The sequence below is a fragment of the Mus caroli genome, unplaced genomic scaffold, assembly GCF_978045245.1.
Source record: "Mus caroli unplaced genomic scaffold, Mus_caroli_1 scaffold_9, whole genome shotgun sequence".
NCBI classification, from domain to species: domain Eukaryota; kingdom Metazoa; phylum Chordata; class Mammalia; order Rodentia; family Muridae; genus Mus; species Mus caroli.
In genome coordinates, this window is record NW_028227264.1 from 21,795,312 (window position 1) to 21,939,490 (window position 144,179).

A 144,179-nucleotide genomic window follows, 5' to 3' on the forward strand; every position below is an offset into this window, starting at 1 on the left:
TTGGAACCAGAACGTCCCCCCTCTCCCTCTCCTTCTCTTTCCTCCTGTCCCTTTTCAGGATTTAGGATTGAATGCTGGGCCTTGTGAGTGTCAGCTACATGTTCTACTTCAGAACTGAATCTCCATTCATCACTTTAGTTTTTTAAATTTTAAAACAGGCTCTAAGCTGCCCAAATGGCCTTAAGCTCACTATATAGCTGGTCTTGAACTTGTAGCCTTCCTCCCTCAACTTCATGAGTAGTTTTGATGGTTCTCTATTTTTTCTCTGAACCCCCATTCTTGTAGCTTTCCTGTGGTCCCTCTTAGTATTACCAATCTCCTTTTTCTTTCTGTTTTTACAGTAGTCTTCAATGCTCCTGCTTAGACGAGTCTCCCGGTAAACTCTTGCTTTGGCTTCCCCAAGAAGGTTGTGTTGTCAGCATAAGTTTAATAGGGTGATATCAAAGTTATCACAAATCTTCTTCACACATAATTCTTTCACCTTAACTCCCAGCAGCCCTAAGCAGCATACTAAACTCCAACCTTAGAGAACTCTGCACTCTTCAGAGTCTCAAAGCCTACCTGTATTCACGTCTTTATCTTTACGTATGCTGAAACACCCACCACCTCCCCACTGTATTCTTAGTAGATCTGATCCATCATTGAGAACTTACCAGAAATTCTCTTCTTTAAAAACTGCGCCTGACAACTCAACTCTCCCTGACTCAGAGAAGCATTCTTGCTTCTATTGCTCCCTAAGCATCTTTCTGTCAGCTGCAGTTGTGATATTGCTTTCTTTGCCCATCTTTCTTTTCTGCCAAGTATGAAGATCATGTCTTTTAGCCTTGGATCTTCTGTGTCTCACAGTGCCCTAAAATGCCTGAGTGAGATAGAAGTTAAGATCTTTCTTAAGTCTGAAGCCATGAGGCTCTTGGTGAATTTTCTGCCTGAATGCACAGATTGTAGGTTGGTTTTTCCCTATCTGTTGTTTATTATAATCACCATCCCCTCTACACACAAGATCATTATAAAATATCAATGAATTAGCCATTCAATAATTCCTTGCGCTCTGTTGACACAGCTGGCCTGGGCTGATGTTATTAACTTTGCGCCAGTCGGTTTGAAAACAGTCAAAACAGCGATTGCAACAACTTTGCATGAATGGGTCCAAGTTTAATAGTGAAAACAGGACCTTCCCGAGTTACACTTGAGGGAAACCTGAGACTGCGTCTGGGAAAGATATCGACAAAAACACCCCAATTCTGCTTCCAGTTTGCTCCAGAGAAATGTTTCCTGTCAGAAAGTGGGAGCACCTTGGCGGCTTCCTAATGGCCTTGAACACAGGTCTCTTCCACCGGACGATGGACCCAGTGTTCTAACAGAGGCACTCTGAGAGAGTAGGAGTCTGTCTTCTCTGAGGCAGGATGGCTAAGGAGGAAAGAGAAGAACTCAAAACTGGAGAAAGTCAGAGCTTTGGGTCCCAGAGGAACAACACATGCCACCTTTCCCCACCTCTCTCTCCGGATTCTCTTTTCATGGCCTCTCAGTTTCAGTTCATTGGCAGCTCTTGGAACCAGGGCTAGTGGAAAGGTGTGACTGGGTAAAGAACCATGCAAAGGGACTGTTTGAGCTCACTGGTTTTACCTAAGCTGCAACTTCACTCGCCTCCAAACTCCAGATCACTACAGATAATATCCCACAGGCATACACTGCATGGTACCCTCCAAGCCTGGCACCAGCAGGAACCTGGTATTATCTGGTGTCACCTCATCAAAGAGCAAAGGAAAGAGGCTGGCATCAGGCACTCAACAGAGGGAAATCCAACCAGGGCTCCTACCTGAGACCAAAGGCCTTTTTTCCAGAGCAGAGGTGGACATGGGGACAGAGACTCGCTCTTTGAGGAGGCTTTGAAGCCACCCTTTGGTAAACACGTTTCTTGTCCAAGCTCTTAGCACACAAACTATGCTGCCACCCACAATTCTCCCTCTACCACCCAGTAGAAAACCCCCAGGTGGGTGACTTTCCCTCATACCAAACATGCGGAGGACGCCCGTGGGGATGCCCATAACCACCCAGTACTGGGCTCTGGGGACCACATGGCTGGTTTCCCATCACCACAGAGCTGCTATGCTAAAGGGGTCTGCACTGAGTTTGAACTGGCATATTTGAAAAGTCTCTTTTTTCCTCTTCAAATAAAATATTTATGGCAGGAAATCAGGTTAGACATTCCTGAAACTAGCAAGGGTTTAAGAACACACTGTCCTACCTTCTCCTGACATGTAACAGCAGTTTAAGTTTTGAAGGAAGACCCTTTACATTTAACCTGAGCCCTTGGAGGAATGCAAACACCGCCTTTGGAGCCAGGCCTGTGGTAAAAGATTACCATATGTGAACCACATAAGGAAATTCCTCCTGGAAGCCAGAATTTATACTGCCCAGTGAGCTATGAATAGAAAGTTTGTGTCTGGTGATGAATATGGATAAAATACATCACTCATAGTCCAGGGCATGGCAAGCCAAATTGAAAACACATATTTTGGATCAGAGAATATTTTCAAAAATATATTTCAAAGAAAATAAACAGATCGCGTGTTCATTGCTTGAGGTTCTCGGCAGGAGAGAGATATTAGTAGTCTTTCTTTACAAATAATTTCTTCTCCTCTGTACTTCTCAGGCCAGAGGCAGACCCTCTTGGACAGAGCAGGCATCCCCCAGAGTGCAGCCTGAGTGGTTTTACTGGCAGGCATCATACCCTTTTCCTGTAAAAGACAAGGAGTTGAGTCTTTGAGTATGTGCAGAGAGGACCACGTGGTTTGGGCAGATATGTCCTATTAGGGTTGCTTTCCCATCAACCCAGAAAGATTCTGCAGGCTTCTGCATTCTTATGCTTTTGGTCTTTTCCCTTGCTAGATAATTTGCAAACATCACAATTACATCTGTATTAGTAATTATCAGTATGAAAAGGGAAAGTGCTTCATTCAGAGGTCTGGCCTGCCACCAAAACATAAAGAATTACATAGAAGACGTGAGTTCGAATACACTGTGTTTTGACAGTTAACATGCAATTATAATTCCTCCCTCTTCCTTCATGAACTCAATTCTCCATTGTTATCAATATATTCCCAAGGACTCATTCACTCACCTAACTCCTAACTCTTCCTTCCCTAGGTTGGACAGCTTATCGATCTGTCCTTATCCCTTTCTTTTTGGTCTCAATGCACAGCTGTCCTTCTCATTGCCAGGGGACACTGAGCATCAGTAGAGATGCGTCATTAACTTGATATACAATAAGCAGTCTGCAGCCGGGTCCTGGTTACAAATTCCATGTAATATGGACACTCTGTGTTTTTAATCAACTCTCCTACTCACTTCTCATCCTGAACTGCTTCCTGCGCAGTGTGTAACCCAAGCAACACACACTATAGAATGCGCTGTGGTAGTGGATTGGTTTCTGTACAAATATGGGACCTAAATAATATTCTAGAATTTAATCAGCACTCTGGAACATCATCTCATACAAACTGCTGCTGAAGTATACGTATGTCATGTCTGTTTTGTTTTTAGGAATTCTATACGGTGAGCCCACTGAATGCCACCATCTAAATTGAGGAGCCCATAAAGTGGGAAAAATGACAAGGGGGCTTTGTGTGCCCACTTCTAAGATTTGTTTCATACATGTCTTCTCTATGCATTGTTCTCTGGCTTCAATTATCTCGACTCAATGAATGACTCCTCCTGGACACTGATTAGCACAGAACAGAGTTGGTTCTTTATCCCAGCAAGGAATCTTATTTGAGCCAAACTCTGGCAGGGCTGCAGCAGAAGGAAGGGGTCAAGGGAGGACCAAAGAATAATTGCAAATTGTAGGGAAAAAGTCCATGGCAGCTTTATGGTAAATAAAAGTTTACTCATGATTCTGCACCAGCAGTTTTCAACCTTCCTGATGCAGTACCCTTAAATACACTTCCTTGTACTGTGGTGACCCCTATAGAATTATTTGTGCTGCTACTCCATAACTAAGTTTGCTACTGTTAGAAATCCTAATATAAATGCCTGCATTTTTCAATGGTCCTAGGTGATCCCTGTGAAAGGCTCATTTGACCTCCAAAGGGTCACAACCTACAGGTTGAACCACTGCTCTACATGATTATCAGCTTCTTGTCACTTCTATAATCATAACACCACACTCTATATTACCAGTTGCTGACTATTCTGTATGAACACATACAACATAAATTTGTGTACACTAGAACTAGAACTATAATTACATTGTTTTATAAATGGATTATTGCATATGGTAATGTGTTATTTTATAGTATTGTGAACTGTATTTTAAGTAGTAGCTCTTCTTCAGCATACATATTCTATGTCCCTTTGTAGACTTGGTGCCAGTTTCACCTACGCCAGATAGCTTGCAGTACATAGACAATATCTTTCAGCTTCTTTTGTGTTTTATGTAGCTAGTGGATATTTATAAAGGCCATTGAATGTGCTCACACCAATGCTAAGTGTCATGTGTCATGCTGGCTGCTGCTGAATTTGAAACGGAAGATGTGTGCCCTGGAGTTATGGCACATCAGTGCCCAAGGAACTATCTGTTTATTTTCTGTCTCCCTACTGGAAAGTAAGATGGATGTGAACAGAAGATTTTACTGCCAACTCCCAAATTCCGGGAACAGCATATTTAATGTAGTGGACAGTTAATAAATATTTGTTGAATGAATGAACCCTTAAAGATTAAGAAAGGGAAAGGAAGGGAAAAAAACCCTTTGAAGAGGAAGTAATTTCCTCATTTATATCTGTGTGTCCGTGTTTGGTCTACTGCAAACAAAGTGCTTTTCTCTCTGCTGGCCTAGATCCACTCTTTCTTGACATTAGTCTGTGACTGTGTTACCCAGCCTCTCATGAATGGTTGACCTACTTGGTACAATATTATTTTTTTGATAATGTGGTATTTTTGGAAGTCGTACATACCTGATAATATTTCTTATCCCTGACACTGATGTGGTGACTTAAAAAAAACACACCCCAAATATATACTCTTGTTGCTGAGGAATTTGCCAGTGTTTGACTAGGAAGCAAAGGAGGATGTTTTGATGGATTTAGGAGAGACGGCGAAGTAAATCATCCACGCTCCTCTCTCAACTCGACCCTGTTCTCTTACGTATAACAACCATGTCCATGTGTTCACATATGTGCACACGCATTCAGTGTGTATAAGTAGGCATTTAGCCATGGAAAACTATGGCATGTACCTCGGCTCACAAAGGGTAATGTTTCCAACAAACTTTTAGGAAAATTAATTAAGGAGCAAGTATCTTCCAAATTGCCTCAGGATGCGATGGAAAATAACCTCCATATGAACAATGGCTGCGCAGCTGGATGCAGATCCGTCTCCTCTGAGCTCTGTTTTTATGGGAGGAGAAGCCTGTCCAGGGGACCCTAGAGAAGGCTTTCGCTTCTCGCTCACCATTATTTATACTTGATAGGACATTTTGTGAAAAACACTCCATGTTTTGTAAACCTCTGTAAATGCTGCTGGCTTTGTAGTGGTTCCAGAAATGTCATGGGCACATTTAGGATCAGAATGACAACCAAGCAGCCACCTTACTAATACTACTGTCTCCTCCCTGGCTTGAGAGAGCACTTGAAATCAGGAGTGCTGTCTTAGACTGAAGAAGGTTTTGAAGCCAGTCACAGTCATCCAATATGCATAGATTGTGTATTGATAGAGTCCATCTCTCATTCTCTCTTCTTCAACATCTCTCTTCCCCCACAATCCTTTTTTCCAACTTTTTTGTATGTGGTGTTTGGTATGTGTGGTGTGTGTGTGTGTGTGTGTGTGTGTGTGTGTGTGTGTGTTATCTGTGTGTATGCACATGTGTATACTTGTGTGTACATTGTGTTTATATGTGTATGCATATATGTACTTGGATGTGTATATGTGTGTATGTATGCATATGTATGTATGTGTGTGTTGTATGTATGGCATATGTGTATACATGTGTGTATATAATGTGTGTGTGTGTATGTATGTTTGGTGTGTGTGTGTGGCATGTGTCATATATATACATGTATATATTTGTGTGTATATGTATGTTTGTGTGTGTGTGTATAATACACCCTGAGTCTACTTAGTGCAGCTTGCTTACACATAGATCCAGGATCATCCACTGGTTCATGGATAGTCCCTTGAACACCACAACCTTGAGGAGAGCTAGCTCTACCTCTCCCAGCTGCTATCATTTGCCGATGGTGCCTCCTCTAGGGTTATGGATTTTCTTCACCTCCCATCTTCATGCTGGCATTTTTGTCTGGTGTCCAATCTTGTTCAGGTTTCATGCTTGCTGTCACAACTATTATGAGTTCATGTGCACTTGCCCACTTGTGTCCAGAAAAAAAATGTTTTGTTGTAGTCATCCATCTGCCAACAATCTCTTATCTTCGAGAGTTCGGGAAGCAGCTGTGTTACAGATGTCCGGGTTAAGGGCTGAGCCCTCTAAGTCTTTTATTCTCTGCATGTAGACCAGTTGTGGGTCTTTGTGCTAACCATCATCATGCTAAACAAACAAATAAATACACAAAGCATTTCCATCATGATCAAGAGGAAGGACATCAATGCCCACTGCCAGCTGTCTTGTTCATCACAGTGGCCGAAGGCTTGGCTAGAACAGCACGTGAAGGAAATAAAGGGGAAACAAAGAGGAAAGGAAGAGAATGAAGTATCCTTGTTTACTTCTTGCAGGATAAATTGCCTTGTCTATGGCAGTGAATAGTTACAGTAACACATGGCTTGATCAAAAATGTCTTTTAGCATCAAAAGATGTCAATATTTCACCAATTATGAAAATAATGTTAGGTGATATTTGGATTATGTAGTTGAAGAAAGGATTTTCCTTTAAAAAAAAAGTCAAAATATCTAGTCCAAAATGTGTATTGTGTAGGTACCACATGGTTTGTGACATTGGAACTCAGTCATTCCATCAAGTATGCTTTTTACAAAAAAAAAAAAATGGCTGCTTGCCAGATAACTCAGACTATATAAGCTACTCACTGCATTTGCCATGCCATCGCATCTGTCTCCTGTCAGGAGCAAAACTATCCCAGAAGGAGGCACTTATGCCCTTGGCTTCTACTATCATATCATTAAGACAGTGGGTCCAAGGAGCTGAGCCTCCTTTGTAAGAGTTGCATACTGCAGGTATGCAGACTGGAGCTCCAATGGCACTCTCGAAAGGAGCTTATGTCTGAGGAAGACACTCCACACCACGCTGACAAGTTTTCACACTTTAATAGATTGGGGAGAAAATAATGATGGTCCATTGAAGTGTGGGGCTGTATCTTAACCAAGGTTACTTAGTTATCAGTGTCTGTGGCCTCTATTTAAATCTAACCCCTTGACAGGATCCCAGAAGTGGATGTGGGAATCTTTGAGCCTCTCTATCTGCTCCTTTCTCAATGTGACACATGCAGTAAACCTCCTCTTTCTTCCTGCCTCATTGCTTACCACTCTAGTTGGCATATTAAAGATGAGTGGCAGAGCATCACTTGCAGGGATCACCAGGGCTCAGACTCTAAAGCTAACTCTCCAGTCATCTCCGTGCTGCCCTTATATCCTCTGTGCTTTTCCCTCTGGGAAATTCTCTTCTATGTTTAGAAATAGATTATGTCATCAAGCTAATTGAAATTAGAGCTTTCAAATGGGACATTTTAAAAATAATTTATCATTTTATAAACTTAAAGATAAATTTTAAATGTTTTTGTATAAGAAAATCAAGACCTCCCAAATAGCCACTAAACTGTAAACATCAAAGCAGCAGGAAGAGTGGGAATCTTGTCTGTCTCATATTATCTAGGGTTCCACATAATGTCTGGCATGCAGGAGTTGTGGGGCAAATGCATTCTAATAGACAGGAACATAAGGGATATGTTGTAACAGAAAAGTTAGTTCAGGGAGGCACCATAGCCATGAGGCATGCCAAACTCAAGCTGTATTAACCAGGCATATTACCCTTCAAGGAAATGATGCAAGGTGCACACACACACACACACACACACACACACATACACACACATGCATACACACACACACACATGCATACACACACACATACATGCATACACACACACACATACATGCATACACACACACACACACACTCAATCCCTAGATGAAAACCCCACCCCAAATTCTAGATGTACATTAGATGTCCACACGAGTTGAAGGCATTTACAAATCAGAACTCAGTACTCTGAGTCAGACGCAGCCCACATGGTTGCTTTGAGCCTTTCAAATGTGCAAAACAAACACAATTCTCCTCTTTGGGATCCGGAAAAGACCTGAAGAATCTACTTCATTTCAGGGGCCAATTTTTATGTATTACTCTCAAGTAACAGTATTGAAAATAGTGTCCACAGATAGGACAAGATTACACACAAATCCAGAAAGCTCACACACAAAGCAAGCATACCTACAGTGCAGGAAGCTCTCACACAGATGCCCCAAGTTGATACATAAATTAATATACAAATGAAAAAGAAGAAACTGGTACAAAATGGATCATTTTTGGAGTTGTCTTAGTTAAGGTAATTGTTGCTGTGGTTAAACTCAATGACCAAAAACAAGCTGGAGGAAAGGGTTATTTTTGTTTACATGCCTACAACACTGACCATTATGGAAAGACGTGAGGACAGGAACTCAAACATGGCAGGAACCTGGAGGGGGGAGCAATGAAGAGGCCATGGGGGAGTGCTGCTTACACTGGCTTGCTTCCCATGGCTTGCTCATCCTGCTTTCTTATAGAACTTAGGACCACCAGCCCAGGGGTGACCCTACTAACTACAATAGGCTGGCCCAACCGCAAATATTCCACCAGAGAACTCCTAAACCTGATAAACAACTTCAGCAAAGTGGCTGGATATAAATTTAATTCAAACAAATCAGTAGCCTTCCTCTACTCAAAGGATAAACAGGCTGAGAAAGAAATTAGGGAAACAACACCCTTCACAATAGTCACAATAGTCACAAATAATATAAAATGCTTTGGTGTAATTCTAACCAAGTAAGTGAGAGAGATCTGTATGACAAGAACTTCAAGTCTCTGAAGAAAGAAATTGAAGAAGATCTCTGACGATAGAAAGATCTCCATGCTCATGGACCGGCAAGAATAATATCTATAGATTGGTGAAAGCAATCTATAGATTCAATGCAATCCCCTTCAAATATCTAACTCAATTCTTCATAGAGTTAGAAAGAGCAATTTGAAAATTCATCTGGAATAACAAAAACAAAAAAAACCAAAAGCAAAAACTATTCTCACCAATAAAAGAACTTGTTGGGAAATTCACCATTCTTGACCTCAAGCTGTATTACAGAGCAATAGTGATACAACTGTATGGTATTGGTACAGAGACAGGCAGATAGATTAATGCAAAAGAATTGAAGACCCAGAAATGAACCTTATGTCCATCTTGCTGAAAGCAATCTACAGATTCAATGTAATCCCATCAAAATTCAAACTTGCACCTATCGTCACTTGATTTTTGATAACAGAGCTAAAACTATCCGATGAAAAAAGACAGCATTTTCAACAAATAGTGCTGGTTCAACTGGAAGTCAACATATAGAAGAATTCAGATCAATACATTCTTATCTCCTTATACAAAGCTCAAGTCCAAGTGGATCAAGGACCTCCACATAAAACCAGAGACACTGAAACTAATAGAAGAAAAAGTTGGGGAAGATCCATGAGCACATGGGCACAGGGGAAATTTCCCTGAACAGAACATCAATGGCTCATGCTCTAAGATAACCAATGGACAAATCAGATCTCATAAAATTGCAAAGCTTCTGTAAGGCAAAGGACACTGTCAGTAAGACAAAACAGAAACCAGTAGACTGGGAAAAGATCTTTACCAATCCTACATCTGATAGAGGGTTAATATCCAATATATACAAAGAACTCAAGAAGGTAGATTCCAGAGAACCAAATAACCCTATTAAAAATGGGGAACAGAGCTAAATAAAGAATTCTCAACTAAGGAATATCAAATGGCCAAGAAGCACCTAACGAAATGTTCAACATCTTTAGTCATCAGGAAAAAGTCACAAATCAAAAGAACCCTGAGATTCCACCTAACACCAATTAGAATGGCTAAGAGCAAATCCTCAGGTGACAGCAGATGTTGGAGAGGATGTGGAGAAAAAGGAACACTCCTCCCCACCATGTCACAGGGGCACGTGTTCCACTATGTTCATAGCAGCCTTATTTGTGATAGCCAGAAGCTGGAAACAACCTAGATGTCAACGATAGAAGAATGGATACAGAAAATGTGGTTCATTTACACAATGGAATACTACTCAGCTATTAAGAATGAGGGCATCCTGAGTTTTGCAGGCAAATGGGTGGAACTAGGAAATATCATCCTGAGTGAGGTAACTCAGATCCAAAAGGACATGCATGGTGTGTACTCACTAATAAGTGGATGTTAGCCTAAATAAATAAATAAATAAATAAATAAATAAATAAAAACAATAAAGTACAGAATACCCAAGATAAAGTCCTCAGAACTCAAAAAGGTCAACAAGCTGATGTGCCCAAGTGAGGACACCTCAGTCCCACTCAGGAGAGAGAAGAAAGCTATCACAAGTGGGGAGGAAAGGAGGGACCTGGGAAGGAAAGTGGATGGAGGCAGGGAGTGGGAGGGAGAGGGAAACCTGATCTGGTACTGGGTAAGGGAAAAGGTCTGAAGTCCTGAGGGCCAGCAGAAAGGGTGGAAACAGGTAACCTCTGGAAATAGGAGGTTGGGAGAACCCTTCAGAATGCACCAGAGACCTTGGAGGTCAGAGACTCTCAGGACTCAAAGGGAGGGGACCTTAGATGAAATGCCCGACAGTAGGGAGAGGGAACTTATAGAGCCCATATTCATCAGGAAGACAGGGCATCAAGTGAGAAATGGGGTTGCCATCCTACAGTCACAATTCTGACCCATAATTGTTCCTGCCTGAAAGAATTACAGGGATGTAAATGGAGAAAAGTAAGGTCCAGGGACAGGCCCAAAGTGTGATCCAGCTCAAGGGGAGGTCCCAAGGCCTGACAGTATTACTGAGGCTATGGAATGCTCACAAAGGCGACCTATTATGACTGCCCTCCAAAAGACCCAACAAGCAGCTCAAAGAGTCAGATGCAAATCTGCGCACCCAACCAATGGACAGAAGCAGCTGACTCCTGTTGTTGAATTAGGGAAGGCTAAAAAAAGCTGAGGAGAAGGGTGATCCTGTAGGAGGACCAGCAGTCTCAATTAACTTGAACCCCTGAGGTCTCTCAGATACTGGAACACCAACCAGGCAGCACACACTAGCTGATATGAGGTCCCCAACACACATACAGTAGAGGACTTCTGGGTCTGTGTTCACTCAGAGATGATGCACTTTAACCCTCAAGAGACTGGAGGCCCAGGGAGTTTAGAGGTCAGGTGAGGTGGGAGGTGGGGACATCCATGTGTAAACAGATGGGTGGGGAGGAGGTATGGAATATGGAAGAGTCAGAGGGTGGATGGGAGGGATAAAATATGGAGTGTAAAAAATAAATTAATTAATAAAAAAGTTGCTGTATAATGCAAACCAGATGTGTGCTTCAAAGTGAAATCAAAACTGTGAACTAGGGAATATAGAACATTCTCTTTGGACATAGAGAACTAAGGTTTAATTTTCAAACAATATTGATTCTTTGGTAGTTTTAAGCAATCAGTGGGAGGTGAATTGGGGCAGAATTCAGAATAGATGAGGAAGGAGGATCATATAACACCCCTCTTTTTTAGCTTTAAGAGGGAGTACTTGTGCTAGTACCTAAAAGACCTCCAGGAACCCTGTACTGGCTAGTTTTGTGTCAACTTGACACCGCTGGAGTTATCACAGAGAAAGGAGCTTCAGTTGAGGAAATGCCTCCATGAGATCCAACTGTAAGTCATTTTCTCAATTAGTGATCAAGTGGGGAGGGCCCCTTGTGGGTGGGACCATCTCTGGGCTGGTAATCTTGGGTTCTATAAGAGAGCAGGCTGAGCAAGCCAGGGGAAGCAAGCCAGTAAAGAACATCCCTCCATGGCCTCTGCATCAGCTCCTGCTTTCTGACCTGCTTGAGTTCCAGTCCTGACTTCCTTGGTGATGAACAAGCAGTATGGAAGTGTAAGCTGAATAAACCCTTTCCTCCCCAACTTGCTTCTTGGTCATGATGTTTGTGCAGGAATAGAAACCCTGACTAAGACAAACCCTTTCAGAATTCCCTCTTCTCTCTCTGAGAGAAGTGTAGTGAGTGAGTTTATGTCTATTGTTCCTTGAATCTGGTCAAGGGCTTGTGATAACCCAAATCAACATAGTTCCTGGGGATGATGAAGTACAGCTTCAGAGGCTAACTCATCAGGACTGGCTTGTCCACTAAGCATGCTTGCACTCAGAGCTCTGCCTCTAGAAATGGGAAGGACACATGGAGAGGTCGCATGTCATTCTGGCTGATAACTTCTGCTAACCAATGAGCAGAAAACAGGTCTCATATAACAGATGCATGAGTGAAAGGGCCACACACTCTTTGGTTTTTCAAGTCCCAGAATTGTGGGAAATGTCCTTCTGCATGGTGAAAATTCAGGAACAACAGAGATTGAGAGAGGTAATAAATACTGTTTTAAGTCAGTATTTTTCAACCTGTAGGTTGCAGCCCATTTGGCAAACTTTTGTCTCCAAAAATATTTAGATTATGATGCATAACTGTAGCAAAATTACAATTATGAAGTAGCAAAGAACATAATTTTATGGTTGGAGGTCAACACAACATGAGGAACTGTATCCAAGGGTTGCAGCATTGGGAAGGTTGGGAATCTTTAAATCGTGTCTTGCTGTAATTGTTTTCATACAATACTGGGAATCAATGTGTTACTTTGTAACTAGTTTCTCTTACCTTTCAATGCATTCTTTAGTTCTATGAATGGATTTATGCTTATCCTTTACATCTGAAATATATTTTCCACTTGAGTTCATATTTGTGAGATATTCATGTTTCTACCTAGCTGAATTAATCTATTTTCACAGGTAGCCTCCTGTTTGGAGAGATAAATTTATTGATTGATGTTTAAATTTGATAAAAGTTTATTTTTCATAACACTGATGTTAAAAACAGCAGCAACTCTTTATGGTACAGGTCTTATCAATAAGCAGTAGAGCAACTCTTTGACACTGGAAAACTTCGATGTAAAATCCAGTATGTGGTTAGTTTGTAGACATTTTTACAAACTATAGTTATTCTTTATGTGCCGTGTGTCACAATACCATAACTTTTCTCTTGGGAATATTACTCAAATAGATTTCTGCTGACTTTTGTCCTGTTGTCAACCATGGAAAGGGATGTTCTCAAATCCTTTGTTCTTTGGAAAAACCATCTCTTTTCCTCAAGCATCCGGTGTTTCTTGGAAAATGTCTCCCTTGGTTAAATTTCGTTTGGAATTAACATGTCTTCTTTATTGACTCCACTTGTCTTATTCAGTAAATACCCTCAGACCCATATTATCTGATGTATTAAAGTAGCTTCCATATGTTTATTTAAAACAATTTTTATTAGACATTTTCTTCATTTACATTTCAAATGCTATCCCGAAGTTCCCCTATACACTCTCTCTGCCCTGCTCCCCAACCCACCCACTCCTGCTTCTTGGCCCTGGTGTGCCCCTCTACTGGGGCATATAATCTTTGCAAGGCCAAGGGCCTTTCCTCCCAATGACGGTCAACTAGGCCATCCTCTGCTACATATGCAGCAGCTAGAGACACAGCTCTGGGGGCTACTGGGTAGTTCATATTGTTGTTCCTCCTATAGGGTTGCAGACCCCTTCAGCTCCCTGGGTACTTTCTCTAGCTCCTCCATTGGGGGCCCTGTGTTCCATCTAATAGATGACTGTGAGCATCCACTTCTGTATTTGCCAGGCACTGGCATAGCCTCACAAGAGACAGCTATATCAGGGTCCTTTCAGCAAAATATTGCTGGCATATGCAATAGTGTCTGCATTTGGTGGTTGATTATGGGATGGATCCCTGGGTGGGGCAGTCTCTGGATGGTCCTTCCTTCAGTCTTAGCTCCAAATTTTGTCTCTGTAACTCCTTCCATGGGTATTTTGTTCCTCATTCTAAGGAGAAATGAAGTATCCGCACTTTAGTCTTCCTTCTAGAGTTTCATGTGTTTTGTAAATTGTATCTTGGGTATTCTAAATTCCATTTGTTTATTTAATTATTATTTTCCAATATATATTTTATTTTCTTGTGAGTTTTAATCTTGTGTGTATATTATAGCTGTAGTTACCAGATACAGCTAGATTTACTTAAATAAAAATTTATCTCTATATTGGAAAATTACTGTTTTAATCTGTATTATACATTTAGGTTTATGTCTACTTTATTATTTATATTTTATACCTCTTTATAGCATGTCATATATTTATCTGTCATTTTTTAACTAAAGCTTGTTATAAATGTTTTATGTAGTGAATCAACTTAAAACTTTTTAGACACTTTTTTATTTATTTTTGTCTGTACGCAACTCTCTGTATTTACATGTAGGCTCATGAGCCACAGCTTATCTGTGGAGGTCAGAGGATAGCCTGCTGGAGTCTGTAATCTTCTTCCAAAATGTCCTAAGGTTGAACTGAGATGGCAAACCCCTTTACCCTCTGAGCCATCTCACTAAGTTACTTCTGAAAGGCTTATAACTTTATCCTGATATTTATTTTCTTAAACACCTGTTGGATTTTGTTGTACTTTTCCAAATCCTAACTGTGTTGTTTCTCCAAATGAGCTCTGGTAATTCAGTTGTGTACAGGTTTTCTTGATGCATTTTCTAATCTGTACCAAATTTTAAAAATAAACATCATTGGAGGATACTTTACATAGTTATTATAGTCTTGCATATTGTTGAAATGGATACTTAAGGGCTCTTTGGAAAATCAGTTGGATGGTGTTTTGCTGGGGCAAACTAATACAGTGGACACAGGTGAAAGACTAAGGCAGACTGGTGAAGGAATGTTTCACTGAGCAGACACAGGAGAGAGGATGTTCTGCTAAAGCAAGCACGTGAAAGGACACGTGATGAAGGATTCTTTACTAACAACATGCATGTATTTGTCCTCCTTACACTGTGTAGTTGAGCTGCATTTGCCAGGACTCCAAAGAAAGAAACACACCAAAAAACTTCTGGTGGTGTGCTGCAGTTTGTTACTGCTTCCAATGACTCAGGCTGATTGGATGCACTTGCTGAGGCAAGACCCGTGCTAAAGCAAGGCATGTGTAGGACACGTGATGTTTGGAGGGTATAAATAGGTCTCCATGGAGTGACAGAGACAGATCTTGGCTTTCTGGTACAGTTGGCTGTGCAACACTTGTGGGTCTCTCCTCTATGCAGCTCTTCCCTTTCCTTAGAGAAGCACAGCAGAGAACTTCTGCTGTTCTGGCTGGTCCTTCATGCTGACTAGAGCTGAGGCTAAGGCTTGGCTGTCTGTGCTAGGTTGTGTCACCACTCCTGATTCGTGTTTGTTATCCCTACTCTACCAAACTTCACTGCTGGCGTATCTGTGAAGTGTTTGTGAGTGAATGGAGCTGCCACTGCTAACCTGTGCACTGAACTGCTGATTTCCCTACAGCACAGATGGGAGTTGCCCCAAAGAGCCTTTCTAAACAGGTTCACTTTCCCTGTATCCTTTCTTTTCCACTACTTCTGGTGGGCAGTGGGCTACAAGGGAGGTTAAAGTGTTTAAGAACCATCATTGATAATAAAGATTAAAGTTACATATTATTTTATATATTATTTGCATATGTTATATGCAACATGTTAATAAACATATGCAATATGATAAAGCTCACCTATTGCAAGTACATGGTTATCTCTTCTTTCGATTCTTCTTTTGCTAACATAATATTTTTATTGACTGTTTACCTTGATTCCTTTTTAATGCTTTTTTGATATTTAATGGTTATATCTAGGTGAGGTTTTCTTTTAATTTTTCATAATTGGGACCTAACTGGATTCTTACGTCATGAGTTATTATTTTTCAGTTTCAGAAAAGTAAGAACTCTTTTATCTCCTCAGGAAAACTGATTCTGGGTCACTAGTCTAACAGACGCTAAGTTTTCTTTATCCTCCATGCCTCTGAAATCTTCCCTCAAAGGTTCTAGTTCTTGAGTCCATACTTGATTTTCAGGATTTTGTTTTTCAGATTTATATTCTAATGAATGAAAGATCACTTTAGCTTTAGTATTTACTGTTGCCCGCTTACAGCCATTCCTTTATTGTTTTCTAGACACTCCATCTTTACCTTTGGAAATTGTGCTTCGTACTTCTTTCATCCTTCCTCAAATTCTATTTTTATATATTTTATTATTATTTTCAAAGGAGAAAGTACATCCTTTCATATTAAGTCTATAACGTTACCAGATAAAAGCCTGGTGTCATAGTGGCATGCTCTCTCACTCTGTGTATTGTATTCTGTTTTACTGGTTTTAACTACAATTTTTTTGGAGTGTTACCTAGGGGATTGAGCTCTAGCTTTTGGAGTTCCTCCAGAGACGATTGTGGATTTGTTGCTAGGGATACAGTTAGCCCATTGCCATCTTAGGGTCTTGGTTCGAAAACTCCTCAGGGGACCTACACAGTAGAAAACTGCCTTGGGAGCCCGCACAGTACCGAACCTTTCGTACAACCTCTCAAGACACAGGTCCCCACCCACAAGGAGCACCAAGGCTCGTGAGCTGCATCTCTTTGCAGCCTCAGAATACATGGACGCACTTTCCCTTCTAGTTCAAATTCCCCTGAAAGTACAGCATGTATTTTTATATGTTGACAATGTTGATTAGCCCGTGAGTTTTATATTCTGCCTTTTTGCGCCATGAAGCCACAGAAGCAAGTACAAAGTCCAGATTTTACTGAGGACATTTAACCCTCAAACCGAATCCAGCTCGCCACTCTAGTTCTGTCTCATCCAGAAGCTGACGTTTGTTCACGATTGGCTTTACTGTCTGGTTATTTGAACTTTTGTCTTATCCATCCTTTAGGGTTTTCAGTAGGAAGCCCGTAAGAAGTTAGCTTAGTCCACCATACTGCCATAATCAATAGTTTGTTCTATAGATATTTTTACATCTAAAACATGAGCTGCGACCTCAGAAAAATATATAACTACTTCACTATCCCTGTCAGCTTAGGCATCAGTACTTCCTGTATGCATTCGCTTCGTGCAGGAGGCAAGTTACTTAACCTTTTTTCTTATTTAATGTGAAAATCATCCCAGTGTCTAAGTCATATGGTGGTTGTGGCGTTTGAGTGAATGAATCTACATAAAATATCAATGTGCATGGCATGATGCTAAGTACTAACAGGAGACTAGATGCTGTCATTTTTTTATTCCCTGCCCAGGAAAGGGCACATGCAGCTAGTAAGCTCTTTATCAAGGGCTAGTCATGCTCCACTCAAAGAGACTCATCCACTCAATGATTGGAATTATTCAAAATAACCAAAAGTGCAAATATCATTGGAAAGATAGTTGTGTATACTAAAAAAAAAAAATGTCAACAACCTCTACAAGTCATTTAAGGAAGATGGCAAATGCATGCATAGTGTGCATCCAAAAATCAGTAGAAACAGTAAACAATAGCTATAGTTCATATTTTCTGAAAGTTGAACTAAAGAACTAATGCTGGAGAGTTAACATCTTATACTGAGCAGTGGTACCCAGGATCTCTGGACATCTGTAAGTCCTAAATAAATAACAAGTGTGTGTGTGTGTGTGTAGCATTTTCTTTCTTAAGGTTTGAAGTGAATCTTTAATGGATGAGAGGTGATTTAGGGGCTGTATCTCTGAGAGCAGAGAGCTGTTCATTTGCAGGCCTGGGACAAACTTGTGTGGCTTGAATTTTCATGTTCCCACAGTGTTATGGGAACACAAATTAGCCTTAGCCTGGAAAAATGACTCTCTGTCATTCTCTGGACCTGTGCATCTTCAGGACATGGGCAGCCAGCACAAACAGGCATCATCAGATTCCTTTCCATCACCCATGAAAGAGTGGCCTCATTGAGGATGGCTCTCCAACTCTGAGAAAGGCTTCATTCACCCATCACTGCCTCGGCCTCCCGCTGACTTCTTGCTTTGACCTTGCAAGGGCTGCAGACAATCAGCAAAGGAATGTGTTTGTAAACATGGCTTTCAGACAGTCCTTCTTTGGTGAAAAACCAAAGGGACCTTTTGGACCCTTCCTCTGGCTTAGGGGAGTTGTAGAAGGTGGCATTTAAAATGTCATCTACCTTTTCCCCCATTAATTAATTAATTACTTAATTAATTCATTTATTCACTTTACAACCCCATCTCAGCCCCCCAAGTTCCCTCTCACAGAGTCCCTCTCCTCCCCCTCCCCTTCATATCTGAGAAGTGGGAGGCCTCCCTGGTTACCAACCCTCCCTGGCAACTCAAGTCACTGCGGGACCAGGCACATCCTTTCCCACTGAGGCCAGACAAGACAGTTCAGTTATGATCCCCAAGCAGAAAACAGGGTCAGGGTAAGCCCCTGCTCCAGTTGCTGGAGAACCAGCATAAAGACCAAGATGCATATCTGCCACACACATACGCGCGCGCGTGCGCGCGCGCGCACACACACACACACAGAGTCATCTGCTGTAACATAAGGCTTTCTTAAATTTACTTACATATGCAATCATATTCAACCTATGGTGTTCATTAACATGAGCTCAGATCTATCTTTTTAATAAGAGGTGCCACAATGTTAAGAGATGAGAAAGATCTGAGATTAATTGATCTCTCTCTTCATACAAAGTGTGCCTTACTTATGATACCATGAGTCATAAATCAGTAACAGAATGTTTATAATGTGAAACTACTTGAATATTTTCATAACTGTTCACATTATCCAACTCTTCTGAAGACATTTCTTTTAAAGAATAATGAGATCAAATGACCTGTTAGCTATTATAAAGAGAAATTTACACTAAAGAATATAGAATGTGAGACAAATCAGAACTTAGGGAAACAAAAATTTATTATTAACATTATTATGAATGTTAAAAAATTTATAGATTTAGGGTATGTAAAATGTGAAGTAACATAATTTCAGCAAGAAAAAACTCTGCATGTTCTCTCTTAATTAGCCAATAGTGTGTGTGTGTGTGTGTGTGTGAGTAAATGAATATGTGTGTACAATATAACATGTAGAGAAGAGAATAAAAATGCTGAAGATTAAGGGACGAGGAAGGACTCAGTGTAGTTTATGGACATGAGTTATGAAAGAAGGTATAAAATCATTGTTTTTCTAGTCCCAGTTGTCCTGGAGTTTCCATTCTCAGTGGTGGGCAAGGGCATGAATATATTTAGCAGTACAAACATAACATACATATGAAGCTGCATGCTTGTATTCTGAGTGCCTGCTCTGATTGTATAAGAATTCACTGAAATGAATATGCTTCAGATGTGGTTAATTTCAGTGGTAATACCCTTTCTTAAACCTTGAAAAAAATATAAAAATAAAAAAGTATATGATTAAGAATTTAAGGAAAATTAAGTATAGCTTAAGTACACAATAAAGTATAATATTACTTATTCAGTATACTATAAAACATAATAATATATATTATTTTGCTTGACTTACCATTTTACACTAGCATGATAGAAGACGTTATATCTTATAGCTCATTATGGTTGGAGTTTCAAACTTGGTATCTTGAAGGCCAGGAGAGAGGTACCCGTGGAGATGCGAGCACTCCCTCAGAGGTGTCTGATGTAGTCTCAGGCAGAGGACTGGATGATGCATAATGTTTTTATTTTATTACTTTTACTTTAAGTTTATGTGAATATGCATACACGTGTGTTTGTGCATCCCCCCCCCCCCCCGTCTCTCTGTCTCTCTCTGTCTCTCTCTTTCTGTGTGTGTGTGTGTGTGTGTATCTCTGTGTTTACTTGCAGAGCCAGAAAAGGTCATCAGACCTCCCTGGAGGTGAAGTTACAGGTGGTTGTGAGCTACCTAACATGTTTAGCAAGCTTTCTTAACCAGTGAGCCATATCTCCAGTTCCAAACCCTAATGGAATTTTATATAAATTAATAGATTGCATAGCACATGTTAATAGGTTAAAAGTACAATCAAGAATGGTTGGGCCCAATCATACAGAAGAGATGGAGTCAAACTAAGGTATGGGGGAGCTATTTTAGTTTTATTCCATTTAACCTTGTTATTAGCATAAAGAAACCTCTAGGATGAAATAACAGAAATAGTTTTTATTCTGGACCATTTCACTAAAGGGAATGGCTGGCAAAGGAGTAATGTGGGTTGTAGACTACACACTACTGGTTAGCTGGATCTCCGGTCCCTAAGTTTAGGTTCTGTCTCCTAAGTCTAAATACGTATTAGAAAGAAATGCAAGTTTACAAATATTGACACGATAGTGAAGAAAACATTATCAGAGTTAGTTCTTCATAGCAACTTAGCTATGTAACTGTTGAAATCCCTTGTCCAGAAGAGGGAAGAGGCTCAGTTGGTAGAGTCCTTGTCTAACACATAAACAAGCTCTGAATGTGATGTGATCCCTCGCACCATGTCAATCACATGTGATGACACACACCCGTAATTCCTTTCCTCAGAAAATGGAGGCAGGAGGATCAGCAGTTCAAGGCCATTCTTGGCTAGTTAGTGAGGTGGAGGTTAACCTGGACGACGTGAGACTGTCTCTCAAGAATGTAAAAGTACACTTCTCATCATAAGTGAGCAGGCAGGGAAAAAGTCTCAAAACTCTGATGCTATGACAACAGGAAGGACAAACCCATACTCCCAGAGCAAGTACTCTTGGTTGAGATTCCTCTATTCAGTGACCTCCATGGTATTTAGGGGCCAGGACTGACTGCCTCATCAGGCGAAGATGGTGGTAAAATTCTACTACACATGTGCAATTGTGCATAAGCCAGTGCCCTGGCCACTCTTGTTCTATTAGTAATTTAACCCAAGAAAATTGTATTCAACACCTTTATGAGGTGAAATTTATATAATTTACTGAAATTATGACAATTTTACACTAACTCATATGCAATTTACATATAAATAACAATTCTATTTATAGAACATGTATATGTATGATTAAAATAGCATATAAATCTAAAGCACACATACAGACATCAGAATCATATAAATCTATTTATAGCATACACAGAAATATTGACTTAAGTACATCTTAAAGATATTTTTGTAATAGATTTCTTAATTAAAGCAAACACTTTTTATAAATTGACTATTGTTTCAAGGTTTAGAAGAAATTTCTAATTTGCCTTGTAAGTGAGTTGGACAAGGTTTAACTATCACCGAGTATTTCCTGAGATTCGCGTGACCTCAACAAGAAGTCTGTGGGCAATAACACAGATGTACATGGATCAGGTGGGCATGAGTCTGCTTTCATAGACTTCAACGGATCTTCTATTTTAATTATCTATGTGAATGAAAGAGATTTGTGTTAAGGGTTTCAAAGAATTGCTTCACAACTTTAAAGGTTTATGATGATGCTTTTCATTACATACGCACATTTGTTTCTGCCTGTCTGTACAAGCACATGAGTGAAAGGTCCTTGGAGAGACCAGGGGTGCTGGATCCCTGAGAGCTGGGGTTACAGGCAGTTGTGAGCCACCAGCTGTGGGTACTGGGAACTGGATTCCTGTCTTCTGGAAAAACAGGCCATGATTTTAAACAACTGAGACATTTTCCAACGCTCTTTACAACTTTAAATGCAAGCAAAGATGTGCACACTCTACATACAGTCCAGAGAATATTGGTGGAAGATGTTGTTTTCCTGGGGAGGGGAAATAACAACCCTATGTCCACCAGAAGTCTGCAGACTTGTTTGTAGTTGATCAATGACTTATTTGAAAAGGAACTGTTTCTGGGACCAGCACTATGACTGAGGTCCAATTTAGGAAAAGATCTTGCCCAGATGAACATTTCCACTTCAGGGAATAGTTGACTCACTTGGCTTCAAAACTTCAAATTATTTCATCACTAGCCATTTTGAAAAGGATTTACAGACACTGCAAGAATTACGGTTCAATAATTTTTACTTTCTGACCCCAAACACAAGTTTATAATAAGATACAGTCTCAAAAAAGATCTCTGATTCTGAAATTGCAAGGAATATTTCAGCATTTTGAAGCTTTAAAACTATTTGAGTGATGTGCAAAACATGTATTCAATTCAAATATTAGTAAAAGAAATGAATATTGCCTTTCAATAAATACATTTTTAATTCTCTCTCTCTCTCTCTCTCTCTCTCTCTCTCTCTCTCTCTCTCTCTCTCTCTCTCTCTCATTGCTTTTTGAGATAAAGATTCACTATGTAACCTAGGCTAGACTTAAACTCACTATGTAGCCCAGGTTGACCCTGACATGTGGTGCTCATCCTGGCTTAACCTCCTGAACTCTCTAATTTCAAGTGTGTGCCACCATGCCCAGCTTAAACGGGTTTGGTACTTTTAAAAATAAATATCCTAAAAGTACATTTAACAGGTCTTCTCAGTCTTCTCAACTTTTCAAAGCTTTAAAAGGGTTTTACTTCCAAATTCCCATTTGTTTATTTGTAGCTGATAAGTCCTTGAGAAAATATCTAATGTTTGGGGACAAAGTTTAAGGCAAGAAGACAGGGCCTTTTCTAATGGAGCTCCTATCATGAGCTCACACTAGCTGTAACTGACCCTTAGTTTGCTTATTTCTTTCAAGGACATAAAAATCAAAGAAGAGAAATGATTTTCAGCTATACAAAATCCTTTTTTAGACATTCTGGGAAACATATTATTAAAAAGCTCTTTAACATAAAACCTTTTCTCTCTGTCTTGTCAAAACTCAGAAATGTGCACCTGTCTACAAGACATTCGTAACTTGTCCTTTGACCTCAACATCTAGGCCTGCCCTTTGCCTGTATTTATCCCTTTATCAATCATTCTTATTTACAAGTTGCTGTTTTTGTCGGCTTAGCTCAGAGGCATATTACATTTTCTAGTGATTTATTCAATAATTCTGGGAAATCGTCAGTTGTTTTGATTGTTAGATGGGGCAACTAATTAATTGCTCACTTAACAGATTGCCTCAGAATGTGTTAGCACATCAGAGTATATTTAATCTTATTTATGCAAATGTTGAGGCACCAGGCTAAAGTTGCCCCTTTAAAAAACGAGTTATTCATCACGGTGCTATTTGTTAACAGGGAAGAAGGATTACTGAAGAAGTCAATCCCCAAAACCATACAGAGGTTGGAGGTCAAACAAGATGGAGTGTCAATTTATACATAGGAATTGCAGCTGGGTGTCTCTATTACATCTATGGGACAATATGGTGGCCATGGTCACACTAGATTGAAAAGTGAAAGGACCCATAGTATGACCCATACCTTGTCATTAGGACAAGTTAAAAGCCTATTGTTACAGTTTGTACTTTGTCTTCTATTGGTTCTGGAATAAGCTGTCTTTGAAGTTATCCACTCATGCCATAGAATGAACTAACTCTTACACATCTAATCCAACAATTAGCAGCCTATCTAAGTAGGTGTTGGCTTAGCAGCTGGGAACATGAACAATCCTGGGTTCCATCAAAGCCCAGCCACCCACTAGCAATCTGCCTTAGGCAAGGTATTTGCTCCTCTCTGCCATTCACCAGTGAAATGCTTATAAAGTTATGGTGTAGATTTACAGACTAAAAAGTAAATGGGAATAGTCATTGGGTTGGTACTCAAAAGGAACTGAAATTCATTCGTAATCATTTTAGGTACAGTTATATCTAGATGTTAGCTGTCAGTTCCAGAGCAGATGCTATCTATAGTAGTGTATTTAAACTCCCAACTCATAACTTATGTAGTTTATGTTTGTGCATCCATTCAGGTATGTTCACACATGTGTGCTCATATATGTAGAGTTCGGAGGCTGACATCCTGTACCTTTGGCCTGCACTTTCTGCTCTTCACATTTCCTTTTGAGACAGTTTCTCACTGAAAGGGAGATAACTGAATGGCAAAATGGCTGGCCAGTGATCTCTGAGGATCCACCTAACTCGGTTTCTCTTCTACAGTGCTAGGGTCGCAGATGTGTAGGACCAGGCCTTAGCCTTTTATGAGAGTGCTGGGCATCCAAATTCAGGTCCTGATGCTTACACAGCCAGTGTTTTACCAACTGTGACATTGTTTCAACCCCATACAGTGTATGTCTCAGTGATGCTGCTACCATGAATAACCAGAGAGCCAGAGTTCTAAAGTCCAATCTTAATCAAGTAGGCTTAGTAGAAACTGTACTTAGTGGAAGGAGAACATCATGCAAAAATTACTAAGTAGCCTGGGACTTCCTTATTTTAGTATAAGTGCATTAAATTTGTTAGTAATTTAGTGACTAAAATTTGTGGACACGGCAGTTTACAGGACTCTCAGGTTATTAGGCTTTACATTAGCAAATGGTTTTACAAAGTGAGTTCGAGTAGAATCAGATATCTTCTACCAAATGCAGGTTCATGAGAAGAAGGCATTGAGACATAATCACATTATGTATTCAGGGCAATTTTAACAAGGCTGAGTAGGCAAAAATCACACTATAATCACTAGTTAAAAACAAAACAAAACAAAACAAAATAAAACTGAAAAAGAACAAATCAACTCTTCCGGATGTTATGTGTAACAAATTGTCTCTTTAAACTGTCCTCTGGTGAGCTTATGGTAACTGTATCAAGCAGGAAAGCAGATTCCTAATGAAGTTCTTAAAACCTGCTGTGTAAACAGTCTCAGAAACTAAAGAAAACAGTTCATGAATATAGGGAGCTGATTCTTCCACTTCCCCAGCCCCAGGGAATTAAGGTCTCACAGAACACAGGTAGCACTTGCTGTTTGCTGCTACAGCCGAAGTTTTCTTTGTAAGCCTTCTTGCAAGCAACATTCCGAAGGGGAAGGGAACTCACTGGTGCTCAGAACTCTGTTGTTTTTCTCCCTAGATGGTTCAAATATATTAACTTGGGTTTCAACTCCTCCTTCCCACAGAAAGAGCAGGGGAAAGTGCTTGTTTTCTTCTGGCCTGGGCTGCAATGTTTTCCTTTCAGCTACAGAGAAGTCTGGAGGGTATCTGTCTGGGTCAGAGACAGATGTCAGCTGTGTTTTCAGTGTGCAGGTAGGTGGTCTCAGACTCCTTGGCAAAGTAGCTTTATAATGAAACAACTGCAGGGACAAAGTACCTTTGTCAATCTGCCATCACAAGCTGTGCTGCTGTCCCCACTGATAGACTTATCTTAAAGGTTACAGACCACCAGAAAAACCCAAACTCTGCACAGACAGTCGCCTTAAATGAATATCCCTTTGAAACATAAAATAAAGATCCTCGAGGCATGCGCAGACCACATCAGTTATGCACAGACCACATTTGAGTCGCATAAATACCTTGTGAGCAACACAAGAACCACCTCAGTGACCCAAAGCCATGGTGGACAGCTGCTAAGAGACTCACAGTGCAACCACAGAAAATATATCTAAAACCCTAGAAACAACTGAGAGTAAATTCTCCCAATGAAGCCATGGCAACCTTGTGATCAATTAAATCAAGTAGACCATACTTCTTTGCAGAAACATTTTAGTTTATATTACCTCTGTCCTTTATGTCTATTATTTTTTTCTTGATCACGTTCTCCCTGCCTAACTAAATAAGCACATTCCTAATTTTGCAGACTGGTCATTGACCTGTTAAGGCTTCCATGAAGGTACTTGGGAGTCATAGATAATTCTACAGGCAACAACAATTGATTAGTGTTTGTGGTTTGTGAGTGTGCGCGTGCGCGCGCACATCTATTGTTCATACTGATTACTTTAGCTCCATCCTTCTGTACTTCTTTCATAGACATCAAAAAGAAGCAGGAAGTAAAACAGATACCGAATGTCCCGTTCTTTAGGAACTGTGTGATCATTAAAATTTATAAAAGAACTGACTGAGAACCTGAGATTCACATGTGAGAGATTTCCATTTCCAAAGCCTAGGAAGGGCGACAACCGTATTGAAAAATGTCATAGGATAGTTAGTGTTAAGCCTTTAGGTAGAAGTGTGTTCACTACGTATATTTCTCACAGAGGCAGCTGTATTCTGATTGATGGAAGTTACTTGGTGAAGTAATGCTAAGAACACAGATGATGCTGTTTCCGGCTTTTATTTTAAGCATGAGGTCACTTTTCATGTCTTGCAACCATATAGCACATCATTGCTCTTACCAACAAGGTTTAGTTTTACCTTCTACAATCGACTTCAATTTCAGTCATCTTGGGACTGAGCTTGGTTCTTTCAATCATTCAAATTTAAATACATCCTAGATGTTTTTAATATTACCATCTATACATACTACTTTCTTAAATGTCAACACGGTTGGACAGATTGTGGCACAAATAGAAGAAAATTGATTGAACTTGATTGAACTTCATTCAATCTCTGGGCTATCCATCACCAAGGTCAAATGAAACAGCCCATCTAAGCCTGTCACCCACAGTAGCTTAGAAACCAATGCTGAACATACCCCTGGGATTTGGGTTTGAAGGCAGTAGGTTATCAAATGAACATTTTCTTTACATTTCAATAACTACTTTTAAAAACTTGATGGGTCAAAGAAACAAAGACACAAACCTATTGCAGATTTTAAGAAAAACAGTTTTAGATAGGAAAGAAAAATATAGTATTACGTGGGTCTCTTAGAGTCTGAGGATTTAGGGATGAGCTGGACTTTTGTCCCTATGTCATTGCTGCTTTTACTGTTCAGTATTCGGTATGTCTTTCAAAGGTTCCAGCAGTGACAGTCCCCTTTGCTCCTCTTGAAGGGGATTCCTTAACCCAAAAGGTCTCATCAATAGGAAGTTCATCCCCATGTGGCTCCTGTGTTTTTCACCAGACATTTTTGAGGTCCTGATGTAGTCCAACTATTTCTGTGTGGACCACATAAATTTTACGCGAGTCATTCCATTTATTTTTATTTAGGGAGGAACCTGTCAGGAATTTGCTTTACCACAGAACAGACACTTTTTCTGATTATTATTTGTTCTTTGTAGAGTACCGGTGGGGGTTTTGAAGTGTGAGATGTCCAACAGAGCTGAGAATTTAAAGGTCATGCTTATGGAAGAGAAAACTTTCTCTCTTGGCACGTGGTAAAATGAATGGTTATAATTATGAGTTTGGTCTTGGCTCTTTACACAGCTACTTCAATGATTTCAAATCTATTGTCAGGTTTTGTTTTAAAAAGTGAATTAGGCCAGTGAGATTATTCATACCAATGACTTCATCTTGTGGGCCTGTACCCATCATTTGAGTGACTTTTATTTTACTGTGTATCATTGTCTTTGACATATTAGCAATAAGATTTAGTCTATCGTGGTGAGAAAATGTCAGATGCAAATGAAAAAAATTCTGCTTGTGGTTTGAGTGTAGGAACACACATGCTCCCATCTCAGACATGAAATGTCATTGGTGGCTCTTCTTGTGGACGCACAAGACTAATGTGCAAGAGTCTGTGTCATTCCTTTCATTTCCTCATGAGGAGGAGGGAAGAAAGGGGCACAGCTTTGGAATCAGTCTCTCTCCTCACAATTTTGTAAATGTGCTTCTATAGGAACTGTGCTTATACCAGCTCTTCTTGCAGAGCTGCAAATGTCATGTTTGTTTACCTTTATCTCTTCTGGGTTCTCACTGGCCTGTTTTGCCTTTGGACTTCCCCCTTCCTTTCTTCCTTTCTTTCTTTCTTCCTTTCTTTCTTTCTTTCTTTCTTTCTTTCTTTCTTTCTTTCTTTCTTTCTTTCTTTCTTTCTTTCTTGTTAGTTATATATTATTATATATACTATATTATATATAATATAAAATGTATATACACCAATATATGTAATATATTAGTGTACTTACATAATATATATTTATATATACTATATACTATATACTACATAATGCATAATATACTACATACTATATATGATATATAAATTAATACATACTGCATAATATATAATATACAGTATATAGTATAATGTAAGATATATAATACAACATTTATAATATAATATATGTAATAGGTAATAGATAATAATATATATTATGTAATATAATATATGATATGATATGCAATATGTGATATGTACTATATAGTATATAATATATACATATAATGTAGTATATATATAATATGATACATAATACATGATGCATAATGCACGATGCATAGTAATACATAACATATAATAATGTGTGTGTAAGTGTGTTTTTGTGTGTGTATGTTTGAGTTTGAGTGTGTGTGTGTGTGTACATCTGTGTCTGTAGTGTGTGTGTGTCTGAGTATGAGTGTGTGACACTATGTGTGTATGCCTGTAGGTGTATGCGTTCACATGCATGTGGAGGTCAGTAGTTGACACTGAGAGTCTTTCTTAACGCCTATTCACTGTGTATGATGACATGGGGTCTCTCACTTGAAGCCAGGGCTAGCCAGTTCAGCAGTCTAGCTAGCTAGCTTCTTCCAAGGATGCCCGGCCTCTACTTCCTGAATGCTAGTGCTGCAGTTATAGGCAAGGAGGCAGGCACCTTGTGTAACACCTATTGACTGCTGGGCATCAGAATGCTGTACACAGCAAGTGCACTACCCATTTAGCTACCTGCAAGGAAATTTGTTCCTGGACAAAAATGGACTGAATGGAGAGATGTAATGGCAGAAAAGGCATTAGACATTAGTTCACCAGGGTCTACTTCAGCTTCCCAGCTGAGCTACTTGCCCAGTGCCAGGAAAAGTCTCTTATCCTTTCTTTCTGTCTTCTCGCCCCCTTCCCATGCCAGCCCTTTCCCTTCCTATTTCTGTTGCTACCTGAAAATATCACATACGTGTTCTTTTTTTCACTGAAGTGAGAGAACAAACTTCCTTGTAATATAGCTCTCATCAATCATTCTATTCTTGGTTAAATGTTTTCCCATCTTCTCACCCTGGACGGAAACAGAATGTTACACTTATCTGGGAGAGATACATATTAAAGGAAAATGTGGCTGTTCTTGGCTGCTGTTATTTGAGAACACTTCAAAAAAAATATGGGTATCTAGAAAACAAATAACCCAATTTAAAAATGGGGTACAGACCTAAACAGAGAATTCAAAAGAGGAAAAACTCAAAGGATTGTGAAACACTTAAATATTCAACATCCTTAGCCATCAGGGAAATGCAGGTCAAAATTGCTTTGAGATTCCATGTTATATCTATCAGAATGGCTAGGATCACAAGTGACAGCTGATGCTGGTGACAATGAGGAATAAGGGCAGCACTCCTTCACTGCTGGTCAAAGTGCAAACATGTACAGCCACTCCAGACATCAGTGTGTTCCTTCTTCGGGAGGATGGGAATTGGTCTACCTACCTCAGGATCCAACTATACTATTCTTGGGCACATATCCAAAGGATTCTGTATGCTATACAGAGATACTTGCTCAGTCAAGCTCATTGCTGCTCACAATAGCCAGAAATGCAAACAAGCCACATGTCTGCCCATACATGAATGGATAAAGAAAATGTCATCCATTTACACAGTGAAGGACTCACACAACCATTAAAAAATGAAGCCATGATATTTTCAGGTAAATGGATGGAACTAGAAAAAAATTATCCTTAGTGGTCTACTGACTGACATTGTGTGCCAACTTGACATGAGCCAGAGTCATCAGAAAGAAAAAAAATGCCTCTATGAGACATTTTCTCAATTAATGATCGGTGGGGGAGGGCCCAGCCCGTGGTGGGTGGGGCCATCTCTGCACTGGTGGTCCTGGGTTCTATAAGAAAGCAGGCTGAGCAAGCCAGGCAAAGCAAGCCAGTAAGCAGCGCCCCTCCATGGCCTCTGCATCAGTTCCTAACTCCAGGTTCTTGCCATTTTTGAGTTCCTGTCCTGATTTCCTTGAATGATGAACAGCAATGTGGAAGTGTAAGCCAAATAAACCCTTTCCTCCCCAACTTGCTTTTTGTCATAGTGTTTTGTTGTATCACTGGGAACCTTAACTAAAATAGGGAGGGATCAGTGATCTAGAAAGACAGAATATATACATATATGTATATGCATATGTATATATATATGTATGTGTATATATGTATATATATATATATGTGTGTGTATATATGTGTATGTGTGTGTGTATACACACACAAATACATATGCAGTGATTTGTATAGAAAGCCTTTATGTCTGGCTTGAAATGAAATGTATAGTAAAGCCTATGGATCTGGCTTTGAGAGAAATGTTTCGGCAAAGCCTCTGCAATCTTTTGGTCAATCAGCAGGACCTGAGAAATTATTATGAGATTGTTTGAACCTTGATGAAATGTTGTCTCTCTGGCAGGTCTTTTCTCGGTGCTATGTGAGAGCTTGCAGCTGCACTAATCTCAGTCTTAAGACCCTCAGGGCAATCCTGGAGTTTTTACTTTTGATTATGACTAGCCATGGTTAAAAGGGACTGAGATTTGTATGTCTGCTCTCATGAGCACCAGAGGGCAAGATAACTTTGGTAGCTAGAAACTTTCCCAGCCCCAATTAACCTTGTAAGGTGTTTGAATAAAGTAACTAGTATGTTCTGGCTGTCAGTCTTCCCCACAAGGCTGTACCCCTCTGCTCCTTCAGAAAATGAAAGCTTAGCATCTTGGTGAGAGTGATGGTTTGTATATGCTTGGCTCAGGGAGTGGCACCATTAGGAGGTGTGGCCTTGTTGGAATAGTTGTGACCTTGTTGGGTAGGTGTATCACTCAAGACCCTCATCCTAGCTGCCTTTGAAAAAGAGTTAGAACTCTTAGTTCCTCCAGCCTCATGACTAACTGGATACTGCCATGCTCCCACTGATGATAATGGACTGAACCTCTGAACCTGTAGGCCAGCCCCAATTAAGTGTCCTTCATAAAAGTTACTGTGGCCATGATGTCTCTTCACAGCAATGAAACCCTAACAATGACAGTGAGCTTTTCTTTCTATTGCAGTATCTATGACTAACATCAATCAGTATGCATATTAGCTTTTAAGTCAGCGAAAACCAAGATACAATCAATAGAACCACATAGGTTAAATGTAGGAAAATGGAATGGGGGTGGAGGGGTAACAGATAGATTACCAAGGAAAGGGATATAGAATAGATACTTATAGTTGGACAAATGGAGGGTAGAATGAGAGGATCAAGTGGGGGGAGGAAGAGGTTCTCACTCTCTTGAACAAGGGAAGGAATATAGGGAGAGACAGATAAAATTAAGGTCCATTTGAAGGGTAGTATGGAATCCTAATATAGTAGAAGCTTCCTAAAATATATACAAATGTGAAGATCGTGTAAATCTCCACCACATAATGGGGGAGAAAAATCCTGTACAACTCTTGTTACTAAATGAAACTTCTGCTACCAGAAATGGGTGATACCCAACTGAGTTGTTAGCCAAAGGGGTTCCATGAGAATCCCTAAACAACCCAGGCTTTTGCCCAGCCTATGGCTTTTGTCCCACCAACTAATAACAAGGCCCCATAGCTGAAGACATGACCTACACAACTCACTGAACATGGGGAAGTCAAGCTGGTTCCTATATAAAGCCTTCACCCCTTCCTGCTAGCATCTTTGGTCCAGACAGGAAGGCATCTTGAACTCTACCAAAGAAAACAGGTAAACACCAACCCAGCTACAAACCCTTAGCTCTATAATCCTGCCTGTAAGACATGCTAATGCAATGGTGGCACAATGTTTGTGGCAATAATCAGCCAATGTATGATTTGACTTAAGGGCCCACTCACAAGATGGAACCCATACCTGATGCTGTTTGGGTGAACAAGAACTTGAGACTAGCTAGCTCAGGGGTCTAGGGTAAAACAAATTGCTGCAGTTCTACTAAAGTAACAGCAATAAAATTATCCCTGGTGACATTCTGCTATACTCATAGATCAATGACCTGCTCAGCCATCATCAGAGAAACTTCCTCCTGTAGTAGATGCGAACAAATACAGAGATTCACAGTGAGAAAATGTGCAGAGAGTGAGCAATCTCAAAACACTCAGCCCTAAACAGAATGCACCCTCGGGGCTCAGAGAACAAGGCAGAAGAGGAGGCAGGAAAGGTGCAAGAGCCTGAGTGAGTGATGGCTGATATCAATGAAACCATGGCTTCCAGACAAAACAGACAAACATACAAACTTACAGAGACTGGTCTGCACCAGATGGGGTCCTAGAGCAGAAAGACAAAGTGGACACATGGCCTCATCCCTGATCTAGAAGAAGTTATCTAATTGATAACCACTAGCAAATGAAAACAGTTTTCTACAAGGAAGTCTCACTTGGGAAACAAACTATTCCTTTTTTTTTTCTTGGTTTTTCAAGACAGGGTTTCTCTGTGTAGCCCTGGCTGTCCTGGAACTCACTTTGCAGACCAGGCTGGCCTCAAACTCAGAAATCCACCTGCCTCTGCCTTCCAAGTGCTGGGATTAAAGGCGCGTGCCACCACCACCTGGCAAAACAAACTATTCTTAAGGGTAAATCACATGACATCCAGTAGATGGTCAACAGAAAACTCACTCAGTGGTGTCTTTGAAGATTCTTAGTCTCATAATGTCATATCAGGGCTGCTGCTTTTTCTTATACTTTTCTCCTTCTCCTTCTCCTTCTCCTTCTCCTTCTCCTTCTCCTTCTCCTTCTCCTTCTCCTTCTCCTTCTCCTTCTCCTTCTCCTTCTCCTTCTCCTTCTCCTTCTCCTTCTCCTTCTCCTTCTCCTTCTCCTTCTCCTTCTCCTTCTCCTCCTCCTCCTCCTCCTCCTCCTCCTCCTCCTCCTCCTCCTCCTCCTCCTCCTCCTCCTCCTTCTCCTTCTCCTTCTCCTTCTCCTTCTCCTTCCCCTTTTCTCTTATTTCTCCTCCTCCTCTTCTTCCTCTTCCTCCTCTGCTTCCCCCTCTTTTTCATTCACATTTCATATTTTTCTCTCTCTTTTTAATCCTACAGGTCCTTTGCGGATATTATGACATTTGCTTTTGAATTTTTATGGGATTCCCGAGGGTAGGAATGAGTGGGTCCCTGTAGCTATATCTGTCTCTTGTGCCTTTTCTCAGACTCTTTTCCTTTTGTTTGTTTGTTTTATTCAATTCTGATGCATTTGTTTTTGTTTTCTCTTTATTATTACCCACTAGAGCCCTGTTTGTTTCTAATGAGAGACTGAAAGATGGTGACCAGGAGGAGTAGGGGAAGGGAAATCATAATCATGGTACATGAAAAAATTGTTTCCACTACAAGAAAACAAATTATTGCCGTGTCACTTAGAGAGAACATCAAATCTTTTGAGAAGTATCCCACCTCCTCCGCTCGAATGTATTTATCTGGAGCAGGGCACTTATACAGAGCATGTTGTTTGTCTCTTCTCAGTGGTAAGGTTATGCTCAGTGTGATTTGGGGGTTTAGCTGAGTCCCGATGAGTAACTGTTTGAACCGCAAATGAACTCATAAGAAATGTAAGCCGGTAATCCCCACATCGGCGCCACCTCAGCTAACTTAGCAGGAAGTTATAATCTCACACTCACTACAAAATTTGAAATAGAGAAAAATGAGACTGTCGCGTATGGCGGGCTATGTCCCTAAGCTCAACATTCAGGAGGCTGGGAATGAAGATCTCTGTGAGTTCAAGGCCTGCCTGGGCTGCACACTGCCACTGTCTTTTCAGGACACCTACTTAATGAGACATTGAAAATACAAGCCAAAATGAATAAGAGAAGACAGGACAACTGTGTGTGAAACATCCTTGATTTACTGAATAGTACTTCTTTTCTCATTTGAGTCAAATCATTACACCCTTAAGCAAAATTTAATAATAACACATGACTCCAAGAGGGATTTCCTTCCTGGGTGATGGTAGATAAACTTTAAATGATACAACATGAAAGTGACACTCTAAATGTTAAAACGCAAATAGAAAAATAATTTATTATGACACAAAGATAACATGTTTTCTCATATATTAGGAAAAAAATGCAATTACTCATGTTGGCCCATTGCCCATTCTGAACCCTGCTTTGACAGGAAATGCTTGGTCCTGAATGTGTTGTAGGAAACACGGAGCTTTGACGAGGACGTCAGAGGGTTGGCATTTCATTCTCTACAGAATACCACATGGAAAACACTCTGTGGGACTGCTGCTATGTGAGGGGGAACCCTAGGGACTCCCCACTCATGCTTGGCCAAGAGAAGAGCAGACAAGTAGAAGTTGTAAATAACAGGCAAGAGTAGGGAGCTGAACTGAAGTTCCTACCTGTGACAGCCGAAGCCTGGGCCTGAGAAAACTCTCAGCCTTTTCCTAGGTGACTCCCCAGTGTAGGTTAGAAACCTCTAGAATGTATTCCTTCGTGGGAATTTACAAAGAGACATAAGGTTTGTGTGTGCTTGTGTGTTCATACCCCCACAAACACAATGTGCGTGTGCATGTGTGTTCATACCCCCATGTGCACGTGTGTGTGTGTGTGTGTGTGTGTGTGTGTGTGTGTGTGTGTTCGGATCCTCTATTTGTTTTATAAAAATTTTGTCTTTTGGGTCACTTGGCCCAACTTGTTGCCTTCCATGACATCTGCCTCCTGTAAAACTTTCCTAGTTGTATATTTTCAGTATAAACGTGTTCTTGACAGTTTTACTGTTATGAAATGAACTTGTTTGTGGGAACATTTGCCAATTCACAGATGTCTTATTTATAGTCCACGGGAAAGCATTTTTCTCCATTTATAAAGCAGACTTTCTATATGTGGATCTTCATAGTCTTAATATTCTCCTTAACCATAGAAGTTGTAAGGTCAGCACTAATCTGAGATCACTCAACTTTGATTAATGAAAGTTAAAACAAAAACAAAAACCAAAGTGGAGTCAATTGAATATTTAAAGGTAAGTTCTTACTTCCATAGTGGTTTTCTATTCCTTTTTCTTTCTTTTATTTTCTTTTCCTTCTCCTCTTTTCTCCCCTCTCCTTTCCTTCTCCTCTCCCCTTCCTTCTTTCCTTTTTCTTCTCCCTACCGTCTGCTGGATGTTGAGTTCAGGGCCTGACGCATGCTTAGGATACTATCACTAGGCTATACTTCTTGACACATAATTATTTCTTAATCCTCCAAATGCATTGTACCTTAGGTGGCTAAGTGGATTATGCCACACATGCTGCCCTTACACTTTACTGAAATGCATCGTATCTAGCTGACTTTATTATAAGATGACCATTTAACAGGCAAGGGGTTTCTGGGTAGTGCAATCAGAGATTAAAGTTTGGTCACATAGAAACAGATATAGAAATTCAGGGGTTTATTGATTGCACACAATCTACAAGATGCTACTAGTTCAGAAAGCATAGTGAGAAACAATTCAGATATAGTCTTTGCCATCATTAAGACTGTCACAGACAAGAATAGGCACATATAAAATCCTAATATAATAAATGAGCCTCTAGGCTGCTTTATACAGGGAATAGCTAACCCAGGTTGTGGCATCAGGAAAGAAAAAACATAAAAATGGCAGTACATCAAAGATTTCAAGGTGAGGAGATGGAAAGTTAGGCAATGGCTCTACTTAGCCATTGCTCCATGACAGATGATTCTCTAGCATAGTGGCCTAAAGCACCCATTGTCCTGCATCTTAAAGTCATATATGAGTTAGGAACTAGGGTAGGGCTTGGCTGGGAGATCTCTGTTTCATTTGACTTGTACACAATTGATGGTATTCCACACTGTAGATTCCACTTGACAGGAAACTCTCATGAGTTGTAATTGCTGTGACTGCCCCTAGCTATCCTGGATTAGATTTCCATGCACGGACACCTTACATTGTGTAAATTAATAAAACAGTTAGAATGAGATGCAGAACTTCACAACCAGACCCTGATGAAGGTTTCTGAGAGCCTTGATATTAACATGAGATAAAATAGAACCAACTTGAATCAGATGAAGCCACTTTCGTCCTGACCACTATATATTCCTTCTGAGTCAAATCATGGAGCTCTAGAGGTCTTGCTATGTCTGGGACCCTGCTTCTGTCATTAAGTCCCGCCCCCCACCCCCGCCTTAGTTACTTCTCAATGGCTGTGACAAAACACCATGACCAAGGAAACTTATAAAAGAAAATATTTAATGTTGGGCTCACATTTCCAGAGGATTGGAGTCTGTGACCATCATGCCAGGGAACACAGCAGCAGGCAGGCAGGCATGGTGCTGTACAGTAGCTGAGAGCTCACATCTGATCCACAAGCGCAGTAATGAGGTAGACAGAGATACTTGGAAAATGGATGGAACTTTTGAAACCTCAAAACCCACACCAAGCGATACAACTCTCTCAACAAGGTCTTCTAGTCCTTCTCAAAGAGTTCCACTAACTGGGGACCAAGTATTTAAAGCTATGAGCCAAAGAGGGGCCATTCTGATTTAAACCACCACATTCCATTCCCTGGGCCCCCACAGGCTTTTGACCATAACATAATAGAAAATACATTTTCTATTATTCAACTTCATAGATAGATATTCACAGTCTGAACCCAGTATAAAATTTCAAAATCTTTTCTGAGATTCGAGGCAATGTCATAATTGTAATGTCCTATAAAATAGAAGGGCAAATTACATGCTTCCAAATAGCACTGAATACACGTGACCATCCCAAAAGCAAGGAAGGCAGCAAAAACTGAAAAACTCTACAGCATAAACTCTAAATCCTCTGACTCCAACTCTGTCTCAGGTCAAGGGCTCCATCCTTCCATCCCTGTCTGCAGACCTCCCTGCCATACATCCTAGGGCTCCTCCAACATCTTCAGGTCTCCAACACAATCCAAGCTTCATGTTCCCAGCTTGGTGTACTGGGATGCAGGGACTCCCTGGAAACACTGCTGGCCTTAGTGGCTCTCAACCCCAGACAAAGGTCCCATAACCCCTTTACTCCTGTATTCCTCAGAACTCTAAAGCCAAACCCATGTGGTTGATTCTGCTAAGTTAGGCTGCTCACTTGAGATGGAGCAAGGACGCCCTCTTTGAGCTATATTTGCATGAATTTTGACTTTTGTGAATAGAGAAGGCCTTAGGACTTTTTCCTTTTATAAGTTGAAACCCTGGCTGGGTGTAATCTTACATGGGGGACACTACTTCCTGGGTTCCATTTCACACTAGACCTTTCTGATCTATTTCAGTACAAGCCTTAACCCCAGTGTTAGATTTCCTGGTGCTCTTTTTCTCCTCAAACTGTACATTTTGTGTTTCTTTTTGTCCTACTTGCTCCTTTTCACTGCAGTCCTGAATGAGAGTGACTATGAATAATAACACAACAGTGTCAGGATTAGCCAATGAAATTAGTCCAAAACCTTTCAGTTTTTCCTCAGAAAGATTCTTAGAGAAAGATCCAGTCATATTCTTTGCCAAAATATCACAAATGTAGTCTCTAGACAAGTTGCTAATATCGGTCCAGTCTGAAATCTCTTGAGCTGGGACCTCCATAGAACACATTGATCTCAGCACTACTGTTTTCCAAGGACCTACTAGGATGGTTTCTTTTTTATTATTAGATATTTTCTTTATTTACATTTTAAATGTTATCCCCTTTCCTAGTTTCCCCTCTGAAAATCCCCTATCCCTCCCCCGCCCCTCCTTCCCAGCCTACCCACTCCCATTCCTGACCCTGGCATTCCCCATATTCCCCTATGAGGGGCCTAGAACCCTCACAGGACCTAGGGCCTCTCCTCCCATTGATGACCGAGTAGGCCTTCCTCTGCTATATATGCAGCTAGAGCCACAAGGCCCACAATGTGTTTTCTTTGATTGGTGGTTTAGTCCCAAGGAGCTCTGGGTGCACTGGTTAGTTCATATTGATGTTCCTCCTATGGGGCTGCAAACCCCTTCAGCTCCTTGGGTCCTTTCTCTAGCTCCTTCATTGGGGACCTTGAGCTCCGTCCAATGGATGACTATGAACATCCACTTCTGTATTTGCTAGGCACTGGCAGAGCCTCGAAGGAGACAGCTATATCAGACTCCTGTTTTCTTAAGGCCTATGTAGAGTGTTTAAACTTTCTCAGTCTAAACTCCTAAAGTCTTTTACTTTCTAAAAAACAAAACAAAACAAAACAAAACAAACCAGCATGTTCAAGTTTGTCACAAGTTTCCCACTTCCTGGTACCAAGTTCTGTCTTAGTTACTTTTCTATTGCTATGGAAAAGAAGATCATGACCAAGGCAGCTTATGAAAGAAAGCAGGCAGGCAGGCAGGCATGGTGCTATACAGTAACTGAGAGCTTATATATGGTCCACAGGCACAGTAATGAGGCAGAGAGTGATAACTGAGAAGTGGCTTGAGCTTTTGAAAAACCATAGTCTTTCCCTAAAATGATACACATGCTACAACAAAACCACACATTCTAATCCTCCCCAAATGGTTCCATCAACTGAGGACCCAGTAGTCAACCTATGAGACTGGGAGATTATTCTCATTCAAACTATCATACCCATCAATCAAAGTCTGCATGGTTCTGGATCCATCTGCCTCTTTCTTTATTCTCATAGTACCCAGGGGTCAAAACCCATACACTGAGACAGAGATGTTCTGGAACAGTCTTCCCTTCATAGTAGCCCACATTTTCCAAATGGTACTTCGTGAGAGGCAGCGGAAATCCCTGGCCCCTCAGTATATTTCTCTCAATGTCACACCTTCAGCTCTCTTTTGGTTCCAAGTGAGCCTTAAGGAAATTCTAGATCAGAGGAAGAGGTATAGAATATTGTAAAAAAAAACAAAAACAAACAAACAAACAAAAAAAAAACCAAACAGGGGCAATGTACTTGATAAGCCATGTATATACAAGCTATTCTACCAGAAAAAAGGTAAAGGAAAAACCACACCTTCAATATTAGGGTTTGGGGGAGGGGTCGGTAATGAAATGTCCATATTTCCCTCATTTTCTTCCTATCTGGAATGAACTCTGCCCGTCCTTTGACAATGGCTGTTGAGAATTTTCTGGATACACCCAGCCACTTTTCTCTTAAGAACCCTGCACAGCTTAAGAATTTTCCATCCAAAGGGAGAAACTGTGGAAGTCAATGGCCACGATCAGATGCCCTCTGGCCCTCAAAGTCAATGGTCATCATCGGATGTTGTCTGGCCATCGTCCTAGTGGCTCAGGGCACCTTTGGTTTTCCACACTCAGTATTTCACACCAGCTTTAGCTTATAGGGTAAACACTTGATGCTATGGCACACAAAGCTCCATGTGGTCTCCATGTGACATCCTCGCCAAGGTAAGGAGTTAATATCAACTAGTGTTGGTTATCACTGCACTCAATGTTACCTTTGTAAAGTCTTGCTCTGAGCTTCTGGCAAGCCTCCAATCTTAGCCATTCATTCTGCTGAGTAATCTTCTGTTTATTTGCCCTGGCAATCAGGGCCAAGAGAAATTTGGCCAACAATCTGAGGAGGTTCAAGCTGGTGCGGGGGAGAGATACCCCAAACATTACAACTAAAAAAAAAAAATTAAATCACACTTAATCTGGAATAATTTATGTGAGATTACCTACTTTTACTACCAATGAAAGTGAAGGCTCAGTATTGCTTTCATTTTTAATATTCTGAAACTTTTGTCTGGGTATAAAATGGCCCTTTGCCACAGATTTTAGCCCCTTCAAGCCAAGCAATTTATAGGCTACAAATAAAATTATTGTGCCATAAACAGCTTCATAGACAACAAACAATTTTTTGCCTGTTTCTCTAGTCTGGGTAGACTTCTACTGTGAGTTGCTTATACATTAAGCATAAACATGTAAACACACATACACAGACATACACATAAACACACACAAATATAGACACACAGACACATTTATAGACATGCAAAGACACATAAACATACATATATATAGACATACATAGACATACAAACATACACATAGACATACATACACACAGAGACACACACACATACACACATACACATGGTTTATATTAGAAACAATTTTTCTTCTGCTTAATGAATCTTTGAAAGCTTGATAGTGAGGTTGTAAAATCCTGAGGTCTGAATGGCAGATTTGCTCCCCCGAGTTCCCTGTGAAACTGAGCATCTGAACTGAACAAAAATGTCCTTTTCTCAACCAAAAATGAGATGCCAGAAGCCTTTGGGGTGAGTTTAGAGGTCATGTTCAGGGAGGCTCCTCCAGCTGCAGACAGGCAGAAGAACCCAGCTGCTGGTGTTCAGAGAGTCTGAGTGGCTCTAACCTACATTTCTCATCCATTCTTCCATCCCTTCCAATCTGCAGTGACATCTACTTCATTCACAAATTTTAGAGTTGAAGCAATCCTTTTTTGGTAAATTTTAATGTTTTTGTTTAGTCACTGAAATTTTTCTTCCACCCTACATCAGAATGAGAACTGTTTAGTGGGAGTTGACAGCAGGCTGCGTTTTATGCCTGGGCTGCCCTGTCAGAGCATAGACATATCATAGGCTCGCAGATGCTCACACACAAATAGTTTTGAGAATGTGAAAGTTCAGGAGATGAATGCAGAAAGCAGAGGAGGGACTTTGTACTTTTACAGTCGTGAGTCAATGTGCAGACTCATCTTCCTAAGACACAAGTGGGGAGGGGATCATCTAGGCAGCTTTGAAGATGAAAAGAAATGGAAACAACCCATAAAACTTGCAGATTCGAACATCTTCCAAATGGAGAGGTGATGCTGACAATACTGACAAGAATGTGATTTGCAGTCTTATCACAAAGATAACAAGAAAAGAGAGGGTGGGAAAGGAAGAAAGAAGTCCTTATCAAAACTAGCCCATTTTACAAAGAAAGTAGCAGATATATTAATAAAGCCAGACCTCAGTAGGCCCTGAGACCATACTCATACTGTGACAAAGTACCATTCAGGCTGTAAAACTCCGCACGTAGGCAGTACCACCTGCCAAAACTAAAACAAAGGCCCAATTCATCAAAGTCCATAGTTCTGGGAAAGACTCAAAAGGTTCTAATCTTGATTTCTGGTTTCTGCAGTTCTGCTCTGGCTAACTGTTCTTGTTAACTGAAGTATGTCCGCCAGAACATGTTTTCTATGCTTAAAAGCTCACCCTGAAAAAGGCTCATGGCTACACTGGGATCCTGAGCATCCAGTGTCGTTGCCTACTGACTAATAAAGACTGTCTATTGGCTTAAACCCATGTCCAAGCACTTTTCCCTGGCGAATACCCCACAACAATATCATAAAAATATCAATTAAAATTAATCCCACAGATAATTATTAATTAATTCACTTAGTAAGTGATTTTGTAGTTACTTAATCCAGTTGATAATTTAACTAATTAATTAGTTAACCCAATTGGTGAATGATATTTTAATTTAAACAGGTATGGTCTCCTTTGCTAGGCCCCCTCTATCATAAGCCTTTAATGCTCAATGTTCTTTTACTTGTAGTTGTGCAAATGAAATGCTTACTCACATAACAAGGTCAACATTCAATGTATCTTTCCTTAAAAACCATGAACAAAGCTGGGGGTTGCTGGCACACACCTTTAATCCCAGCACACAGGAGGCAAATGTAGGTGGATCTCTGAGAACTTGAGGTCAGCCTGGTCTACAAACCAAGTTTCAGAACAGCCAGGACTACATAGAGAAATTCTCAAAACAAACAAAAACCAAACAAACAAATAAAAACCATGAAAGAGACACCTGAACAGCTATAAAATTGCATGTTAAGCAATTCTGGCCATTCCATAGAAGAGAAAACTTCATGGAATTTTGGAATTGCATTCAAACTGATTAATTTATTTCAATATATATACATGTATATGTATATATGATTATTTGTCAAGTTTTGATAGACAATGGCATTTTTAATACACTTAGGGAAATAAAGCACACATAGTTTTATTTCACCATCATAGCGATAGTACTCCACCCTGACCACTAGGTGGCCACCCGGGCCTCTGTCTTCTGCCAGGACTTTTCTCCAGAAGCTAAGAACCCTGCAACAGGATTTAAATTAAGGAAGGGCCGGGCTTTCAGAATTACAGTACCGTTTTTATAATCGCTTTTATTGACCTCCAGGCCAGAAGCTGAGCCTGAGGAATGTGCATGTGTTCATGTGTTCAAAGAATTTTCAACCACCATTCTAGGTCATTTCCAAACACAATGTGTAATCATTTTCAGTAAATTCACAATTAGCAGATTTTGTTTGTTTCATTGAGATACTATAAAAGGTAATTTTTATGGATGGTCAGGAGTTTCTCTGACATATTCTTGAAAGTGTGTGTGTGTGTGTGTGTGTGTGTATGTGTGTGTGTGTGTGTGCTTGGGCATACTTGTTTCATTCTTGTCTGGGTACATATGTGTCTATAGTAGCTTATGCACCAGTATGCATACATGTTTGGAGAAGCTAGAGAACAACTTAGAACCTCTTTCCTCAGATAGCATGCAGCTTGGTTTTTGAGACAAGATGTCTCACTGATCTGTGTCTACTGGTTAGACCCAGTGGCTCCCAAGTCCCACGTATTGCAAGCCCATCTCTTCTTCTCCAGCCCTGCGTGCCACCATGCATGGCCTTCTATATGTATTTTGGGAATTAAACTCAGGTTCTAATACTTGCAATTGCTTTGCCTACCAAGCCATCTCTGCAGCCATATTACATTCCTAAGAGGACATGGGACACTGAATCTCATGAAAGTCCTTTGTTTGGCAAGAAGATAAATCAAGTATTTACAAAACTTAACAAATTCATGTTCCACACTTGAAGTAATATTTCATCACGAAACCAGAATTGATCCAATAGAATGAAGACTTTGGGCTGCTCTGTGGAGATAACCATAACCTTTACCCTGATTTCGTAGCGATTTGTAGAAAATGCCCTCCTTTCATCCCATTTAAACTGGATACCAACTTTTTTCCTCTTTGTTTAAAAGAATCTTTCTTCTTCCTTTTACATTTCTTTTTAAATTTTATTGTAAATGCATGAGGGTTTGCCTGAATGTATTATCTGCGCAGCATGTTGATGCCTGGTACCTCAGGAATTTAGGGAACGAGGTTAGATCCCCTGGGACTAGAGCTAAGCATGATTGTGGGTGCTGGGAACTGAGTCCAGGCTCCTCTGCAAGAGCAGCCATTGCTCTTAAGTGTGGAGCCATCTCCCAGGCCTGTGTTTTCATCACTTATGAAGAATGAATTTCTCAGCACACAATGTAAAAAGGCATGAAATACTGTCTCGGAACAGATTCATTCCTGATTCAATATCCCAGTGATTCTGAAATTATAGGGGAGCAAATCTTACCATCATCACCCATGCTATGGACATACAGTTGAGTTTTCCAGTTTAAGTTATTTTCTTTATGTTGAAATAATATTTTTGTGGTTTTTTTTCTCCACATTCTTTGCTTCAAATGTTGTTATACTCCTCTTCATGCTTGAATGTTGTGATGACTGATCTCACTTGCCAATTTTTTTGGATCTGGAATGACTTGAAAGATGAGCTCCTGGTTCTGGGAAACAAATTTATGTTGTTTATAAGTTGTTGGGTTTGTAGTATTTTATTATAACAATTTGAACAGACAAAGAAGTATATTATGGATGATCCCCAACTTAACAGCAGTTAGATTCAGTGAGTATCTTTCCAATGATACGAAAGCAAGAGTTTTCATTTGAAAGAATGCTTTGAATTCTGGCCTGGTCTTTGACTTGCAACATTCAATATGGTTCTTGTTTGAGACGGTGAGCAGAAGCAGCTCTGAGCATTCAGAGGATAGAATGTTCAGTCTTCATGACAACCCTGTGAACCACTGATACTCATCATGGGATCAAGGAAACTGAAGCACAGAGAAGTTAATACAGTAACCAAGGGGTACACAGTTAGGAAATATAGTCAGGACTCAACCCAGACAGCTCGGAACCAGAGTCCACATTCTTAATTATTGCCATATGTGTTTGAAAGAAAAAGTTTAAACCCCAAACCATATTAGAACAACAGAGAAGGGAGCCTTCACTAACTAAAACTGTGGGAAAAACTTGAAAGTTGGAAAACAAATCGAAACAGAGAAGCACTTGGTAAACAATGAGAGCAGGAGGCAGAGATGAGGTGGGTGGGAGGAGACAGGAGCCATGGAAACCCTTAGGGTAATTGACAGGACACAGGAGCCAGAGTAACTAGGAGGCTGACTCTTGCTACACCCCTTCTTGGCCAGTCAGGGTGTCTGCATCCTGGAGGCCCCAGTATGTGGGGGCTTGGGTCAGAGCATAAGACAGTTGAGTGGTTGGCAAGATTCAGAAGTGGGTGGATGTTCTGTAGACCAGCCGGCGCTGCCTTCCATTCAGTGCAGGCCCCTGCCTCATCCAGGATATCTCTGCAAATGCTTTTCTGCAGACATTTCAGTAAATGATCACAGACATTAAACCTTGCTTGTGGGATGCAACCATGTGGCAAGTAATCTAATCAAACCAAACCAAATTTTGAAAAGTCTGACGAGACAACCATTATCAAACATTTCAGATTACAGTAAAAGGGAGCGTGTATATTTCAGTTAAAATACTTACATATGAGAAACTCAGAAAAGCTGGAAAATGAACGTCAATGCTATTAAAAATAACTCAACAAATGATGAAAATTAAACTTCAGCCAAGTAGTGGCTCGCAGATGAAGCAAAACTGGCCATGTATTAATAGTTGCTGAAGATGATTTCTTTATTGATACAGGGGATCATTAATTTTCACTCTATTTAAAAATATTTAAGCGTTTCCTATGACAAAGATTAAAGTGCATCATCAGGAGGTGCAGACATGATGGGCCACAAAGAGCACAGAGATAATAGACTGGTTTTCTGGGCATCTGGAGGCTGAGGGCTTGGAACCCATGGACCCACAGTGTAGCTGTCAAGGAGAGAGTAGGGTTCACTAACAGCTCTGGAACCTGTGTGTCCTGCCCTGCCCTGCCCTGCCCTGCCCTGCCCTGCCCTGCCCTGCCCTGCCCTGCCCTGCCCTGCCCTGCCCTGCCCTGCCCTGCCCTGCCCTGCCCTGCCCTGCCCTGCCCTGCCCTGTGAACTGTTGCGTATTCTCAGAGAACATCTGGGACAGGTGTGGTACAGCAATGGACAAGAGCATTAAGTCTCAAGCAGTGAGCCGGGTGTGGTGGCACATGCCATTAATCCCAGCACTCGGGAGGCAGAGGCAGGCAGATTTCTGAGTTTTGAGGCCAGCCTGGTCTACAAAGTGAGTTCTAGGGCAGCCAGGGCTACACAGAGAAACCCTGTCTTGAAAAAGCCAAATACACAAGGGCTATATAGAGAAACCCTGTCTTGAAAAAGCTAAACACACACACACACACACACACACACACACACACACACACACACACATATATGTGTGTGTGTATATATATATATATATTTATATATATATATATATAAATATATATATATATAATATATAAATATATATATATAATATATATATATATTATATATATATATTTGTCTCAAGCAGTGTTCTAACAAAATGGCTTTGAGTAAAGGCCTTGCTGTCCGTAGGAATCATTCTAAATGAGACCTATCAGTGCCACAAGCATGATATGACAGAAATGATACAAATATCTATGGTCTTTTCATGTCATCAGTATTTATTTAGCAACAGTAAACCCACTTCCTCTCAGATCACATATTACACACAGCACAGTCCCTCTGGCTGTCCATCTGTCGATCATCTATCATCTACTCACAGGTAAGTATATGATGGCTAATCTTGGTTGCCGATTGATTAGCTTTGGATTCGACTAAGAATCCTATCTCTGAGAAACCCTGCATTTCTTAGATGAGGGGAAGAACTTTCCCTAGAGGAGGAAGCATTTTTTGAGGCAGCCATATGTAAAGAGATATAATGGGAAGGCAGGGCTAGTTTTGTCTGTATGGTTTTGATCTGCTGATGAGTGCATCTATTCCACTGCCGCTGCCATTGTGGCTGCCACCGCCTCTGCCTCCGCTGCCCCACCACTGCCATTACTGCTGCCACTACCATCTTTCTCTAATAACAGAACCCTGTTTATTCAGCCTTTCAACATGAACTGAAAACTCCAGGAATTCTTTATGACTTCAGCACCATAACCATATTGGAATTGATGAGTGGATCATCCAGTCTTGTGGACTAAACTGTACTCTGAGCCTTCAAGTATGTACACAGTCACTGTCGGACTACTCAGCCCGTACCATGCAAATTATTTTATTTTATTTTATATATGGGTACATTGTAGCTATCTTCAGACACACCAGAAGAGGGCATCAAACCGCATTACAGATGGTTGTGAGCCACCATGTGGTTGCAGGGAGTTGAACTCAGGACCTTTGGAAGAGCAATCAGGCTCTTAACCACTGAGCCATCTCTCCAGCCCATGTAAGTCATTCTAATACGTTTCTCTCAAAGTATCTTTTACATTCCCTTTGCCTATTCTGTTCCTCTGGAGAATTCTGATTTCTCAGCTACCTTTGTACTGCTCTTATACAGTACCATGACAAGGCAACTTATGGAAGAAATAGTTTATTGGAGTCTTTCAGCTTCAGAGGACAAGTCCAAGACCATTATGGTAGGAAGCATGGCAGCAGGCATATGGGCATGACAGAGCAAAGGAAGAACTAACTAGGGAAGGGTGGGATTTTGAAACCTCATATCCTCTTCCCATAAAGCCACACCTTCGACTCCTTCCTAAACAGTCCCAACAAAGGACCAACTATTTAAATATATGGGCCTGCGGGAACATCCTCATCGAAGCCAGCACACCTGACTAATGCAGGAGGTTACAGAATGGTGACAAAAGATTAAGGAGTGTGCAGTAGAGCTCAAGGAGCTCCAAACAGGCCTGACTGAGAAGCAAGGGAGTCTATGTGGGACAGGAGGAAGGGGATAAGAAAATAAGTGTAGCTGGGGCGTTTGCTGGAGTCTCCTCTCAGTCAGGCTGCAGGGCCACAGGGTTGATCACATGGCTGAAGAGTGGTGTCAAGGTGCAGAAGTGAGGTATGGGTCTGTGGATGCAAGACCAGATCTCTATGGATGGATGGACAAATGAACAGATAGCAATTTCAGTAGGGCATGTCAATCCTGGGCATCCAGCTGAGCTGAAGGCTACACGGCAGGTGGTCATCTTGACAGATCCATGGAGATCATTGTTCTGTGTTGACCTGCCCTGTAAGGATTCTTCAACCTTTCCTGGGTCTAATGTGTTCAGTAAGTTGTGGGGAGCCTAGGTTTTTTTTGGTATGATTTTAATAGGTCTTTGTGTTCATATAGTCCCAATTTACTTTGATAAATTTATGGAGTGGCCTCTTTTTTACTTTTAGGAAGAAGTCATTGTTCAGCCTGTGCCTTATAGCTAAAGTTGGAGAGATGGTGTTTATGTGCCTAGTAAGATACACGGTCAAAAAGGTTGCTTGTAAAATGAAGTCTCTAAGGGCAAGGCACATCCAGAAAAAAAAAAAAAAAAAGAAAGAAAGAAAAAAGAAAACCTGCATTATACACTATAGAGTAACACAGAGCAGGGCACAGACTGTTGTAACCCCAGTTTTTCAGCAATAAGCATCCAATAATCACAGGTTATCAGAGCCTCTGGACAATGTGAACATCAAGACAAGGCAAAACTGAAAGTCGGTATAAGAAATTTCATGGGATTCCAATCTAAGAAAATGTATGTTCTTGTTTGGAACCAAGGCACTGTGAATGTGTTTGTGTGCGTGTGTGTATGTGTGTGTGTGTGTGTGTGTGTGTGTGTGTGTGTGTGTGTGAGATAGAGATAGAGAGAGAGAGAGAGAGGCAGAGAGACAGAGAGACAGACACAGAGAGAGAGAGACAGACACACAGAGACAGAGAGACAGAGAGTCTTATGATTGTCAAAAATGTTTGTATTGCTTTTTAAAAAACTGACCACTTTCCATATTTATTCTTTGTGGCAAGGGTGGGCCACATGCCAGAGTGCCTGAGTGGGGGTCAGAAGCTGTTTGCTGAGACCTCTTTGCCTATCTCATGAACAGTCATCTCAGTGGTAAGTAGCTTTACCCATTGAGCCACATAGCCAGCCCATGGGCTGCTTTTTTTTTTTTTTCCCAAAAGCTAATTCTGGAGAAGACTTTTAAAGTCCTCTTCATCATCTCATTTGAGCATTTTGTTTTCTTCTTTTCTGGGCATGGTTAAGAAATTGAAGAGCCTGTTTCCTTTCCAAAGCCTAGCATCATTGCCTTAGGGACTGTTGTGGGAAAGGTCTAAGAGAGTGTAGTTCTGCTGTCCCCCAGTGAGAGTATTCAGCGTAAACAAGCCTGCCACCTACTCCCTCCGCAGCAGATGACTACAGCATTCCTTCCCAGCTGCTGTCCCCTGGGCTGACCAGCTTGGATGCCCTGATAGCAAATCTCTAGCCTATGAAGCAATGAAGTAATGTTGCCCTCAACACACTGCATACCAACTGAATTTTCTTCCTTGTAAGGTCCTTTTGAGGTCAAGACAGCAAAATACAGAAGGGAAGGGAGGTTAGATTGGTCAGTGAGACGATGGTTTAAGCCTGCACATATTTGTTCACTTCTACCACTGTCATGCAATGAAGGCTAGTCATGTAGTTCATTGATAGAGTGCTTGCCTACCATGCAAGCTTTGGACTTCATCTCCAGTATGGTATGCAGCAGATAAAATGCTGCAGGCTGGCTTTCCAGGGCTAGGAAGGTGGAATTGGGAAGGTGAGAAATGTAAGGTCATATTCCACTACAGAGAGTTTAGCAATAGCCAGGGCCTGTTAAGACCCTTAAAAAATAATAAAATAAAATAAAATAAAATAAAATAAAATAAAATAAAATAAAATAAAATAAAATAAAATAAAACGGAATTCTCTAAACTAATAACACCCGGAAAGCCAATATTTTTCAGCATGGAAAAGTGTATATCATAAAGTTTAAAATTACTAAATTGCTTAATTGGGCTTTATCTGAGGTATTTCTATCTAGCTTTGTAGGGATGGAAGTGGTTGTGTGTGACTCAGGGTCCCCTTTTAAGTGACTTTGAACAACAGGAGGATGGCATTTGAGATGATAAATGGTTTGGAAATATAATCATCTCATGCTGAGACCCTGATCTCATAATCTGGGCTTTGAGGGTTAAGGTTTTTAACTACAAAATATTTCAGAAACATGGGGCCAGGAAGGTTAATAAACAGGATAATGGGTAGCCTACATATTATGATGGTATAGCATAATTTTAAAATTTAACCTTGTTTTTAGTTTTAAAGGTAGTTGATCTTTAGAAATTGTCTGAAAATGTTCACTTATAAATATTTCACACATTTGTATGTTGTATATTATATACATTATATATTATATATGTATATTATACATATCAATTGACAGAAAGAATAGAAGGAATTCAAACTTGAATGTGATTAAGACTCTAGAGTCTAGTGACAATTTACAAGAAATAAAGAGAATAAAGCCCATATAAGGTGATAAGTATGCACCAGTGAAACCCACACAATTAGAAATTTTATTGGGTAAAGAATTTTGTTTCTTAGACACATAAAGGTAGTAACAGAGAGACACTTTAATAAAAAGACACCTAAAAGACATAGTGTCCTAACAGTGACCTTCTGTGTAAAAATGCGTGTGTGTGTGTGTGTGTGTGTGTGTGTGTGTGTGTGTGCGTGTGTGATGTGTGAAGCAGAGAAATGTGGACAGCTCTATGGTGTGAAGAGTGAATGCCAGCACACAAAACACAGAACTGTCCACGCCGTGGTGGCTGTGCTAATGTGCTTATTCATTCTCTTAAAGTGTTTGCTTAACGTTACTGTATGTTTGAAAAGATCTGCAATAAAACGGTGTACACGCTCATTGAAAAGTGAACGGCGATCTTCAAGAGGCCCGGAAGCATGCGTGTCTTACGTACAGCCACATCTCCACAAGGAAGAGTCAGTGTATAACGTGATGCCTCAAGAAACGTTTGCAGAATTTACCTGTACATTCTAAATTTGCCCTGTGAATTGGAAAAGTTACAGTTGTAGGAAATTAACTCTTAGGAGTCTTTGACGCATGAAGATCCTTGTTTCTTAACCCAGGGCTTTCGAGATAAACTCAGTCTCAGAACTAAGGAGATAGCTCAGCTGTTACAGCCCCTGCCATTAAGAATGAGGACCTGCATTCAGAACCCAAGCACCCAAGGAAAAAGCCAGATGCAGTGGATCATGGCTGTTACTCTAGCAGGAGAAACGTCATCAGAGACAGACAGCTCCCCAGAATGTGTATTCGTCTACCCATCTGTGATGCCTGCTTCAGTGAGATAGCTTACCTCAAGTTAATGGGAATGGTAATAAATGTATAAGAAGTTAATTTATGGTTTCCATATGTAATATGAAACATGTCACATGTGCACATGCATACATACAACACAAATGTGAACATACATATACTATTTTATACACATACACCCAGAGAGAGGCAATAAACTTCGTATCCTAACTATATTAATTTTATTTATGTTTCAGCCATACATTGGTTTAAATGATTCATTTGATCTCAGTGTGTGACTTATTACTGTACTCTTTTTAAAAGTGATTTATTTATTTATTTTATTTCATATGTATTGATATTTTGCCTGCACGTATATCTATAAGAGGACATCAGATCCCCCTGGAACTGGAGTTACATACAGTTGTGAGCTGCCATGTGGGTGCTGGGAATGGAACCCAGGTAGTCTGGAAGAGCAGCCAGTGCTCTTAACCCCTGAGCCATCTCTCCAGCCCCTATACTCCATTCTAATGACTCTCCGAAATCCCAGAGTTATGTAAAACACTTAAAGATTTATATATATAAACACACTTTGGAAATTTTATTTTAAACTTCTCTGGAGGTTTTATATAGATATTTGAAACTCTCAGAAACTCAGTTGAATAAATTTTGTTTAAAGATTCAATGTGAGTGACACTTGATATCTGCTGAGATTATAACAAATCTTTGGTGTTCATGAAACTAAGCTCTATGAGTTAGGGGCAAAGTTCAGTCAGTCCAGTGCCTGCCACATAACACTCTGTATATGCACCTTTGTAAGAAGCCAGGCACAATGGTGTATGCCTGCAATCGCAGTGCTGGGTAGGCAGCGACAGGAGACCCTGAGAGAGTTCCTAGCCAGAAAGGCTAGCCTACTCAACAAGCTTCAGGTCTTTGTGAAAGATACTGTCTCAAAACAGTGAGGGAGGCTCCTGGAGAATGACAGCTGAGGCTGGCCTCTGCCCTCCACACGTGTGCATGTAAACACAGGCGGCCCACACAAAGCAGTTAAGCACTACAGTGTACAGGATGGCGTTGGTCCTTTTTAGCAACCCATGCCTGCAGATAGGGATCTGCTGCTTGTGGATCTGCTTCTCCACTTTATATTACTACTGTCTTAAAGTCAGAGAGGTTAAATAGGAGCGGGAAGACTGGCTGACGGAGTCTGTGGCTGCATTCGTATTCCTGAACCCCAAGGCAGATTATCTGGTATGTGTGAGGGTTTTATACAAGGCATCACCCTAGATCCGGCTCACTCCTTTATTAAGTACCCGGTTTGCTGATAGACAGTTGGTCTCATTCTCCACAGACATATGTGGTTCCAGGTACTCAGTGACCATTACCACTCTAGTATCTTTCTTAATGGTTTTGATCTTGATTTACATGTGGCTTTTCCTCCACTGTGTTAGGCAGATTCTAAATCAGGACACACTTCTGACGAATCATTTGGAAAATGCCCTTCATTTTGTCAAAGGTTTAGTCTGGGCTTTTGTTGTCTTATTACTACCAACATTTCTCTAGAATCCAACTTTAAAAAAAAAAAATGAAACTTACAACATAGCAATTATCCTTGAAATATTAAAAAAGGGAGAAAAAATCCAAAACCCAAGAATGTGATTATGAGCTGTTCTAGCCATGAGTATTCACGACTCCAACCCCCACACAAGACAAACTTTTATGAGTGTACAGTTTGTGCTGTATGCTCTGACAGTTCATGCTCTCATGCCCCAAAAATGTACTTTTTAAAGTTGGATAAGTAATTAAAAGTCACCCAATGACTAAGGCTGTCTTATGTCTGATTTCCACTGGGTGGCTGCATGACTTCTGGAAACATGTGACCCAGACCAAAAAAGGGCAGAAGTCTAGCAGCTGTCGATCCTACCCAGACGCCTGGGTGATTGGACTCCCTCTTCTGCTGATCATCCCTGCACCCTGTCTCTTTTCCACTCTGCTATCCAGCTGGCTATTTTATACTTTGCCACAGTTCACTTTTACATATATGTGGGGTGGTTTTGACAGTGGCACCTTGATAAGACTTGAAGATAATAACACGAAGTTAATATATTACAAATATATAAAGATACAACGGGCATCTAGATGTTCAGTACCATGCCCAGTGAGGACCACAGCAAGCACAGTGCCTGCTGCACACAGGTGAGGGCCTGATTTCAGATCCCAGCTTCTGGAGAAATGCTGGACATGGTAGTGTGTCCCAGTACGTCTAGCACAAGGTGAGCAGAGACTGGCAGATACGGGGGCGTGGCGGGGGGTGATGCACTGGCCAGACAGTCTAGCTTAAACAGCCAGCTCCAGGTTTAGCCACAGACCCAGTTTAAAAGATAGATAGATAGATAGATAGATAGATAGATAGATAGATAGATAGTGATAAAGGAATCTACCTAGTGCCAACCATTGGTCTCTGCACATGTACCTAAGGGAAAGTGCACACACACACACACACACACACACACTCTTAATTTGTCTCCAGAGACAATTTCTTCCTCAGTCCATGGCATTCATCCAAGCCAGCGAGTTCTGAACAAACTCTCTTTTAAAAGCCACATTAAAGCGAAATTCAATGGGAAAACAAATGGCCAAGTTCTGTTGGTGATGCCATTACTAGAAACTAGGCAATATCACCATGTATCCATTTTCACCTTTCCAGAAGAATTTAAGTGAAATATCATGTTGTTTGTAAAAAGCAGGCAACCCATAGGCCTTGGACACATGTGACCAAACAGTCTTCAACAGGGACACACATGACCAAACAGTCTTCAACAGGGGCAGGTGTGGATGGAGGAATCCTTATAACTGATTAGCTAAACTTCTCTATAATCTAATTTTTTTTTTTTTAATTTCTGGAAGCTTCTTTCCCATGACTCTTTTCCTGTGCCAGTGTACAGATAGCAAGTGCCAATATCTCAGTCAAGCAAGTAAGAGGTGTAAAACAAAGGTGCCGATACTCATAGCACGCACCCATGGTTAAACAGAACTGTCAGGCATCTAGACCTATTGAGGTCAACTTCCTGTTTATACTGGAAATGAATCATGACCCCTGGATAGATAGGGTCTGTTTACTCTCTCTCAAGGATCAATTTTTCACTAGCAAATATAAAGACATGATTTATATTTAATCCCACATTCTAAGCATGCTTTTTTATTTAAAAAATAAATATGGACTGAGATTATAATATTTTAGCCTCCACATGTTTTAACAAAACATGGGAACTACAGTTGATGAGGGAACGTGACAACCTGAAAAACAGAATACATAATAAGTATGAAAAAGTTTCCTAAGACAGATGTAAAAGGCAATTGTTATTTAATTAACTTTACAGAGTTCACATTCAAAGATTTACAAGTAATAACCTGATATAAGCACCGAAGTGAAGACTGGTGTTTCTTAAACTACTTTAGTTGAACAGACCTAGAAAATCTCTGAGCAATCATACTGACACCCAAGAAAAAAAGACTCAGGGTATCATCTCTGCAGCTTCATGGTCTAGACTCAGTCCCCAACCCCAAGCACACTCAGGAAATCTTAATGCAGACATTTTGACTGCTCACCCTTCTTTGTGTCAACATTGCCCTGTGGCAGGCCATTTTCATAAGCAGATCATGCTACAAAGGTCACTCTTTCACCTCTGGAAAGATTATATCGATAGACATTGGGTTAGATTCTATTCAGAGAGACACTGTCATGTGGATCAAAAGCCCAGTGGCCTGTGGCAATAAAGTCCATAGCCATTATAAATGCTAAAGTTCTTAGGCTCATCAGGACAATGTAGACTTGTTTGGAGTGTAAACTGTCTAATGCAGTAAAAGTAGAAGATATTTTATATCTTTATTATATATAATCACTATATTTCAATATGCTTAAGGGTTATACAATAGTCATTTACTACATAGGATAAAAATGATCGATCAAGCATATAACATGATTATTTTTCCAAGAGCCAGTTGAGTGTCATTATCTGAAAATCACTGTCATAGATGGAGGTGACAAGACAATAGTCTTGTCGAACTGCAGACTAGCAAACATAATGGTTTTCCCTAATAGGGAAACAGGAAGCCTTTTGGGTCATACAGAATAGCTCTTCATCTGAACTTAGAAGTCAAAGTTCATATGCAAATAATTACACATGAAACAAGACTAGGTAAAAATTGAGATTATTAGAAAGGAACAGAAAAAAAAAATCTCTGAAAGTAGGGACAGTCTAGTCAAGCAAGAAGAGAAGAAGAGAGAGGAGGGGGGAGCAGATGGGGAGGAGGAGGGTAAGGAGGATCTGGACTGAAGATGGAGGAGGGCAAGTTGGCACTCCAGTGCTCTGTGAGAGAACTACCTCGTTCATTTTGGAGGCTGGAATGTTTTAATAGTGCATTTGTTTTCATATGCTTAAATCACATGGTGGTTAAGTTTCTACATAAATTGTTATTTGTAAATCTTGTTTTGCATTAATAGTTTGATACCTATAGTTGTTAAATGTTTGCTTTTTGAGAGAAGTGTTTAGATTTTTAGAATATGTAAAACTAGTGATTTTAAAATACTAAATAACTAAGCAAGAAGAAGGCCCTGGGAATGAAGCTAAGCTGGGCTTCTGATCTGACTTGCATTGTCTTGGGGTTCATCTTTATCTTCACAGCAAACTCTGGTGTTGCGTGGCCACCGTGCCAGCACTGGGGCTGCACATGATAGAGGCAGTAGATCAGAAGTTCTACATTGTCATCAGTCACAAGGGGAGTTCGAGGCTACCCTTGGCAACCAGAGGCTTTCATCTGGAAAAAATAAAAAGGAAAGAAAAAGACATTTAAAAGAAACCAACATTAAAATACCTTGTATTTTATGCTGGTATTTTCTATCCTCCTTTGTATAATTTCTACCAGTATAATGGACCCTTACTTCTGCCCTAGGATTCTCTCCTATAATTAAAATTCTAGCCATGGTTTTTAGAGTTAGTTGTTATGCTATATATCCAGCTTCTGTAGTATTATAGATTAAGGAACAAAATATCAGAAGCTCAAAAAATATGTTTGCAGAAGATACGTATTGTACCTAGTGTGGAGGTGCAAACCCTTCATCCTATCACTGAAGAGACTTAGGCAAACAAATCTCTGTGAGCACAAGGCCAACATAGTCTACATAGTGAGTTCCAGGCTATCTGGACCTATGTAGTGAGACACTACCTCAAAAATAAGAAAGTTTTTCATGACATTCTTCATTCTTAAAAAAATTTAGATATAACAATCTAAATTTCAGATAGGCAGAGAATGGATATGTATATTATGATTAATTGAACATGTAATATAAAATATTCATAGATTAAAATATAGATATTTATGACAATAATAAAGATTTCATAAACTTAGTAAATATGTTTTATTGTGTTAATATTAACATACATTGAAAAAAAGATTGATTGTAAGGTTTTTATCTATATTGATTCTTTGGGGAATTTTGGTGTGGTTGTTTGTTTGTTTGTTTTTGTTTTCTACTTACCAGTACTTTCTAAATTAGGAATTCAACACTTTTACTAGTAGAACAAAATAAAAACAAGAAGCATAGGTTAATATGTTCTGTGGAATATATAGGTATAGTGGTTCTAACCTCCTAGATCTACCCTTCTGGTAAGTAGAGTTAAGCGGTTTCCTTGGATGAAAAGGCTTGCAGGCTGAGCACATTGGTAAGACTCGTGGCTCCAATTTGATGTAAGCCTTGTATTTAAGGTGAATCATCTCTCTGTGACTCCCCCGGATGTCTCCAGCTGCCCCCTTGCTTTCTCTGTGCGGTAAGTCAGAGGACAGTATGTACTGTACCTGGGCGGGACAACTTTATTATTTGTTAGAATTTTTCCTAGTGCTAGGTCATTTTGGGCAGGACTCCCTTGCCAACTAGAAAGAGACAGAAGGAAATAATGTCTTCTACAATGGGTGGCATTTGCAAGTTCCACATGACAGTGTTATTTTAACTCAGCGAGAGCAGGGTTTGGCGGTGGCAGCCACATCTACCCTTGGAGTGTGTCGCTGGAGAGAGACAGGTATTACTGAAGCCGCAAGCAAACTGTGCAATTAGGGTTAGGCAAAGGGATTAAGTAATCCAGCAACAGTCACAGTTATATAACAGGCAGATGCTGGCTGGGGAGCAGAGCCGTAACTGAATACTATAGCGGGAACTGCAAGTGTGGCTGCTGCCAAGGGTCACTGGCTGCTTCCATTAGGAGCTTAGTCTGTAGCCAGTTTATAACCCAGACAGTTTAATTCACATCAGGCTGCAACGTGGTATTCAAATCAGGAGCTGAGAGGAACCTTTTCTTTTTTTCAACCACAGAACAAATTTATCTAGAAAGGGCTATAGATTTCAAGTCACTTGGGTTTTAAAACCAAGATTCAGGTATATACAGTAAATGTAACGTATAGGATACCATATAGTTATATAGAAGAAGACCCAGATCTAGATTTTCCCAAGCTCCAGTTTTAAGGAGGAGAAAAAGGAGGAACAGAGGGGAAGGAGGAAGAGGAAAAGCAAGGAAGAGGAGGAGGAGGAAGAGGAGGAAGAAGAAGGAGTTGTTTCTCTGGACTTAGTAAACTTGTTTTTAATGTACAGAGGAGCAAGAAGACCATTAAGAAATCTGGACTCAGCACTGGGGACCCCTCTTCACACTGAAGTGACTTGCCCAGGGAATTGTGGGATATTAGGTGGTACTGAAGGCACTGAGCCTCTGGGCCTCCTTGTGTGACTACTTTGGGTTTTAACATTCTTTCCCCCTCTTGTCTATCACTTGTTCATTAAATGAGTTCATTCATGAGCCCAGTGGGAATTATCGCTAAAACATTAACATGCGGGGCCTGAGCCTACTGCCTTTGCATGGCTCTCCAATGAGTCATAAACCAAACTGGAAAAGAAGGAAGGCTTTTGAAGCCAAATCATGTCTCTATAAAACCACAACTGTTTGCAAAGTGAGTTCAATCAGTCAACCAAACCACCATGTTATCACCTTAATATCTGAGGAAAACTATTGTAGTGGGTTCTTTCTGAATGGTTAAAAATAAAGGTTTCCAGTTAATATTTGATAAAGTGAAAGGTTTTATATAGACGGAGTTGATGGCCTTTATTGATGTATTATATTCAGTTTGCAGGAACTCTGAATTGTATCCAGCACTCTACTTCACGCACAGTTGTCCTGAAACTCAGGAAAAGCATCCTGCATCAATCAGACCATGGTTCGTTTGTCTCAGAGTGTCCTGCTTTCCTGGATCTGAAAGAATATCCCTCCTGGATAAAGAACAAGATTTTATAAAGTTCGAGATTTAGTTCTGGACCTGCAGACAGAACCTCCTCCTGCCATCTTCTCTTTGACATCCCTAAGTTCATTTCTTACAATCCGGTCCTTTTCCTTGACTGAGTTTGACATCCCTCTGAGTAGGAGGGGCACACCCTGCTTCTTGGACTCTTCGATGTATCATACCGGCAACTGAGAAGTGATCTTTTTCTTCTGTCTTACATTCAGTAACAATGTATGCATTGGCAGTGTTGTTTAGGGAATCCATGCCCAATGTTTCCTAGTTGTCTTCTCCTGCAGAGTATTGTCCTCACAACAAACCTAGGTGAGTTTAAGATGAGAGCGAGAAGAGCAGGCAGGGGAGCTTCAGATTTTGGCTTTTGTTTACAAGAATCCAGAGATGAGTGGGAACCTAGAAACTAGAATTTTGGGGGGTAGCGTTTAAGAGAGATGCAAACAAAAATACTCATGTCTTATCTCTCATGCACTCTCAGGCCTTCCATACTGTTCTTCCTCTTCCTCTCTGAACTCAACTGTTGCTCTTGTGTTGTGTCGTCCTGTTTAGGCTTACTCTTCACGGTATTGTCCTCTAAGTTCATGCCATGGACATATTGAAATTCCTATAAACCAGAAACTCCAAGCTGAGGAGGCAAGCATAATATGGAGAAAATTAGTCAGATGCTCTTGTAATAACTTGGCTTCATTCGGACATTCATTTGTTTTGCAGTTCTTGTCCAGCGTATTATAATATTATTGGAGATGATTTCATAGGTCAAGTGTCACTAAAAAGCCTCATATTTTTATTTAGCCTGGAGAGACCCAAACTTGCCAGAAAGTCAATATTTATCGGGGTCACTTCCTCTAATATTTTTATTTTCTCCATAACCCAATCCCCATTTTGGGAGTCCAAATGTTGTGTTATCCTGATTTTGTCAGGAATGGTGTGTGACTCCAACTTGACTTCTGGTCACTCCAGTGGGATTTCAACTAAAATGGCTTTCCCCACGGTCTTTGTGGCTAAACTAGTCTTGACATTTTTGCGGTGTTTCAGTGGTGTTTGGGGGCAATATTATACAAGTCTTTGGACCACCAACTGAGTATTTACACTTCTGAAAAGCATGTGTCTCTAGAGAAAAGCCATGTGCAGACACCCAAGTTGCGTAACAATGAAAATCCAGAAGCACTCCAGGGAATTTGACATGCAAAGGGGAAGTGGACTATTCAGTTTCAAAACCACAGGAAAGGGACTTTGGGTCTAAATGAAATGAAAACTTAGCAGAATCCTTGTACATCTAAACTTACATCAACTGTTAAGACACTGGAAAAACTGATCATGCTTCCCAAATGGCCATCGTCTGTCCCTTGTCTCCATGTACTCCCAAAGCATTTCCTCTTTGTCATCATGGAAGTCAAAACCCTGTGTTCACCACACTTCCAGCCTGTATACAACCCCACCTTATGATTTATCATATCTACACAATATGTTCTATGAAAGAGAATACATTTGATGACATTACATAGCATATTTAGGCATGTAATATGCATTCATGAAAATACTCACATATTGATATGTGTAAGGTAAGTACATTTGCTTGGGTGTTCTTTTCCTAAGGTTAGACTTATTCAATTGCCTACTGCATTTCACTGTTTAATTCTTTCACAGATGTGCATTATATATCTAAAACTGTAGTGTGTTGTGTACAACATAATACCTACTTGAATATCCAAATTGCTAGCACTTGCATCATCTAAAATTCACCTCTTTGCAATTTTACTTCTTGCTCTGAGACGTGGATGAGGGGTTTGGGTACATGTGTGCTCACCGTGTGCATGTATGTGGAGGCCCAGGGTTGATGTCAATCACTGAGTTTTGAGGCATGGTTTCTTACTGAACTTGAAGCTTGCTGTTTCAGATACATTGGTGGGCCAGGAAATCAAGGGATCTTCCATCTTTAGTCCCCAGCTCTGAGGTTGCGAATGTGTAGCCATACCAAGCTTCTGTGTGAGTGCTAGGCATCTGTGCTCAGGACCTTGTGCCTGCACAGCAAGCACTTAATGCAAGGAACCATCTCCCCAGCCCTGAAAATTACTTACGTGCCTCTTGTGCCTCTTCTGTTCAGATCAGCTGTGGGGCACCAGGCATGGGGAAATAAAGGGATGGGAGAGACCCACATCCCACCAGAGCTTGGGGAGACTGCCACGGGACCCCATGGAATCATCACGGGATGGGAGTCAGGCCTTACAGGCTGCCTGACCGCTCGAGGGGTGGGGAGGGGGAGGGCAGGTCTCAGCTCCAACTCTCAGGCACCACAGACTACTGAGTACCGAAGAAGAGTTGACTCTGGGGTCTCTGGGACTCATGGAGGGCAGAGACTGCAGGTTCTCAGTTTCAGACATCCCAGACACTGCTGGATGTCACAGAAGAGCTGAGAACAAAGTGGGGGCCCCAGGGGTGGCTCAATCAGCCCCAGGGAGAAGGGGCAGGGGGAGAAGGAGCTGGGTGGTTCCTATTTGGACGAAAGTCTTTGGTCTGGTCTGGTGGCTAGAAACACTGAGAGACCTTCCTATGGGAGATTAAATGTGGCTCTTTAGGAGAAGGTCTATTCCATTATTCCTGCATAGAGACTGTCTGGTTTTAGAGCTTTATGAGGGGGGGGAGGGCGGCCATGGCCACATGGAGAGAGGAGAGAAGGGAGGGGGAGAGAGGGAGCAAGAGGGCTAAGCAAGAGACACAAGAGAAGAGGAGGGGCTAAACAGCCCCCTTTAAAGTGAGCTGGGCTATCTTGCTGTTACAGGGTAGCTGTGAGGGTGGAGCCTGGACAGCCTATGTGACTGAAGGCCACAGAATGATGGAGTTGAGTCCTTGTGTCAGGAGCCTATGTCTGGGAGCATGGCAAACGGGCCTTCTTTCCCTTGCAGATTGATTTGTTGGGTCTCTGGGGTTTGAACCTAGCTCGACCAGAAAACATGCTGCCTTTCACGGTCCCACAAATTAGCTACTAGATCTACACAAGGCTAGTTACCTCTCATCAGTTTTATACATCTGGCTTCCTCAGAGTCCATGGAGCAAACCTTCTGCCTCTGACTATCTCCCAGAGTTTCGGTCTCTCTCAGTTACTTCCTGCCTTTTGCTAATAGACCATCAGAGTTTTATGGGCACGTGATGCTTCCACACAATGGGTGAGAGATTATTTCTACACCAAACTGCAGGGGGAGGAAGAGTCGCGGCACAGACACGGGGGAGCCATCAAATTGAAGGCCATTGACTTCTTAGATGCACCCACTTTAATTCTGCTCCACTGCTAGCATTTATATTAAAGAGATAAGGTTATATGTTAAGATTGCATCAAAGAACATTCACCCTGATGATTACAAAGCAAGAAGAATGAGTGTAATATTGGAATTGGTGTGAAGGGTTAAAAGAAATGGTGGGTGGTGCAGTCTTTAGACATTGTCTTATTCTAAGTTTTTTAAAAGACATGCTTATTTTATGTTATGTGTATGAGTGTGTTGCCTACACATATGTATATGCACTACATGCACATCTGGTGCCAGTGTAAGCCAGAAGAAGGTGCCAGATCTTCTGAAACTAGAGTTATAGATAGCCTTGAACTACTATTTCAGCACAGGGGACCAACACCAGGTCCTCTGCATGAGTAGCAAGTACTCTTAACCACTGAGCCATTTCTCTTGCCCAATATTAGAAGGCACTTACTGTTCATGAATGAAATGCTTATATCATCTTATCAGCAAAAAGAGAAATCCCTAATAAAATGAAATGTATGAACCTATTTAGAAAAAAAACCGAGATGTATGTATATTTGGCATGCATATGTAAGAAAAAGCAACAAAATTGTTTCTACTTTCAATATAATGTAAGTGTAAACATATACAATACATACACGAGCACACACACACATTGTGTTGCTGTGGGCTATGTGCATGTGAGTGTAGCAACTGGGGAGTCCAGCAAAGGGTGTCAGGTCCCCTAGATCTGCAATCACGGGCAGTTGTGGGGGAGCAAACACAGGCGATAGGAACTGAACTCTGACCCCTGCCAGAGCAGCAAGCCGTCTCTCTTGCTCATATCCCCAGATGGATAAACTATAATAAGCAGAACTAGGAGCTGCCGGTCATCATTCTCGTCTTTCTATTTCATCTTCCTATAGCCAAGGGGAGCCCATATTCTGAATATTAGGCTTACGTTTTGTTGTTGTTGTTTTTAAATTTCACAGATACACTGCATCAAGGGTACAGTTTGTAGCTCTCTTACTTTGTGTCCGAAAATTGGCACATGCCACATGATGTTTCTGTAACTACCTCACCCCCTTACATGCGTGAGTTCCACGGCTGTGTCGTTTTCACTGCTGTGCAGTATCCCATTGCAGAACTACGTGCTTGTTCTTCCATTGCATTTCCTGTTTACAATCATTTCAGTTCAAACTTTTTTTTTTTATTAGACAGGTTGCAAAACTACTGGGCCTGCTTTCAGTTCCAGAGTATATGTGAGGTTTCCCATCCCCTTGAGTTCCTTCAGTCCTTCCCCTAACTCTTCCACAGGGATCCTCAATCTCGGTCCAATGCTTATTACCAACATATGACACATGTATCATTAGCTTTAGAAAATGTGTGTCTTTGATAAAGTCTTGTGTCTCCTACACTGGACTCTCTGGCTTGCTTTGAAGCTGAGAATAACCTTACACTGCTGGTCCTTCTGCCTATACCTCCTGGGTGCTGAGATTATAAGCATGTTCCTTCATGCCTGGTTTATGAAGTGCTAATGATCAAACCCAGGGTCTTCAGCAAGCACAGCAAGCACTGCACCAACTGAGCCACAGCTCCAAATAGCTGTAATGCCCCCCCCATGTTTATTGTCTTATGTTTCAATATTACGTTTTTATGAGAGTATCATTGATCTCATTATTATAATATCATTTCTTCCTTATGGTATTTTTTCTAGAAGATTCAGGTTTCTCTATATCTAAATAGAAATTCTTGTATTCTAATTTTTAAAATCTCTTTCTTTAGTTGCATTTCTTTCCTATCGATATTCGTATTTGGCTATTTCTCCATTTTATGTTTCTTTAATAACTCACCAGTATTCTGCTTATTGGCGTGCATTCTCCCCAATTCCTTTGCTTCTGTGCATCTTTGAACAATCTTTTGGGGTCACTTTCTCTTATGATGAAGTGTCAGGTCTGCTGGTCACATGAATATTCAGTTCTTATAGACTGAATTATATTTATTATATAACAATTATACTTATTTTTAATTGTCACTGAAGAATTCTGCAAGTTGAACATTCAGAATTGATATTTTTACCATTGTCCTGTTCTGCTATTATCTCAGTTTGCTATCTCCAGCAGATTTATTTTCCTACCCTGCTGCTAAGAGCATTCTCGGTCTCTCTGGAGTGCTAAAGCTTTAATAGGTGGCAGGAAGTACATAATTGTTGGAATTATTGCTATTTTATCAATAATTAAACTGTTACTGATTTATATTGATTTAGTTATGAGTCCTGGAAAGGTTTTGTCATTAACTTTTCAAAGATTAGGTCTGCTCTGTGCTTTCTGTTCTTTGTAAATTGACAGACCAAAGCTTCTGTTTGTGCACAGATAAGCCAACGGCTTCTCGTCCAAATCTCTTCCAAACTGCTCAATAGGAAGTGGAGATGTGATTCAGCATTAAGAAATTGGGTTGCTCTTCTGGAAGATTCGGTTTTCATTCCAAGCATCTATGTGATAGCTCTATATGGAGCTGTAACCCCAGCTCCAGGAAACTTCAAGCCTATTCCAAACTGGACACAACAGGTACACATATGATTCATAGGCATGCCTGAAGGCAAAACATCCATACCCTTTAAGTTTTGTTTTGTTTCTTAGTTTAGTAATTTTAATTTTCTTTCAGTTGCATTTTTTAATTAAAATATTATTTCATTTGTATATAGTGTATGTGTGCTCATGTGTGCCAGGGCCTAAGGGTATGGAGATAAAGAGGACTTGAAGGGTCGGTTCTTTCCTTCCACCATGTAGGTCACAGAAATAGAACTTAGACTTTTCAGTCTGGGCAGAAACCAAGTTTACCTGCAAGTCCATTTTGTGGTCCTCTTTTGCATTTGTTGTTTAAGATTTCAATTTACTTACTGGCCCTTTGATCTGTGTTAATCTAATTACCCACTAAAGTTTTAATTTTATAATTTTATCACTGAATATTGTAGTTCATAGAAATATGCCTGATACTTACCATTTTTATCTTTTGCTGTTTAAACATTTTGTGCTCATATTTAACATTATATAGTTTTGATGTCTAGTTCTTTAAATCTCTGACTAACATTTTTTGATTTGGTTAACTGTCATCAAGTAAAGTAGGTGTCTTTTGGGTTGATATTCAGTCAGACCACATTTGACTGAGAAAGTATTTCAAGCTTCTAAGGCCCTGACAATCTTCCAGAGAAGATTAATACAAATATAAGGCATGTTCTTGTCAAGAAGAAATGACTAAAAACTAATAGATAATGCTACGAAGTAGTGACTCTGATTTTTGTTAACCATATTGTGTTTTGGAATTGGGCAGGTTAAGTCGTGATCGTATGGCATCCATGTCATTGTTTAATATAAAGTAGATTCTGTAGAAGATTTACCAAAGGTTTGTGGTGATTAGGATGCTAGCAGCTCAAGCTATTTTCAGTGAAGTTATAATAATCAGTGGAGCCTTATAAAAGGTTAATCATTGCAAGAATGGTGGTTAACACAAGAAATACAGTACAAACTCGTGTATATATTTCTATAAGATCCAATCACAAAACTATTTTTTTAAAAAAAAAGGTCACTGTGATTTAAAATCACAATGTGAAGACTGAAATCTTTTAATTCCACAGAAAATCCCTTTGCTCTTTTTTTCTAAAGCAGCAAGCATACAACTCTGTCCCAGTCTTAGTTCTGTCCTGGACCTCGAAGGAGAGCTCTGTTGCTTGGAAACAGCTGCCTCAGCTCTGTGCCATTACACGTAAGGCATCTAATTAAACACCTGTTATGTCCAGTAGGCTCCTCTTTCAGGTAACTTCCCCAGGAAAGTTACATCAACACTGTAGTGAATGCATGATAGCATAATCCTGTATTCCCAGCACTTCGAGGCAGATGCAGGAGGATGACTTGAAGTCTGAGGCCAGTCTGGTCTGGATAGGGAGTTCTGCTGTAGTTCTGGCTACAAAGGGAGAAACCTGTTTCAAACCAAATTAACCAAACTGAAAGCACAAAAGGAAAAGGAAGCAGGTGTGAGAGGCCCATGATAGATGCTCTTTCACAGCAGGAGGTAAGGCATTCCTGGTAAACCTGTTTGGTACCCTCATTTTTGATGTTTACTATTAGAACAGACTTGGAAAAATGCTTAAATTAAGCAAATTCACATTTAGTTCTAGAGAAAGGAAATTATCCAGAGGAAGTGTCACAGAGAAATCAGTGCACCAGGATCACTGTGTTTTGTTTTGTTTTGTTTTGTTTTGTTTTGTTTTGTTTTGTTACTAATTCACATCCGGATTACAGCCCCCTCCCTTCTTTCCTCCCAGTCCCATTCTTACAAATCCCTACAACCATTGCCCCCTCCCTTATCCTCAGAGAATTGGATGCCACACCTTGTGTACTACTCGACTCTGAGGGATCTAGTGGAAAAAAGAAAGCATCTTCAATAAATGGTGATGGTCTAATAATTGGATGTCTGCGTGTAGAAGAATGGGAGTAGACCCACATTCACCACTCTGCACAAAACTCAAGTCCAAGTGGATCAAAGAGCTCAACATAAAACCACACACACTAAATCTAATAGAACACAAACTGGGGAATAACCCTGGACTCACTAGTGCAGGACACAACTTCCTGAACAGAACACTCACAGCTCAGGCTCTAAGATCAACAACTGATAAATGGGACCTCATGAAAGCAAAAACAAAACAAAACAAACCAACCAACCAACCAACCAAACAAACAAACAAACAAACAAAACAACTCTGTAAGGCAAAGGAGACTGTCAATAGGACAAACAGAAATTGGGAAAGGATCTTCATTAACTCTACATCTGACAGAGGGTTAATATTTAAAATGTATAAAAATTCAAGGATCGCTGGTCTTTAATAAACCTCTCTCACCTCTAAGGAAGGGACAGATTATGGCCCAATATATTTAAGTGTATCTGTGTATAGTATATATCTGTGCTAAGGAACAGTTCACCAAAGCTCACTCACATTTTGGCCTATCTTGGGAAAAAAGACATTGACTGTCTTATCTGGACCACCTCATTTAGGATCTCTGTTTTTTAAAAAAAAGGAGTGAGAGATGGTTTTCCCACTAGAACAAAAAGTCTGCCATGTTTGCTGCCTCTTGACATAAAGTTAATACTTCCCTCTAGGGAAAGGGAATAAAAGAAGAGATAGTGTTATTTTTTATTTAAAATTTATATTTTGCAGGCATAGAGATCTAGAAGGAAAGCCGCCTTGTATACTTGCTCCATCTGGACCCATCTTTGTCATTTCCTCAAGGTTTGGGGGGCAAAGAAAAGTCTCAGAAGGAGGCTGGTGTCTGTGGCCTTCATTGTGCTACAATAGTCTTTCAGCTTTCACTTAGTAGGCACTTGTCATGCTTTGCATCAACAAAATGGTAGACTAGATTGTTAGCTTGCAGGATAGATAACCGTAGTTGTCAACTTGCCAAACCTGGGAAGAAGGAACCTCAACTGAGATACTGTCTCCATCAGATTGTTCCCTGGGCGTGTCTATGGCAACAGTGATCTCTGATAATAAACAGGAAAATGAGGTCCTGCAGGCAAAACCAGGGCTGGCTTTAGAACAGCAATGGAGATGAAGAATGATAAACCAATTAAAGCTCTGGTTGAAAAGATAAATGTAGTTGCAAAATTATATGTAGAAACTTCAGATTATACAATCAATCAAACAAACAAAAAGGAGTGTCTAGCTTTTATTATTTATTATTCATGTCTTCAGAAATGCAATGCTATAACCAATAAATGTCCTAACAAGAAGATCTCCCTTCCATTTATGGAGACTTGGGAATTGATTCTCTCAGATCCCTTTCTGGCACAGCCTTCATCATTACCACACCAAATAGACAGACAGAGCTCACTGAAGGTATTGGTAAACTCTTACTGAAATAGCACTTTGAAGGATCTGAGATGAGAACTCAGTGCTGCTATCATTGTACACCTTCCAGATGGTGGAGAATGTATTCAGGAGCAGCGGATTGAAGTCAATCATTTGGGGTCCTATGAAAATCTTTACTTTTGTAGGACTGTTCAATTACATAATGAATTGGGGGGCTGGCCCAGTGTTATTTCCTATCAATTTGCTTATTTCTGTCTTCTTTCCTTTCTTTAAATTAATTCTTTCTTTATTTCTTCCTTTCTTTCTTTCTTTCTTTCTTTCTTTCTTTCTTTCTTTCTTTCTTTCTTTCTTTCTTCCTCTCTCTCTCTCTTTCTTTGTTCTTTCCTTTCTCTTCATATATTTTTTAAAACAGCACCTTTTAAAACTGTTTCTCATCCTTGCTGTGGTTGCTAATGGCAACAGAAGGAATGTACTAGGGTATCATAATAATCCCCCATTAAATCTCTAGTGTTTAAATTTTAATGCTATAATTCAAGAGCTGACAAAAGCCCATTGAGTGTGTCCATGGGGAGGAAAGCGGGCCGCCCATTCTCTCAGTGGTGATGCTATAGCAACATGGAATGAATTTAGGGTCAAGGAACAACCCGTCTCCATGCTTTGTTGCATTTCCTGGCTAAAAGTAAAATCCAAACTTATAAAGTTTGCCCAAATACCTAGTTATTTTGAGAATCAGGAAGATAACTCACCCTCTCCCACCATGTTGTATAACAAAAGCTGGGAGGCAGGTAAGGAAACCAAAGCAAATGGGGAAAGACACACTAAGGAGAGCTCCAGGAAAGGATTGTCTGAGTGGCCATGTGAGGGACGCCTATGATCCACCACCCCTTCCCCGAAACCCAGCACTTCTTGCCAGGACAAATGGTGTTTTAGAACATGGAGAAGTATTACAATCTGCAAGATTCCTTTCTGAAAGGAGACAAAAGAGGACTGATGGGCAGTCCCTGTGTGTGACCCCTTATGGCAGAGCAGGGTGGGGTTGTCTTTTGTCTAGCACTTTATAATGGCACTTTTGTTTCTATGGAATTTTCTGCCAGAATAAACAAGTCCACCTGAATCACAATTGCCTATTGTGCAGCAGAAAGAAGAAGAATGAAGAAAAGCCCATTCCAAGAAGTTTATACCACCAACTTTTCTCTTTCGGTTTTGGTGACAAACATCCTCATACTGAGTCAGTGCTCCGGAATAGAAAATAGTATATGCTTAGAATGTTTAGTTAGTAAAGTGTTCTAGTTAAAGACCACATTTATATGGTATCCAAAATACTAGGATGCTAGATTTTCTAGTGCACAGCACTGGCGTAAGCATTTTAAGCAATGCAGCACAGTGGCTTTCAGACCTGCTCCTCACTTTCATCCCCTCTTCCTGGTCCTCACGGATTCACACTCCACCAGTAAAACTCTTACCTCCCGATCATGTCAGCATGAGCAGCACCCAACCCTACAATTCTCCAAATCCTAAGGGTAACTAGAGCTGTCTTTCAAAAACCGTACAAGGTTTCTTCTCTCTTCAAACGTCTGTGATGTCTAGAGAACCAACCTCACATTTCTCCACATGACTCCGCTCTTCCAGGGAATCCACAGTGTGTGCATAAGTTTTCATTTTACAGTGCTTACCACTGCCTCCCACTGTACCTAGGCAAAAGCCCCTGCCTAGAAGTTTTGATTATTCTTTCCAAAGTTCAAGCCTAATTTAAATATTCCCGTTTCCACAAAAGCCTTTCATATGAATTCTTCCAGAAAATAATTCACTTTTGTTATTATTGCATTTGTTTATTATTTATTCATTTGTGTGTAAATTTGTCATCAAACTTACAAAACAGATAAAAACAACATATAAATGTATAAAAATACCATAAGGAAGTCCACTCTTTTGTACTTTGATGTCACTAATAAAAATAGAAGATTAAAATTCTGTGACAGTGAATCACTGAATCATAAATAGCAAACGAGCTAGCATTTGTGTGCAACAGAGGTATTAGAAAAAGAAGAGGGTGTAAGTAGAAAAATTACTCAAAGGAATACAACTTGAACATGTCAGAGCTTTGTCTGCTCACCATTAAAAGGCTAGAACCAAATATAAAGAAAGTACAGAGGGAACACCAGGCACATTATATTAAGCTGCTGGAAACTAAAGCTGGAGAGAACACACGTGAACCAAGAAGAAGAGGCATATGAGTTAGTACCAGCCATGAGAAAGAAGGTGGACCTCTTAACAGACATGAAGAAAATGAGAAGATCGTGGAACCGTAGCTTCAAACCAACCTAAGGTCTGACTGTTTTGTCCACTGGTATGTATCACCACCATGGACAGAAACTCAGGTACCATACCTTTCCCCATCATAAAACTGAGCCAAAATAAATCCTCCCTAAACTTGTTCCTTGTCAGGCATTTAGTGACAGCCACAGGGAAAGTAGCACAGCCAGCAGCATTATCAAGCTTATGTTCCCCCTGTGCCTCCATTAGCTGGTGACTATTTGAGTTTATTGTAGGATGCCATCGGGCCAGTGACACTGCCCCTATAAAGTGAGGATATAGTCAACTGGATGAAGAACCAACCTATCACATGAAAGAAAATGTTTATGAATTTTATAACTAATATACAAACAACTCAAAACAAATATGTTTTCAGTAAGTAAAGGACCAAAATGAACATTTTTTGAAGAGATATGTACAAATGGCTAACAGAGGGATGAGAAATTGTTCAGGACCATTAATCATTGGGGATTTACAAATTGAAACCATAATGGCATCTTATCTGACACCTGTTATGACAGACATTATCCAGAAGTTGAGAGACAAATGTTGACAAGGTTTTGGAGCATAGGAAACCCTTGGGAACTGTTTGTGTGGGTAAGAATTACTGTGAACTTGTAGACAGCAGAGAAGAGGTTCCTTATAGTTTACAGTTTTAGAACAGGGAGATACTGATGCTTGGGGCCATTCTTATTAGGGATGGTTCAGTGTTGAAGATGCTTACTCACAACCCTGGCATCTAGCCACTAGATGTCAGTAGCATTCTCCCATGGTATAAGGACATGGACCACGTCAGGAGGGTAGGTATCTAGGGTTCTGGAATGCCCCCTAACATTTTGCCTTATTCTGATCCAATTCTGTGACTCCTGTGCTGGTGGCATGGGCTATTTTTAATTCCGTGGACAATTGTACAATCTGAGGCTCTTAAGTCAGGAAAAGTAAATTCATGTCTGGGATATTTGCCGATTCAAATTTAATTAAAAGTCAATCGCCGCCTCTTACAGGACCGAGGAAGACCAATGCACTCAGTTTGCTACCAGGTGGCTGGTTGGTGTCTTGAAGGAATGATGCTGTATTTGGAGTCCAGTGTCAGTGTCTGTTGCTATCCTGGGTGTGTGACAGTAATAGAAATTGTACCAGCCTCAGTAAATGGAAGTTTGTGTGGTTGGGCCCCTGCAAACCCTCCATCCTCACACATGGTTACTCTGTTCATGTGCCCATTCAAACACTGGAGTCTCTGATGTCAGAGGATGGCTGACACTGACTGCTCAACTTGTCGACTCTAAAAGACTTCTTGTTTAGTGACTGTCCCAGAGTTGATGTTCCTTAGACATTAACATGAAACACAGACATCTTCATCCCACTTTTTCCATCCTCATTCCATGACCTCAGAACTTCTGGCCCTTAATCTTTCCATCTATCTCTTGCCTAACTCTTGGTCACTTCATGGATTTGTGACACAGATCACTTTTTTCTAAACAAAAAGAAATTCGTTGTGCTGCCATAAGAGAGACTCCCCCCACCCCCCACCTCTCATAGAGATTTCATAGTGAGTTCTGTCCATTTTCATCTTGAGCTACAGAATGAAGGTACAGCTTGCGGTCCATGCTTCCTCCTTTTCTCTCTCCATGCAGCAGATGTAGCAGAAGCAAATATAGCGCTACCCACATGTTGTTAAGGAGGTTCTGTGTAGTAAGCCGTTATGGCTGAGATGGCAGTGTGGGGCACCAGGATGTGCTGCTTGCTTAAGGCCTGGAATGATTGTGCTGAGCCCTGTGCATCACATACAGCTTGAATCGAATTTCCTGGATTCAAATATATTTTTTCAACTTTTCATTCTTATTTTTACCATCCCTAAAATGAGAACTGGAAAACAAATCTCTTCTTTTTCTTTTTTTCTTTCTTTTCTTATTAGATCTTTTCTTTATTTATATTTCAAATGTTATACCCTTTCCTGGTTTCTCCTCTGGAAACCCCCTATCCCATCCCACTCCCCCTGCTCACCAACCCACCCACTCCTGCTTCCTGACCCTGGCATTCCCCTATACTGGGGCATAGAGCCTTCACAGGACCAAGGGCCTCTCCTCCCATTGATAACCGACTAGGTCATCGGATCTCGGGGTCCCCAATGAAGGAGCTAGAGAAAGTACCCAAGGAGCTGAACGGGTTTGCCCATAGGAAGAACAACAATATGAACTAACCAGTACCCCCAGAGCTCCCTGGGACTAAACCACCAACCAAAGAAAACACATGGTGGAACTCATGGCTCTAGCTTCATATGTAACAAATCTCTTCTATTTCTGCCATCCTTTGAATGTAAACCTGTTGTGGTAAATCTCCAACCCAAAAAAGCCTGGGCAATAAAAACACAACTCAGCGAATATGAATACATGCTGTGTGCCTAAACTGGGCAGATCTACCGCTACACTACCATCACTACCACCTTCTCCATATAAGAGACCCCTTAGAACTTGAGGTTTCTCCAGGCTAGGTGCTTCTGCTCCACTTTCCTTCTTCCTCCTCCTCCATCGTCTCCTTCCTCTCTCTCTCTCTCTCTCTCTCTCTCTCTCTCTCTCTCTCTCTCTCTCTCTCTCTCTCTCTCTCTTTCTCTCTCTCTCTCCTCTCTTTCTCCCTCCCCCCTGAAAACCTTCAGCTCCACCTTCCCCTCTTTATCTACCCAATCACCCGCTCTAGCCTTTATTTATAAACTAAGGTGGGAAGAAGGTTACAGGAAATCACCTGAGTGTTGACTCATTCCTTGTTCACAGCCCCTCACAGGAGAACGGAATTAACATCAAATATAATTAGCCCCAGGGCTATCCACAACATAAACCTAATTTTGTAATTTGACTGCTACTGAATCCTGGCTTTAAGATTGAGAGATTTAGCAGTAGTCTTATCCGTGAACAGCTCAAGAGACCTTTTATTACTACAGTGAACAATTGAGAAATCATTACACCCGGGTCTTCAAAGCCATAACAACCTCTCTGTAGTCACAAAGCAACATTCTAGGCATTCTGCCTTCAGTTTCTTGTACCAACTGGTTTCATGAAGTTTAATAATTTTCTAGTTGTTACATGTAAACTATAGGTTAGAGGATTTCCACTAGAGCATCCTTCTAAGTGAACCACCCAAGCTCTCTGGCCACACTGACAAAGAGAAACCCAAGCACATCCACACCACTTTCACTGACCACACTTGGAACCCCTAGTGTGCTCTGGTATGGTTAGGTATACAAGGAAGGAGAATCATGGCTGGGTTTTCCTAAAGCCAGACTCTGGAGTGAACTTTTCTGGTTTTGACATCTGATTAACTAAGGAAGGAAAGATTTCTGTCAAGATATATTTGTACATGCTATGAGAGCAACTTGAGGTATTAGACATTTTGACCAGGAGTCATTATGTTTACCTGTACAATCGTCCTCATCGCTATGGGTCTAACAGTTATTAGTAAAAGGAAAATTACTTTAAAAGATTTTAACAAGCTCAATCTTTGACAAAACACGTTTCTGTGTTCATTATGATAAATGCAATTTATCTACCCCAATGCCTTTTAACTTTTATTAGAAAATTACAAATGTGGATATGGTTGTTGAAACTTCACTGTGGTATAGTGGAGAGGTGTGTGTAATAAGCAGGAAAGGCAAACCCTCTTCATGTCAAAACTCAGGAATCCACAATGAGCTGTATCTTCTACCTTACATCGCAGTCTCTAAAGCACCTGTTGTATTTCCTGATATGATGCTGAAATTGGGACATAATACACAACACTATACGTAACACTCTATAAACTGTTTTCCTTATTCAATGAGAGATTGTGAATATCCATCAGGTTTGTTTATTTGAACATGAATTATTTCTTAAGTGACTGAAGGCTACCAGAATTCCATAATTATTTCTAATTATGCATTATTATGAATGCTATGAACACACTTGATTACCTTTGTGCACAATCTCTGCTGCCTCAATTTCTCTAATGGGCACAACTGTGTCAAAGGATATGGAAGTCACAGATATTGATGAATGTTATATGTGTTTTGTATCATGTGCCTGTGGTGTGTGTTCTTAGTACAGACATGTATATGTGAATGTGTGTTTCTGGAGGCTTCAGATGGTTGTCATGTGTCTTCCTCAATTGTTGGCTCTCTGACTTTATTTTGAGGGGCAGAGTCTCTCACTGGTCCTCATGGATTTGTCTACACTGAATGGCCCACGGACTTCACGTGCCTGTTAATTCCCCATCAATGCTGGGTTATAGGTATATGTCATAATGCCTAGTTCTTTATATGAATTTTGGGGCTCTGCTCTCAAGTTGCATGTTTACAGCATGTTAGCTGTTTATTAACTGGGTCAGCTTCCCAGGATAAGAGCTTTTATATTTTTATGTTTTGTGTCAAACTTTCCTTCCAAATAATCATTTCTAATTAGTGTTAGTGTTTACTGTGTGCACAACATCTTTTGCTACTGAAAGGAAATGTCACCTATCTCTTAATATGTCTAGATATTATAAAATATTTTCAACTGAACATTCAGTATCATTTGACTACAGCTCAGCAATTTTTTGTTTGTTTGTTTGTTTGTTTTTTGAGACAGGGTTTCTTTGTGTAGCCCTAGCTGTTCTGGAACTCACTCTGTAGACCAGCCTGGCCTTGAACTCAGAAATCCACCTGCCTCTGCCTCCCAAGTGCTGGGATTAAAGGCATGAGCCACTACTGCCTGGTGTACTACATTTCTTAAGGGTTTCATTACAGAATCCAGACTAGCTTTAAACTCTTTATGTCTGTAGCCCAGGATAGGCTGAGACTCATACTCTTCCCTTCCTGAGACTCTTGGATGGCACAATTACAAGCATGTGCCATGGCACCTTCCTTAACCTAGTAGGTTTTTATAGATTCGCTGTGATATTACATATTGGTAATCCTGTCATGTACAAATATAGTTTTATTGTGTCTTAGAATCTATATGGCTTTTCTTTCCATTTCTTTTCATATTATACTAACAAGGACTTTCAGCATTACTGGAGGAAGGCTTGTGAGAGCATACATACCTAGCATGTGTCTGATGTTAATGGATAGAATTCAGTCTTCTGGCATTATGCACAATGTTAGCTGTGATGCTGGTTAGAGTGAGAAGGGTCCTCTCCAGTCCAAGATTTAAGAGAGATTTGATTTTGTATGGGTGTTACGTTTTTGGCATCTGCCATTTCTGCTTCAAGTGATATCATGTGACTGTTTTTTTGCAGGCTGTTCATATGGCAGATTGTCCTCATGGATTTTCTAATACTGAATTAGAATTGTATCCCTGAAATAAACCCTGGCCAGTCATGGTGCATCATTCCTCTCATATCTTGCTGAATTCTATTTGTTAGTACTTTCTAAAGGAAATTTCAATCTACATTCATGAGAGATATTTGTCTGCATTTTTTCCTCTTTCACTCTGTCCCCTCCACCCCCACAGTATCTGGATAGTGTTAGCTTCATGAAATTGACTGGAAAAGAATTCACATACATGATGGTAATTTATTACATATTTGCATAAATGATTTTTAAAATATGAATTGAGCTGTTATTGCTTTTAGAATCAGTCATCTATTCCAACCTGTATATAAATTATATATAAATATTTATACCTGTGGTATAAATTAGCATATTACTTCTAAGTTACCACACTGTTGAGTGTAGCTGTGTCTATCACATTCCACTTTGAATCTTTTGACCATGTGTAAGTCTCTTTCATTCCAAGTATCAGTAATCTGTGAAGTCTGTTGATCTTGCCGTAAGAATCTGTCAACCAAACTGTTTTTCACTTATAAACACTTAAGTTAAGCACTTATTCACTTAAGTTAAGCACTTCCAAAAGTCAGCCCTCTTTCTTTTCTCTTTTAAATTTTCTGATTTCTGTGCTTAATCTAGTTGCTTTGAGTTTATATTTTTCTTCTTTTTCTAGATATTAAGGTTTGAGTTTCACTTGTTTCTGCTATCAGAGTATAAGCATTTAGCATTATATTGCCTGCCTTGGAGCTGTTGTGCACATTTTTTATAGTATACCTTTAATCTAACTCCATTCAGTAAATGTTTTCTTTTTCTTAAGTCTCCTTACATCCCTGCAGCATTTAGAAATAGTGGTTCACTTTCCAACCAGATAGAAGAATCTTCTATTATCTTTCTCTTCCTGTAGCGGGGCTGGCTCCATGTGGATAAACAGCAAGTTTAATAGGATTTTATTTTGAAGTATTTTTATTGGATATTTTATTTATCTACATTTCAAATGTTATCCTCTTTACCAGTTTCCCCTTTAGAAACTTCCTATCCCATCTGCCCTCCCACTGCTTCTATGAGGGAGCTCACCACCAAGGCACAGAACCAAGTACCTTGCCTCCCATTGATGTCTTGGCAAGGCCACGCTCTGCTACATATCCAGCTGAAGCCATGAGTCCCTCCATGTGAACTCTGGTAGTTTAGACCCTGGGAGCTCTAAGGAGTCTAGTTGGTTGATATTGGGGTTCTTCCTATGGGGTTGCAAACCCCTTCAGCTCCTTCAGTTTTTTTTTTCTCGAACTCCTCCATTGGGCATCTTGTGCCTAGTCCAATAGTTGGCTTTGAGCATCCTCCTCTGTATTTGTCAGATCCTCTCAGAAGACAGCTATATCAGGCTCCTGTCAGCAAGCACTTCTTGGCATCCAAAATAGTGTCTGGATTTGGTGTCTGTATATATGGGATGGATTCATAGGTGGGTCAGTTTCTGGATGGCTTTTCCTTCAGTCTCTGCTCCACACTTTGTCTCTGTATTTCCTTCTGTGAATATTTTCCCCATTATAAAAAGGACTGAAACATTCACACTTTAGTCTTCCTTCATCTGGATCTTCATGTGGTCTTTGAATTGTATCTTGGGTGTTAGCTTTGGGGATGATATCCACTTATCAGTGAGTGCATACCATCTGTGTTCTTTTGTGATTGGGTTAACTCACTCAGGATGATATCCTCCAGATACATCCATTTGCCTAAGAATTTCATAAATTCAGTTTTTCATTGCTGAGTAGTACTCCATTGTGTAAATATACCATATTTTCTGTATCCATTCCTCTGTTGAGGGACATCTGGGTTCTTTCCACATTCTGATTATTATAAATAAGGCTACTATGAACATAGTGGAGCATGTGTTCTTATTACCAGTTGGAACATCTTCTGGGTATATGCCCAGGAGAATTATTGCTGATCTTCTGGTAGTACTATGTTGAATTTTCTGAGGAACTGCCAAACTGATTTCCAGAGTGGTTGTACCAGCTAGCAATCCCACCAGCAATAGAGGAGTGTTCCTCTTTCTCTACACCCTTGCCAGCACCTGCTGTCACCTGAGTTTTTTATCTTAGCCATTCAGACTGGTGTGAGGTAGAATCTCAGGGTTGTTTTCATTTTCATTTTCCTGATGATTAAGGATGTTGAACATTTTTTCAGGTGCTTCTCAGCCATTCAGTACTTCTCAGTTGAGAATTCTTTGTTTAGCTCTGTACCCCATTTTTATAGGGTTATTTGGTTTTTGGGAGTCCATTGTCTTGAGTTCTTTATATATATTGGATATTAGTCCCCTATCTGATTTAGGATTGGTAAAGATCCTTTCCCAATCTGTTGGTGGCCTTTTTGTCTTATTGATAGTGTCTATTGCCTTACAGAAGCTTTGTAATTTTATGAGGTCCCATTTGTTGATTCTCAATCTTACAGCAAAAGCCATTGCTGTTCTGTTCTGGAATTTTTCCCCTGTGCCCATATCTTCGAGACTTTCCCCCACTTTTTCCTCTATAAGTTTCAGTGTCTCTGGTTTTATTTGGAGTTCCTTGATCCACTTTGACTTGAGCTTTGTACAAGGAGATAAGAATGGATCAATTCTTCTACATAATAGCCACCAGTTGTGCCAGCACCATTTGTTGAAGATGCTGTCTGGCTGAGATTTCAACGGTCACTTATTCTCAGCACTTTGGTTAATTATGTTACTGTATTGACTCTGTTTAGTGTAAATGTGATCTTGATTGTGTCAGAGCACCTGGGAGTCGGGCTGCCTCTGGGTGTCCTTAGAGTGGGTACAGAGCCAGTGTCCCACATCTGCTCCTGGTGCAGGTTCAAACTGGAAGGAACCCGTGCCACTGCCTGGTCAGGGGCCAGGGTTGGGGGAAGGGCAGTGATTCCTGTGTCCCTGGACCTGGTGGGGGCAGTTACTCTGGGTGTTGGGGCAGATGTTGTGGCCTCACCTATGATCCTAGGCGTGTCATTTCACCTGGGAGTCAAGCTCCCTCTGGGATTTGTAGAAGTAGGAGCAGAGCCAGTGCCCCGGGTCTGCTCCAGGCCCAGGTTCAAACCTGAAGAAGCATTGGGTTTTATTATCCACAAGATGCCTGTGGTACAATTTAAAGAATATGGTGTATTCCTGATTCTTGGGTGGTATAGTCTATAAATTTCCACTTACCCATGTAATTTTGATAATAATTTGAGATCTTTATCTGGGTTGTTTCCAGGTTCTGGAAACAACAAGCTAGAGTAGCCATTCTAATACCGAATAAAATTGACTTCCAACCCAAAGTTGGAAAAAAAGTTATCAAAAAAGACAAGGAGGGGCACTTCATACTCATCAAAGGTAAAATCTACCAAGAATGAACTCTCAATTCTGAATATCTATGCTCCAAATACAAGGGCAGCCACATTCATTAAAGAAACTTTAGTAAAGCTCAAAGCACACATTGCACCTCACACAATAATAGTGGGAGACTTCAACACTCAACTCTCACCAATGGACAGATCCTAGAAACAGAAACTAAACAGAGACACATGGACACCAACAGAAGTCATGAAACAAATGGATTTAATAGACCTCTACAGAACATTTTATGCTAAAACAAAAGGATACACCTTCTTCTCAGCACCATATGGTACCTCCTCCAAAATTGACCACATAAGTGGTCATAAAACAGGCCTCCACAGATACAAAAATATTGAAATTATCCCATGCATGGTATTTGATCACCACGGACTAAGGCTGGTCTTCAATAACAACATAAATAATAGAAAGCCAACATTCACCTGGAAACTGAACAACACTCTATTCAATGATTCCTTGGTCAACGATTAAATAAAGAAAGAAATTAAAGACTTTTTAGAGTTTAATGAAAATGAAGCCACAACATACCCAAACTTATGGGACACAATGAAGTCTTAAGAGGAAAACTCATAGCCCTGAGTGCCTCCAAAAAGAAACTAGAGAGAGAATACACTAGCAGCCTGATAGCACACCTAGAAGCTCTAGAACTAAAGGAAGTATTGCCCCAAGAGGAGTAGACTGCAGTAAATAATCAAACTCAGGGCTGAAATCAACCAAGTGGAAACAAAAAGAACTATTCAAAGAATCAACCAAACCAGGAGCTGGTTCTTTGAGAAAATAAACAAGATAGATAAACCCTTAGCCAAACTAACTAGAGGGCACAGGGACAGTATCCTAATTAACAAAATCAAAATTGAAAGAGGAGATATAACAGCAGAACCTGAGGAAATCCAAAACATCATCAGATCCTACTACAAAAGGCTATACTCAAAAAAACTAGAAAACCTGGGTGAAATGGACAACTTCCTAGACAGATACCAGGTACCAAAGTTAAATCAGGATCAGATTAACAATCTAAACAGTCCCATTTCCCCTAAAGAAATAGAAGCAGTCATCAATAGTCTTCCAACCAAAAAAGCCCAGGACCAGATGGGTTTAGTGCAGAGTTCTATCAGACCTTCAAAGAAGACCTAATTCTAATTCTCCTCAAACTACTTCATAAAATAGAAACAGAAGGTACTATACCCAATTCATTCTATGAAGCCACAATTACTCTGATACCTAAGCCACACAAAGATCCAACAAAGAAAGAGAACTTCAGACCAACTTCCCTATGAATATCGATGCCAAAATACTCAATAAAATCCTCGCAAACCGAATCCAAGAACACATCAAAATAATCATCCATCATGACCAAGTAGGCTTCATCCCAGGGATGCAGGGATGGTTTAATATACAGAAATCCATCAATGTAATCCACTATATAAACAAACTTAAAGACAAAAACACATGATCATCTAGTTAGATGCTGAGAAAGCATTTGACAAAATCCAACACCCCTTCATGATAAAAGTTTTGGAAAGATCAGGAATTCAAGGTCCATACCTAAACATAATAAAAGCAATATACAGCAAACCAGTAGCCAACATCAAACTAAATGAAGAGAAACTCAAAGAGATCCCACTAAAATTAGGGACTAGACAGGCTGCCTACTTTATCCCTACCTATTCAATATAGTACTTGAAGTTCTAGCCAGAGAAATTAGACAAAGAAAGGAGATCAACGGGATACAAATTGGAAAGGAAGAAGTCAAAATATCACTATTTGCAGATGATATGATAGTATATATAAGTGACCCCAAAAATTCCACCAAAGAACTCCTAAACCTGATAAACAGCTTCGGTGAAGTAGCTGGATATAAAATTAACTCAAACAAATCAATGGCCTTTCTGTACACAATGGATAAATGGACTGAGAAAGAAATTAGGGAAACAAAACCCTTCTCAATAGTCACAAATAATATAAAATACCTTAGTGTAACTCTAACTAAGGAAGTGAAAGAAAGAACTTCAAGTCTCTGAAGAAAGAAATTGAAGAAGATCTCAGAAGATGGAAAGATCTCCCATGCTCATGGATTGGCAAGATTAATACAGTAAAAATGGCTATCCTGCCTAAAGCAATCTACAGATTCAATGCAATTTCCATCAAAATTCCAACCTAATTCTTAAATGAGATAGAAAGGGCAATTTGCAAATACATCTGGAATAATAAAGAATCTAGAATAGCAAAAACTATTCTCAACAATAAAAGAACCTCTTGTGGAATCACCGTGCTTGACATTAAGCTATACTACAGAGCAATTGTGATTAAAAATTGCATGGTACTGGTATAATGACAGACAGGTAGATCAATGGAATAGAATTGAAGACCCAGAAATGATTCCACACACCTATGGTCACTTGATCTTTGACAAGGGAGCTAAAACCATCCAGTGGAAAAAGGGCACCATTTTCAACAAATGGTGCTGGCACAACTGGCGGTTATCATGTAGAAGAATGTGAATTGATCCATTCTTATCTCCTTATACAAAGCTCAAGTCTAAGTAGATAAAAGACCTCCACATAAAACCAGAGACACTGAAATTAATAGAGGAGAAAGTGGGGAAAATCCTTGAAGATATGGGCACAGGGGAAAAATTCCTAAACAGAACAGCAATGGCTGGTGCTGTAAGATCAAGAATTGACAAATGGGGCCTCATAAAATTGCAAAGCTTCTGTAAGGCAATAGACACTATCAATAAGATAAAACGGCCACCAACAGATTGGGAAAGGATCTTTACCAATCCTAAATCTGATAGGGGACTAATATCCAATATATACAAAGAACTCAAGAAGCTGGACTCCAGAAATTCAAATAGCCCCATTATAAAATAGGGTACAGAGCTAAACAAAGAATTCTCAACTGAGGAATACCAAATGGCTGAGAAGCACCTGAAAAAAAGTTCAACATCCTTAATCATCAGGGAAATGCAAACCAAAACAACCCTGAGATTCTACCTCACACCAGTCTGAATGGCTAAGATAAAAAACTCAGGTGACAGCAGGTGCTGGCAAGGGTGTGGAGAAAGAGGAACACTCCTCCATTGCTGGTGGGATTGCTAGCTGGTACAACCACTCTGGAAATCAGTTTGGCAGTTCCTCAGAAAATTCAACATAGTACTACCAGAAGATCCAGCAATAACTCTCCTGGGCATATACCCAGAAGATGTTCCAACTGGTAATAAGAACACATGCTCCACTATGTTCATAGTAGCCTTATTTATAATAGGCAGAAGCTGGAAAGAACCCAGATGTCCCTTAACAGAAGAATGGATACGAAAATGTGCTACATTTACCCAATGAAGTACTACTCAGCTATTAAAAACAATGAATTTATGAAATTCTTGGACAAATGGATGTATCTGGAGGATATCATACTTAGTGAGGTAACACAATCACAAAAGAAGTCATTAGATATGCACTCACTGATAAGTAGATATTAGCCCAGAAGCATAGAACACCCAAGATACAATTTGCAAAACACAAGAAAATAAGAAGAGGGAAGACCAACAGATGGATACTTCATTCCTCTTTAAAATAGGGAACAAATTCCCATGAAAGGAGTTACAGAGACAAAGTTTGGAGCTAAGATGAAAGGATGGACTATCCAGAGACTACCCCTCCCAGGCATCCATCCCGTAATCAGCCACCAAACCCAGACACTATTGCATATGCCTGAAAGATTTTGTTGAAGGGACCCTGTTATCGCTGTCTCGTATGAGGCTATGCCAGTGCCTGGCAAACACAGAAATGGATGTTCACAGTCATCTATAAGATGGAACACAGGGCCCCCAATGGAGAAGCTAGAGAAAGCACCCAAGGAGCTGAAGGGGTCTGTAACCCTATAGGTGGAAGAATAATATGAACTAACCAGTGCCCCCAGATCTCGTGTCTCTAGCTGCATATGTAGCAGAAGATGGCCTAGTCGGCCATCACTGGGAAGAGAGATCCCTTAGTATTGCAAACTTTATATGCCCCAGTACAGGGGAAAGCCAGGGTCAAGAAGTGGAAGTGGGTGAGTGGGGGAGTAGGGTGGGAGGAGGGTATAGGGAACTTTTGGGATAGCATTTGAAATGTATATAAAGAAAATATTTAATAAAAAAATCTCGGTCTGGTTTTAAAATATCTGTTCTATGTTTTTGTCTTCTGTCTGTGATTTTGAGCTGAGTTTAAGTTTCAATCTGTAACATGTCCGTAGGTCATCCATTTTTACAGTTGTTGAACATATCCTATTATATTTTTATAGAGACAGGTATATATATGTATGTATATATATATAGTTTATACATGTAGGTCATATTGTAAGTGGCTGAAAATTTTTCTGTACATTTATCTGTATCTATGTCTACACAAACATATCTGTTGAAAATATTAATAGATATGATTAGAAACAAAGAGAAAAATGTCTGCTCAGATCTTTAACCCCTTTTAAACCAGACATTGGATAACTTCCAGGCTTTTTATTTGCTTGTTTGGATTCTCCTTATATCGTGAACACCAACAACTTGCAATATTTTTTCTCTTTCTGAAAATGATCTCTTCACTCTATTTGTTATTTCATTTGTTGTACAAAGAGTATGTAACCTGCTCTAAGTCCTGATTTTGTTGTTTATGTTTTGAAGATGCTTTTCACAAGAGTCATTGCCAAGGCTAATGTTATGGGACTTTTCCCTACATTCTCTTTTAGTGGTTTCACTGTTTCAAGTATTACATTTAAGTCTCTAGTATGTCTCAAGTTATATTTTCATATTGTGAGGTGTGGAGGTCTAATTTAACATTTCTGCATATGAATATCCAGTTTTTAGTACTATTCACAGAAGCTAGTTCCCTTCCTCCAATTGTGTTTTTTGAATTATTAGTCATCTTTATGTATAAAAAGGAATGGAAGAACTGTGCAGCTTCTCTTAGATGAAAAATCCTTCACGGTTTGTGCTGACCTAGAAGTAGCAGTTGAAATGCCTGCGGGGGTGTCCAGGATGAATATTCTGGAAATGTTCCCTTTTGAATATTAGGACTAAAATTGAGTATGAACATATAAAAAAGAGGGAAAGTAGCTTTAGAAAATAAGGCATTTCTCATAGTGCTGCCTACTACAAGTTGGGCTTTAAAATAATGTACAATAGTTTCAGAGTAGAGACAGCATGAGAAAACCTGTATGGAGGAAGCAAAAAAGGATGCTCTCCAAGCTACTCTTGCTTTCAGTGTTTGCTCACTGGCTCATGCTTCCTCATTCTCTACATTCAAAGGGACCCATACCACCTCTTGCTAGATTTGCCTCATATGGCACAAGGCAGGTGTTACTATCTAATCTGACATGTCACTTCAATGTGTATCATGTAGAATATGGAATCCACCAATACAGACAAATATCTAAGCATTTGCCTAGTTCCAACAGCATCTAACGAGTATTTAAAAAGTGAATTTTTCTACGAGTCACCAAATAAGGCACAAATGAGATATAACCTTAAGACTTGCACGATGGGATGTTACTCAGCTATTAAAAACAATGACATCATGAAATTTGCAGGCAAATGGATATAACTCGTAAAGATCATCCTGAATGAAGTAACCCAGACACAGAAAGACAAACATGACATGTACCCATTTATAAGTGGACACTAGCCATAAAGTACAGGATAATCATTCTACAATCCATAGACCCAGAGAAGGTAAGTAATAAGGAGGGCCCAAGGGGGAACACTTAAATCTCACTGAGAAGGAGACATAAAATAAACATTCAAGGTGGATAGAGGGAGGGATCTAGATGGGAGAGGGGATTGGGAGGGGAACAAGAGGGTTCAAGTCTGGTTAAGATGCACAGAAAGAGAACTGGAATCAGAGGTGAGGGTTTTTCTGGGACAAGCTAGAAACCTAGGACAATGGAAACTCTCAGGAATCTATAAGGATGACCCTAGCTAAGGAGTCCTAGCAATGGAGGATATGGAGTCTACCTACAAGATGTGCAGTGATCAAGATGGAATAGAAGTTGAGCGAATGACCAATCAATGACCCATGCCTTGAGAGGGAGAGAGAGAACTAATCTCTGCCATTATTCTGCTACACTTGTAGACAAGTGCCTAGCATAAGTGTCATCTGAGAGGCTTCACCCAGAAGATGCTAGAAACAGATGTAGACACCCATCTACAGAGCTCTGTGAATCCAGTGGAAGAGGGGGAGGAAGGATTGAGGAAGTCAGAGGTGTCAACAATACCACAAGAAAACCCACAGAATAAACTAACCTGGGCCCATCAGGGCTCACAGAGATTAAACCATCAACCAGAGAGTATGCATTGTATGAACCTAGGCTCCCTACACAACAGACCTGCAGCTTGGTCTTCATGTGGGTCGTCCCCTATCAGCAGGAGCAGAGGCTGTTTGTGATTCTGCTCCGAGACTTTGGATCCCTTTCCCCTAACTGGGCTTCCTTGTCTAGACTCAGTAAGAGAAGATGTTCCTCGTCCTACTGCAGCTTGATATGCCAAGAGGGGAGTGATATTCATCAGAGGCCTCCCTTTCGAGAAAGGGAAGGGACATGGAAGATGGGAGGTAAGTGGGTGAGAGGTGAGGGGAAGCTGCTATCAGGAGGTAAGGTTAAATATATAAATTAGTTAATAGGGAAAACATATTAAACCAATTAAAATTATCTCAGAAAAATGAAACAAATAGTATTTTAAACCATAAACATCTAAACATTATCACACTATAAAAGGTTAAAAAAAAAAAAGCAATGGAGTCCAGCTCTCAGTAAATTTGTCCTGCAAATATACTCCACTCAAAGATAAGTATCTAAATCAATAAACTTGTATTCCTCACACAAGGTGAGAAAGATGAATGGAGAGTTTAATGCCTTGCTTTTATCTGATTTTTCTACTCTCTTTTAAAATAAATCATAATTATACAGATGGGGCATTGTATAAGGTCTGATTCGGTTTCCCATGACTTGATAACAATCGTAGCCCACAGTTTCCAAAACTCCTGCTAACATGCATGGGCACCATTCCATTGAATGAGGCTTCCCAGGCCTTACAAATACATGTCATTTTTGGTCTAATTGTGGAGTTCTTCGTGTCTCTGTTCTGCACTGGTACCTGAAAATGAAATTTTGACTTGTACCTCTGGGACTTTAGGAGCATAGTGTTCACTCTTGTTAAGCTCATTCCTTCTCAAGAGTCATCTTAAGAGAAAGGTTTCCATGGCAAAATGTAGACAGACATGCAGAGGGAGTGCTAGTGGTGGTGGCCAGAAGATAGACTGATGAGATTGAAAATCCCAGAGCCAAGTAGTAACACTTGGGTACTTGGGAGTTGTTTTAAATATCAGATTTGAGAAAATCTTTAAGTTCATGCTTTTCACGGACTGTTTTGCCCCTGATTCTTTCTCCTTATGTGGAAGTTGCTGCACTAGTCAAAGTTTCAGAAGAAATGAAGACAAAAACTGAGGCGAAAATCAAATTCTATTTCTCAAATTCAGTTTCTCCCAAATTATTTCTCAAATGTAGAAAAAAACAAACCACACAGAAGTATCATACAGGGCAAGGGAGCTGGGAATACAAGTTCCCATGGAACAGGGAACACTTCAGATAATTCAAGCATAAAACACGTCAACCATAAACAAGTTTGTAGTATCTATAGATACAAAACATATGAACATGCACACATTCATGTGACACAGATGCACACACACACACTTGCGTGTGCACATACACACACACACATACACACATGCTGTTCTCAGGAATATTCATCAGTGTGGTTTAAAAAGAGGTCTATTCATAATCCAGAAAAAGCATATGGAATTTTATATTCCTGTATATTTGTGTGGAAATTTTTGGTGTGACAAATACTGAGAATATTCTGTCAAAATAACAAAAGTATAGAGGTTCTGATAAAAATAAACAGGCGAGAAATAACAGCTCGACATTGAAAACAAATGAACTATTCAGTAGCTCTTTCTCTGGGACCCAGAGTGAAAATATAGGTGTCTCTGTTGATAATTGCTTTTTCCTATTTTCTCTTACATGATCGTTTACACACAACATGAGATAATTTTTACTGTTTAAAAAAGGTTCGAGAGAAAGACACCAGGAGATCATCTTTTTCTTGGATGCAAATAATTAAACTAAAAGCAAGGAATGACAGTACAGTGCTTTAATATAAATTGTGTCTCTGAAGTTGTCATTATTTTTAAAAATCTCCAGCTATGTATAAACTGTAGAGTGTTAGCAATGCACTCACCTTTTACAGTTTTTCAGATGGCTGAAAATATCTCTGGGCTATGCAACCTCCATTAGAAATATGCATAGCACAGTAAGGAAATTTTTTTAAGGAAATAGTAACATATTTCCTAGCTTCCAGTGACTTCACACAAACACACTATGAGATCAGCACTGTTCATTTCTTCCTAGTTTATCTCATGCTTTATGTGTCTAGTTATATGTCAGCAGTATGTGGAGACATGGGTGGGCATAAACTCAATCATTACTTTGATAGGTCAGCATATAGTTTAAAAGATGATTCAACATTTTTATTTCTAAAAATATAGGAGGAAAGGGTTGTTCAGAGAAGCACTTCCAGAAAAACATCAATAATACCACATTTATTGTAGTAAAATAATGTATCTTTACATTATTTCTTCCTGAAAATAGATCATAACCAGCACTTTTTATATTATATTGTAATAGATGAATAGCTCATTATACTAATGATGGTTACTAATCAACTCACTTGCCACAGAGATCATGGGAAGCTTATGTTATGATATAATAAATGTTTATTATCACTCCCTCTAACTGTGAAAGACTTTCTCCGTCAGTTGATGTTGAACTTGGCCATGGAACTTAACTTGGCTAATGGAAGGTTGCAGTTTCTGTAGAGATGTCAATTTTGCTTCTCCTAACTAGTTTGTCTCTAATGCTTTAGCTACTCTTAGCCGTTGCCCTTACAGCATATGAGGTGCTAAGTTGAATCCAGATTTCACTCTGTAGCCAAGCCCCACCAATGCTGAGTTATTTGGCTTTGCTTATCTGTGTCAGCCCATTGGCTATCATCTAGATTTGGGTGCTAATTACACGATGTGTATTTAAAGACAGGTGTGTGTGTGTGTGTGTGTGTGTGTGTTTATATGCAGTAACTGATGGATACAACTGGGATTTGGCACAGAGGTTGTTTTTCAGTCTGTCTAGGGAGGTTAGTGTCTTATGAGACATACTACCATAGCTCTATAAAGGAGAGTTATATAAGGTCTGGCTTAATATTGTCACACACAGTGGAAAAAGTGTAGAAAATGAGTGTCAGTGTTATTCAGATACGAACAAACATGTATCATATCTCCTAACAGCTCAGGGAGCCTTGCAGAAATCTTTACAAGCCAGAGGTCAGGCAGGGCCAGAGAGGAAGAGTGTCTACTCAATGCTACAGATTGATGGTTTCATGAGCTCACAGTGGCTGCGGTTGCCCATACATGGCCAAGCCATTCGACTTCTTGCTATAGGGGAAGAGGATTCTGGGCCCCCAAATCCTAACTGGGAAGCTACTGTTGGATAGTTGGCAGCTTCTTCTCTTCTCTTCTCTTCTCTTCTCTTCTCTTCTCTTCTCTTCTCTTCTCTTCTCTTCTCTTCTCTTCTCTTCTCTTCTCTTCTCTTCTCTTCTCTTCTCTTCTCCTCTCCTCTCCTCTCCTCTCCTCTCCTCTCCTCTCCTCTCCTCTCCTCTCCTCTCCTCTCCTCTCCTCTCCTCTCCTCTCCTCTCCTCTCCTCTCCCTTTCTTCCTTTCTTCCTTTCTTCCCTTCTTCCCTTCTTCCTTCTTTTCTTTTCTTTTCTTTTCTTTTCTTTTCTTTTCTTTTCTTTCTTTCTTTTCCTTCTTTCCTTAAGATGTGGTCTATAGTGGGCTGACCACACTCCAGTAAACCGTATCTGATTTAGTTATGTTTTCTATTGCTGTGATGAAGCACCACAAGCAACAGGGTAGAAAGGGTTATCTCATGTAGTTTTCCATATCACAGTTCATCATCAAAGGCATTATGGTGGGAGCCTGTAGACAGGAGCTGATGCAGAAGCAATGGAGGAATGAAGCTTACTCAATGTTTCATCATGGTTTGTTCAGCCTACTTTCTTATAACACCCAGGACCACCAAGCCAGGGATGGCATGACCCACAATGAGCTGGGCCTTCCATTGTCAATCACTAACTAAGAAAATGCCCTTCGGGTTTGGCTAGAGCCTGATCTTTTGATCACATTTTCTCAGTTGGAGTTCTTTCCTCTTAGATGACTCTAGATTGTATCAGGCTATCATAAACACTCAGGAGTCTATGTGTAGCAGAAATTGGATTCTGTGGGTTATTGTTAAAAAAAAAAACCAGAGGACATAAAGTTGGGGTAGGAAGGTGTGAGTGAACCAGGGAGGAGTTAGGTAGAGGGGTTGGGATGAATATGATCGAAGTATCTTTTCTAAAACACTCAAAGTTCCAATAAAATGTTATGTAAGAATAAATAAAACATTAGAAGGGAGGACATGAAGTTGTATGTATGTGATGGGAGTTCTTTGGAGGAGATGAGAGGGAAGATCAGGGATGGATATGTTCAACATGCATTGTATACATGTATGAAACTCTCTAAGAAGAAGTAAAAACTTAAAAATACTCACCCAGTGAATGTGCACAGCTATTAAATAACAAAACCATAATTTTAGTTGTCTAATGCCAGAGTCCATGTTCTTATGAGAGGCTATACTGCTTACCAGTGGAATATGTACACTTTTTTTTTCCAGTAAATTGTAAGTCTGATGGTTTATAATAGCATAGAATAGCTTTGACGGGAAACAACAGTATTTACTGTAGTGTCACTTTTCTTGCCATTTAAATGTTGGGCTGAAGTCATGTTACATGAGATACCAATCTGGCTTCATCTTTCATTTAAATCATCCTTGCTTGGGTACAGTGGGGTTTTTTTGTTCATTTGTTTGTTTATATTTTTTCTTTCCAAAACAGACATTAAACCAAGCTCTAATGTGTCGTGGACATTTTAAGTTGAATACAAAAATGCACACTTTACTAAAACTTGCATTACTTTGTTCTTTTAAAAAAAAACAAGTATCTTTTTGCATAATATCATCGTGGTTTTAACTACATTTCATGTACATGTGGATAGACAGCACTTGGAAGAAAATGACAGTGTTTTAAAGCTTAGCTTTTTGAATTAGGAAGCAGTTCACATTGTTCATGTTGGACAGAATCAGAGTATACGTCATTAGAAGTGACCATCACACAAGTTAATATCTTCAGAAAAACTCCATGCTCTACTTACAGTTATATATTAAATATGTTGATTTTGAAATGGTCTCCTAAAGGCTAAGAGTCAATAAGTCAGGTTAAAACAATGAATTTGACTACCTTCCTCAAATATCTAATTTGATATAATGCAAAACTCCAAGGTGATTTAATTAGAATAATTTCAGTGGACCAAGTAGTTCAATCCTTGTGACCCATCTGCTAACTCACCTTTCTCACTGTGAGTTCCAGGAACACTGTTGCATAATGGAATGTCTGTGGTACTGAGTTTAATTTACAAACACAGCAGTTTCTTTGTCCAGCCTTCACATTATCAGACTCTGGAATATGCATATCATATTTTGATTAATTGGAAGTTTCTTTGAGCACAACAAACACCAAGTTAAGAAGTGAAATTGCAAATGTTTGTCTTCCAGAAGTGCAGACACACCTGTAAACACAGGTAAGACCACTACTTCTACTCTTAGGAACCCACTGGGAGACCTCAAGATGCAGGAACCAAGAAGCAACCTGGGACAGGATCCTTCCAGTTTGCATCTGTGCCAGAAGTTGACACTGTGCCACACTACTCCATAACCAAATACCACCAGGAGAGAGCTGGTCTCCCAGGAGTACCAACACACCTGTGAGCACAGGTAAGACCATGACTTCTGCTCAAATTCCTGGCCCAAGAAGGACCTACCCAGAGCCATCAGAACACAGGAGCCAAGGAAGAGCCAAGGACAGGGTCCTTCCTGTTTCTGTCTGCATCCTGGAGCTAACCCTGTGCCACAGCTTTCCATATCCAAATCCTGCCAGAAGAGAACTGGTCTCCCAGGAGTACTGACACACAGGTTTGGAGTAGGGACAAGCCACTGTCAGAGACATCAAGACCACCTAACACCAGAGGTAACCACATGGCTAGAGGCAAGGGCAAGAACATAAGCAACAAAAACCAAGGTTACTCCACATCATCAGAAACCAATTCTCTCGCCAAAGTGAGCCCTGGACTCACCAAGACTATCCAGGAGCTAAAAATGGAAATAGAAACAATAAAGAAATCACAAAGGGAGACAAGTCTTGAGATAGAAAACCTAGAAATGAGATCAGGAGTCATCACCAGCACAATATAAGAGATAGAAAAAGAATCTCAGGGGCAGAAGATAACAAAGAAAACATTGAAACAACAGTCAAAAAAAAATGCAAAATTCAACATACCAGAAAATACCCTAACATACCAGAAAAACAAGACTCATGATGATGATAGAGGACTTTAAAAAGGACATAAATAACTCCCTTAAAGAAATACAGGAGAACACAGGTAGACAGGTAGAAGCCCTTAAAGAGGAAACACAAAAATCCCTTAAAGAATTACAGGAAAACACAATCAAACAGGTGAAGGATTTGAACAAAACATTCCAGGAGCTAAAAATGGAAATAGAAACAATAAAGAAATCACAAAGGGAGACAATCCTTGAGATAGAAAACCTAGTAAAGAGATCAGGAGTCATCATCAACACAATATAAGAGATAGAAAAAGAATCTCAGGGGCAGAAGATAACATAGAAACATTGACACAACAGTCAAAGAAAATGCAAAATGCAAAAACCCAAGACACAATGAGAAGACCAAACCTAAAGATAATAGGCATATAAGAGAGTGAAGATTCCAACTTAAGGGGCTAGTAAATATCTTCAACAAAATTAAAGAAGAAAACTTCCCTAACCTAAAGAAAGAGATGGACATAAACATACAAGAAGCCTACAGTACTCCAAATAGATTGGACCAGAAAAGAAATTCCTCCCATCACGTAATACTCAAAACAAAAAAAAAAGCACAAAACAAAGAAAGAATATTTAAAAATATTAAAAGCAGTAAAGAAAAAATGCCAAGTAACATAAAGGAAGACCTATCAGAATTACACCAGACTTCTCACCAGAGAATATGAAAGCTAGACGTTCCAGGGTAGATGTTATACAGACCCTAAGAGAACACAAATGCCAGCCCAGGCTACCATACCCAGCAAATCCAGCATTACAAAAGGATAATAGATGGAAAACACCAACCCAAAGAGGGAAACTACACCCTAGAAAAAGCAAGAAAGTAATCTTCTTTCAACAAACCCAAAAGAAGATAGCCACACAAACATTAAAATAATATCAAAAATAACAGGAAGCAAAACTCACTATTGCTTAATATTTCTTAACATAAATTGACTCAATTCCCCTATAAAAAGAAATAGACTAACAGACTGGATAAGTAAACAGGACCCAGTATTTTGCTGCATACACGAAATGTACCTCAGTGTCGAAGACAGACACTACCTCAGAGTAAAGTACTGGAAAACAATTTTCCAAGCAAGTGGTCCTAAGAAACAAGCTGGAGTAGCCATTCTAATATTGAATAAAATCAACTTTCAACCAAAAGATATCAAAAAGGATGAGGAAGGATACTTCATACTCATCAAAGGAAAAAAAAATCTACCAAGAACTCTGAATTCTGAACATTTATGCTCCAAATGCAAGCGCATCCACGTTCATAAAAGAAACTTTACTAAAGCTCAAAGCACACATTGCACCTCACGCAATAAAAGTGAGAGAATTCAAGAACCCAAAACCTAAACAGACACATTGAAACTAACAGAAGTTATGGACTAAATGTATTTAACAGATATCTATAGAACATTTCATCCTAAAACAAAAAAATATATATACTTTATTCTCAACACCTCATGGTACCTTTTCTAAAATTGACCATATAATCAGTCACAAAACAGGCCTCAACAGATACAAGAAGATTGAAATAATCCCAAGCATCCTATCAGATCACCATGGACTAAGGCTGGTCTTCAATAACAAGAAAAACAACAGAAAGCCAATATGCATATGGAAGCTGAACAACACCTTACTCAATGATAACTTTGTCATGGAAGAAAAAAGAAAGAAAGAATTAAAGACTTTTTAGAATTTAATGAAAACGAAAACACAACATACCCAAACTTACAGGACACAGTGAAATCAGTGGTAAGAGGAAAACTCATAGCTCTGAGTGCCTCCAAAAAGGAACTGGAGAGAGCATACACTAGCAGCTTGACAGCACACCTGAAAGCTCTAGAACAACAAGAAGCAAATTCACCCAAGAGGAGTAGACGGCAGGAAATAATCAAACTCAGGGCTGAAATCAACTAAGTAGAAATAAAAGGAACTATAAAAATAATCAACACAACCAGGAGCTGGTTCTTTGAGAAAATAAACAAGATAAATAAACCATTAGCCAGACTAGCCAGAGGACAGAAAGACAGTATCTAAATTAACAAAATCAGAAATGAAAAGGGAGCTATAACAACAGAAACCGAGGAAATCCAAAAAACATCAGATCCTACTACAAAAGCCTATACTCAACACAACTGGAAAACCTGGAAGAAATGGACAATTTTCTAGACAGATACCAAATACCTAAGTTAAATCAGTATCAGATAAACCGTCTAAACAGTCCCATAACCCCTAAAAAAAAAAAAATAGAAACAGCCATTAAAATGTCAATACTGAGTTGCATGTTTTAAAATAAATTTTATTAGTTTAATAATAAAAAAAAATGAAATGAAATTGCAGACCTGCAAAGACCTCTTTAACAGACAAACTTGATGGATGAAGAGGTGACAAATACACCCAGATTTTCACATATTTAGATTACAGTCCATGCCTTTGCTTGCACACATTAATAATAATGACATATACAAGCAGGAACGTGAAGTGAGCTGGGAAAATGGAATGCTAGAAACTAGATACTAGAACTGCTGTCCATCTGGGTATTTCAAGCAATTTTTTCAGTTGTCATGAAGAAGTGCAAATGGAGATGTGCACAGGCTTTGGGCTGTGGCTGTGGTAGAAATACAGAATAAAGGTCGATCGAACAAAGCGAGCCTAGTTTAGATAGTATATGAAATTCTACTTTTGTTTGTGTATGTGAGTGCACACACAGAGCTCAAAGGGCAATTTCCAGTGTGTCTCATCAGTTCACACCTTAGTTTTGTGAGACAGGCTATCTTACTTTAAACAGATTTCCTGCCAGCAAGCCTCCCATGCCCTCTCACGTCATCCTTCAGCTCTGAAGTCATGAGTGTGTGCTGCTACACTGGACTTTTACATGGGTGCTGGAGATCCTAATTCCAGTCTTCATGTTTGCAGAATTGTAAAGAAGTAATATAGGGAGAGTAAGTGGGCATTGTGCTTATGATGGGGGCAAGGGTGGAAGTCGTACCTTCCCGTTCAATACATAGCCTTATGGACACCAGACTGACTTTTTATGGGCTCTCCTATTTCACAGTAAGATTTTCTCAGCCCTCATGAGTGACACTAACTGGTATTGATGAACTAGGCACTACAGTCTTCCCTTCAGACTCCTCATAACAGCAGTAGAGAGGGTTCAGTTGAGAAGACACCCCTGTCACCCTACTCTGATCCACTCCACACGTACTAGAGACATGTGGGGCCAGAATGGGATTTGTACATGTACCTTGCACCTCTTATAGGCAGCTCTGACTGAAGGGTGTCAACATGGCTCATGAACCAAATTTCTCTCTCCCTAAGAATTTCTCAGGAAGCCATTTTCCTCTTTGACCATTGCAGACCATGAATGCCTATGGCATTTCCCAAAATGCCAGGGAGCCTCAGCTCTTCTTCTTCTACAGATTCTTAATCGGTAACATGTCATACTGCAGGCACTGATGAAATGCTACCAGACATTGCTCATTAAAAGACCATAGACCAGTCAAACACGTTTGTGCACTTCCAGGATCATTTTTGGATAATCTCTATTAGCTAGATGCAAAATTAATCTACTGAAGTCAGCTAATTCTGAGATGACTCTTCTTCCACTTAGCTGACCATAATCACGTCCTGGAATGAGGTCAGTGCTTTCACAGAACGTGAAGTTTTCTTTGGATTTCCTATACTGGTTACCATGTCATGTTCAATAAAGCATAAAATTGATACGATCTAGATTTAAAGTATTAATTATCATCCTGCAAATTCTCTCTCTCTCTCTCTCTCTCTCTCTCTCTCTCTCTCTCTCTCTCTCTCTCTCGTGTGTGTGTGTGTGTGTGTGTGTGTGTCTCCTACTGTTTATCTGGGAAAATCCAGAAGTTTCAGTGTTTACAAAATGGTATTTAGTTTCTCCCTTATAATCCAGAGAAGTTGTTCTCATGAACAACCTAATGTAGCTAAAAGCCACATGACTAATCTCATCTGACATGATTTCATAAATAGATGAAGGGTGGAAAAATAAGTTCACTCCTAACAGCAATAAACTGACATCCACCCTCACATTCTTCCCATCTTGCTCTGAAGATTTGCCCTACGTTCTTCTACCCAGTAATCAAACAGTAAGACAATGTTGGCCCTTAGTACGTTAGTACATTGAACTGCTATGGCAGAGTATCAGTCTGGGGGAGATTACAACAAAAATAGATTCATCTCTTGTAATTCAAAAGGCTGGGAAGTGAAGATAAAAGAGTTATGCTTTGAGTAACTGGTGAGAGCCAACTCTTCACCTTGCAAATGGCCCCCTTCTTGCCAGGTATCTTCATATGGTGATCAAACAGTAGTTTCCTTCGATTCTCTTTCATAAGGGCATGAATCTCATTCAACAGGGCTTCACCCCTCACTGTTTTTACATCTCAAAACCATCATCCACGTTGATTGATTGAACTTCAACCTCCACTTCCCTTTTGCAAGGACTAGTGTTGGGGATAGAGCAGAGCACCTTAGACATGCTAGGCTAATGCTCTGACATTGACTGATCAGCCAGCCCTAGAATCTCACTCTACACAGGTCAGGGACTGGGCTGTGGTGTTGAGAACAAAGCAAGGTCAGGGATCTGAGAAAGGCAGGGCAGGGAGCAGAACTGAAGCCTAGAGAAAAGGAAGCATGGAGGTAGGGTGGAGGAAAAAAATCAGCACTCCTTAAAAGCATCACCCACACTTGAATTACATGTCTATGGCATTTCCCATACTACACATATGGATAAATGAAGAAATTTACCAGAACCATTTGCCAAAGCCATGGAGCTATGAGCTGGAACACAGAGTCTGGTCTCACTGTTGCCAGAGCTGTGAGTTCTTAATAGCTATATTACTAACTCCTCTGGTTCCTGGGGCTTAAAAGGGGCCCTTTCTTTCTTTCTTTGAGGATGGACTAGAATGTTGGAGGGTAATGAAGAGCTATGCTCAAGCAAGCGCCTTTGGCTCTGGAGAGCTGAGGAACAGGAAAGCAGAGAACTGACTTGAGGCAAATTTCCATAGTAGCTTCCATTGCTTTCCAAGTTGTCCTGACAGTTCATTACGAAGGGGAAGAAAATTGGACTCAGAGTAGCTCTATGTAGCATAGAGGTTTGCAATGGCCTCTCAGGAATCATAGTGTGGTGCAGAGTTCTCCAACATCGAGACTTCTTTACTCAACAACCAGTCTCAATCATCTGGCACTTATGATGATTGGGTAAGCTTAGATAACTTTATTTGTAGTCAGATTAGTACTATCTGTTAATGAACTCCTAATTCATTACTACTACTTAAAGATCTAACTTAGGTACTGTTTGAAAATCCTTCATAGGTAGAGAATTGTACTTCTGTATCTTTTCCTCTGTGCAGCACACACACACACACACACACACACACACACCGTTTATGTAGCATTCATCTTCCTACCTCTCTATCAATAACTTCAGATCTAAAGATTCATTACATTTGTGGGTTTTCTTGGTTTAAGTGTGCATGATTCTTTAGAAAACATCTTAATGCATAGCACAGGCTGGCCTGAAAGTCACAATCTTTCTGCCTCAGCCTCCTCACTGTGAGGGTCACAATGTGTACTACCATGTCTGACTTTACAGTTATTGTTTGTTTGTGGCTATGATTCTAGAAAGAAATAATGCAGAAGGTGCATTTTAAGCTACTATTTCTCTGATGTAGATCCCTCTACAGAAATAATCAGAATAGGCACTGGACCCCATTCTCAGCGACTTCACTGTGTACGACCTTAAACATTATGGCATCGCTGAGTAGATTAGCACAGAAATGACCCCGTGAGCAGGTACATCATTAAGTACAACTACAGATGCACAATCACTAGGATTCTGAGGTGCTTAGAAGAGTCATGATCATGAGCGCTGTGCCTTTAATAATATAAACACAGGAACTTAAAAATAAATAAATAAATGGAAGGTGTTTTTACTAGTTGCTGAACTGCCACAAAGGGAGTCCAGTTCTGTCTTTAACGTTGAGCTGTTGATAGATTTTCCAGCAAAAGTTCTCATTTGCATAGAATTCTTGGCATAGACCCTGAATAAATACATCCCCAACTTTCAGACCTAGATAGAGATTCAAGACTGTTACACACAAGTTTCAGATGTTATTGTCTGTGTTGTTAAATACGATTTTCTTATGGTGCAAATTTCTATCCAGTATACTTGAATAGGTCCTGAGGTTTTTACATCTGTAGAGCTTGCTTCTGTAGCTGCTGCCTCCTGGCATATCTTTGAGAAGCAAGATTCTCAAGGATAGCTGACATATAATGCATCCTAGGAACATTCTTGTGGATTTTTTTTTAAACATTGGATCTTTTTTTTTTTCTTTAAAGATTTATTTGTTATATGTAAGTACACTGTAGCTGTCTTCAGACACACCAGAGGAGGGCATCAGATCTCATTACGGATGGTTGTGAGCCACCATGTGGTTGCTGGAAATTGAACTCAGGACCTTTGGAAGTGCAGTCAGTGCTCTTAACTGCTGAGTCATCTCTCCAGCCCCTCTTGTGGATTTTTAAAGGTGTCTATCTTCATGGTGGGTTCATCCTAACATTTGAAACAGATCCTAGGGTACTTTGACGATAGGTTAAATTTTTTAATTTCCTTTATTGTGCCAAGCAATCCACATTTAAGGTAGAGGCAATTCTATGGTGGTAATAATCAACTCTTTATTATATCCGCACATTTCTTAATGTATTTTCTGGAGTATTGAAGTAGAATCAGACTTCTTTTATTGATGATATAGAAAGTATCTCTTTATCCCACATAGATGAGAACACACCAAAAACTAGAAATCTGAAAATCAATCTGTTTTTAATATCAATGTTTTCAATACATATTTAATTAAAACTAATAGAATTTTTCCTTTCTTTTAATCCACAGTCTGATAAGCAGCCGTGCCATTTCTCTACAATAATCATAATAAAATAGAACACACATCCACAGGGGATTTTATGAATCCATCCAAATAATTTCAGTCATTTTCTGTATTTAATTGCTGTGTTGATTGACACTCATGCATGCATACAGAGTCATGTTCATAGCATAGTCATGCACACACACACACTATAGCATACACGAGATGTTTGTTATATAAGGATTCCAACATCAATACTTTTTATGTCATATTTAAGTACATTGCAGATTTTAGACTTTTCAGTAGCACACTGATAGTGACTTAGACTTTGATAAGCTCCAAGTTAAGATCTTCCAGGCACTGCCAATTGATCCCAGTATGCTGAGAGAAAGTTGGTTCAACCAGAATGTGCTAAAGGATGGAAGTGGCTTTTATGCAGGGCATATTTCAGCTTTTTCCAAATAACATTCTTGTGGAGATTAGAGGATAATCTGGCAGCCAGACTCAGCCAATTAAAACAGTAATTGAAATGGCTGAAAATGTTTTCCTTGGCAAAATGATGTTAGCTTGCTTCATTTGGGTTCCCTTGAGTAACAAAAGCTAGGGTCAGTCACAAGACTCCTAATTTATTTGGTTGGTTATCTTTTCTCATCCAACAGAGAAGAAACTGCTGTGGAGCTTAAATGAACTGAAGTCTGTGGTATAAAGTGGTATGAAGACAGGCAGGAGAAAAGATAAAACAATTCCCAAGCCAACACAAGTCCTCCCAGTCTGAGGCCAGGATGTGAGCACATTGGGTCAAGTGGTTAAGGACAAAATGAAAAGGGGGTGTAAAAGGAAAGAAACAGAGGGAAGCAGAAACTGGCCTGAGTAGGGCCACAGGCCTCACCCGGCCGGATCAGCGCCAGGGTAGCGGGAGCGCAGGGTTGCCTGACACCCGCCAGCTACCCACGACCCCCGCCGCAGGATTTTGGGACTGCTGGTGAGTGGAACACAGCTTCTGCTCCAGTCCAATCACGCGGGACCTGAGACTGCTCTGGTTGGGGAGAGAGAAATCCGGCCTACATAGGGCCACAACCCTCTTCCGGTCAGAAAAGCACCTGAGCAGCTGGGGCGCAGGATCTGCTGACCCTCGCCAGCTACCCACAACACCCGCCACAGGATCTTAAGACTTCTGGTGAGTGGAGCACAGCTTCTGCTCCAATCCAATTGCGCGGGACCTGAGACTGCATTAGTTAGGGAAGCAGAAACTGGCCTGAGTAGGGCCACAGGCCTCACCCGGCCGGATCAGCGCCAGGGTAGCGGGAGCGCAGGGTTGCCTGACACCCGCCAGCTACCCACGACCCCCGCCGCAGGATTTTGGGACTGCTGGTGAGTGGAACACAGCTTCTGCTCCAGTCCAATCACGCGGGACCTGAGACTGCTCTGGTTGGGGAGAGAGAAATCCGGCCTACATAGGGCCACAACCCTCTTCCGGTCAGAAAAGCACCTGAGCAGCTGGGGCGCAGGGTCTGCTGACACTCGCCAACTGCCCACAACACCCGCCACAGGATCTTAAGACTTCTGGAGAGTGGAGCACAGCTTCTGCTCCAATCCAATTGCGCAGGACCTGAGACTGCATTAGTTAGGGAAGCAGAAACCGGCCTGAGTAGGACCACAGGCCTCATCCGGCTGGATCAGCGCCGGGGTAGCGGGAGCGCAGGGTTGCCTGACACCCACCAGCTACCCACGACCCCCGCCGCAGGATTTTGGGACTGCTGGTGAGTGGAACACAGCTTCTGCTCCAATCCAATTGCGCGGGACCTGAGACTGCATTAGTTAGGGAAGCAGAAACTGGCCTGAGTAGGGCCACAGGCCTCACCCGGCCGGATCAGTGCCAGGGTAGCGGGAGCGCAGGGTTGCCTGACACCCGCCAGCTACCCACGACCCCCGCCGCAGGATTTTGGGACTGCTGGTGAGTGGAACACAGCTTCTGCTCCAGTCCAATCACGCGGGACCTGAGACTGCTCTGGTTGGGGAGAGAGAAATCCGGCCTACATAGGGCCACAACCCTCTTCCGGTCAGAAAAGCACCTGAGCAGCTGGGGCGCAGGGTCTGCTGACACTCGCCAACTGCCCACAACACCCGCCACAGGATCTTAAGACTTCTGGTGAGTGGAGCACAGCTTCTGCTCCAATCCAATTGCGCGGGACCTGAGACTGCATTAGTTAGGGAAGCAGAAACCGGCCTGAGTAGGACCACAGGCCTCATCCGGCTGGATCAGCACCGGGGTAGCGGGAGCGCAGGGTTGCCTGACACCCGCCAGCTACCCACGACCCCCGCCGCAGGATTTTGGGACTGCTGGTGAGTGGAACACAGCTTCTGCTCCAATCCAATTGCGCGGGACCTGAGACTGCATTAGTTAGGGAAGCAGAAACTGGCCTGAGTAGGGCCACAGGCCTCACCCGGCCGGATCAGCGCCAGGGTAGCGGGAGCGCAGGGTTGCCTGACACCCGCCAGCTACCCACGACCCCCGCCGCAGGATTTTGGGACTGCTGGTGAGTGGAACACAGCTTCTGCTCCAGTCCAATCACGCGGGACCTGAGATTGCTCTGGTTGGGGAGAGAGAAATCCGGCCTACATAGGGCCACAACCCTCTTCCAGTCAGAAAAGCACCGGGGCAGCTGGGGCGCAGGGTCGGCTGACACTCACCAGCTACCCACAACACCCACCACAGGATCTTAAGACTTCTGGAGAGTGGAACACAGCTTCTGCTCCAATCCAATTGCACGTGGGACCAGAGACTGCATTAGTTAGGGAAGCAGAAAAACGGCCTGAGTAGGACCACAGGCCTCTTCCGGCTGGACCAGCACCGGGGTACCGTCAGCTACCCACGACCCCCGCCGCAGGATTTAGAGACTGCTGGTGAGTGGAACACAGCTTCTGCTCCAATCTTTAAATAGTGACAACGATAACAACTAACCCCAGAGATTACCAGATGGCGAAAGGTAAACGTAATAATCTTACTAACAGAAACCAAGACCACTCACCATCATCAGAACCCAGCACCCCCACTTCACCCAGTCCAGGGCACCCCAACACACCGGAAAAGCTAGACACGGATTTAAAAGCATATCTCCTGATGATGATAGAGGACTTCAAGAAGGACGTTAATAACACACTTAAACAAATGCAGGAGAACACTGCTAAAAAGGAAGAAGACAATAAAGAGGAAGCACAAAAATCCCTTAAAGAATTGCAGGAGAACACTGCTAAAGAGTTACAAATCCTTAAAGAAAAACATGATAACATAATCAAACAGGTAGAAGTCCTTACAGAAAAACAGGAAAACACATCCAAACAGATGATGGAAATGAACAAAACCATACTAGACCTAAAAAGGGAAGTAGACACAATAAAGAAAACCCAAAATGAGGCAACACTGGAGATAGAAACCCTAGGAAAGAAATCTGGAACCATAGATACGAGCATCAGCAACAGAATACAAGAGATGGAAGAGAGAATCTCAGGTGCAGAAGATTCCATAGAGAACATCGGCACAACAATCAAGGAAAATGGAAAATGCAAAAAGATCCTAACTCAAAACATCCAAGAAATACAGGACATAATGAGAAGACCAAACCTACGGATAATAGGAGTGGATGAGAATGAAGATTTTCAACTCAAAGGACCAGCAAACATCTTCAACAAAATTATAGAAGAAAACTTCCCAAATCTAAAGAAAGAGATGCCCATGAACATACAAGAAGCCTACAGAACTCCAAATAGACTGGATCAGAAAAGAAATACCTCCCGACACATAATAATCAGAGCAACAAATGCTCTAAATAAAGATAGAATACTAAAATCAGTAAGAGAAAAAGGCCAAGTAACATATAAAGGCAAGCCTATCAGAATTACACCAGACTTTTCACCAGAGACTATGAAAGCCAGAAGATCCTGGACAGATGTTTTACAGACACTAAAAGAACACAAATTCCAGCCCAGGCTACTATACCCAGCCAAACTCTCAATTAACATAGATGGAGAAACCAAAGTATTCCACGACAAAACCAAATTCACACATTATCTCTCCACGAATCCAGCCCTTCAAAGGATAATAACAGAAAAAAACCAATACAAGGACAGGAACCACGCCCTAGAAACAACAAGAAGGTAATCCCTCAACAAACCTAAAAGAAGACAGCCACAAGAACAAAATGCCAACTTTAACATCAAAAATAACAGGAAACACCAATTTCTTTTCCTTAATATCTCTTAATATCAATGGACTCAACTCCCCGATAAAAAGACATAGACTAACAAACTGGCTACACAAACAAGACCCAACATTTTGCTGCTTACAGGAAACTCATCTCAGAGAAAAGGATAGACACTACCTCAGAATGAAAGGCTGGAAAACAATTCTCCAAGCAAATGGCATGAAGAAACAAGCTGGAGTAGCCATTCTAATATCTGATAAGATTGACTTCCAACCCAAAGTCATTAAAAAAGACAGGGAGGGACACTTCATACTCATCAAAGGTAAAATCCTCCAAGAGGAACTATCAATCCTGAATATCTATGCTCCAAATACAAAGGCAGCCACATTCATTAAAGAAACTTTAGTAAATCTCAAAGCACACATTGCACCTCATACAATAATAGTGGGAGACTTCAACACACCACTTTCACCAATGGACAGATCATGGAAACAGAAACTAAACAGGGACACAGTGAAACTAAGAGAAATTATGAATCAAATGGATCTGGCAGATATCTACAGAACATTCTATCCTAAAACAAAAGGATATACCTTCTTCTCAGCACCTCATGGTACCTTCTCCAAAATTGACCACATAATTGGTCACAAAACAGGCCTCAACAGATATAAAAATATTGAAATTGTCCCATGTATCCTATCAGATCACCATGGACTAAGGCTGATCTTCAATAACAAAATAAATAATAGAAAGCCAACCTTCACGTGGAAACTGAACAACACTCTTCTCAATGATACCTTGGTCAAGGAAGGAATAAAGAAAGAAATTAAGGACTTTTTAGAGTTCAATGAAAATGAAGCCACAACATACCCAAACTTATGGGACGCAATGAAAGCATTTTTAAGAGGAAAACTCATAGCTCTGAGTGCCTCCAAAAGGAAACTAGAGAGAGCACACATTAGCAGCTTGACAACACACCTAAAAGCACTAGAACAAAAGGAAGCAAATTCACCCAAGAGGAGTAGACGGCAGGAAATAATCAAACTCAGGGGTGAAATCAACCAAGTGGAAACAAGAAAAACTATTCAAAGAATCAACCAATCAAGGAGCTGGTTCTTTGAGAAAATCAACAAGATAGATAAACCCTTAGCCAGACTCACTAGAGGGCACAGGGAAAGCATCCTAATTAACAAAATCAGAAATGAAAAAGGAGACATAACAACAGATCCTGAAGACATCCAAAACACCATCAGATCCTTCTACCAAAGGCTATACTCAACAAAACTGGAGAACCTGGATGAAATGGAGAAGTTCCTAGACAGATACCAGGTACCAAAGTTGAATCAAGATCAGGTTAATGATCTAAACAGCCCTATATCCCCCAAAGAAATAGAAGCAGTCATTAATAGTCTCCCAACCAAGAAAAGCCCAGGACCAGATGGGTTTAGTGCAGAGTTCTATCAGACCTTCAAAGAAGATCTAATCCCAGTTCTTCACAAACTATTCCACAAAATAGAAACAGAAGGTACTCTACCCAACTCATTCTATGAAGCCACAATTACTCTGATACCTAAACCACAAAAAGACCCAACAAAGATAGAAAACTTCAGACCAATATCCCTTATGAATATTGATGCAAAAATCCTCAATAAAGTTCTTGCTAACCGAATCCAAGAACACATCAAAACAATCATCCATCCTGACCAAGTAGGTTTCATCCCAGGGATGCAGGGATGGTTCAATATACGGAAATCCATCAACGTAATCCAGTATATAAACAAACTCAAAGACAAAAACCACATGGTCATCTCCTTAGATGCGGAAAAAGCATTTGACAAGATCCAACACCCATTCATGATAAAAGTCTTGGAAAGATCAGGAATTCAAGGCCCATACCTAAACATGATAAAAGCAATCTACAGCAAACCAGTAGCCAACATCAAAGTAAATGGTGAGAAGCTTGAAGCAATCCCTCTAAAATCAGGGACTAGACAAGGCTGTCCACTTTCTCCATACCTATTCAACATTGTACTTGAAGTCCTAGCCAGAGCAATTCGACAACAAAAGGAGATCAAAGGGATACAAATTGGAAAAGATGAAGTCAAAATATCACTCTTTGCAGATGATATGATAGTATATATAAGTGACCCTAAAAATTCCACCAGAGAACTCCTAAGCCTGATAAACAGCTTCGGTGAAGTAGCTGGATATAAAATTAACTCAAACAAATCAATGGCCTTTCTCTACACAAAGAATAAACAGGCTGAGAAAGAAATTAGGGAAACAACACCCTTCTCAATAGTCACAAATAATATAAAATATCTTGGCGTGACTCTAACTAAGGAAGTGAAAGATCTGTATAATAAAAACTTCAAGTCTCTGAAGAAAGAAATTATAGAAGATCTCAGAAGATGGAAAGATCTCCCATGCTCATGGATTGGCAGGATCAACATTGTAAAAATGGCTATCTTGCCAAAAGCAATCTACAGATTCAATGCAATCCCCATCAAAATTCCAAATCAATTCTTCAATGAATTAGAAAGTGCAATCTGCAAATTCATCTGGAATAACAAAAAACCTAGGATAGCAAAAACTCTTCTCAAGGATAAAAGAACCTCTGGTGGAATCACCATGCCGGACCTAAAGCTCTACTACAGAGCAATTGTGATAAAAACTGCATGGTACTGGTATAGTGACAGACAAATAGACCAATGGAATAGAATTGAAGACCCAGAAATGAACCCACACACCTATGGTCACTTGATCTTCGACAAGGGAGCTAAAAACATCCAGTGGAAGAAAGACAGCATTTTCAACAAATGGTGCTGGCACAACTGGTTGTTAACATGTAGAAGAATGCGAATCGATCCATTCCTATCTCCTTGTACTAAGGTCAAGTCTAAGTGGATCAAGGAACTTCACATAAAACCAGAGACACTGAAACTTATAGAGGAGAAAGTGGGGAAAAGCCTTGAAGATATGGGCACAGGGGAAAAATTCCTGAATAGAACAGTAATGGCTTGTGCTGTAAGATCGAGAATTGACAAGTGGGACCTCATGAAACTACAAAGCTTCTGCAAGGCTAAAGACACCATCAATAAGACAAAAAAACCACCAACAGATTGGGAAAGGATCTTCACCTATCCTAAATCAGATAAGGGACTAATATCCAATATATATAAAGAACTCAAGAAGGTGGACTCCAGAAAGTCAAATAACCCCATTAAAAAATGGGGCTCAGAACTGAACAAAGAATTCTCACCTGAGGAATACCGAATGGCAGAGAAGCACCTGAAAAAATGTTCAACATCCTTAATCATCAGGGAAATGCAAATCAAAACAACCCTGAGATTCCACCTCACACCAGTCAGAATGGCTAAGATCAAAAATTCAGGTGACAGCAGATGCTGGCGAGGATGTGGAGAAAGAGGAACACTCCTCCATTGTTGGTGGGATTGCAAGCTTGTACAACCACTCTGGAAATCAGTCTGGCGGTTCCTCAGAAAATTGGACATAGTACTACCGGAGGATCCAACAATACCTCTCCTGGGCATATATCCAGAAGATGTCCCAACCGGTAAAAAGGACACATGCTCCACTATGTTCATAGCAGCCCTATTTATAATAGCCAGAAGCTGGAAAGAACCCAGATGTCCCTCAACAGAGGAATGGATACAGAAATTATGGTACATTTACACAATGGAGTACTACTCAGCTATTAAAAAAGAATGAATTTATGAAATTCCTAGCCAAATGGATGGACCTGGAGGGCATCATCTTGAGTGAAGTAACACAATCACAAAAGAACTCACACAATATGTATTCATTGATAAGTGGATATTAGCCCAAAACTTAGGATACCCAAGATATAAGATACAATTTGCTAAACGCATGAAACTCAAGAAGAATGAAGACCAAAGTGTGGACACTGTGCACCTTCTTAGAATTGGGAACAAAACACCCAGGGAAGGAGCTACAGAGACAAAGTTCGTAGCTGTGATGAAAGGATGGACCATTTAGAGACTGCTGTATCCAGGGATCCGTCCCATAATCAGCTTCTAAACGCTGACACCATTGCATACACTAGCAAGATCTTGCTGAAAGGACCCAAATATAGCTGTCTCTTGTGAGACGATGCCGGGGCCTAGCAAACACAGGAGTGGATGTTCACAGTCAGCTATTGGATGTATCACAGGGCTCCCAATGGAGAAGCTAGAGAAAGTACCCAAGGAGCTAAAGGGATCTGCAACCCTATTGTTGGAACAACATGATGTACTAACCGGAACCCTGGAGCTCTTGTCTCTAGCTGCATATGTATCGAAAGATGGCCTAGTCGGCCATCAATGGAAAGAGAGGCCCATTGGACTTGCAAACTTTATATGCCCCAATATAGGGAAATGCCAGGGCCAAAAGAATGGGAATGGGTGGGTAGGGAAGTGGGGGGCGCTATGGGGGACTTTTGGGATAGTATTGGAAATGTAATTGAGGTAATTATGTAATAAAAATATATAAAAAAAAAAGGAAAGAAACAAAAACACAGAATACACAGTCTCCTTTTTTTTAGTTTCTTTTTTTAAATTTTTAATTCATTTATTTTTTACACTCCATATTTCCCCCCACCCCTGATATACTCTCTGAGTGTTCCATATACCATACCTCTTCCCCACCCCCTGTCTCCACGTGGATGTCCCCACCCCAACCCACCCCCACACCACCTGACTTCTAAAATCCCTGAGGCCTCCAGTTTCTTGAGAGGTGCATCATTTCTGAATGAACACAGACCTGGCAGTCCTCTACTATATGTGTGTTGGGGGCTTCATATCAGCTGGTGTATGCTGCCTGTTTGGTGGTCCAGTGTTTGAGAGATCTCAGGGGTCCAGAATAATTGAGACTTCTGGTCCTCTTACAGGATCACCCTTCTCCTCAGCTTCTTACAAGTCTTACCTTTCTCCTCAGCTTCTACACAGTCTTACTTTTGACTATGTATGGATATCTGTACTTGCATATGCACACATGTGTTTACATGCTCAATTATATGTGCTGCAGGTGCATGTGTCCACATGCACGTAACTCTAAAGTTACCTTTGGGTGTCTCCTTCCATCGTTCTCCTTTTACTTTACTGAGGTAGAGTCTCTCACAGAATTCAGTGTTCATCTGTTCTGTTTTCTAGTTTATCAGGGGGATCTGAGAATTCCCAGTTTCTGCCTTTCACACCAGAATTACAGACAGCATGAGTACTGTGTGGCTTTTCATGAGTTTGAGGGATATAAAGTCTGTTCCTTGAGATTCTGCAGCTAGCACACTGACCCATCTTTCCAGCCCATATTCTTGCAAAATGCATTTAATTTCCATCAGAATAATAGGTACTTGAAAGTTGAGACAAAATTTCAAACAGCATAAATTACTGAAAGGGGCATTGTGTATATTATAATACATTTTTTTCACTGAAACAAATTGTGTGATAGTAGAGAAGTGTTTAAGAATTACCTGTGTGATAAGATAGAGACCAGTGCTCAGGATCTGCCAGTTTCTTTATTATAAACATTCCCATCATGGCTAATTTCAATCCACCTCTGGCTTTGTTGATGGATACAAATTCAGTTTTCAAATCTCTGTGGGCTGGTTCAGTACATGAATAAGTAAAGTTGCAATCTTACAGAAGGAAAGGAAGAAAAAGAGAATCTAGATGAATATCAAGCAAAAACTACTAATACCACTTATTCAAAGATGAGCATCTCAGAAATTAATTAATCTCCATTTTACTGGGAGGAATGACAATACTTGAGAAAATCTCAATCGTAAAATAAGTTCTAAAATAAACACACTGTTCCATGTCAATCTATGCCTCTTTCCTTCAGTACCTTATTTTAAAGCGCCACTTCTCCATGAACATCATCTTAAAGAATATGAAATTACTTGCTGTACAGTTCAACATCCCTTTAGAATTGAGACAATTTAAGTCTCATATACTCAGAACTCTAACACCATGTATTGGTCTCACTTGTAAGCTTTCAAATACTTCAGGGCTAATTTCTATCACCTTAGACTGAGTAAAATAGAATCTTTGAGATAAAGTCTTACATTGCTGATTTTGAAAAGCTCCTCAAGTCTTTGATTTGTAACCAGGATCTAGAACAAAACTTTGTATGTGTTATTTCTCTGTATTTTTGTTGAAAGAACTCTCAATATACCTTCTGATTGCTGTAATAAAAAACAGGATGCTCAAAAGCAACTGGGAAGAGAAGGGAGTTCATTTTAACTTGTGGCTCCTGAGGGATCAAGTTTGTAGAGGTAGTGAAATCATGGTGACAGGAGTAGGAAGGAGAGAGAGCACATGTATATATACATACACAGGAAGAGAATGAGAACAGGAAGTGGGGTGAGGCTATAAACCGTCAAGACCTCCCTTTGTTGACCTACTCCTTCAAGCAAGGCTCTACCTCCCAAGGCTTCCAAAACCTCCGTAGTGACATCAGCTGGGGACCAAGCATTCAAATACATAAGTTTATGGAGAACATTGCTCATTCAAACTACAATACTCATTACAAATCTGTTTCAATCATGAGACTTATCTCCACTATGTTGATATGAATACTACTATGCAAAGCACTAAGTAGATATCTGCTTATAAATAATATACAAATATGTAGTAGTATGGGCAAGATATAAACTTCTCCCTAGAAGAACATACTATATATAATATTATGTCATACAATTTTGTATAACTAATTTACTTGCACAACTCTTACTGTGAAGAAAGGTCAAGATATTTTAAGAATGATCCAGGCATACTTTCCAAATACACAACCATCATCATTAATGCGGACATTGATCAAACTTTTATCTCCATAAATTGGAAAAAAGTGTTTGTTGTGCAGAAATCTATGCCACCCTCAGGCAATCCCACAGAGCCAAGAATAGCAAGAAGCACAACAAAGAGCAGCTGAGGCTTCATGTGTGTGTGGTACTACTTAGGCTAATGCCCAGGATATAATATCGTTTGTTCAAAGGGTGCAGCTGCACCATCTGGCTGACTGTTGAAGGCAGCAAAGATGCAGGAAGCAGAAACTGGCAGCATTCCTTATCCTCCCCCACACCCACACGTGTTCTAGAAAGCACTTCTCCAGGTCAGGTTCACCAGGAGTCATTCCCAGCATTTGGGTAAAGTTTATGGAGCACACTCAGCTGAAGAGAAGGTTCCATCCCTTGGCATGTCACTGCCATATAATATCGTATGCAGAGTGTTGTGATTAATCTTCAGTGTCAGCTTGAAGGGGTTTAGAATACCTCAGAGGACATAGCTGAGTATATCCATGAGAACATTTCCTTAGGGCTTTAGTGAAGGAGAGAAGACCCCTCCTGAATGTGGACAGAACCACCCCAGGGGCTTTGGTACTGGAGTAAGTTAAGAGGAAATAATGAGTTGAGCATCAGCTGTCATTTCTCTGGGTATCCTGAATGGACACAATATGAACAGCTACCACAGCCTCATTTCCATGCCAAAACAGAAATTCCCTCTGTACTTTTGGTGGACAATTATTCCAGGTTGTGCTTAGGTATGGGGGCCGGGGGACGGGGGGAGAAGAGAATATGATGTGCAAACAAGCTCTTGTTCTTGTGGCTTCAGCTTCAGACTGCAAGGGTGCTCAGCACAAGTGGAACAACCTTCAAAGACGAGATTTCATGAGCATAAAATAGACATGCAATTCTGAAGTGTAAGTTTGCAATTTCAATAGCTTGGTCATGGCAGGTCCTATGAAGAAAGTGGTATGTAAGAGTAGGCATAAACTGGACATGAAGTAAGACATGTGTGCAGATAATGTAACAAGATGTAGCCAAGCATCAGATATTAATTATTTTTGCAGAGAACTTTCATTAGAAGTGTGCCCGGCATATTCTGAGCAAGAACACAAAAATGCTTGCTTAGGGACTCAATACTTGTGAAGAGAAAAAATATTAAAAATAAAGTTAACTAAATATCAACCAGGAAGATGGGTGCCTCCAGCTGTTTGTCTCTTCTGTCTTTATTGCTTTGTCTTATTAGTTAATTCGCTGGATACAAGGGTAGGTAGTAGGTGACAAGTTTTAAGAAAGTAATGTGCACATACCATATGAACTTTCACATTCTGCATGGTTCAAAGGCATATAAATATATGCCAGGAGAAGCAAGCCTTTTAGGTGCCCTGGCATGGTATCAATGCCCTCACCCTGGACGAAACAGTGTCACCACCAGGTCGTCTATGTATCTTTCCAGAGACATCTCATGACTGCTAATATGCTCTCCTAGGTGAGGTAATCTGGAAAAGCAAAGTAAGTCTTTGAGACCTGGACAAAGTTTGCTTTCATAGATGCAAGTTCATCCCTGTCCTGTAATTACAGGCATCCAAAGAGCAGCCTCAAGCAAGCTCATCCCAGATGGGTGGAGTAGGGCCTATCTTATGATGTCACCAAGTCACCTCATGAAAAAGTTACCTTTGTGTGGTCCCCCTTTTTTTTCTGAGAGCTACTTGCGTTCTCACATCCAGAGCTTTCTGTCATTTCTCCCAGAGATGAAGGGTGACTTCACCAAGCACTTGAAAACAGGTGTAATAAAGTTAAAACACAAGCTCTGGGCAACGTCAACAAACAAATAGAATGATACTGAAGGGAAAAATAAGTGGAAATCCCTGTGCTTCATCAATAGGTCCCAGTAGGAGACAGCAGGCTCTTTGTATGATGAACACTAAAGATGCATGTTTGACCTCTCAGTGCAGTGAAACTGTTGGTAACACACTCCAGGCTTCCAAATAGGAAGCCACAAGACTTTGACTTTTAAAAAAGATTTATTTTATTCATTTTATGTATGTGAGTACACTGTGGCTGCTTTCAGACACATCAGAAGAGGGCATCAGATCATGCTATAGATGGTTGTGAGCCACCATGTGAATGCTGGGAATTGAACTCAGGATCTCTGGAAGAGCAGCCAGTGCTCTAAACCGCTGAGTCATCTCTCGAGCCCTGGTTCCTTGATGTTATACCTGCTCTTCTATTTCATCAGGGCTGAACATTAAAATCTTCACTATGAGATGTCTTGACTGATTTTCTCACGGAGTCACAACGGATGCCATACAGCTGTAACTTCTTCTCATTCTCACATTAAAGGAAAGGATGGGTTTTTTCCCCTCCCTTTCGAATGACTACTAGGACCTTGGTTTTATTACTACCCAAATTTTCTTACCTGAGATGATTTCAGAAACTATTAAGTCATCACCATCACCACCATTATCTCTAACGTGTAAGCCTGACCCAAGTCTCAGTGAAAAAGCCTTGGCTAAACTGCCTCAAAACTGCTCTGCAACTGCTCCCAGACTCCAGCTGAAGAGACAAGTATGGGTGAAAAGTTGAGAAAGGAGATCGCATTAAATGCACTGTGATGATGAACAAATAAACGAGTCTGGCAATTCCCTCACTCATCTTCAGGGTGTCAACTTGAGCTTGTGACTGTGTTTTTTTCGGGAATGCCTGTAATCCCAGCCCTTGGGAGGCTAAAGTAGGAAGAGTGACCAGACTATATAGTGAGTTCCAGGCTAGCCAGGGCCATAGAGTGAGAATAAAAATAAATTAGTAAAGTAATAGAGGAGAGATCTGGGTAGGAGCAAAAGATAGGCATAGCTTTGAGTCTGCAGATAGTTTGATAAATTCTAAATCTTTTAATTTATGTCACACTTGAGGGGACAAATCTGGTTCTTACAAGATGAACTGCCTCAGGGTGTAGCATCTGCATCATAGACAACTACCCTCGTCCTGGAAATGACCTGTCCTGTCTGTGAAGTCTTACTCTTCCTGGAATCCATGGTTGACACCAGACTTAGGACATAATTCTATGTCTTCAGCTTTAAAAGCCAATGAGGTATGCTAAGATCCTGGTTGGGAGATTACCATGCCTATGCACATAGATAGTCAAGGGATCCCAAATAAAGGAGACAAATGTAAAACAAAGACATCCATGCCAGGCTTTCTCTTGTTCCAAGTTTTCTTGTGGCTTCATCTTGTTGTAAAATCTCATGTAAGAGAGGGTAGTAGCTAAGCTTGAAGCTGGGCTTACCCCATCTAGCATAGGCCATTCAGATCTCTAGGTCACAGTAGCCATGCACTTAACCAGTTCTCCATATTTCTATGGAGAAGTTTCAAAATGAAGATTAGTGTTTCAATCAGTGAATTTTGAATAAGGAGATGTTGCTTCATAACATGTCTAGCCGTCGGTCATCCAGACCACTGAGGATCTAAACGACTGACTTCTCCAATAAAAAGGTACTCTGCCTGCAGACCAACACGTTGGCAACTTATAGCTATTCAAATTTTAATTCTTTTCTGAACTCCAGAATAAGGAAGAATAAGGGAAATGTGAGGAGCATGAGAGGGGAAGGAGGCTCTCCTCATAGAGCCTCATCAATGCCATCAACAGCAAACAATCAACAATGCGGACACATCAGCATTAGTTTTAAAGGATACGGAAATAAAGTTGATATTCTGTTCATAGACAGATGACTTATGTTAGAGAAGCAATGACCAGGGTATAAGAGCTGGCTGTATATGACCGTGGCTCAGACCTCATTCCTTCCCCTAGACATTTCCTGAGAATCTCAGACAAGCTGTTAGCTTTTGTTAATTAAGAACATCCTCCTTTCCAGTATCCCATGGGCCAGACTTTTGTCTTTGTATTTGTAAACTGTCTTCGATGCCTCTCCAGAACCACTCAGTAACATTCTACCAAAATTTTACATATGCCTATTGTCAAAACACAGTAACTTGACTCCTGAGAAGCCTGCACCTGAGCTCTAGGGTGTATTTAAGTCTCTTCTGATCTTTTCCTCTCTTAACTCTGTGCTTAAGCCTATGTTAGGATTCCTTTAGTATACCATAGATGTGGCCACTCCTGAAAGTATTTTGCTCATCAAAGCCATGGATCCCAGCTTGTCCTGAGCTGTGGTCCCTAAAAGTCTAGGGGGAACTCCTTGGCTTGCTGAGGGAGGGAGTGGGACCCCAACCAGCATCTGCAGCTTTGGGGGATGCAAATTTTCTATAATTATTGGAACTAATATCCACTTCTCAGTGAGTGCATACCATGTGTGTTCTTTTGTAATTGGGTTACCTCACTCCGGATGATATTTTCTAGTTCCATCCATTTGCCTAAGAATCTCATGAATTCATTGTTTTTAATAGCTGAAGCTCCTTCTTTCCCCTCCTCTGCCCACTTTCTCTACCATTCCTTTCCTCCTGTTTTCTCAGAATTGCATCTTCAGAGATACAATGAGATGTCCTGTCTCTGTATAGGTCTTCTCTCTTTCATCTTCCGTATCTTGGTTGCATCCCTTATGCATGCATTCCATTATAAAGTTTGAGTGCCAGCTCACTGGGATTTTGCCTTTGTTTACTTATTATATGCTCATGTATTATAGAAGGGCCTTCTGGCTTTAGCATAACCTCAGCTGATGACATACATCTTGACTCTAGATCCATGTGTTGATGCTAGCCAATTCATGGCAATGTAGACCTCTGTGAATAAAGTAAATAAGAATACTGGAGAAAGAAGTGACAGGCACAGGGCCCAGAAGAGGGCAGGAGCAGCTGTGCTCCAGCAATGGTTCCCTTTGTCTCTCTGTCCCTTACTCTTGTGCAAATACCACCATGCAGTGATTGCCAATCTCATCTTGTCTCCCAGTTGTCTGATCTACCTGGACATTTTTAGTTCACTATCAAAATGTTCTCCTTCTTCCCATGCTGAGGTCCTGGATGTAACCTTACCAGGTTAACACTGAGGTATGTGGTCATCTACTGCCCAACTTTTCTAGAGAAAAAAAATCTTAGGCTTAACAATAGGATACATTAATGAGAATCCCAGTTCCTTTCTGATTAGAAGGAGTAACACTTTGGGGATAAGATGACCTTTGGAGCCTTGGGCCAGGAAAAATTCATTATGGAAATAATTATTCATACTACCTGAGATTTGCTTATTAGGACAATATGGAGAGAGAGAGAGAGAGAGAGAGAGAGAGAGAGAGAGAGAGAGAGAGAGAGAGAGAATCTTTAAAAACATGGTAATAAATAAAAGTGCTGTTAATATCATTACTGTTAATGATATTAATATCAGCTTTTAGTACATTAATATCAACTTTAGATGAGGAATTCACCATTCAATGTAATTATTTTATCTCCCAGCTATGAATGCTGACTCCCTAAAGCCATAAATTTGGGAAGAGGAAGCTCTTTGAACACAAAATCCATAGAAAAAGCAGAGCCACTCTACTGCTTCATGTGCAAAAGGAACGGATTACCCTGCAAGACTGGAAAAAGTAAAGGGTGTGATTGTCTGTCACCATAGCACTGGAGAGGCTGGGCGGGAGGACAGCCAAGTCGAGATTGCTGTGGGTGACAGAGTGAGACTGTCTCAAAGACAAACAAACAAGAAAAAAGAAAGAAAGGGGCAGACTGGCCCCAGAGTTGCAAGGAAAGTTTTCATCTGAGATGAGTTACCTATGTCAGGAGGCATGAGACACAGTGAAGGCACAATTAGGTGCAAAGTTTTATTTGTAGATTTGAGACAATGAAATAGAACTTTCTCTAAGAGAAGTTAACAAACTAAGTTTCCTATCAGAGACGTCTCTGTGGTGTGGTGATCTGTGTGGAGCTGCTGTTGCATGCAAGCCTCCAGCGCTGGTCTGCTTAAAAGGCACAGTGGCTGGATCTCAAATGGAAGCTTCTAGCTTCTTTTATGAGTAGAAAATGAGCTCATGTCCCTAGCATTTCCTCTCTTACTCTTTGTCTAAACTATTCTTTCAGACTGATATTAAGCCACACCAGTCCCTGAGCTCATCATACTTCTGTCTCAGTACTGCCCCACTTAGTAAACAAAATTCTTACAAAAGCATCTCTAGAATTCAGTCTGTAGTGACAAAAAAAAAAAAAAATAGAAGTGGAGCTCTGCCATGAACAGGTTTACATGCAGTGCAAAGCCTGGGAAAGAAGGCACAGAAAATGGGGATGTGTCCTAGGCTCTACTCTCCTGCCATGGTCAATAACCTCTCAATGCCTGCATGTGCTTGTGGTAGATCAAGAGAAATGGAATAAAGTTCTTCCCAGTTAGCTCCAACAAGGAGTGTGTGTGTGTGTGTGTGTGTGTGTGTGTGTGTGTGTGTGTGTGTTCACGAGTGTTCATGTAGGTGGTTCATGTGTAGTCTGGTGAGTGTGCACATATATGGAGGCCAGAGGAAAACCTACTTGTTGGTTGGTTTGTTGGTTTGTTGGGTTTTTGTCTTGAGAAATAGTCTTTCACTGGCCTGAAATCTACCAGGTATGCTAAACTAAGTTGGTTTGCCAGTCAACTTCAGGAATCTACCCATGTCTCCTTCTCCAAGCACTGGCTTGTGCCAGCATACAGGACATTTTGTTTTGTTTGTTTCCTTTCATTTCTCATGAGTTCTGGCAATTAGAGTCAAGTTCTCCTGCTTTTGAGACAAACAATTTGCTTGGACAGCCAATGGACAATACTGTTCACAGCAGCGCGTGATGTACGCTCACTCTTTTGATAACTTATAGAGTTTCAAGTCTTGAAGAAAATAGAGCTTTGTCCCTGTCTTAGGACTACATCTGGACCACTCAGGTGAGTGCTTCTGGGACCAGCTCAACAGCTTTTCTCAATAGGTTCTTTTCACAATTTCTGTTTATCCCTGATGTCAAAAGCTCTTCCTGGATAGCTTGCTTGAATTTCACTATTGGGTTTTTAAATTATTTTCCTTTATCAAACCCTCAGCTTAGAGGCAGTGTAAGCTGGATGGATCATCCAAACGCTATCTTCTATCAAGCTGAGCCATGGTAAATGTGTTTGGACTAAAGTGTCTGTGGTTTTACTTTGCATTCCAGTGAGGTGATAGAACCTGATCTCCGGGTGGAATGTTCTCTTTCAGGTCTAGCACGCCTGTGAGATAAAGGCTGACCCATTGGCAGAAAAACTGAGCACTTCTTGATAGTGGCCACAAGAGAGGGCATTGTTTCTCTTAGAGCTAGTCCCCTCCCATCCTATCACAACTCATGACGTGTGCTCTCTGAGGTTAGAAATCCTAAGCTAATTCTTCTAAAATGAAATCTGGGCCTGAGTAATTGTGCCCATAACACCTGATATTTTAGTAGTGCCTCGTGCTTAATAGCAACAAGGAGCACTGATATAGGGTGACCTTCCACAGTCAACAGCTCTGAGTCCGTGGGTTCACCAGTCCTGAAGTGGAGGAATTTAAAATAATCTGTCTATTATTTTAGGTGAACAAGTGTGACACCTTTTTCTTTCCACAATTCCCTATAATGTACCAGATAACACCTATTTACATGGTATTTACATTGTATCGATACTATGAGAGATCTAGAGATTATTAAAAGTATATGCACACCAGTTATATGCAAATATTCCATGAGGAATGAGTGTACCATGCATTTTTTTTTGATTCATGAAGAGTCTGAGAACCAATTCCTGCAGATGTGCTGAGGTGGCTACAATAAAATCATCTACTAGGACACTCTTCCTTCCAAAAGGCAATCTCTTCTTAGAGACATTAAACAGCAACTTTATAACAGCAATTATGGTATAAGAAAATCTGTTCCATGTAATTATGCCATAAGCAAGGGTTAGGGACATAAACTTGGTTTATGTTTGTCTCAGAAAGAACAGACAAGATTTTAAAAACTACAAGCAATCAGAAACTCCTGAGAAAGACCTCTGTGTTCACTTTGACCTCTTCTTCGAGGCATAGCTACCCAGTGAGAGGTGTGGAAGGGAAAAATCATTGAGCCCTGAGATGGGCTTCCCCAGCCTCCTGCAGAACGGTCTGTCCAGGTCTGTGAATCAGTGTCAGAACTGGGCAGGGCGAGGTTCCCCTATCCTGCAGGCTGTGATTAGGAAGGCATCCATCTGTCAACAGAGGCTCTCAGCTGCTTTTCCAGCAGGCTTCCACCTCCCTGACTCACTCAGTGATGCCACATCTAATGTTTATGACCTAACGCCTGATCACCATGGAACTAGCACAAACTGGAGACTGTTGAGGAGCAAAACCCACAGAGAGACTCTGGGCACTGCAGGAAACGAGAAAAAAGACCCTCATTCATGGAGACCACAGGAGAAGACAGAACATCCCATCCCTCATGTGGACACTTCCACCGGTTGCTAAAACGGATCCTTGGACGCTTTTGAGCTTCTTGAAGAATCCAAATAAGGACGTAGGGTGACCAAGGACAAACAAACACTGTGGCGTTTAGAAATGAAGACCAAGGAATGGGAGGGAATGTGTATGCGGCTATTTAATAAAGTTTGGATCACAAATTCAGCTTCCTTTCTTTTCTGCCAGCATGTGGCAATGGATGAAAAGAGAAAGGGCAGCGAGTGCCAGGAGAAAGTTCTCTCCAAACTGAACTTCGGGAACAGCCCCGAAGGTGTATTCTCCAACTGGGATGGTCCGTACAATAGTGAGCCCACACCTCCTTATGAAACGGAAGGCCAGTGGGAAGGATCAAGTACTTTTCAGTAAAGATCTTCACAGTTAATGCTGTGAGCAGCAGCAAACTTTGGCACAGACACACGAGCCAGATGAGGACCCCAGTGGCATCGGCAAGGTGAAGTGTGTCTGACTTCCTGGCCTGCCATCCCCAGACTAATAATCAGGAGGGGGCTGCTCTCCAGCCCTAAAGAGCCTTGTATGAACAGAGTCTCCTGGAGTGCTTGCGGCTTCCAAGTAATGGGAGAATCTTTTTATAACCGTTGTGGTTTTATGTAAAAGGAAGCTTAGAATCAGTGGGAAAGGGAGGGGAACCTTTTGAGCTGCAGACCATCTGAAAGGGGGGAAATCATAAATACCAGAGTGTCTGATTATTTGAACGTCTCTTGAAGTCGAATAGTGAACCTTCTTCATGTTTGGCTTCCCTGCACTTGGCTCCCTCTGACAACTTTGCAGGCATCAGGGTCTGTCTGGAATTCATTCCAAGTTGGAGGGATATTTTTTCCCTTGACATTTTGCAGCTGAGGCGGCCCCAAGGAGGAAGCTGAAGAGCGTAACATTACCAAATATGTCCTTTCTCCTGCTTGTATATTTTATTTCCACAGGAAAAGAAGGCAGATTCAGGCCAAGAAGGGCTGGCCAATAAGAACTGGGCCATCGCAGGCAGCTTCTGGCAGATGGAGACATTGATCAGTCTCCATAGTTCTCAAGAAAGGAAGCTGTTGGTGCCCACCAGTAGAAATCTGCTGTGTTTCAAGACAAAGTCTGACAATTTTTTTTTACATGTTATCCCTCTGTTTCAGAAAAATTACCTGTCCTTGTGTAGGTCTCCTGTTCTTAAAAGCACTTGAGTGGGATTTAAAGCCAGTGTGCATTCCTTTAACTAAGCCTGGGTATTCTCCAACTTCAGAAGCCTCATCTATGAAATGAAGATGCAGGTTGCCCAAGTCACTTTAAATTCCCAAGACTGGTAACTCTACCCTTATTTGATCATGTGCGTCAAGCCCTCAAATTTCAGCACTCTTCCCAATATTTATGTATGCATGATACAGAATTACTACAACTTGACTCTGTTTTACAAAACATATAAACTAGAAACTAGGGCAGGGAGATGGCTCAGCAGATTAAAAAAAAAAAAAAAGCCTGCTTCTAGCCTCAAGGACCTGAGTTCAACCCCCTAAAATCGACATGGTAAAGAGAACAGACTCCCACAAGTTGTCTACTGACATGCACACATGTGCTGTAATGGAATATGCCTATACACATATGCACACAAAATCAAAGTTTAATATAGATGATTTATAAGAAATAAAAGGGAAGATGCTAGGCTAGGAATATAGTTCAGTTGGTAGAACACTTACCTACTATAGACAAAGCCTTGGGTTCCATCTGTGACACTGCATGAAACAGACACAGGAGTACACACCTGTAATTCTAGCAGGAGGCAAAAGGATTAAAATTTCAAGGACATTCTGTATCTAATATAGAGTTTGAGGCCTGCATGGGCTATATGAGATATCTAAAAAGACATAAATATGTTTTAATGCTTTTCTTTTTAAGTATCAGTGGTTTGTATTAGTATTGTTGTTGCTGTTAGCATTATTAGTATTGTCGTTGGCACATGGCATTATTCTATTGCCCAGACTGGTCTAGACCTCAGGCTTGTCTCTAACCCTCCATCTTTCTGTCTCATCTTCTCCATTATTGCTATTACATGTGACACCCACCACAGTTTAGTATCTTATCTTTAAGCACAACATGTAGCAACTCACCTCTCTTAAGTTAGTTCTTATAAAAGTATCTTTTATTCACCTGATGCAATTGTAGTCCTGAGGCTTACTGCCTCCATCTGCTAACCTAGGCCTTGTCTTGGAAACTTCTAACCTCCGTACAATCTTATCTAGGCCTAGAATGTTTTCTGCCTCTGAGATTTACTGCTGAATAAGCTCACCCTTTCTAGCTCTTTCTGAACTCTGGCTAGCTAGTCAACTCAGGTATTCTGTTTAAAATTTTCCGAGACACTCGCCAGCTACCCACGAGACACTCGCCAGCTACCCACAACATCCGCCACAGGATCTTAAGACTTCTGGTGAGTGGAACACAGCTTCTGCTCCAATCCAATTGCGTGCGGGACCTGAGACTGCATTAGTTGGGGAAGCAGAAACCGGCCTGAATAAGGACACAGACCTCATCCGGCCGGATCAGCACCCGGGTAGCTAGAGCGCCACGACCCCCGCCACAGGATTTTGAGACTGCTGGTGAGTGGAACACAGCTTCTGCTCCAGTCCAATCACTCGGGACCCGAGACTGCTCTGGTTGGGGAGGCAAAATCCGGCCTACATAGGGCCACAAGCCTCTTCCGGTCAGAAAAGCACCTGGGTAGCTAGGGCGCAGGGTCGGCTGAACTCGCCAGCTACCCACAACACCCGCCACAGGATCTTAAGACTTCTGGAGAGTGGAACACAGCTTCTGCTCCAATCCAATTGCACTCGGGACCTGAGACTGCATTAGTTAGGGAAGCAGAAAACCGGCCTGAGTAGGACCACAGGCCTCTTCCGGCTGGACCAGCACTGGGGTACCGCCAGCTACCCACGACCCCAGCCACAGGATTTTGAGACTGCTGGTGAGTGGAACACAGCTTCTGCTCCAATCTTTAAACAGTGACGACAACAACTAACCCCAGAGATTACCAGATGGCGAAAGGTAAACGTAATAATCTTACTAACAGAAACCAAGACCACTCACCATCATCAGAACCCAGCACTCCCACTTCGCCCAGTCCAGGGCACCCCAACACACCGGAAAAGCTAGACACGGATCTAAAAGCATATCTCCTGATGATGATAGAGGACTTCAAGAAGGACTTTAATAACACACTTAAAGAAATACAAAGGAACGCTGGTAAACAGGTAGAAGACAATAAAGAGGAAGCACAAAAATCCCTTAAAGAATTGCAGGAGAACACTGCTAAAGAGTTACAAATCCTTAAAGAAAAACAGGATAACATAATCAAACAGGTAGAAGTCCTTAATGAAAAACAGGAAAACACATCCAAACAGATGATGGAAATGAACAAAACCATACTAGACCTAAAAAGGGAAGTAGACACAATAAAGAAGACCCAAAATGAGGCAACACTGGAGATAGAAACCCTAGGAAAGAAATCTGGAACCATAGATACCAGCATCAGCAACAGAATACAAGAGATGGAAGAGAGAAACTCAGGTGCAGAAGATTCCATAGAGAACATCTGCACAACAATCAAGGAAAATGTAAAATGCAAAAAGATCCTAACTCAAAACATCCAAGAAATACAGGACACAATGAGAAGACCAAACCTACGGATAATAGGAGTGGATGAGAATGAAGATTTTCAACTCAAAGGACCAGCAAACATCTTCAACAAAATTATAGAAGAAAACTTCCCAAATCTAAAGAAAGAGATGCCCATGAACATACAAGAAGCCTACAGAACTCCAAATAGACTGGACCAGAAAAGAAATACCTCCCGACACATAATAATCAGAACAACAAATGCTCTAAATAAAGATAGAATACTAAAAGCAGTAAGAGAAAAAGGCCAAGTAACATATAAAGGCAAGCCTATCAGAATTACACCAGATTTTTCACCAGAGACTATGAGAGCCAGAAGACCCTGGACGGATGTTATACAGACACTAAAAGAACACAAATTCCAGCCCAGGCTACTATACCCAGCCAAACTCTCAATTAACATAGATGGAGAAACCAAAGTATTCCACGACAAAACCAAATTCACGAATTATCTCTCCACGATCCAGCCCTTCAAAGGATAATAACAGAAAAAAACCAATACAAGGACAGGAACCACGCCCTAGAAACAACAAGAAGGTAATCCCTCAACAAACCTAAAAGAAGACAGCCACAAGAACAGAATGCCAACTTTAACAACAAAAATAACAGGAAACAACAATTACTTTTCCTTAATATCTCTTAATATCAATGGACTCAACTCCCCGATAAAAAGACATAGACTAACAAACTGGCTACACAAACAAGACCCAACATTTTGCTGCTTACAGGAAACTCATCTCAGAGAAAAAGATAGACACTACCTCATAATGAAAGGCTGGAAAACAATTTTCCAAGCAAATGGTATGAAGAAACAAGCTGGGGTAGCCATTCTAATATCTGATAAGATTGACTTCCAACCCAAAGTCATCAAAAAAGACAAGGAAGGACACTTCATACTCATCAAAGGTAAAATCCTCCAAGAGGAACTATCAATCCTGAATATCTATGCTCCAAATACAAAGGCAGCCACATTCATTAAAGAAACTTTAGTAAATCTCAAAGCACACATTGCACCTCATACAATAATAGTGGGAGACTTCAACACACCACTTTCACCAATGAACAGATCATGGAAACAGAAACTAAACAGGGACACAGTAAAACTAACAGAAATTATGAATCAAATGGATCTGGCAGATATCTACAGAACATTCTATCCTAAAACAAAAGGATATACCTTCTTCTCAGCACCTCATGGTACCTTCTCCAAAATTGACCACATAATTGGTCACAAAACAGGCCTCAACAGATACAAAAATATTGAAATTGTCCCATACATCCTATCAGATCACCATGGACTAAGGCTGATCTTCAATAACAAAATAAATAATAGAAAGCCAACCTTCACGTGGAAACTGAACAACACTCTTCTCAATGATACCTTGGTCAAGGAAGGAATAAAGAAAGAAATTAAGGACTTTTTAGAGTTCAATGAAAATGAAGCCACAACATACCCAAACTTATGGGACGCAATGAAAGCATTTCTAAGAGGAAAACTCATAGCTCTGAGTGCCTCCAAAAGGAAACTAGAGAGAGCACACATTAGCAGCTTGACAACATACCTAAAAGCACTAGAACAAAAGGAAGCAAATTCGCCCAAGAGGAGTAGACGGCAGGAAATAATCAAACTCAGGGGCGAAATCAACCAAGTGGAAACAAGAAGAACTATTCAAAGAATCAACCAATCAAGGAGCTGGTCCTTTGAGAAAATCAACAAGATAGATAAACCCTTAGCCAGACTCACTAGAGGGCACAGGGAAAGCATCCTAATTAACAAAATCAGAAATGAAAAAGGAGACATAACAAAAGATCCTGAAGACATCCAAAACACCATCAGATCCTTCTACCAAAGGCTATACTCAACAAAACTGGAGAACCTGGATGAAATGGAGAAGTTCCTCGACAGATACCAGGTACCAAAGATGAATCAAGATCAGGTTCATGATCTAAACAGCCCTATATCCCCCAAAGAAATAGAAGCAGTCATTAATAGTCTCCCAACTAAAAAAAGCCCAGGACCAGATGGGTTTAGTGCAGAGTTCTATCAGACCTTCAAAGAAGATCTAATCCCAGTTCTTCACAAACTATTCCACAAAATAGAAACAGAAGGTACTTTACCCAACTCATTCTATGAAGCCACAATTACCTAAACCACAAAAAGACCCAACAAAGATAGAAAACTTCAGACCAATATCCCTTATGAATATTGATGCAAAAATCCTCAATAAAGTTCTTGCTAACCGAATCCAAGAACACATCAAAACAATCATCCATCCTGACCAAGTAGGTTTCATCCCAGGGATGCAGGGATGGTTCAATATACGGAAATCCATCAACGTAATCCAGTATATAAACAAACTCAAAGACAAAAACCACATGTTCATCTCATTAGATTCGGAAAAAGCATTTGACAAGATGCAACACCCATTCATGATAAAAGTCTTGGAAAGATCAGGAATTCAAGGCCCATACCTAAACATGATAAAAGCAATCTACAGCAAACCAGTAGCCAACATCAAAGTAAATGGTGAGAAGCTTGAAGCAATCCCTCTAAAATCAGGGACTAGACAAGGCTGTCCACTTTCTCCATACCTATTCAACATTGTACTTGAAGTCCTAGCCAGAGCAATTCGACAACAAAAGGAGATCAAAGGGATACAAATTGGAAAAGATGAAGTCAAAATATCACTCTTTGCAGATGATATGATAGTATATATAAGTGACCCTAAAAATTCCACCAGAAAACTCCTAAGCCTGATAAACAGCTTCGGTGAAGTAGCTGGATATAAAATTAACTCAAACAAATCAATGGCCTTTCTCTACACAAAGAATAAACAGGCTGAGAAAGAAATTAGGGAAACAACACCCTTCTCAATAGTCACAAATAATATAAAATATCTTGGCGTGACTCTAACTAAGGAAGTGAAAGATCTGTATAATAAAATCTTCAAGTCTCTGAAGAAAGAAATTATAGAAGATCTCAGAAGATGGAAAGATCTCCCATGCTCATGGATTGGCAGGATCAACATTGTAAAAATGGCTATCTTGCCAAAAGCAATCTACAGATTCAATGCAATCCCCATCAAAATCCCAAATCAATTCTTCAACGAATTAGAAAGTGCAATCTGCAAATTCATCTGGAATAACAAAAAACCTAGGATAGCAAAAACTCTTCTCAAGGATAAAAGAACCTCTGGTGGAATCACCATGCCGGACCTAAAGCTCTACTACAGAGCAATTGTGATAAAAACTGCATGGTACTGGTATAGTGACAGACAAATAGACCAATGGAATAGAATTGAAGACCCAGAAATGAACCCACACACCTACGGTCACTTGATCTTCGACAAGGGAGCTAAAAACATCCAGTGGAAGAAAGACAGCATTTTCAACAAATGGTGCTGGCACAACTGGTTGTTAACATGTAGAAGAATGCGAATCGATCCATTCCTATCTCCTTGTACTAAGGTCAAGTCTAAGTGGATCAAGGAACTTCACATAAAACCAGAGACACTGAAACTTATAGAGGAGAAAGTGGGGAAAAGCCTTGAAGATATGGGCACAGGGGAAAAATTCCTGAATAGAACAGTAATGGCTTGTGCTGTAAGATCGAGAATTGACAAGTGGGACCTCATGAAACTGCAAAGCTTCTGCAAGGCTAAAGACACCATCAATAAGACAAAAAAACCACCAACAGATTGGGAAAGGATCTTCACCTATCCTAAATCAGATAAGGGACTAATATCCAATATATATAAAGAACTCAAGAAGGTGGACTCCAGAAAGTCAAATAACCCCATTAAAAAATGGGGCTCAGAACTGAACAAAGAATTCTCACCTGAGGAATACCGAATGGCAGAGAAGCACCTGAAAAAATGTTCAACATCCTTAATCATCAGGGAAATGCAAATCAAAACAACCCTGAGATTCCACCTCACACCAGTCAGAATGGCTAAGATCAAAAATTCAGGTGACAGCAGATGCTGGCGAGGATGTGGAGAAAGAGGAACACTTCTCCATTGTTGGTGGGATTGCAAGCTTGTACAACCACTCTGGAAATCAGTCTGGTGGTTCCTCAGAAAATTGGACATAGTACTACCGGAGGATCCAGCAATACCTCTCCTGGGCATATATCCAGAAGATGTCCCAACCGGTAAAAAGGACACATGATTCACTATGTTCATAGCAGCCCTATTTATAATAGCCAGAAGCTGGAAAGAACCCAGATGTCCCTCAACAGAGGAATGGATACAGAAATTATGATACATTTACACAATGGAGTACTACTCAGCTATTAAAAAGAATGAATTTATGAAATTCCTAGCCAAATGGATGGACCTGGAGGGCATCATCTTGAGTGAAGTAACACAATCACAAAAGAACTCACACAATATGTATTCACTGATAAGTGGATATTAGCCCAAAACTTAGGATACCCAAGATATAAGATACAATTTGCTAAACGCATGAAACTCAAGAAGAATGAAGACCAAAGTGTGGACACTGTGCACCTTCTTAGAATTGGGAACAAAACACCCAGGGAAGGAGTTACAGAGACAAAGTTCGTAGCTGTGATGAAAGGATGGACCATTTAGAGACTGCTGTATCCAGGGATCCATCCCATAATCAGCTTCTAAACGCTGACACCATTGCATACACTAGCAAGATTTTGCTGAAAGGACCCAAATATAGCTGTCTCTTGTGAGACTATGCCGGGGCCTAGCAAACACAGGAGTGGATGTTCACAGTCAGCTATTGGATGTATCACAGGGCTCCCAATGGAGAAGCTAGAGAAAGTACCCAAGGAGCTAAAGGGATCTGCAACCCTATTGTTGGAACAACATGATGTACTAACCAGAACCCCGGAGCTCTTGTCTCTAGCTGCATATGTATCGAAAGATGACCTAGTCGGCCATCAATGGAAAGAGAGGCCCATTGGACTTGCAAACTTTATATGCCCCAATATAGGGGAATGCCAGGGCCAAAAGAATGGGAATGGGTGGGTAGGGAAGTGGGGGGCGCTATGGGGGACTTTTGGGATAGCATTGGAAATGTAATTGAGGAAAATATGTAATAAAAATATTAAAAATTAAAAAAAAATAAAAAATAAAATTTTCTACACTCACTGATTCAAAGTGACTTCTCTCAGCTTCTCACTGAATTGCTCTGCTTGACCTCTTACTAACTTTGGCGATCTGTTCTAATCTTCTGGCTCCTCATTCTCTGGGTCACTTCACCTGTGTCTAGCTTGTTCTATCTCTGCAACCCTTCTCTTTACAACTGTCCCAGTAAATCTTCCCTCTCTCCCTTTCTCTCTCTGTGCTGCTCTCTCTATAGAAACCTCTCCTTTTCTCTCTTTTCTCATGAGAGTTGAGCATACCCTTCTGTCAAGTCTTTCCCTGATTTGTCACTTTGTCTGCCACTCAGTTAGACATCACTTTCAAACATGATGCTTCTTTCTATAAGCTAACTTTACTTTCATTGTTTGGGATTAAAGGTGGGTACTAAGGGCGTGTCTGTATTCCAGCCACGGTAACCATGTTGCTGGATTGAAATTCATCGTTAAAAATCGCTTCAGCTCTGCCTTGCTTTTTTCTTACCATGTGAGTGCTTCAAGTGTGTCCTCACATACGCCAAGCAAGTGCTGTGCTACTGAGCTACATCTGCAGCCCAGCTCTGTTTTCCCCTGTGAGTATAAGACATTCATCTAACCTAGCACACCTGCAAGTACTCAGAAGAAACGCACAAGAAAAGAGGTACATAATGTACACCCTACACTCACAGGTAATATGTAAAACTCAGTTTTAAAGGCATAACATCCTTGGCTAATCATTTGCTGTATAACTTTTAAAAGAGTATCGTTACAGAAAAACATTGTTTATATTCGTGTGTATGTTCATAAGTGTGAGTACATGCGTGTATGTGCTCATGTGTATATGCATATATTCATGCAGAAGCCAGAGATCAATGTCTGCTCTCTTCCTTCATTACTCTCCATTTTATTTCTAATGACAGGGTCTCTACTGAACCAAGGGCTCACAGATTGGGTAGACAAGAAGGTTAGTAAGCCCAAGATCCTTTTATCTCTGTCTCCCACACCTCCACCCAGAATAAGGATTATAGAAAAACTCCATTACATCTGACTTTTGTTTTTAAAGATTTATTTATTTATTTTATTATGGGTACACTGTAGCTGTACAGATGGTTATGAGCCTTCATGTGGTTGTTAGGAATTGAATTATTTTAGGACTCCTGCTCTCTCTGGTCAACCCTGCTCGCTCCAATTGGCCCCGCTCCCTCCGGCCCAAAGATTTATTTATTTATTATTATTACTAAGTAAAGTGTAGCTGTCTTCAGACACACTAGAAGAACGTGTCTGATCCCATTACAGATGGTTGTGAGCCACTATGTGGTTGTTGGAATTTGAACTCAGGACCTTCGGAAGAGCAGTTAGTGCTCTTACCCGCTGAGCCATCTCACCAGCTCCTACATCTGACTTATTAAATGTATTCTGGGTATCAGAAGTCAGGTTGTCCTCTGGCCTGCATAGAGAAAACTGACAAATGAACCATCTCTTCAGACCCAGGAAAAACTGAACTAAACTAAGTAACTGTTACCCTTAGAGACTGTGATTGAAAATTCGTCTTGAGTCAGGAAACATTGTGGCTTAGCAAGGATTGAAGTGACAGGGTGACAGAGAGCTCCTTGGCCCACAGGGGGGCAAAAGTTGATCTTTGCTGGTTGCTGCAACCACGGAACAGAGCTCTAGAGCTACCAAATGTAATTTCTCAAGAGAATAGGGACACCATTTTAATATAAAGTTAATTTTACAATTTTTGACATACAAATATTAATGCCAGGTGTTGCGTCTAAGCAGATGGCACTGCTGGCCATCCCCAGGCTGTGGGCAGCCCCTGGATGGTCCCTGACCTGACACCCTACTGAGTCAGCAAGGGTCATTTGTGACAACATTGGCTCTTGGTATTCATTCAAGCTCTAGCAGGCTGATTATGTGTGTAATGTTTTCTTAGTTTTATGACTCAACATCTATCTCAGCAGCCTGATAGGGAGCCTTCAAAGGACTCAAGAAATGGTCCCTTGGGTAATTTTAATGAGGAGAAAATATGGTGGAATTCTTTTTCACAGCGTTCTTTTTTTTAAATATTTTTATTACATATTTTCCTCAATTACATTTCCAATGCTATCCCAAAAGTCCCCCATAGCGCCCCCCACTTCCCTACCCACCCATTCCCATTCTTTTGGCCCTGGCATTCCCCTATATTGGGGCATATAAAGTTTGCAAGTCCAATGGGCCTCTCTTTCCATTGATGGCCGACTAGGTCATCTTTCGATACATATGCAGCTAGAGACAAGAGCTCCGGGGTTCTGGTTAGTACATCATGTTGTTCCAACAATAGGGTTGCAGATCCCTTTAGCTCCTTGGGTACTTTCTCTAGCTTCTCCATTGGGAGCCCTGTGATACATCCAATAGCTGACTGTGAACATCCACTCCTGTGTTTGCTAGGCCCCGGCATAGTCTCACAAGAGACAGCTATATTTGGGTCCTTTCAGCAAAATCTTGCTAGTGTATGCAATGGTGTCAGCGTTTAGAAGCTGATTATGGGATGGATCCCTGGATACAGCAGTCTCTAAATGGTCCATCCTTTCATCACAGCTACGAACTTTGTCTCTGTAACTCCTTCCCTGGGTGTTTTGTTCCCAATTCTAAGAAGGTGCACAGTGTCCACACTTTGGTCTTCATTCTTCTTGAGTTTCATGCGTTTAGCAAATTGTATCTTATATCTTGGGTATCCTAAGTTTTGGGCTAATATCCACTTATCAGTGAATACATATTGTGTGAGTTCTTTTGTGATTGTGTTACTTCACTCAAGATGATGCCCTCCAGGTCCATCCATTTGGCTAGGAATTTCATAAATTCATTCTTTTTTATAGCTGAGTAGTACTCCATTGTGTAAATGTACCATAATTTCTGTATCCATTCCTCTGTTGAGGGACATCTGGGTTCTTTCCAGCTTCTGGCTATTATAAATAGGGCTGCTATGAACATAGTGGAGCATGTGTCCTTTTTACCGGTTGGGACATCTTCTGGATATATGCCCAGGAGAGGTATTGCTGGATCCTCCGGTAGTACTATGTCCAATTTTCTGAGGAACCGCCAGACTGATTTCCAGAGTGGTTGTACAAGCTTGCAATCCCACCAACAATGGAGGAGTGTTCCTCTTTCTCCACATCCTCGCCAGCATCTGCTGTCACCTGAATTTTTGATCTTAGCCATTCTGACTGGTGTGAGGTGGAATCTCAGGGTTGTTTTGATATGCATTTCCCTGATGATTAAGGATGTTGAACATTTTTTCAGGTGCTTCTCTGCCATTCGGTATTCCTCAGGTGAGAATTCTTTGTTCAGTTCTGAGCCCCATTTTTTAATGGGGTTATTTGACTTTCTGGAGTCCACCTTCTTGAGTTCTTTATATATATTGGATATTAGTCCCTTATCTGATTTAGGATAGGTGAAGATCCTTTCCCAATCTGTTGGTGGTTTTTTTTTGTCTTATTGATGGTGTCTTTAGCCTTGCAGAAGCTTTGTAGTTTCATGAGGTCCCACTTGTCAATTCTTGATCTTACAGCACAAGCCATTACTGTTCTATTCAGGAATTTTTCCCCTGTGCCCATATCTTCAAGGCTTTTCCCCACTTTCTCCTCTATAAGTTTCAGTGTCTCTGGTTTTATGTGAAGTTCCTTGATCCACTTAGACTTGACCTTAGTACAAGGAGATAGGAATGGATCGATTCGCATTCTTCTACATGTTAACAACCAGTTGTGCCAGCACCATTTGTTGAAAATGCTGTCTTTCTTCCACTGGATGTTTTTAGCTCCCTTGTCGAAGATTGTGATGGTTTGTATATCCTTGGACCAAGGAGTGGCACCATCTGAAGGTGTGGCCTTGTTGGAATAGGTGTGACCTGGTTGGAATGGGTGTGTCACTGTGGGTGTGGGTATAAAATCCTCACCCTAGTTGCCTGGAAGTCAGTCTTCCACTAGCAGCCTTTGGATGAAGACAGAACTTTCAGCTCCTCCTGTGCCATGCCTGCCTGGATACTGCCATGCTCCCACCTTGATGATAATGGACTGAACCTCTGAACCTGTAAGCCAGCCCCAATTAAATGTTGTTTTTTATAAGACTTGCCTTGGTCATGGTGTCTGTTCACAGCAGTAAAACCCTAACTAATACAGAAGTTGGTACCAGGAGTGGGGTATTGCTGTGATAGGCCTGACCATGCTTTTATTTGACAGAATGTGGATTTTGGGACTTTGTATTTGGAAAGCAATGGAATGCTTTAAATGGGGCATAATGGGTCATCCTAGTAGGAATATGGAAAACTTAGTTGCTGGGAGTAATTTGAACTGTGTTGACCTGGCCCAAGAGATTTCAAAGGAGAAAATTTCAGAATGTGGCATAAAGACTGGTTTTGTGGTATTTTGGTGAAGAATGTGGCTACTTTTTGCCCTTGTCTGAAAAGTTTGCCTGAGGCTAAGGTGAAGAGACTTGGATTAATTGCATTGACAAAAGAAGTTTCAAAAAAGCCCAGCAGAGACTTTGTTCTCTGGTTAGGTCTCATGAAGAGAAGTTTGAACAAGCATAGCAAGCTTAGAAAGGAAAAATATAAAATATATGGTTTGAGTATTAAAGGAGTACCAGGAAGTGAAATGGAGCAAAATCTTGTGTTCTACGAGATAAAGATTAAGGGAGTGGGACCTCGGGGCAAGATCCTACCCAGCTAAATTAGATCCAGGCATGTTGGTACACACCTTTAATCCCATGAGACAAGCATGCTGATCTCTACATTCAAGGTCAATCTACAGAGCAAGAACCAGCATAGCCAAGCTTAGGCAGTGAAGGATTTAGAAAACATAAAGCTAGTGATAATGTAATAATACAAGGGGATCATGTTCTAGTTCCTGTAAGCAGCAGAACTTGGCAGCTTCAGCCATGTGCCTCTGGCTCTAGAGTTAAGAATGGAAGGAACTACTGGGAAAATTGATGCTGGTTAGCTGGAGCTAAGGAATTAGCAGTGATTAAGAAGAGACCAGCATCACTGAGGTGAAATCTTCTGGAAATTGTTTTCTGGGAGCACAAAGAAGCTGTGTTCCAGAGATAACCAAGGTTGCACCTCATGCTGCGGCTGGACTTGGTAATATGTAAGAGTTACTCAGGTGATACTGCTTGTGAAGGAATGAAGGGATAATGGAGAGAAGCTGAGGCTTAGCACTGTGAGAGGCCAAGGAAGGCCATTGGAGAAGGTGAAGCCTCAGCTGTAGTTGATGGCCCAGGACTGAAGGGGTCATGCAAAGGATTTGAGGCTTGGCACCCTGAAGAGAGCCTATGAGAGGCTATTGGTGAAGCCTAGTTGGAGTGGAATATCCCAGTGTATTGGAGATGTCAGTATCATGGAGTGATCACCAAGAACTGCAGCCGTAGTAGAGTGGATCAACCTGAGCTTAGAGTGCTACAGAGCACAGAGATGGAAAATTGATGCCAGCCCTTAGGAGGAGTCCAAAAGATCAAGTGGAATCCCAGACACTAAAACAAGAAGCTGTAACATTGAAATTGCCTTGGAGACTCAAAGGTGTTAAAGATGCCAGAGCCATGGGATACATGCTGAGGAAAGCTGCTAACAGGGAGTGGAACCAGCCTAGGAGAAAGCAGTTTGTTGCAGTCAACAAAGATGAAAAAGTAATGGAGATCTGAAGACCGCTTTGACATCAGCCATGGAGATGCAGAGTTTGGAGTTTGCCCAGCTGGTTTCCTGCCTTGCTCTGGAGATTACAGTTAATTAAGTTGGATGAATCTCAGAAGAGACCTTGAACTTTGGACTTTTAACATTGTTGTGACTGCTATAGACTATGAGGACTTTGAAAGTTGGACTAAATGCATTTTGCATTATGCTATGTTTAAGTGTGGCCCCCATAGACTCATGTTTTTGAACAAGTCTATGGGGACCAGGGAGTGGAATGTGATGGTTTGTATATCCTTGGACCAAGGAGTGGCACCATCTGAAGGTGTGGCCTTGTTGGAATAGGTGTGACCTGGTTGGAATGGGTGTGTCACTGTGGGTGTGGGTATAAAATCCTCACCCTAGTTGCCTGGAAGTCAGTCTTCCACTAGCAGCCTTTGGATGAAGACAGAACTTTCAGCTCCTCCTGTGCCATGCCTGCCTGGATACTGCCATGCTCCCACCTTGATGATAATGGACTGAACCTCTGAACCTGTAAGCCAGCCCCAATTAAATGTTGTTTTTTATAAGACTTGCCTTGGTCATGGTGTCTGTTCACAGCAGTAAAACCCTAACTAATACAAAGATCAAGTGACCGTAGGTGTGTGGGTTCATTTCTGGGTCTTCAATTCTATTCCATTGGTCTATTTGTCTGTCACTATACCAGTACCATGCAGTTTTTATCACAATTGCTCTGTAGTAGAGCTTTAGGTCCGGCATGGTGATTCCACCAGAGGTTCTTTTATCCTTGAGAAGAGTTTTTGCTATCCTAGGTTTTTTGTTATTCCAGATGAATTTGCAGATTGCACTTTCTAATTCGTTGAAGAATTCATTTGGAATTTTGATGGGGATTGCATTGAATCTGTAGATTGCTTTTGGCAAGATAGCCATTTTTACAATGTTGATCCTGCCAATCCATGAGCATGGGAGAGCTTTCCATCTTCTGAGATCTTCTATAATTTCTTTCTTCAGAGACTTGAAGTTTTTATTATACAGATCTTTCACTTCCTTAGTTAGAGTCACACCAAGATATTTTATATTATTTGTGACTATTGAGAAGGGTGTTGTTTCCCTAATTTCTTTCTCAGCCTGTTTATTCTTTGTGTAGAGAAAGGCCATTGATTTGTTTGAGTTAATTTTATATCCAGCTACTTCACCGAAGCTGTTTATCAGGCTTAGGAGTTCTCTGGTGGAATTTTTAGGGTCACTTATATATACTATCATATCATCTGCAAAGAGTGATATTTTGACTTCATCTTTTCCAATTTGTATCCCTTTGATCTCCTTTTGTTGTCGAATTGCTCTGGCTAGGACTTCAAGTACAATGTTGAATAGGTATGGAGAAAGTGGACAGCCTTGTCTAGTCCCTGATTTTAGAGGGATTGCTTCAAGCTTCTCACCATTTACTTTGATGTTGGCTACTGGTTTGCTGTAGATTGCTTTTATCATGTTTAGGTATGGGCCTTGAATTCCTGATCTTTCCAAGACTTTTATCATGATCTTGTCAAATGCTTTTTCTGCATCTAACGAGATGACCATGTGGTTTTTGTCTTTGAGTTTGTTTATATACTGGATTACGTTGATGGATTTTCATATATTGAACCATCCCTGCATCCCTGGGATGAAACCTACTAGGTCAGGATGGATGATTGTTTTGATGTGTTCTTGGATTCGGTTAGCAAGAACTTTATTGAGGATTTTTGCATCAATATTCATAAGGGATATTGGTCTGAAGTTTTCTATCTTTGTTGGGTCTTTTTGTGGTTTAGGTATCAGAGTAATTGTGGCTTCATAGAATGAGTTGGGTAAAGTACCTTCTGTTTCTATTTTGTGGAATAGTTTGTGAAGAACTGGGATTAGATCTTCTTTGAAGGTCTGATAGAACTCTGCACTAAACCCATCTGGTCCTGGGCTTTTTTTAGTTGGGAGACTATTAATGACTGCTTCTATTTCTTTGGGGGATATAGGGCTGTTTAGATCATGAACCTGATCTTGATTCAACTTTGGTACCTGGTATCTGTCGAGGAACTTCTCCATTTCATCCAGGTTCTCCAGTTTTGTTGAGTATAGCCTTTGGTAGAAGGATCTGATGGTGTTTTGGATGTCTTCAGGATCTTTTGTTATGTCTCCTTTTTCATTTCTGATTTTGTTAATTAGGATGCTTTCCCTGTGCCCTCTAGTGAGTCTGGCTAAGGGTTTATCTATCTTGTTGATTTTCTCAAAGGACCAGCTCCTTGATTGGTTGATTCTTTGAATAGTTCTTCTTGTTTCCACTTGGTTGATTTCGCCCCTGAGTTTGATTATTTCCTGCCGTCTACTCCTCTTGGGCGAATTTGCTTCCTTTTGTTCTAGTGCTTTTAGGTATGTTGTCAAGCTGCTAATGTGTGCTCTCTCTAGTTTCCTTTTGGAGGCACTCAGAGCTATGAGTTTTCCTCTTAGAAATGCTTTCATTGCGTCCCATAAGTTTGGGTATGTTGTGGCTTCATTTTCATTGAACTCTAAAAAGTCCTTAATTTCTTTCTTTATTCCTTCCTTGACCAAGGTATCATTGAGAAGAGTGTTGTTCAGTTTCCACGTGAAGGTTGGCTTTCTATTATTTATTTTGTTATTGAAGATCAGCCTTAGTCCATGGTGATCTGATAGGATGCATGGGACAATTTCAATATTTTTGTATCTGTTGAGGCCTGTTTTGTGACCAATTATGTGGTCAATTTTGGAGAAGGTACCATGAGGTGCTGAGAAGAAGGTATATCCTTTTGTTTTAGGATAGAATGTTCTGTAGATATCTGCCAGATCCATTTGATTCATAATTTCTGTTAGTTTCACTCTGTCCCTGTTTAGTTTCTGTTTCCATGATCTGTCCATTGGTGAAAGTGGTGTGTTGAAGTCTCCCACTATTATTGTATGAGGTGCAATGTGTGCTTTGAGGTTTACTAAAGTTTCTTTAATGAATGTGGCTGCCTTTGTATTTGGAGCATAGATATTCAGGATTGATAGTTCCTCTTGGAGGATTTTACCTTTGATGAGTATGAAGTGTCCCTCCCTGTCTTTTTTGATGACTTTGGGTTGGAAGTCAATCTTATCAGATATTAGAATGGCTACTCCAGCTTGTTTCTTCATACCATTTGCTTGGAAAATTGTTTTCCAGCCTTTCATTCTGAGGTAGTGTCTATCTTTTTCTCTGAGATGAGTTTCCTGTAAGCAGCAAAATGTTGGGTCTTGTTTGTGTAGCCAGTTTGTTAGTCTATGTCTTTTTATCAGGGAGTTGAGTCCATTGATATTAAGAGATATTAAGGAAAAGTAATTGTTGTTTCCTGTTATTTTTGTTGTTAAAGTTGGCATTTTGTTCTTGTGGCTGTCTTCTTTTAGGTTTGTTGAGGGATTACCTTCTTGTTGTTTCTAGGGCGTGGTTCCTGTCCTTGTATTGGTTTTTTTCTGTTATTATCCTTTGAACGGCTGGATTCGTGGAGAGATAATTCGTGAATTTGGTTTTGTCGTGGAATACTTTGGTTTCTCCATCTATGTTAATTGAGAGTTTGGCTGGGTATAGTAGCTTGGGCTGGAATTTGTGTTCTTTTAGTGTCTGTATAACATCCGTCCAGGGTCTTCTGGCTCTCATAGTCTCTGGTGAAAAATCTGGTGTAATTCTGATAGGCTTGCCTTTATATGTTACTTGGCCTTTTTCTCTTACTGCTTTTAGTATTCTATCATTATTTAGAGCATTTGTTGTTCTGATTATTATGTGTCGGGAGGTATTTCTTTTCTGGTCCAGTCTATTTGGAGTTCTGTAGGCTTCTTGTATGTTCATGGGCATCTCTTTCTTTAGATTTGGGAAGTTTTCTTCTATAATTTTGTTGAAGATGTTTGCTGGTCCTTTGAGTTGAAAATCTTCATTCTCATCCACTCCTATTATCCGTAGGTTTGGTCTTCTCATTGTGTCCTGTTTTTCTTGGATGTTTTGAGTTAGGATCTTTTTGCATTTTACATTTTCCTTGATTGTTGTGCCGATGTTCTCTATGGAATCTTCTGCACCTGAGTTTCTCTCTTCCATCTCTTGTATTCTGTTGCTGATGCTGGTATCTATGGTTCCAGATTTCTTTCCTAGGGTTTCTATCTCCAGTGTTGCCTCATTTTGGGTCTTCTTTATTGTGTCTACTTCCCTTTTTAGGTCTAGTATGGTTTTGTTCATTTCCATCATCTGTTTGGATGTGTTTTCTTGTTTTTCATTAAGGACTTCTACCTGTTTGATTATGTTATCCTGTTTTTCTTTAAGGATTTGTAACTCTTTAGCAGTGTTCTCCTGCAATTCTTTAAGGGATTTTTGTGCTTCCTCTTTACTGTCTTCTACCTGTTTACCAGTGTTCCTTTGTATTTCTTTAAGTGTGTTATTAAAGTCCTTCTTGAAGTCCTCTACCATCATCAGGAGATATGCTTTTAGATCCGTGTCTAGCTTTTCCGGTGTGTTGGGGTGCCCTGGACTGGGCAAAGTGGGAGTGCTGGGTTCTGATGATGGTGAGTGGTCTTGGTTTCTGTTAGTAAGATTATTACGTTTACCTTTCGCCATCTGGTAATCTCTGGGGCAGTTGTTGTCGTTGTCACTGTTTAAAGATTGGAGCAGAAGCTGTGTTCCACTCACCAGCAGTCTCAAAATCCTGTGGCGGGGGTCGTGGGTAGCTGGTGGTACCCCGGTGCTGGTCCAGCCGGAAGAGGCCTGTGGTCCTACTCAGGCCAGTTTTCTGCTTCCCTAACTAATGCAGTCTCAGGTCCCGCGTGCAATTGGATTGGAGCAGAAGCTGTGTTCCACTCTCCAGAAGTCTTAAGATCCTGTGGCGGGTGTTGTGGGTAGCTGGCGAGTGTCAGCCGACCCTGCGCCCTAGCTACTCCGGTGCTTTTCTGACCGGAAGAGGCTTGTGGCCCTATGTAGGCCGGATTTCTGTCTCCCCAACCAAAGCAGTTTCAGGTCCCGCGTGATTGGACTGGAGCAGAAGCTGTGTTCCACTCACCAGCAGTCTCAAAATCCTGTGGTGGGGGTCGTGGGTAGCTGGCGGGTGTCAGCAGACCCTGCGCTCTAGCTACCCAGGTGCTGATCCGGCCGGATGAGGCCTGTGGCCCTACTCAGGCCGGTTTCTGCTTCCCTAACTAATGCAGTCTCAGGTCCCACGCACAATTGGATTGGAGCAGAAGCTGTGTTCCACTCATCAGAAGTCTTAAGATCCTGTGGCAGGTGTTGTGGGTAGCTGGCGAGTGTCAGCCGACCCTGCGTCCTAGCTACCCCGGTGCTTTTCTGACCGGAAGAGCAAGATTCATCTTCTTCACCTGCTTGCCGTGTGGGACTGAGCAACTGCTAGATCCTTGGACCTCCACTCACAGCCGCTGCTGACCATTGTTGGGAGTTGGACTACTGTAAGTCATCAACAAATCCCCACTATATAGAGACTACCCACGAGTTCTGTGCCTCCAGAGACCCCTGACTAATAGATCCACAGCGTTCTTAATAACATGATTTTATGCTTTTCTGTCCCACACATACCTCATCACCCTCTTTGATAAAGAAAATAGAATGTAAACAACCAACTTCCTCTGGTTAGTTTACCACACCTGACCTGATTTGTAGTAGATAATGGTTCAAATAGCTAAGACAATCAGGTGGGCAACAAATTAATTAACTTGATAATAATAATCAAGCTCTGGGTAGATATATTGATCACCATCAGGGGGAAGGCATGAAAAAAATGAGAAATTTGATGTGGACCTGGTGGAAGAGCCCGAGAGTCAAGTCTCTGAAGGCAATCGTGTGGATTACCAATGTGGCCAAAGACCTGAGTAAACAATGAACTCTGGGAGAAAACCTTAGAAATGAAAACCCAGCCAAGCTTGGGGAAACTTCAGTAAATGGAAAGGTCTACCTATTGACAAAGATAATCATGATACATAAAGATTAACATTTAAGAGTTAGAAAACCAAGGACTGCATAAGACAGCCCAAGAGAAAGAGGAAGCAGGACCCTTGATCTTGACCTTCCTAACCTCTAAACTACAAAACCAACCTTCATCATTTATCAGTCACCTACTCTGAGATGCCCTGTTATAGTGCCCAAATGAATAAAGATCAATATATTACAATGAGCCCAGATTTTATTGTAGACAGGGTTTCATGCCACATACCCCAAAATAACCTTGAACTTCTGAGCCACCTGCTCCTTCCTCCTGAGTGTGGGGATTTCAGGCTTTGTCTCTTAATGCTCTCCATTGACTGAGCCAATTCTCCAGCCCATCGGTGCACCTTCCTGTGAAGTGACAGCGAGCACCTTTGTTAAACATCATTTTTAAGCATATACAGTGGAGTTTTTTATTTTTTGTACTTTTAAGAGATTTTGTTGATTTTTATTTTACATGTATGAGTGTTTTGCTTGAGTAGATAAAAGCACACCATATGTGTGCAGTGCCCACCTCAGGCTCCACAGGCTAGAAGAAGGTATCTGATTCCCTGAAACTGGAGTTACAGATGTTTGTGAGCTACCATGTGGGTGTTGAGAACTGAACCTGGGTCTTTTGAAAGAGTGGCAAGTGCTTTAACCACTGAGATACCTCTCCAGCCCTAGAATGAGGTGTTTTATTTTATTTTATTTTATTTTTATTTATTATATGTAAGTATACTGTAGCTATCTTCAGACACTCCAGAAGAGGGAGTCAGATCTCATTACGGATGGTTGTGAGCCACCATGTGGTTGCTGGGATTTGAACTCCGGACCTTCAGAAGAGCAGTCGGGTGCTCTTACCCACTGAGCCATCTCACCAGCCCTAGAATGAGGTTCTTAAGACAAAGATTTTTAAGAAATAATAATAAAAAAAGTAAATGATACTGAGGCTGAGGGATGCAATCTCTGTTACACAGAGGATGATGTCTTAGACATTCTAGTCTGGGTTTTAAACACTTAAGGAAGAGTTATGCATTATTATCTCTTGATCATGTTAACTTCTGCCAATGTTTTCCTAAAATATAACTCATTTTAAACCATTTTCATAAATGATGGATATTATGAGTGACCAGCATGTTAAATCCATCAAAGGTCTTACTTCATCATTTTACTAACACTACGTCTCATGCAACATGTTTATGAAAACTAGGGGAGGTTTAAAAGCCAAATGTTACAGTTTTTCCTCAATATTTAGATATCATTATCCAAATGATTTATTCTAAATCTCCTAAGGATATTAGGAACGAACAATGAGTACATAGAAGCAATATCTCCAAGTGATGGCTTAAGGGCCAGACTGATTAAGTTTATACAGAAAGCACTCTCTGAATCCTTGACTTGTCCTTAGAAAAAAGGACATACGTCTCTTTCTCGAGACTAGCTGAGAGATAACTGAGGTGGGGGCGATGAGAAACAGGGTAGCATCAAAGTGTGTTGTATATGTCTGCGGGCATGTCAGGGAACCTGAATCAGAAAACCTTAGTGGAGAGGCCACAGTTTATCCCCTGGACCACTCCTTCCCAGACACAATGATTTCAGGTGTAAAAGAAGGAAAAGAACAAGGCAGAAATTCACAACCCTGGCTCTTGGGTTGGACTCTCCCCAACGGGAAGCAGTATCTTTGTCATTTCCTTTAGAGACAATCTGCCAATTCCTCCCTACTCCAGAGTTTCCAAGTGTAGTAAATGGCTTTTATTCAGGAAAATATTCTATGTAGGAATACCAGCACTCCACACAGGTATAACATATTTTTCCTCTTTCATTTAGTTTCTTTATGATGTAAATTCCTTATAAATGTATGTGCTTAATGTATATATTTATAAGTCATATGTACACAAATGAGTACAGACTTATTTCACATTTTAGTATACTCAAATGCAATTCAGAAAACAATAAAGTAACATTCCATGAGATTCTGCCAAGTGACTGAGTGAGTGCTAAATGCGACTTATGGTAAAGAGTAGCCTTTAACATCTGTGCATTTGTCTTTAACCCTTTGCTCTCCAAGACTGGGCATTCTATTTATTCTGCACAGCACAAACAACATTGTAAGAGGCAGAACACAGAAATGGCTGAGTTTCCCAGGAAACACATTTTCAGAAAAGAAACTACACACCGCCAGAACACAAGGCATCCGGCAGTGTGAGAAGAACAGGATTTGCTTTACTGCTGAAATGAAGTCTTGGTGAGCCAAGTTCCTCAATCCTGCTGGCTTGGACAGCCCTGCAGTGAGCAGAGGGATGGGCCTGGGCCTTAGGACTGCACAGATCAACCACAAGAGTTAACTCTGAGGCCGTTGTCACATATGTCTTATTCTGTACGTTATAAATCATCCCGAGCCCTCTATAAAAGAATGCATGTATAATTTTCTTGCCTTGATATACATATTTTCAAAATAAAAAATATACACATACATATCAATCTATAGGTTCTATAGGAATGAATACCAGCAAACTACACAGACAGGTGCAATTGTTTTTATAATATCTGGATGTTCTGTTGAAAGAAAGAACATACTATTTGGGTGGCTAACAATAAAAGAGGCAGCTAGAATTAAGAGGAATATGATTTTGTTAAAACATGCAAAATTGTGACACTTCACTAGTTTTAGGTGACAGTTCTGAAATCCAAAGCTCAAAGGAGGAGTAAGAAAACTTCTCTCTTAAGCAAGAAGTGTGCTGGATGCTGAGAAGAAACATCATCTTCTTATGGAAGAGTGAATTGTATTTATATTCTATGACAACAAGAATCTGAAGCTACTTGATACATTTTTTTCCTTCCCTAAGGCTTCTGCTATTCAAATCCTGTCTCTGCTCCAAAGGAGTTTATCTTTTCAACATCACCAATGACATAAACATGATTGCTTTTTTCTAGGACACAGGGCATAGGACATGCATTGCCCTGAAGCATGGACAATGTAAGTCATAAGTGTAAAGTCTAGGGTTACAGGCTGTGTTCACAGTTAATAATGAATCCATAGGGAGGGAACCAGCATATTCTTCCCTTTGATCATTTGCCATGCATTTTTTATCTACCCAGTCAATGGCTGCTACTATTTTCCATGTGAAGTCAGTTCTAAGTCTATGCTATTTCTCAAGTGTTGTGATAAATGTCCAAAATCCAAAAAGTTGAAGGCATAATCAGCTTCTATTGAAAAAAATGTTCTTACTATGTTCAGCAGACTGAGAAATCTTACACAATTCTATACACGATGGTGTTCTGTCAAGATAGGCATAGACACATGAGAATACAGCTGTAGGTTTGCTTACAGACAGTGGATTAATTGGCTGTCTACATTTATATTAAGAATAATTCATTTAGTGAATCCTTCCAGTTTCCATCTGAGCCCATAGCTAATCCTATGCCACAGTGCTCCATACCCAAATACCACCAGGAGAGAACCGGTCTCCCAGGATTGCCAGTGAACCTGTGAGCACAGGTAAGACCACCACTTCTGCTCAAGTTCTTGGCACAGAAGGGACCCACCCAGGGCCATTAGGACACAGGAACGAAGGAAGAGCCAGGGACAGGATCCTTCCAGTTTCTACCTGCACCCTGGAGCTGACCCTGTGCCACAGCTCTCCATACTCAAATTCCCCCCAGAGAGAATTGGTCTCCAAGGAGTACTAACACACAGGCTTCCAGGAGGTACAAACCACAATCAGAAACAGCAAGACCAGTTAACTCCAGAGATAACCAGATGGCTAGAGGCAAGGGCAAGAACATAAGCAAGAAAAACCAAGGTTACTTCACATCATCAGAAACTAGTTCTTCTAGCACAGCAAGCCCTGGATACCTGAGACACCAGAAAAGCATGATTCTCATTTAAAAACCACATCTCATGGTGATGACAGAGGACTTTAAGAAGGACATGGATAGCTCCCTTAAAGAAACACAAGAAAACAGATGTAAACAGGTAGAAGACCTTAAAGAGGGAACACAAAAATCCCTTAAATTACAAGAAAACACAACCAAATAGGTGAAGGAGTTGAACAAAAGCATCCAGGATCTAAAAATGGAAATAAAAACAATAAAGAAATCACAAAGGAAGACAACCCTACAGATAGAAAACTTAGGAAAGAGATCAGGAGTCACAGATCAGCAACAGAATACAAAAGATAGAAGAGAGAATCTCAGGGGCAGAAAATGCCATAGAAAACATTGACATAACATTCAAAGAAAATGCATAAAGCTCCTAACCCAAAACATCTGGGATATCCAGGACACAATGAGAAGACCAAACCTAAGGATAATAGATATAGAAGAGATTTAAGATTCCTAACATAAAGGGCCAGTAAATATCTTCAACAAAATTATAAAAGAAAACTTCCCTAACCTAAAGAAAGAGATGCCCATGAACATACAAGAAACCTAAAGAACTCCAAATAGTTTGGACCAGAAAAGAAATTCTTCCTGTCACATAGTAATTACCAAAAGCACAAAACAAAGGAAGAATATTAAAAACAGTAAGGGGAAAAGGTCAAATAACATATAAAGGCAGGCCTATCAGAATTACACATGACTTCTCACCAGAGACGATGAAAGCTAGAAGATCCTAGGCAGATGTCATACAGACCCAAAGAGAACACAGATGCCAGCCCAGGCTATTATACTCAGCAAAACTCTCAATTAACATAGATAGAGAAACCAAGATATTCCATGACAAAACCAAATGTACACAATATCTTTCCACAAATCCAGTCCTACAAAGGGTAGTTGATGGAAAACTCCAACAAAAGGAGGGAAACTATACCCTTAAAAAAAGCAAGAAAGTAATCTTCTTTCAACAAACCCAAAAAGAAGATAAAGTTGCAAAGCTTCTATAAAGCAAAGGACTCTGTCAATAGGACAAAATGGCAATCAACAGATTGGGAAAAGATCTTTATCAATCCTACATCTGATAGAGGGCTAATAGACAATATATAAAAAGAATTCAAGAAGTTAGACTGTAGAAAACCAAACAACCCTATTAAGAAATGGAAAACAGAGCTAAACAGAGAGTTCTCAACTGAGCAAACTCGAATGACCAAGGAGCACCTAAAGAAATGTTCAACATCCTTAGTCATCAGCGAAATGCAAATCAAAACCCCAAGATTCTACCTCACACCAGTCTAAGATCAAAAACTTAGGTGACAGCAGATGCTGGCAAGGATGTGGAGAAAGAGGTACGTTCCTTCATTGCTGGTGGGATTACAAGCTGGTACAACCACTCTGGAAATCAGTCTGGCGGTTCTTCAGAAAATTGAACATAGTACTACCTGAGGACCAGCTATCCCACTCCTGGGCATATACCCAGAAGATGCTCCAACATGTAATGACACATGCTTCACTATGTTCATAGCAGCCCTATTTATAATAGCCAGAAGCTGGAAAGAACCCAGATGTCCCTCAACAGAGGAATGGATACAGAAAATGTGGTACTAATAGCTATTACACAATGGAGTACTACTTAGCTATTAAAAACAATGACTTCATGGAATTCTTAGGCAAATGGATGGAACTTGAAAATATCATCCTGAGTGAGGTAACTCAGTCACAAAAAAACACGCGGTAAGCACTCACTGATAAGTGGATATTAGCCCAAAAGTTTGGAATACCTAAGATTCAATTCACAGACCATATGAAGCCCAAGAAGGAAGACCAAAGTATTGATGCTTCAGTGTTTCTTAGAAGTGTGAACAAAATACTCACGGGAGGAATTATAAAAACAAAGTGTGGAGCAGAGTCTGAAGGAAAGGCCATCCAGAGACTGCCCCACCTGGGCATCCATCCCATATACAACCACCAAACCCGAACCTCATTGTGGATACCAGGAAGTGCTTGCTGACAGGAGCCTGATATAGCTGTTTCCTGAGAGGCTTTGCCAAAGCCTGACAAGTACAGAGGAGGATGTTCGAAGCCAATAATTGGACTGAGCACAGGGTCCCTAATGGAGGAATTGGAAAAGGGAGTGAAGGAGCTGAGGATGTTTGCAGCCTCATCAGGGGAGCAACAGTGTCAACAGGCCAGATCCTCAGAGCTCCTTGGGACTGGACCACCAACCAAAGAGTACACATGGAGGGACCCATGGCTGTAGGCTGCATATGTGGCAGAGGATGGCTTTGTTGGATCAGTAAAAGGAGTGGCTATTGGGCCTGAGGGTGTTTGATACCCCAGGGTAGGGAAATGCCAGGGTAGGAAAATGGGAGTTGTGGAGGAGTGCTCTCAGTAAGGGAGGGAGAGGGGGTAATGGGATAGGGCATTTCCAAAGGGGAGACCTGGAAAGGGGAAAACATTTGAAATGTAAATAAATAAAATATCTAATTTGCAAAAAATAAAAGAGAGAGAGAAAGAAAGAAACAACAACAAAGAAAGAAGAATTCATTAACAACAGCAAAGTCCTCCACTGATATTTTTTTCTTTCCATTGGGTATGCTCAAGGCTGTGGCAGGGGAAATTTTCTGCAGTGTTTTGTTTCATTTTCTTATGAGAATTACTGATCCAATTGAATGTGGCACCTCCTTGGTTTTAACCCCTGTGCTCTTGCTCCAGTCATCTCTGTCCTTTCACCCCCCAGAAACATCCTGCCAGCACTGGTTTACTTCAGTTTAATTACAAACATTTTCGTTTTCTGATCCATCAAGAAGTCTAGTCTTCGCTAAGCATGCACTGCTCACTCCAGACACATAACACTTAACAGGCACTGAACAATGGGGGCCTGTTCTCTCCTGTGAAGCATCCAGAAACAGGCTTTAGGGAGCTGCCATGTGTTTATCTTTTTTAACACTCCAACAGGCACCCCTCCATGACTCACACACACAGAAAGCCAGGGGCCTTGAGTGGTTGTTTTTTTCTCTGCAGCTGGACAACCCTGCTCATGGCTCTCAGCAAGGGAGACAAGCTTTGGGGTGGTGCTCATGTAGTCCTGTAGATCAAATACAAACAAACCCTCAGGAGCTTGCAGTTTCCCCACATCCTTTAAGCAAGTTTAGAGTTGACTGGGAAACTCAGCTCAGCAAGCCATCTTTACTTCTTCTCATTTAGGTACAAATGAGAGAGGCCGGTGGTGACCTTAACTGGCACAAATACAAAGAAGCTTGAGGTCATTTTCAAGAGCTTAGAATCAGTACTTATCCTGGAGAAGTGACTCTCTATGTCTATTTAACCTAAGACTGCTGAAGATGTCGCTACATCCTCTTGCCTTGCTTGCTTTGGAGACATAAGGATGAAACATGATGAATTTCTGGTGAGCTCTGAGGGTGGCCCAGCTGGTAGCCGCCTTGGCATCTGGTTGTTCTC

At 40.7% G+C, this 144,179-nt stretch overlaps 1 long non-coding RNA gene across 2 annotated transcripts; it reads left to right on the forward strand.

Moving 5' to 3' along the window:
* The first annotated feature begins 11,768 nt into the window (after positions 1 to 11,768).
* On the forward strand, positions 11,769 to 68,505 carry LOC147002593 (uncharacterized). Of its 2 annotated transcripts, none has more exons than XR_015048376.1 (3): positions 11,769 to 11,940; positions 56,002 to 57,879; positions 63,170 to 68,505. It is a non-coding gene; the product is annotated as an uncharacterized LOC147002593 (long non-coding RNA). The 2 variants fall into 2 exon arrangements; XR_015048377.1 differs by lacking the exon at positions 63,170 to 68,505 and having other exon boundaries at positions 56,002 to 56,063; positions 57,405 to 59,986.
* Positions 68,506 to 144,179: the final 75,674 nt, after the last annotated feature.